The sequence below is a fragment of the Urocitellus parryii genome, chromosome 4 (genome assembly GCF_045843805.1).
Source record: "Urocitellus parryii isolate mUroPar1 chromosome 4, mUroPar1.hap1, whole genome shotgun sequence".
NCBI classification, from domain to species: Eukaryota; Metazoa; Chordata; class Mammalia; order Rodentia; family Sciuridae; genus Urocitellus; species Urocitellus parryii.
The window spans coordinates 45,743,465-45,859,578 of record NC_135534.1 but is presented as its reverse complement, the minus strand read 5'-3'; the positions used below and the strand labels follow the sequence as shown (position 1 = coordinate 45,859,578).

At 36.1% G+C, this 116,114-nt stretch overlaps 2 protein-coding genes and 1 non-coding gene across 12 annotated transcripts; all 3 read right to left on the bottom strand.

Moving 5' to 3' along the window:
- Nucleotides 1-7,750: 7,750 nt before the first annotated feature.
- Nucleotides 7,751-7,850, bottom strand: LOC113200901 (small nucleolar RNA U13). The gene has a single exon (XR_003303087.2). It is a non-coding gene; the product is annotated as a small nucleolar RNA U13 (small nucleolar RNA).
- A 386-nt stretch (nt 7,851-8,236) lies between these two features.
- Nucleotides 8,237-69,008, bottom strand: Tsg101 (tumor susceptibility 101). 3 transcript variants are annotated; one of them, XM_026414489.2, is made up of 10 exons: nt 68,848-69,008; nt 62,261-62,345; nt 59,922-59,987; nt 57,706-57,869; nt 49,952-50,078; nt 43,327-43,393; nt 30,847-30,938; nt 11,595-11,797; nt 9,882-10,121; nt 8,237-8,565 (listed from the first exon to the last, which is right to left on the bottom strand). In XM_026414489.2, exons 1-10 carry the CDS (start codon nt 68,887-68,889, stop codon nt 8,476-8,478), a joined length of 1,176 nt encoding a protein of 391 aa, XP_026270274.1. In that variant the 5' UTR covers nt 68,890-69,008; the 3' UTR covers nt 8,237-8,475. The 3 variants fall into 3 exon arrangements, with proteins under 3 accessions (XP_026270274.1, XP_077653642.1, XP_026270275.1); XM_077797516.1 differs by lacking the exon at nt 68,848-69,008 and adding an exon at nt 61,635-61,734 and having other exon boundaries at nt 62,261-62,347; XM_026414490.2 differs by lacking the exon at nt 59,922-59,987.
- A 4,013-nt stretch (nt 69,009-73,021) lies between these two features.
- Nucleotides 73,022-113,035, bottom strand: Uevld (UEV and lactate/malate dehyrogenase domains). 8 transcript variants are annotated; one of them, XM_077797513.1, is made up of 13 exons: nt 113,000-113,035; nt 106,701-106,783; nt 105,534-105,618; nt 102,688-102,753; nt 99,279-99,442; nt 93,877-94,012; nt 92,491-92,609; nt 88,406-88,508; nt 81,015-81,185; nt 79,840-80,013; nt 77,625-77,682; nt 74,324-74,447; nt 73,022-73,700 (listed from the first exon to the last, which is right to left on the bottom strand). In XM_077797513.1, the coding sequence occupies exons 3-13, from the start codon at nt 105,571-105,573 to the stop codon at nt 73,533-73,535; spliced, it is 1,323 nt and encodes a 440-aa protein (XP_077653639.1). In that variant the 5' UTR covers nt 105,574-105,618; nt 106,701-106,783; nt 113,000-113,035; the 3' UTR covers nt 73,022-73,532. The 8 variants fall into 8 exon arrangements, with proteins under 8 accessions (XP_077653639.1, XP_026270280.1, XP_026270279.1 ...); XM_026414495.2 differs by lacking the exon at nt 113,000-113,035 and adding an exon at nt 112,911-112,998; XM_026414494.2 differs by lacking the exon at nt 106,701-106,783 and having other exon boundaries at nt 112,911-113,027.
- Nucleotides 113,036-116,114: the final 3,079 nt, after the last annotated feature.

Here is a 116,114-nt window from a genome sequence, read left to right as displayed (position 1 = left end):
GTGCCTAGAATAATAGAACATAGTTGAACCAAAGAATCGCTAAAAGCCAAATGCACATTAAAAGGATCACATTAATATTATGAACTCATGGATCTTATTATCCTTTGGCTGGTAATCTATCTTTTTTTTTTTTTTTCTCAAATTACTCTAGCTTTGGGGTTTGGGAGCACTCTCAGCCCGTTTCCTTTGACTTCATTATCATAAGTTTTTTTTTTGTTTTTTTTTAAAAGCATTTCTTTACTTTCCAACAATTCAAGATGTTCTTCATTTTGCAAGTTTTCAGCTCCAGTCTTCTTTTATTAAGAGAGTGATATTAGAAACCATGATCTGAGGCTAGGTATGCTCATTGCTACTGGGGGCAAGACACATTTTAAAAACTATAATTCAAAGATAATTTTATCAATACCATATCATTCTGCTTAACACTACTCCAATATCTGAATAATTCAGAATCCAGAAAGAACTGGCATCTCATTTAAACAACAACCTGTTCTTTGTGACATAGCTCAGGCTAATCAGTTACAGTCTAGTTTAAAATGATTGACTTTGCACTTGAATAAAGTAAAAAGTTAGAATAAAATAAAACATTTGAGCAATGTAAGGTGTATACATGCTTAAATTATAGATGATCATTTCTAAGTTCTGTACAAGCATAAAGGCATTGCTTCCCGTGGGCCCCCGGGACAAATTTACTATGAAGTAAAAGAATATATAATTAAAACTTTTTCCCCCAGAAGTTACTACATTCACAAGATTTAAAAATAAAATTATGCTGGGTGCAGTGGTACACACCTGCAATCCCAGAGGCTCAGGAGGCTGAGGCAGGAGGATTGTGAGTTTAACGGCAGCCTTAGCAACTTAGTGAGATCCTGTCTCTGAATAAAATTTATAAAAAAGGGCTGGGGATGTGACTCAGTGGTTAAGTGCCTCTGGATTCAATACCTGGTTAAAAAAATTAAAAAACTAATATGCAAAAGTTGTACTCTCATCCAGTTTTCATCCAAACTTTTCCCCAACATCTGTTATTGGCAAGCTTTTTTTTTTTTTTTTCCTTCCTTAGTACTGTGATTGAACCGGGGTTTCACACATGCTAGGCAAGTGCTCTATAGATAAGCTACATCCAAACCCTTTTTTATTTTGAGACAGTCTTTGCTAAATTACCCAGGTTAATCTTGAAGTTGAGATCCTCCTGCCTTCTCCTCCTAAGTAGCTGCTGGGATTATAGGCACAAACCACCACACCTGGCTTAGGCAACCATTTAGTTTCTTGTGTGTACTCTGGCATTTCTTTTGCAAATAGAAATATTTTTATCTCCTTTCTTATAAATGAAATAGAATGCTAGAAATATATAATTTTCTGCAGGTAATATTATCTGATTATAGATGTTTAAAATTTTAGAGTTGGAAGGATTTATATTTATTTTGTTCTAATTAGTTATACATGACGGTAGAATGCATTTTGACACACTGTACACAAATGGAGTACAACTACTTCTGGCTGAACATGGTGCAGAGGAAAACCGATAGTGTAATCATACATGTATAAATAATGTCCATCTGGTTTCATTGTCCCATCCCTACACCCCCTCTCCTCACTCCCCTCTGCACAATCCAAAGTTCCCCCCAGCTCCATTATGGATTAGCATTTGCTTCTCAGAGAAAACATTAAGCCTTTTGTTTTTTTGGGTTTGGCTTATTTCACTTAGCATCATATTCTCCAGCTCTATCCATTTACCTGAAAATGCCATAATTTCATTCTTCTTTAAGGCTGAATATATTCCATGTGTATATATACCCACATTTTTTTATCCATCGGTTGAAGGGCATGTAGGTTGTTTCACTATTGTGAATTGAGCTGGAGCCTTATATTTTAATCACTTATTTGAAAAACTTTTATTGGGCTCCTATATGCCAGGTAGTTGCTAAGCATCAGATGAATGGAGATGAGTAAGACATGATTGAACCAACGGTCTTCTGCATGCTAGGCAGGTGCTTTAATCCTGAACTACACCTCCAGCCCATAAATGAGACTTCTATTCTCAAAGAGCTGTCTGGTGAGACATTCTTTTGATATAGTCCCCGCTTTATTATTGTGCAACCTTAGCTTAAACTGAAGGTAGTGAATGTGTTTACTACCTTATGAGATAGGTTTCTTAAAGTTTCTGATTTGTTTTCCTAATCATGAGCTGGAACTTTCCTCTTTTGTTATATTCTTCAGTATTTTATTCTTGTGTATGCTATCATTAATAAAATTGTTCTCTTAATTTCATTTTTGAATTATGCATGCATTGCAAGTGTATAGAGGTGTTGATTTTTCTATCTTGATCTTGTGTCTTATTGTGCTGAACACATTAGTTGTAATTTTTATTTATATCCTTAGGATTTTTCATGTACAATATCATATCTGTGAATAAAGCCCTATTTTTCTTTTTTTTTTTTAATTAATTTATTTTTTTTAGTTCTCGTCGTTGCACAACATCTTCGTTGCACAACATCTTCGTTGCACAACATCTTCGTTGCACAACATCTTCGTTGCACAACATCTTCGTTGGTATATGGTGCTGAGGATCGAACCCGGGCCGCACGCATGCCAGGTGAGCGCACTACCGCTGAGCCACATCCCCAGCCCCCTATTTTTCTTTATAATCTAGATGCATAATTGCTGTGGCCAGATTTTCCAGTAACATCTTTCAGAGGTGGTGAATTGGAATCCTTGTCTTGTTCCCAATTTGAGGAGGGAAAGCATTTTTTCACCATTAAGTATTATATTTGCTGTATAAGATTTTCATAAGATTTCTTTATAATGTTACATTCCTGTCTGAGCCACATCCTCAGCCCTTTTTTATATTTTATCAGAGACAGGTTCTCGCTGAATTGCTTAGGGCCTTGCTAAGTTGCTGAGGCTGGCTTTGAACTCAAGATCCTCCTGCCTCAGCTTGAAGTCCCTGGAATTAACTGGCACCCAGTGATCATATTTTTTTTTTTTTTTTTTTACTTATTTTGGTATTGTGGGGCATGCTGAGCAACCTACCACTGCACTACTACATCCTTATCCTTCCTTTTAATTTTTATTTATTATTTTGTGGTACTGGGGATTGAACCCAGGATTTTGCATATGCTAAAAAAGTACTGTGCTACATCCCCAGTCCTTTTTGAGAAAGTGTCTTGCTAAGTTGCCCACAGGCTGGCTTCAAACTTACAATCCTCCTTCCTCATCTTTCTGCAAAGCTGGGATTATAGGTATGTGCCACTAGGCCAGGCTTATTTTTTGTACTTTATTTGTATATTTTACCAATTGATTTTTGGATGATATCCCAATCTGGGAATCCCATTCAGTCCCTTTTACTGTTGCCGGATTTATTTTGCAAGCATTTTGTTGAGGATGCTCACATCTATATTCTTCACATTTATATTCTTAAAATGTTCTTTCTACCTTCATAGAATGAGTGGTAACCTATTCCCACCATCTTTTTCCTGGAAGAGTTCATAAAAAATTGTTATTGAGGGGCTGGGGTTGTGACTCAGCGGTAGAGTGCTCGTCTCACATGTGCGAGGTCCTGGGTTTGATCCTCAGCACCACATAAAAATTAATAAAGGTATCATGTCCAACTACAACTAAAAACAAAAAACAAAAAAAGGGAGCTGGGGTTGTGGTTCAGTGGTAGAGCGCTTGCGGAGCATATGTGAGGCACTGGGTTTAATTCTCAGCACCACATATAGATAAATTACAAATAAAGGTCCATGAGCAACCAAAAACAAACAAAAAATGTTATTGTAATGTTTGGTGGAATTCTCCAGTGAATTTACCTGCGCTCAGGTTTTGCTTTTGAGATTTTCAGATTAATGAATTAAATCACTTGTTGTAGGTCCATTTGAACTTTCTAATTGACCCAGTTTCAATAGTTTTTTTCTTCCTAGGAATTCATATATTTTACATAAATTGACTACCTTGTTGGCTTATAGTTCATAGGATTCTATTTGCTTCTCTAAGGTCAGTAACGATGGTGCCCTCTTTCATTCCTGATTTTAGTAATTTGAGTCTTCTGTTCTTATTCTTGGTCAATATAGATTTCTGTTTTATTGATCTTTTCAAAGAATTAATTTTTGGTATAATTTTCTCCTTTGGCTTTCTGTTTCATTGCTAAAAGGTGCTATTGTTGTTTCTTAAGTTACTCTATAATTTGAGATCTTCCTTGTTTTCTTCTTTCAAAATATTTTTTTAGTTGTAGGTAGACACAATACCTTTATTTTTTATTTTTATGTGGTGCCAGGGATCAATCCCAGTGCCTCACTCATGCTAAGGCAAGCACTCTACCACTGAGCCACAACCCCGGCCCCTGAGGATCTTCCTTGTTTTCTTGTGGGCATTTACTACTATCATTTGATCATCCATTATCTGAAAAGCTTAGTACCAGAAGTGTTTCAGAATTTTTGGATTTTGGAATATTTTTATCTATTTTTGCCAGTTGAACAATCTAATCTGAAAATCTGAAATCGTCCAATATGAAACTTTTTGAGCATCATGTTGGCACTCAAAATGTTTTAGATATTAGAATATTTTATCATTGTACAAACCTCAGAGTATACTTAACACAAACCTTGTCAGCCAGGGATATAATCTATGCCACTACTGTTGCATATATGGTGTGATGTTGGCCACATTATCATTCAAGTGCATGACATTTATTTTGTTAAATCAGCATGAACAGACTTAAGACAATTGTTTTTGTCAGATAAATTATTTTATATTATTACTGTTTATATTATTACTCAAAAGACTCAGTAATGGAATGTTCATTTATTCATGTTTCTCAAAAATTTTTTATGCAGTCAACTTACTGTGTTCTGCAATACAAGATATGCAAAGTAGCAACAAGATTTTTCATAATTTATTTCTATTTGGTAAATATTATGGAAGTTATAGTATAAATGAAGTTGGATATAGAACCATGTCCCCCCTGCCAAAAAACCCCCAGATTTACCATTTTCATTTAGATCAATCTAAAAAAATGAGTCACCTTTTAGATAAGAACTTTTTCTCACTTGAGCTTTTTTTAAAAAAATTATTTATTTATTTATTTTTAGTTTTTGGCAGACATAACATCTTTTTTCATATGTGGTGCTGAGGATCGAACCTGGGCCGCACGCATGCTAGGCAAGCACGCTACCGCTTGAGCCACATCCCCAGCCCTGAGCTTTCTCTTAATGGAGATTTTATATAGCCTAGAAGTTGAGTATATTTTCCCAAAACTGTACTAACTGGAAATGACTAATTTGGATGTTGTCCATTTCGGTTTCTTTATTGGACAAAGATTAACCTCCTCTCTGAAAGTTGTCATGGGATGATAGATGAGCCTTGGAGGAATGGAAATAAGCATCAGTAAGCCCTTGCACACTCTTTGAATGATATTTTGACTGTATTGACCATATAGATTTAAACAGAGAGAGTTCCTGGTGGGGAAGTTCACTTTAAACCCTTTTAATAATGTTTTAATGTTTAGCACATTTATTTATTTATAAAAGAATCCACCAGAGGGCCTGGGGTTGTGGCTCATTGATAGAACACTTGTCTAGCATGTGTGAAATAATAGGTTTGATTATCAGCACCACATATAAATGAATAAATAAAGGTCCATCGACAACTTAAAAAAAAACATTTAAAAGAATCCACCAGAAATAATCACAAACTCGAAAAATGTGAGATTGTTAGTGAATCCCACATATAGATGGCTAAGATTACAACACTTTTTGAATATAGAACTAAGTAACATGATATATGATATAGTTTGTACTTAGGACACTCTAGTTCAGGAAGGTCAGCATTGTGAAGTAATATGAATTCTTCAGATTAAGGAATGGGCATAACTGGGGGAAATTAAGAGTGCTGAGGTGATAGCAGTCCTGCTGGTGATAGCAGTTTTCTGGCGAAAACCCTTGAAATCTAATATAAACCCTGAACATGGAGATGGAATTAAAGGGAGAGAAGTTTAAATTACTTACAGCTGACAGTGTAAAACTGCCACTTTCTTGCTTGGAGAACCTGTCAAAATGTCTGAATCGTAGATTCCCTCAATCCATGGAAGATCTAGGGTTGGGGATTCAGAATTTTAAGTTTTAAAAATTTCTAAAAATCTTACCAAAAACACTTTTTTTTTTTTTTTTTTTTTTTTTTGCAGTACTGGGAATTGAACTCAGGGCTTTGTGCATGCTAGACAAAAAGCACTACCATTGAGCTACATTCCCAGCCCTTTGTATTTTATTTTGAGATACAATCCAAGTTTCTCAGGCTGGCCTTGAATTTATATTCCTCCTGTCTCAAATATCCTGATGATGGGATTACAGGTGTGCACTATTACTTCTTGCCTGAATTTTTAGATGGTAGATGGTTCTATTGAACACTCTTAGTTGAAAATCACCTAAAGCAATTAAAACAAATTTAAAAAAATTCTTTGAGCTGGGTGTGGTGGCATGTACCAGTAGTCCCAGCTTATTTGGGAGGCTGAAGCAGGTGGATTACTTGAGCCCAGATGTTTGAGGACAGCCTGGACAACACAGATCCCACAGGGGTGGGGCGGGGGGTGAGAGCACTAATATGCACTGTAATATACAATAAATGGATTTCTTTTTCCTCTTTTTTAGGAGGAGTGCAGTTAACATTGCTGGTGTTCCTTTGAAGGCTATGAACTCTCATATGGAAAAATGCCCATGAAAAAGTGGTTTCTAGTTAAAAGGCTTCATGATTTTGGTACCTTAGAAATTAGTTTTGATACTGAATTCTGCCAAGGGTTAAGATTAGTGCCTCAAGTTTATGTTGTTATATATTTTCTGTACTTTTAGCAGGTGCTCCACCACTGAGCCACAACTCCAGACCTTTTATTTTGAATTAAGTTCTCAAGTTGCTTAGGGCCTCACTAAATTGCTGGGGTGGCCTTGAACTTGTGACACTCCTGTCTCAGCCTCCTGAACCACTGGCATTATGGGAATTCATCACTGCACCTGGATCACCAGATAAATTTAGCATTCAGGGACCAATTTCTGTCTTGCTCACTGCTGAGTCCAACCCAGTGGACTCAATGTATTTTTTTTAAACAACTTCCATATAGTCTTTACTTTAGTAGTGAAATTGATTTTATGTTATTTTCTGGATCTCTGAACTTACCTTCATAAATCTAGTACTTACATTAAATAATAACTGTAAGGAATTTCTAGGAGAAATTCAGTTCTGTAGCAATGTTAGGTTGCTACAAAATAGCTTTCAGTTATGTTATTTCTCCAACTTACTCCTTAGGTTCATGATTTTAAAATGTAAAAAGCACATACACACAAAAATAATGTAAATGCTACAATCCTAACCCTAAGAAAAACCTTGGTTTAACCTTGGCAGTTTTTATTCTGATAATTTTTATAAGTGGATTTTAATTTTCTAAGAAAATATCTGAACTATAAACCCCTCTGATGTTGCAATTGGTTATTCTTCTCTTGGGCTAGGTATAAATCTCCAAAGGAAAACATTTCACATTGGGATGTTTTCTTCTTCTACCACTCTCAATTCGATGGGGAATATTTTGTTCTAGTTGGATGAGCTCTGCAGGACATCTACTAGGTATGTAGCTCATTTTTTCATCATAAATTTGGTTACAGCATCACTTCCCATAAAGACAGAACTTCAAATACCAACAAAGACAAGGATGCTTGTGCATTGTATCTTTCCCTTTTTCTTAAAAAAAAAAAAAAAAAAGTTTATTTTTTCACTTCAGATAGGAAATGTGCTGACATTATAAAAAGATTTGAGGGGGGCACATCTTACACATGGTGTGAAAATCCAATCATGCTTATGAAACAATTAAAGGGGAAGGCACAGATCCTATTATGTCCAGACCATCTTGTCTAGCTAACATAGATTTGGGTGTATAGCTTGGCACCTGCCATTCTGTTCCTTTCTCTCTGACAGAAACAGTTATGGTTCAATCAGGCCATAGAAAGGAAACAGATCTAGCAAGGACTGGTGGGAGGGTAAGGTACACATACCTCTCACAAAAAGATCAGTTTTCAAATCCTTCAATATTTAATTCAAATATATTCCATATTAAATAAAATTCTCTTTATATCCTATAGAATAAATAACACTAAATTGTAACTATTATTGATCAATATTATGTTTTGGTTGCTAAGTGAGAAGACTGCTTCTTATGAAGGTTCATAGATCTTTCCTAAAGAAGTCCAAAAAAGAAGAGAAAAATTATGCAACAAATTTTATTTAGCATAGTCAGTTCCAACATTCAGCACAAAAAGTTTACAGAGGATAGAAAGTGCATTAATAAAAGCCAGTCTTTACCCAAAGAAAACAGAAAATATATTATTGATTCAAAATATTTTACACTTGAATGATAAACTGAATAACTTATTCTGGGTACCTACTGATAAAAGAAAAGAGAAGAAAAGAATGCTTTAAGAAGAGGTCAAACTCCAGCTGAAGTCAGTAGAGGTCACTAAGACCAGCAGTCTTTCTTGCTTTTTGCATTAGTGCCCTCAACTGGAACTGTTTACGGGACAGCAGACGTACATGCTGGAAGGGGGGAAAAATTTCAACAGTTTAGAATGGCTTTGATCCAGGCTCACGCATGAAGTATCAGATAGCTATAACCTAAATGGGATCTAAGAATCCTAAATACATTACCAATATCAACCTGTGTTTGGAATCACTACCTCATTACTTGTGGCTTTTAAAACTTCACCACAATGAAGCCAGTAGACTACATTAGAGCAAAGTCTTCTGAGGCTTACAGGGAAAGCCTCATTCGAGGATCTGGCTCAGGATTTTGAGCTTTATCCTTTTCTTTTTTTTTTGGGTGGTGATGGGGATCAACCCCAGAACCTCACAGATGCTAGGCAAGTACTCTACCACTGAGTTACACTTCTGATATATAACCAAGATGTCTCACTCTGCCATGAAAACTTGTAGCATGATCCTAATGGAAGTTACCCATTCTTCTCCCTTGGCTATAAAAAGGAGATGGGCAAGGATAAGCAACATGGGGTTAGTTTTTGTCCGTGGTCTAATCCCTACCAAGTAGCATACACCTCTTACCTAACCAGGTGCATCTTTCCCTATGCTACGCCATCAAAGCAGGAGACAGTGTAGAGAGTTCTCTCTTGGGTCTCTGGTTTATACCAATTCATGTGTTTGCCTCAGACCTAAGCTTGCATCAGACCTAAGGCTCATGGTTTATCCTCTCACCCACAGTAAGATCAGTTAAATGACCTGACCAGCCTCACATGTACACTGAGGCACCAACAGCAGCTGGACCAAATATCGAAAGGATGGCTGCTGCTATTCTTAAAACTATATTCTCCATGACCCACCAAACAGCAATAACCAAACCCAGCTTACTAGATTTTCATATCTGTATAACAGCATTAAGCCTAGGAAAATTTTCATTCAAAAGAGTAGCCCACTTCCTTGGAAAGGGCTGTTTATCGGGGGAAAACCAATCTAAAATTATACAACATTAACAGATAAAAGATGGAGTGAGTAGTCAGTGATCTCAATTTAAGTAGTATAACCTGAAAGAACCTATGTAAATTTATGTCCCCTTGATACACTCAGACACAATAGTTATAATAGAAGAGTTACAGCCATCTTGATTCTGCCAGGCGGGTAGGAACTGCAGACCCTAGCCCAATTTCTCCTTACTTGGAGTGCTCCTCAGCGCTCTAAGAAGACACTGCTTGTTCATGGTCATATATCTCACCTGCTTGCTCTTGTATGGAAAAATTATCTTAAACTTCCCTACAGAGAAACCCTTTTGGTTTGTGGTTTTCAAGGTTAGTGTCCCTATAGCACAAGATCTAAAAGCCTGGAAAACAGTGAGGAAGACATACCTTTAAGAAGACATCCAGATCTATTACTCCTCGTCTCAAGGCTTCTCCCAGGTAAAAGATAGTGTCTTCAATAGCATTTTCCTCTGCATACAGATTTAGGATCTGTTTATATAGTGGGGCTGTGGGAATGATAACTTCATCAATATCATTATTTTCAGATTGATTTTCCATTTTCTCCAGAGCAGAACTGAGTTCTTCATCCTTCTTTTTCAAAAGTTCTATGTTTTTGTTAACTTCAGCCTGAAAACAGAACAGTACATGCATGAAAGCTTTATACTAATTTGTACCTAATTATTTGCTTATCAGACAACTTCACAGGAAGGGACTAATAAAACAATAACACTAGTCAAAAGTAGAGGAAAAGATAATCTAATAGGCTGAATGAAAACAGGACAGTGGTGGAAATATCCTGAGTTGAGCACATTTAGTAACAGTGACAAGAGTTGCACTTATCAGTTAACAAGTGATAATGAAAACTAAGCCATCCACAAGATGCATTCCAGGAGGAAGTCACTTTACATAAAAGAGGTTCTTCCTCTAAACAAGTGGGCATCTGCCACAGAGTAATAATGCAGAGTCCTGAGGAACACTTGGCTTTATTTAGTTTGAGGATACTGTATGTGGTGATTGTAGGCCCTAAATTACATTATTGTCACTTTCCTGAACTTCTGAAAATGGCTGGCCACTACAGAGTTCACTTTATACATATACTAGAACCATTCTCCATGTCTAGGTACAAATCATTTCCTCCAAAGCCTTTGAATTTCAATATTTTTAACCTTTTTTTTGGCTCTGGGGATTGAATCTAGAGGTGCTTAACCACTGAGCCACATCCCCAGCCCTTTTTATTTTAAGATAGGGTCTAGCTAAGTTGCTTAGGGCCTTGCTAAGTTTCTGATGCTAGCTTTGAACTTGTGATCCTCCTTACCTAGGCCTCCTGAGTCACTGGAGTTATAGGTGTGTGCACCATGCCTGGCAATAATTTTTTTCTCTTAAATCAAAAGTGCACATTTACTGAAATTAATTCTCCCTCATGGGTATGAAAAGTGGACACGTGAAACTGGCTCTCAAGTTATGCTAGTGCTTTTACTTCATTTTCACTAAATAAAGACACAGGACTGATTTACACGCTGACTCTAAAGAAAAACAATCTGTCACAAAGAAACACACCATGTTTATGGGACTCTCTCAAGTTAGAAGAATTCATTGAAGATAACTCTAAAATGGTTTAAACAACATTTGGAAACAGAACTGTCCCTTAAATCTATAACTCATGGTCTATGGATCTTTATTGTGGCTTCGAACTCTAACTGTATGGCAACATCACATATTCAAACAGTCCTTTCTTTGGGTGGCAAGCAAAATGCTCTAAATATTAATCACATCCCAAAGAACAAACATGGGCTCTATTTTAAATAATGCTATAAAGAAGCTATAGTCAAATTTCTAAAATTATACACACACACACGCACATATATATATAAAAATATTTTTTAGTTGTAAATGGAGCTTTTATTTATTTGAATGTGGTGCTGAGGATTGAACCCAGGGCCTTCCACATGCCAGGCAAGTGCTCTGAGCCACAACTCCAGCCCTAGACACCTATAATTTTCTAAACTCTTTAATCCATGCATACCCATGGTATACACAGAACATTTTGCCATGACTAAACTTCAATTCCCAAATCTCAAAAGTCTTGGATGAATTACTTACTACTTCTTGATCTAAACGGGTGACCATCTCTTCCAGTTTCTGGTGACCTTTTTTCAGGTCTTCCTCTGTTCGTTTCAAGGCATTGAGCTCAGCCTGAGCGCGATCCATTTCCTCTTTCATTCGCCACCTCAGTTTGTCACTGACTGCTGAGATAAGAGAGGCTCGAATGGTGTCCTCGCTGATTGTGCCATCTCTGCTGGGACCTGCAGGAGACAAAGACAAAAATACATTTGCTTATTTCCCAAGCTCTCTCTATTCCTCTCACAGGAACCTTCAGAGAACAGGTCAAAATATGAGCAGACACTTTCAAAATAGGAGGAAATAAAAAAGAAAATGTATGCTACAATTCCATAATAAACAACAAAAAAACAACAAAAAATGTGAGCCGATTCAAAGAAATTTTTGCTCTAAGAAATTACTCTTTTAATCCATATTTACTCAATTAATCTCAATTAGGCAGAGACTATAACCCTAAATATTACAATTATTTCTAAATCTCCAACAAATGAGACCACAAATTTATACCAAAGAAAAATACTTCTTAATTTGAGTCAAGCCCATTCTCTGGTTTTACTGCTAAGCTGAAAGAAGACAGCCAGCCAGGAGAGGCCACTCAATGACTAAAATGGGCAGAGTTTCCCTAAACTGATGAACAGGTTAGTAAGGCTCCTCAGCTTCTACAAGACTTTTGCTCCTTTACTCCCTATTAAGAGAAGATGGTTGAACAGGTGAGCAAAAGAGAATGATATCCAAAAAATTTAGCAGTTGATTAAACTTGTTTATTCTCAGACTCCTTACTGTTCTTTTTCAAATTCTCTTTCTAATCAGTATAATTTCCTTGCACATTTCAGATCAAAGAACTTTCAGAATTTTCTCCAGAAAGGCCTTTCCTTTAAAAAAAACTATGGGTACTCTTTATTAATATTAACGTTCTTCAGTTATGGTTCTAAATCAGCAAACATAAATGAGTTTTTTTTTTTCAATTATATTTGACTATAGAATACCATATAGGGACATAAGAAATATATTTAACCTTAAGTGCCAATAAGGAATAAGGGATGATTACAGACTAACAAAGTATCACTTCTACCTTGAGTTGAAAATTTTTATCAACTTGACAGAGTTACACTAACCAGGGAAACAGACCTCTTCAGTATGTTTGCAAAAATTTGCCCAACTTTCACCACCCATGTCCTCATTCATTACAGGCCCTTTCCTGGTGCCAAGGCACACTGACTCCAAAGAAAGTATGCTGTCCAAAATACTCTGCAACTATTACCAGGCATTTTTTTTTTTTTTTAAATCAGAGATTGAACCTCAGAGGTGCTTAACCACTGAGCCACATCTCTAGCCCTCCCATTCCCCCTTTTTTATTTTTTGAGACAGGGTCTTGCGAAGTTCCTTAGGGCCTTGAGACTGGCTCTGAACTTGTGATCCTCTTGCCTTGGCCTCCCCAGTTGCTGGGATTATAGGCATGTCCCCAGTTCCACACATGCTTTGAATGGGCCATTTGATCACGACTTTCACAGTTCTAGAAGCTGGTTTGATTTTTGCCTTTTTCAGTTTTTGATTAGTAAAACTGTCTTCTCATAGAAGCTGATCCTTACCCAGGTTACATTGGGAGACTCTGGAGTTCTCCATCATCACAGATTTTGAAGGGAAGTGTAGAGTTATTTTTTTTCCCTTTCTTTTGTTTCCAACCCAGAGGAAAGAGGGTCTCTCTGAGTTGGATTTTCTTTATCTAGCAGGTAAAAATAAGTACAGTGTCCTCTCCATGACCTGAGGAGTGTCCTAGGGACCCTGGTACAGTGAAAAAGTCCCAACATCACACTGCCTCCCAGTGTTCACTATTTCTCCCTACAAGGGTCTCTTCCTTTCCATCAAGAAACCTCCTGCTGAGGGGAGCCAAACTATCCATCCTGTAGGGTTCATAGAGGCAAACGGTTGATTATTAACATACAAATCCATATAGTATACATGTTTCAGAATTCACTTCTCATTTTACAAAAGCATTTTAGCTTATTATTCCATATTTTTAGAAACAAAAGTATTAACTCTTTTTTTTTTTTTAAAGAGAGAGAGAGAATTTTCAATATTTATTTTTTAGTTCTCGGCGGACACAACATCTTTGTTGGTATGTGGTGCTGAGGATCAAACCCGGGCCACACGCATGCCAGGCAAGCGCGCTACCGCTTGAGCCACATCCCCAGCCCTAAAAGTATTAACTCTTTCAGACAAACTGTGCTTTGGAATTCAGAGCTGCAAAGCTAGAGGACTAAATTTCCCCTATGAAAATCAAGGTTTTGTTTTCCATACCCTGGCTTCTCTTAATACCTCACTTCCAAAGCGTTTGTATCAATTTATCAGCTATTACCATCACTTCTAAGCTCATTTCCTCATTTTTCTCCGACACTACAGTTTCTTCTACCACCCCTTTATCCATTCCCTCCAATACATACAATGAAGGTACCAGGAAGACTATGGCAACTTTCCTGAACTCACCCATTCATATCTTCACTCACTCACTTCTGGCATCTCTGATGTTTTTGTACTACTCCTACTCCCAGTAAGCATCTCTCCTCAGCCTGGACTCCTTGTCCATCTCATATATCCCTGGAGATAAGCTGCCCTGCAACGGGGCCTCATACATAGCCACCCAATCGCCCAGGACTTCAAAGGCTCACCTGCCATTAAATCTAACCAAAATCCTCAATCCTTCTGATCCCTCCCTAGAGCCATAAATCCCTAAATCCTCTTTTACCATCTTCCACAAAGGCAACAATCTGCAGGAGGATATCATCAGAGAAGACAAAAACCATCAATAGGAGTATTCCACTGTTTTTCTTCCTCTCTGCTTTGACACAAGAATCCTAACTCCTTTAATTATGTGCCTAGCTCCTCACTGTTCAAAAGAATTTTCTGTTAGATTTGGATATGTGGTATCTCCCAAAAGCTCATGTCATATGTGAGAAAATACAAGAATGTTCAGAAGTGAAATGACTAAATTGAGAGTAAAACCAAATCAGTGGGTTCATTTACTGGTACGAATTAACTGGGTGGTAACTATAGTCAGGAAGAGATGGCTGGTCACAGTGACATAAAAGCTAACTAAAACACCTTCCTTTCTTAGCAAGAAAACTTACTTCTCCAGATCCCTTTTAAGGACAAAAATGCCTTAAAGTTTGCATCTGTCCCTCTTCCTAATTCTATTTAGTCAAAGTACAATGACTACATTTTCTACTTGTTTGTATTCTGTAGTTACAATCCACTCAGACAAGGAAATGTCCATTTATTCACCTCTTACCAGCCACAAAACATGGGTATGAAGCCTGTTCTCTCCAGTTTTAACCTGAGTTCAAGTTTAGTCTTTGATCCATGTACATTCTCAATGGGGGTGAGATCACCCCCATACATGCCAAACAAGGGTAAAAAAATGAATTTAGAAAATGATATATTGCTTTTTTTAAATTCAAAGATACACATATAACATTTCTGTGAGGAGAATGGTTAGGGGAAAAAATGTCTAGAAGGGCTGACTGGCTAGGAGAATAAATGAGAAAAAGGTTAAGAACGCTGCAGAGAGGGGATCACATTCCTGGACGCTCCGTGGCATAAAACCAAGAAACAAAGAAGAGAGGCAGCTTCTCCCAAGGTGGGTGATCAAAAAAGGGGGAGGGTACTTTACTGGAACCTAAAACTGGACATTCAAAGCAGATCAGAAACACAAGACATTGATATAAGAAAAAAATCTCCAGTGGCATAGATGCTGCCATAAGACAGGCCAGAAGCTCCAGTCAGAGAGGTTCCTCCATGAGCACAATAGAGGGATAAGGGAATTAAAGGCCTGCATTTTTGGGAGGCCTGAGATATGTCTGTGTATGAAGTGTTTAGAGACCAAGGACATTGCCCCACAAACCTGAAACACACGCTGCATGACATCTCTGTGTGGGGAAAGAAGCTGCTGCCTTTACAGCTTCCGCATAGGGCAGGGCCAGGGCCAGGGCCAGGCCAGCAGAAGAAGAAGCTGACTCCTGGTAAACTCCAGTTTACCCTGAAATACAGGCCCAATTAACACACACTTCACAACAGTGTGCTTAAGTGACCAGAAAAAAATCAAACGTGGAGAGAGATTTTATACAGGGGATAACGGATCTCAGGAAACCATCCAGCTCTATCCCTCCCTTTCCAATCTGACTGCTTGAAAGATGGGTTCGGAGAGATGCCTCTGGCTGTGAACTGAGAAGGTGGGGGCAGGAGAAATTGGAGACTGAACCCAAGACCAGAAAGCGTGGGGTCTGCAGGTGACACAGAGGACTAATAATTGGCTTCCGCACCAGATGAGTGGAATCCAGGGGAACTCTGGGATAAAGTACTCCAGCATAGACCAGCAAGTACTGGGCCCCGGAGGTTCATTGATTTACAATCTTCAGACCAATTAGCTTTCAGTGAAGAGCCTGGAGCCCACCTAAACCTAAACCCTGACCTCAGGAACTATGCCTATGGGATTACCTCTCACTCCAGCAATCCAGAGGATGGGATATCACACTCCAGAAGACCCCACCTAAACTGCTAAGAAGAGAAGCTGAGAATATTTTGAACTCCAACAGGAAGAATTCTTAAACTTTTCATCAGGATTTTTTTAAAAATTCTTTTTCACTCTTTAATAGTAACCTTAATGGTACATGGACATTTATACAATTTTCTGTTTTTTTCCTCTCTCCTTATCTCTAGCATTTTTGAAGTCAGTTATTTTACATGGATAAGTTTTTTGTGAACTAGAATGTTTGATTAGTATATTTTATTTTTGTTTTGTATTCTTTTGTTGTAATTTTTATTTAACTTTTTGCTTTACATTTTTTCTCCTGTTTCCCTTTATCCTCTGTTTTCTTCTGTTAACAGCCAATCTCTTTTTTAATTAATTTCTTTTACAGAGAGAGAGAGAGAGAAAATTTTTTAACATTTATTTTTTAGTTTTCGGTGGATACAACATCTTTATTTTATTTTTATGTGGTGCTGAGGATCAAACCCAGCACCCCACGAATGCCAGGCGAGCGCGCTACTGCTTGAGCCACATCCCCAGCCCTTAATTAATTTTTAAATTTATATATGACAGCAGAATGCATTACAATTCTTATTATACATACAGAGTACAATTTTCATATCTCTGGTTGTATACAAAGTATATTTACATCAATTCATGGATTCATACATGTACTTTGGATAATAATGTCCATCACATTCCACCGCCCTCCAATAGATGAATGGATAAAAAAATGTGGCATATACACACAATGGAATATTACTCAGCAACAAAAGAGAATAAAATCATGGCATCTGCAGGCAAATGGATGGAGTTAGAGAAGACAATGCTAAGTGAAATTAGCCAATCCCCCCCGAAAACAAATGCCTAATGTTTTCTCTGATATAAGGAGGATGATTCATAGTGGGGTAGGGAGGGGGAGTGTGGGAGGGCGCATGGGGTTAGAAATGATGCTGACAGCCAATCTCTATTCTTCTTTCATTCTTCCTTTAATCTCTTACTTCTGTCTTCTCTCCTCCTCCCTCATAATCATCACATCCTTTATCACTTCTGTTCTTTCCCTGTCTACCAACTGAAAATGTAAACCCTTTTGCAAACTTGCTGTTTTTTTTAAAAAAAAATATTTTTGTAGTTGTCAATTAACTTTTATTTTATTTATTTATATGCAGTGCTGAGAATTGAACCCAGTACCTCACACATGCATTCTACAACTAAGCTACAACCCCAGCCCACAAACTTGCTGTTTTTATTATAGGCATAACTAATTATATAATTTGTTTATTGTGTTAATTAACATTATAGATGTCATAATAGGAGCTATTTGATTTAATGCTGTAAATTGTTTGATTGGTTCTTGTTTTTATTTGACTCCCCCTAAACAGTGAGGTACTAGAAACCTTCAGAGACACTCTTAAGTCCACAGGGTAGAAATTCTACTGCCTCAGATCCATACTGTTAGATGGGTAGACACTCAAAGAACATGAAAAAACAAGGAAACAAATCTCTCCAAGCAAACCAAGATACTCCAATAATAGAATCCATTGATACCACAGTGGAAGAAATGTCGGAGAAGGAATTTAGAATGAACACAGTTAAACTAAAAGTAAAAGATGATGTAAAAGAGCAAATATAGGTAGCAAAAGATCAGTTCAATAGAGTTAGAGATTGTGGGGAAAAACCAAACAGAAATTCTTAAAATGAAGGAAACAATAAACCAAGTTAAAAATAAAATAAAAGCATCACCAACAGAGTAGACCACTTGGAAGATGGAACCTCAGGCAATGAAGACAAATAAATAATCTTGAAAATAGAGTTGACCACGGAGAGAAGATGTTAAGAAACCATGAACAGATCTTGCAAGAATCATGGAATAACATGAAAGGACCAAATTATCGGGATAAATGAAGGTGTGGAGATACAAACCAAAGAAATGCACAATCTTTTGAATGAAATAATATCAGAAAATTTCCCAAGTCTAAATAATGAAATAGAAAATCAAATATAAGAGGTTTACAGGACCCCAAATGTGCAAAATTACAACATACACAAATCAAGGCACATTATAATGAAAATGCCCAGCATACAGAACAAGAATAAAAATTTAAATGCTGAGAGAGGAAAATATGAGATTATATATAGGGGTAAAACCAAATTGGATCACAGCTGATTTCTCAACCCAGACTCTCAAAGCTCGGAGGTCCTGGAATAACATATACCAAGCTCTGAAAGAAAACGGATGCCAACCAAGAATCCAGCAAAATTAAGCTTCAGATTTGAAGATGAAATAAAAACCTTCCATGATAAAAACCTTTCATGATAATCAAAAAATAAAAGAATTTGCAACGAGAAAGCCTGAACTTCAGAATATTCTCAACAAACATTCCATGAAGATGAAATGAAAAAGAAAAAGTGAAAACCAGAAGGGAGGAACTACAACCAGATATTTTGTTGCTATTATTAATGTCTATTTTCTGGTCTTGTCACCATTACCCCAATCTCATTTTTAAACTTATGTTCTACTCCTGCTATATTTAAATTATGTTACCCACAGTCTATGAAAGGCAAACTTTTTGAAGGCCTTGCAAATGACCTGTGTGCTTTAAATACCAGCAAAATGATCCTGCTCTTTTCCTTAACAAGCACTACCTCTCCCTTCAATAAACTCTAAGCCATTCTGAACTAATAGAGTTTAATGCTCTTGAATATCAAATTCCATCTCTACCACGAAGTTATGGTTAAGACTAACTGCTACCCATGATCTTTCTTCCATTAACCCATAATTAATTCTCAAAGCACCAGCACAACAACTGGAACCTACTTTCTTAACAGTTCTTACTACAAACAGTTTAAAAGTTGATAGGGAGGGACCACATACTCCTTACATGCAACCTAAACATGAGTGGGAAACTGCTGAAGGGTTTCCTGAAACCAACAGAATTACTTATCTTCGAGGAGTCCTGGATAAAAGCAATCTCAAGGCCCCAGGAACTAGAAGTCCTTAGGATGTGCTTTACAGGAACCTTCCTTTCTCTTATTTGTGCTGGAATGTAGAAGGTAATTAAAATTGTTAATCAACATAACAATGCTAAAATGGCAAGGTGTTATAAAACCAAATGAAGAAGAGCTAATCAATATTTCTTCTCTCTGAAAATCAGAAAATAACTTCTGAAGTTCTATTGCTTTGAAGGGCTATAGTTGGAAGGGGTATTGAAAAGTGAATAAAATACTTCACTATCACTGTTTCAACTTACTCAAATAAATATGCCTCAACAGCCACTGCAATTCAGTGGTAAGCCTCTTCATGAGTCAAATAAAAGATACTATTCCTGTCTCCAAGGGGACATACAAATGGTTTAGCAGGTAATACTAGCATGATTCTCTCTCTTTGACTTGCTTTGGTTTGCCATTTTTGCCAGAGAGTTGAAAATTTATTTATAAGTTTGGGTTCTCCAAATAAATTCAAAACATTAGAAAAATGCAACATGCATTAAATCTTTTCTGTGACAATCTCTGCTTTTGCTATACAAACCAAAGTTAAGTTTCCAACCTATTCTCTATTATAAAACCATCCCTCAAAGAATAGGAGTGTGCCATAATTCCTGCTTTGTAACATTCGTGATGGCCCAGCCCATACTTAGGTAAACATGGACCTGTCTTTCATTTAGGGTGCAAGGGACAGAACCCAAGGCCTTGTGCATGACAGGGTACCCTCTTTTTCCAGTACTCTTATGTTGCCTTCTCATCTTCAAATTATATTAACAGCAAGAAGTTTTTGACAGATCTTAATGGTGGGAGGTACTTTAGAGTATTTTTAAAAAGTTCAAACAAAAACAAGATATTTTATGGTCTGTGTAGTAAGTAATTAGTCTTACCCCAAAAGGGAGAGGACTGGCTTTTACCCTTGGCTCCTGGAGGAGAGCTCTAAGCCCTTGGAATACCCTCCCCGGTACGAATGTCTTTGTTTATTTAACTGGGGGCCTTGGGCCACACAAAATAGTCTAAACAATGGTGGGGGGGGGGGGGGTTCAGGCTTTGCTGTAGTAACAGTTCAACTTCTGGAGGGCCTGGAAACTAAAGGTCAGTTCCACCAGGAGTGAACCAACCATGTCTTCATGACTAAGCCCCAATAAAAACTCTGAATATCAAAGCTCAGGTGGGATTCCTTGGTTGAAAATATTCTGTATATATTGTTATACGTTGTGGTTAGGGAAAGTCAGCAGTGTCTATGACACCATTCGAAGAGGACAACCAGAAGCCTTTAACTTGGAACTTTCTTGATTACCCCATACATCTCTTTCCTTAGCTGATTTTAATCTGCATCATTTTGCTGTAGTCTTAGTATAATAGTTTTCAGTGAGTCTGTACTTCTAGACAATTATAGAATCTCAGCATGGTGTTGAGAATTCTCGAACTGGCAACTGGTTTCAGAGTAAGGGTGGCCTTGTGGACTTCCAAACTTTACAGGTCCTTACCTGAGGGTATTCTCTTACCTAATCAAGAATTCACCATTCATGGCCATGTGTAGAATAAGGCAGTCTACTTCAAATGATGATGTATAAAAAGATAACCATTATTTCTGCAATTGCTAAACATTCATAATACAATATATCAGAGAGTTAGCTGTATTTCTTGAGAATCTTTCACAGACTCAATGACTTAAAGACTTAGCTACTTAGTCATTTGGATGGAATTTAGTCCAAATCAAAACCTCCAATTTCTCACACTGTACTAAATTACTGAAGTCCTTAAAAGAGAGCAAAAAAGGATAATTTCTATGAGTTTAGTTCAGATTTCAGCGCCCAAAGAGTGGCATATAAAAAGGAAAGTGAAGATGATATCTCATTAAGTCCCCCACTTTGTCAAGGAGGCATTAGAATAGAAAATTATACTTGTTTCTAAAAATCATTTGTCTTATTATAACCTATGTGAAATTTTATTATGGGTCTTGTGAGATGAGAAAATCCTTCTCCCAGAAATTAAGTACCCAAATGATATGAACACATGGTTAGGCATTCAAATTGTAGCCAATCACATGTAATAGTTAAATTCCATTTATCTGTGTAGAAGTTATTTGAACTAATAAAGGCTTGTGGGTCTTCTTATAATCTATTCTGAATTTTTCACAAACACCAACAAACTAAAGTTACCATATCTGAATTAAAGGATCAACTTATACTGATTCTAAATTTTCAAATCCCTATTTTTCTTTTTTAATATCTTTTTTATTTGTTTTTACATGTGGTGCTGAGAATCGAACCCAGTGCCTCACATATGCTAGGAAGTGCACTATGGCTGAGCTAGCCCCAGCCCCTCAAATCCCTATTTTTGAAAACTCACATTTAAATTCTAGGATTTACATTGTTTCTAATGAAAAAGACTGAGGCAAATGCAACCATAGAGCACCAAGACTCATTCAGCCAAAGCCATTAATACTCAAAATAGGAATGAAGCTGAGGTAGCAAACTGCTTTGCCCATAAAAGTCATAGTTCATCTGAGGAGGCTAGACCTGCCAAGATTAGACCTAGTCTGGGCTGAGGATGTGGCTCAAGCGGTAGCCCGCTCGCCTGGCATGCGTGCGGCCCGGGTTTGATCCTCAGCACCACATACAAACAAAGATGTTGTGTCCGCTGAAAACTAAAAAATAAATATTAAAAAAATTAAAAAAAAAAGATTAGACCTAGTCTTAACCCCTTTTCATACACAGACCTTAATACAAAGTATATCTAAACTTACTTCAAATCCAACTACCTTCTAAAAAGGTAAGAACTACAAATCAAATCTGAAATAAAAAAGAAACACCCAGAGTTTTTAAAAGTAAAACAAACACACAAACAACAACAACAAAATCCTCAAAATGTTATGAGCTGCTTACCACTTTTAAGTTTGTTCACATAAACAAATAAGAAGAAAGATTTGGTGGAAGATTCTCATCTACTTCTTGGACACTTTTCAAATAAGTTTTTCTCTAAATATCCTATAAGAAACTCTGATATTCTGCATCTTTACTAAGATCAAGAAAAATCTGTGGCAAACTTCCATACCTCAAGTACCCACATACTAACCTTTTACCCAAGCAGAGTCAGATTTCAGAACTGCTCTTCTACAATTCCAGATGAACAACTGAAAAGGTAATAGCCTACTCTGAGAAACAATTCTCAACAAAATGCTGTACCATTTACATGCCAGGTAGCATACAATTACCAACTAATCTTCAGGAAATGATGTAACTTTTCTAGTATTAGGAAACCAACACTATTCAAAAGATAAGACTAATTACTAATGAGTAATTTAGTCTAGCATCTTTAAAAGTATACTAAATACCTTCTAAATTTAAAGGTAACTTCCTGATGACTTGTTTTTCTGCATGCTGTACTTCCTGAACTTGATAATAAAAACTTTTATGCTGAGGACAGATAACAAGGGAATTAAGACTGACTTGTTCTCTGGTGAACTAAATCTGCATATGCATATTTCCTATTTTGTGTCTCACTTTGCCTTCTTTTATAAAAAGAGGGCCCCCAACTCAAGATGAAAATTTGAGACAAAAGTCTTTTCTCTCTTCCTCAAGGTTGACTTTCAATAAGCCTTGTTTCTTGCCAACCTGACTCCCAAGCAATAGGTAAAGACAGACAAGAGCAGTGGAAACATGAAATTAAGGGAATAATTTTATAAGCTGAGCCCACTGTGCTGACTCCCACATGCTTTCTTTTTCTTTTTTTTTTTTTTTTTGCTACTGGTATTGAGCCCAGGGGCATTTTACCATCCCCAAAGCTTTTTAGTTTTTTGAGACATGGTTGTGCAAAGATGCTTAGGGCCTTGAACTTGTGATCCTCCTGCCTCGGCCTCCCTGGATTACAGGTATGCATGCATCACCAAATCCCATCCTCTCATGCTTTCTTTTAAAAAGCAATTTACCATAGCCCTGCATTCCTCCACAAATAACCTGTTATCTATAGGAGAAATGCAGGTCCAAAATGCCAATAAGAACACAAGTTACCTTGAAAGAGGGGACTTGTGTGAACTGCACATAGACCAGATTACAGAACTCAGGGAGATAAGAATAACTACAAAACTATAAGAATAAATTCCAGTTTGAATAGGTCAGCATGGGCTAAAGTGACAAAGAGTTGCCCTGGACCTTTACTATGTGTGGTGGGAACTTGGAAAGTCTGATGTTATCTGGCTGTCAGTAAAAAAGTCAAGAGGTGGACCTGGGCAAGATTCTCCGGAAACTTCCCTGGGATTACAATAAAACTGGAGGGCAAGAAGGGTGGGGGTCCTCTGAGAGGACCCACTTACTCCCTTCAAAGTGTACCCCCCCCTTTTTTTTTCCTATCCCTTCTAATAAACTCATGTTTGCTTCTCTGAGTGACATGTCTAAAATCTTTCTGGCTTCATGCTAGTAGTATTTGAGAGCTTAAAAAAAACTTTAAGCTTACTTACTAAGCATTATGAAACATGAATGTAAGTTAAAACACATGCTCTCAAATCACAGGGGAAGGAGACAGGAAAGTGGATTCAGGGATGATTAGAAATCAAACATGACTGTCTAATACTATGATGGCCAAAGCTTACATTGGTTATAACTATTATCAGTTAACAACTTCACCAAAAACATCCTGAAATAAGCCCTTGCAAGGTAAATGAATTTAACAGAAGAATAAAAACATCAAAGTGGGATATGGGACCAATGACAAGACAAACCTTTTCCAGTGTCAAACAGAAATTATTAAAAGATAGCATATGTGTCAAGGAAAAAAGGTTTCCAAATTAAAGATTTATGTAGTTCTTTGTATTGAAAATGCCACAAGAATTGTTTATAAAAATATAAGCCTCCTTTTTTAAAAAAATGTTTTAGGGAGTAATTTTTTTTAATAGTTTTATTTTGTTTATTTTTATGTGGTGCTGAGGATCGAACCCAAGTCCTCGAACCGGCTAGGCGAGCACTCTACCGCTGAGCCACAATCCCAGCCCTATAAGCCTCCTTTTTAAAAGCATCTTTTAAAAAATTTTTAACTTTATAGTGAGGATTAAACCAATGATGCTTTACCACTGAGCTATATCCCCAGTCATTTTTAGTTTTTTATTTTAAAACAGACTCACTGAATTGTCTAGGCTGGCCTAAAACATGCCATCCTCCTGCCTCAGCCTCTTGAGTCTCTGGTCTGTGCCCCCATGCCTGGCTTTGACAGCATCTTTTAAAATAAATTATAAGCTTTACCACATATACATAAGCAGTCTTTCATTTGGAAATGGAAATACACTGGAACAAAGAAAAATTAAAGTTACACATCCCAGAGGCACATGTATCCCTTCATGGATTTAAAATACTGTCCCTCAAAATGTGAATTAGCTGCATGATTCCTTTTAAGCACTAGATTCCAAACAGCAAATTCAAAGTATCCAAACATTTATAGTGTCAAAATAATACATCTTTCTTATGCAGGGTCAAGTTATAGATCAGAAGCCCCTGATTTTCCCTTCTAACTCCAACCCCAAATCCCCTAGTTATCTCAGAGTTTCCAAAACATTAAGTGAATCAAGATTGAACACATCTGTACCACACTCTGATAACAGGAGTCTGAGATGAAATAAAACTGAAGATTATGGCACAAGGGAATCATGGCTGATATTATATCATCTGATGAACATCATAAAGGAGTCAGTTAGCCCAATGACTTTTCTTCATATGTATATTCATATCATGTGGAGGTTTCACCAAGTGGCACTATACTTTTTTCCTGGGTACCATATTGGACCATGCTGGAGTAATATTCTTTTCCATTTTTTTGTAGACCCAGGAGTGCTTAACCACTGAACCACATCCTCATCCCTTTTTAATATTTTATTTAGAGACAGGGCCTCACTGAGTTACTTAGGCTGGTTTAGAACTCGCAATCCTCCTGTCTCAGCCTCCCGAGCAGCTGGGATAGAGGAAGAGTCTTCAATATTTGCTTGATAAACTTTAAATCTTTCTTAATATGGTTTATAATATCCAGTATGTTCACCACTTCCAGTTCATTTCTACCCAGGTATACAACTAGCACATCAGGATCTAGCAGGCAGTACTATGTATGAATCAAGGTAGAAGTTAATTGACCCTACTTTATGCCACTTTTCCCTATCCAGTGGAGTTTGGCATCCTCTGTGGGAATGGCCAGCTGGGGACCAAAGCTTCTAGAGTGCCCATTTTTTAGCTTTGAAAACATACAAATGACCACATATCCATAACTGCTTCTGTTTTCTTCTGGCATCTTCTACTGAGAGAACATAAATAAATATTAATGTTGTTTCCTAAACAACCTGGTAGTGGACTAGTAGTTTTAAATTGTTTAAATCAGAGTTCAAATTCTCTAGTTTTGGCAATGCTAACCTGGTTATATGCCCACTTCTAATAAAAATGTATCACTCTTAAAACACATATGGCTGGACGTGGTGGCACACTCCTAGTAACTTGGGAGGCTGAGGCAGAAGGCTCGTGAGTTTAAGGCCGGCCTAAGGAAAGAAATTCAATAAGTATTACACAGAGGGGCTGGGGATGTGGCTCAAGTGGTAGCGCGCTCGTCCAGCATGTGTGCAGCCCGGGTTGGATCCTCAGCACCACATACAAACAAAGATGTTGTGTCCGCCGATAACTAGAAAATAAATATTAAAAGAATTTTCTCTCTCTCTCTTTAAAAAAAAAATATATATATATTTTAAAAAAAAAGAAAAAAAAGTATTACACAGAAAAAGAAATACCAGTGGTCAACAAATGTACTAAAAAATTGTTCAATACCTCTAGCAATTACAAAATGCAAATTAAAACTGCACTGAGATTCCATCTCACTCCAGTCTGAATGGCAACTATAAAGAATAAAAGTAACAATGTTGGTGAGGATGTGGGGAAAAAGCTTCACTTAAACATTGATGGTGGAACTGGAAATTGGTGCAACTACTCTGGAAATCAGTATTAAGGTTCCTAAGAAAACTTGGAATGGAACGAACCATCATTTGACCCAGCTATCCCACTCCTTGGTATATAACCAAAGGACTTAAAATCAGCATACTACAGTGATGCAGCCACATAATGTTTATAGCAGCTCAATTCACAATAGATGAGCTATGAAATCCCCAACCTAGTGCCCTTCAACAGATGAATAAGAAAATGTGGTATATATACACAGTAGAATATTATTCAGCCATAAAGAAAAATAAAATTATGGCATTTGCCAGTAAATGGATGGAACTGGAGACTATCATGCTAAGTGCAATAAGCCAATCTCAAAAAACCCAAGGCCAATGTTCTCTCTGATATGTGGATGCTAACACACAATAAGGGGTAGAATAAAAGCTCATTGGATTAGACAAAGGGAACAAAGGGAAGAGAGGAAGAATGGGACTAGCAAAGACAGAATGAATTGGATATAACTTTCCTATGTTCATATGTAAATATACCACCTGTAAAATTTCACACCATGTACACCACAGAATGGGACCTTAAATAGAATTATACTCCACATATGTGGAATATGTGAAAATACACTCTATTGTCATGCATATCTAAAAAGAATTTTTAAAAAGACTTAAAAAAACAAACATACGCTATTAGTCTAGAGAAATAGCAATTTAAAATTTGAAGTCTAAATATTTTTAAGTTTTAGCTGGGCACAATGGCACAACCTGTAATCCCAGTGACTCAGGAGGCTAAGGCCTGGGGATCACAAGTTCAAAGACAGCCTGGACAACAAAGTGAGACCCTGTTTCAAAAAAATAAAAAAGTGTTGGGCAAACTAGGGAACCAGCCTAGGTATCCATCAATGGATGAATGGATAAAGAAAATGTGATATATATACACAACAGAGCCATAAAAAAATGAAATTATGTCATTTTCAGGAAAATGGATGGAACTTGAGTATTAAGTGATATAAGTTAAACTCATGGTTGTATGTGGAAGCTAGAGATGAAAAAGAAAAGAAAGGCTGGGGCAGTGTGTGGGGAGCCTCATGAAAATCAAAGAGATCAGTAGAAGCAGAGAAAACGGACCAGGAGCAGGGAAGAGGGAAGGGAAAGGGGAAGTTTTGGGGAATGATATAGGCTGAATTATACCACCATATTGTGTACATGTATTAATATGTAACAAGAAGTCTCACTATCATATATAACTATAACACACCAATTTACAAACTAAATTAAGTATACCAAAAAGTAAATACATAAGGGACTTGAAATGTAGTTCGGGAGTAAAGTGGCCCTAGGTTTAATCCCCAGTACCATAAGGAAAAAAAAAAAGAGAGAGAGAGAGAGAGAGAAAAATTTAAGTTTTATCCTCAGATATCCAGAAAAGTTTTTCTTCTGATGTCTTTGTTGGTAAATAATGCCTACAAAGGACAAGAATTTTAAGGAAAATTGTACACATTCCACTTCTTTTCCCAATGATTTTCTAGTGGAAAAGATTTCAGAAAATAATTTGCAAAGACAGATTTCAAAAAGCATACCTGGTCTTACAATGACTTCTGGGAAGAATTTAATTTACAGATCACAGCTTCCCTTTCTCCTCTAATTATATAAATAAATTTATTAAAATGTCACTATACTTGCATAGACAATATTTACAATAGATTTTTCCTTTTCTTTTTGTGCTGTTGGAAATCAAACACATGGTCTCATGCATGCTAAGCAAGCACTTTACCTATGAGCCATCTCTCTAACTCCAAGGTGTTTTTATTATTCAACAGCTACTTTTACTGCTTAGTCAATGCTCTTGGTGAGCTACATCTTCATGAAGAAATGGTTTTAAGTTAGGCTGGTCAGGAAGCTATCTGGCAAACAAAAAAACCTATAAAATGGGACAACAAAACAAATTCTCATTTTCTTATTAAATGTTATTCAAAACCAAGCTGAAAGGAGTCAGAGTTATTTTAAGTCTCAAGTTCTGCATCCATCTTCATTCTTCTTTATCATGCTCTCATAAGAGGATGCCATGAATACAATCTCTATTAACTTCACGTTTCTTTATTTTCTTTTTAAAATTTTTGTGGTGCTGCAGATCAAACCTAGGTTTTGCAAATGCTAGGCAAATGCTCTACCATTGAGCTACACTTCCTCACCCTATTTCATTTTTTTTTTTTTAAAGAGGGAGAGAGAGAGAGAGAGAGAGAGAGAGAGAGAGAGAGAGAATTTTTAATATTTATTTTTTAGTTCTTGGCGGACACAACATCTTTGTTGTTATGTGGTGCTGAGGATCGAACCCGGGCCGCACGCATGCCAGGCGAGCGCGCTACCGCTTGAGCCACATCTCCAGCCCAACCCTATTTCATTTTTAAACATTCCTTTTACTTCCCTAATTGCTGAAGATAGCTGAACTAACACAGAGCTGCATCAAAAGATGTAATTATTGGTATCTTCAATCAGGTATTTTATATCATTAAATCAAAACCTATAGAGCAAAAGTGCCAAGTTTCAAAGAGAATAAGGAAAATTAATCATACTCATGCTTTTTCATGGCCTTAATGACAGAATAATTGCACAAATCCTAACCACTAATACACTTAGAAAATACTATTTGTGAATATTAATATTCAAATGATACTCTTGTTTCTGCTTCCCTTTATTACAATTTTGAAGTTCAGCAGCATTCAACAGATTGAAAAAAAAACAAGTAGGTAAATAACAAAGTGTAAAAAAACATTTACATTAAAGAATATCCATAAAATGATAATTTGCTTCTAGCCTAAAATAGCACTCTTTTTAAAAAATGTGATATTAGTTGATGTGGTTGTCTGTTCTAAAAATCATACATGAGGTCTCACTTTAAATATACTCTTTTCCACGTAAGCCTATTTTGGATATATGGAAATCATCTAAGCTATAACACTGAAATGAGAGCATACAAAAGATCTTTATAAGTTCAGCTTCTCTACAGATCAAAAGAATCATACTACCATTGAGAAATAGGGTGACAAATTTTACAATTCCTGTTTTTGTTTTTATTAAGTTTGAGATAGGGTCTTGCTAAGTTGCTGAGTAAGGCTGGGCTTAAATTTGTAATCCTCTTGCTTTAGCCTCCCAAGTCACTGGGATTACAGTCATGCATCACCACAGCTGGCACACAAATCCTGAATTATTTATTATGTGTGAACTAAATCAGAGAGCTTACCAAGATTTAGTGTGCTTTGCTTATTAGGGACCGATGAACAATCATTCATTTAGGTTTCTTATTCAAATTATTATATTGTAAAAAGAGTAAGGATGAACACATTTTAATATAGCAAAACCACAGAAGAACCCAATAACTAGAGTGTATCAATGACAAAAATAGTGGAAATAAACCATGTTTGGAGAAGGAGGGGCATATACATCACATCTCAGGATGGCTACAAGTTATCAGAATATATAACAGAAAAGCAAATTTCACAGGATCCTCTATATTTGGGTACTCAGAAAAATATTTTAGCAGTGTTGAGAGACTGGAAGGTGGTAGTGGTGGTAGCAGATTGGTGAGGGTAGGGTCTGGCTGATCATGCAAAGGAAATAGGCATTAAACAAATCTTACAATAGGAGAATAACGGGAGGAGGTGAGGTAACAGAAGTAATGGAATAAGATCACATAGGGCCCTTCAAGGCCTCAGAACCTTGGATTGAGCTCTGAGTGAAACAGAGAAGGTTTTGAGTAGAAGAGTGACATAATTTATTCACCCTTTAATAGGATCACTCTGTATGCTGTATTAAAAACATAGCAGTATAGGGGACCAACTATCGAAGCAGAGAAATCTTGTAGGAGGCTTTTGAAGTAATTCAAAAGAGAGATAATGGTGACAAATCAGTATTGCATATGAGACTCTAGAACATTTTGAAAACAACAGATTTCTAGATGAGGAATCGAGGATGACTCTAAGTTAGAATACAGGATAGACATCACTGGAGATGGGAAAGCTGTATAAAAATACTTGAGAATTCAGTTTCCCTATATTGCACTTGAGATGTCCACTAAGTACCCAAGTGGAGATACTGAGAAGGCAGTTGGATAGAAAAATCTGGAGTTCAAGATGAAAGCTAGAAACATAAACCTGGGAAATGCAAGTACAGAAATGGAATTTAATGCTATGAGACTTGAGGAAATCAGGAGACTGAGGATAGAGAGTACCAAGGACTTAGCTGTGGGGCATGGGAGAGAAGGCATATGTGGTGGGACAGGTAGGCACACATAGATATGGCAGTATGTAGAAGTTCTCTTATTGCTTTATTTTTCTCAGTTGAAGAAAACATTTCAGGCAACTCTAATATATAACTCACACACACAAACAAAACTAAAAAAAAAAAACAAACAAACCCAAAACAAAACACAAAACTACTATTCTTAGTTGACCCGCTCATATTAACTACTCATGGTTTTTATTTGTCCTAAAAATGTCATCTTTTATATATAATCAGGCCAGAAAAACCTAGGTAACCTGCTAGTAGTTCAACAAGCAAAAGTTTCACCAATGAAAACATGGCAAATAGAAAAATATGATGAGAATTAATTAGATCTATTTTTTATGCTTGGTAAAGATTCATTTATATAATGATTAATCACTTACTTCAATTTTTAGATAACGGGACACTGACCACAAGTTTTTTCCTCTAAGAAATGAAGAGTACTATAAAATTTTACAGGTAAAAAAGAAATGCACTTATTGTAGTAGGAGACCTTGATTTTCTTATGTGGAGAAGTACTAAAAAGTACTTACCAACTGTGGTCACAGGAGGCTGGGAAGGGTACTGGGCACTTGTTGTGGCAGGGTAAGGACCACCAGGTGGATAAGGACAGCCTGGGTAACCACTAAAGGGGGGGAAAAACCCATCACATGTTAATAATATTCATTATTTCTAAAAAACTTTATTCCAAAACTTAAATTGAAATATCAAAATATCAACTAATGAATTTACAGTTTTAGAGCTAAAGGTATTTATTCAAGTAACATTTTATGGAAATGTCATTAATGACACTGGATTTAAAGCAAATGATCAAATACTCTAGGTTCGGTCTGATTATCTGAAGGTCACCTTCACAGCAGCAGAAAACAACTACAGTATTTCTAAGGGCAAAAATCCAATAGTAACATAAGCAACAAATCTTTTACAAGAGAAACTTCTGTTCTGATCTCCTCAACTATAAGGAAATGCTAGTATTTTATTTTTGCTTGGGACTTATCAGTAACCTTTACAAATAATCAATATGAAAATACTCTTTAAATAGCATTTAAAATATTTCTTCTTAATCTATGGGTAGTTTGTGTCACTCAAGTATTCATATCAAAGTCAGAAAGAACTTTGCTTAGAGGTATTTTCCTTCAAACACCTAACCTATCTGTAAATATCATTTAGTACTATTCCTGACATGCTCACCTTTCTCTATTGAACATGAAACATCATTTCTATGTAACTTTAGAATAATGGTCTTAAATTACATTCTGGAAGATCACTTGAATATACGAAGACTCCTAACACTCAAATATTTGAAAACATTTCCCCTTCAGTCTTCTCTTCATTAAGTTAAATATTCTTAATTCCTTCAACAGAATATAATACTCAGATCGAATGGCTTTCCTCTGAATGTGCATTGTGAGTTTTTCCCTTGTAATATAAAAGAAAAGTATAACAGAATGATTAGCAGCCTGTTAGTTGGACAACAATCTTGACTATCCTATTTTAGCTAGAAGGTCTGTAACATTTGCAATTCTAATCAAGCCCTCAGTAAGTCCATTAAAATTTCTGATTAAATTAGAGATCTAGGGCTGGGGATGTGGCTCAAGCGGTAGCGCGCTTGTCTGACATACATGCAGCCCGGGTTCGATCCTCAGCACCACATACCAACAAAGATGTTGTGTCTGCTGATAACTAAAAAAAATAAATAAATATTAAAAAAAAATTAGAGATCTAGCCCAGAGCTCATTCAGAATTCATGGCCAATTATCTTTTTTCTGTGCAGTGTTTCAAAGATGGCATCTATATTATCAGCTTATCTTTTATTACCTGTCTACAATAAAAGTTTTATATAGGCTTGCTGAAGATTCCGTGTGGTCATAATTTTTTTTATCAGTATAAAAGCAAAATCAAAATGGAAAAAATTAAGCATTTTTATTCCTGGTGGATGCATGTTGAAGGCTACTGAATAGTACTTTTGTTTCTAGTCTTGTTAGAAACTCAGGATATAAAGGAAATAATGTCATTCCTACTGAAATTACTAAGTCTACTTTTTAAAAAACTGGGATAAACTATTCTTTTTTTCTGGAGTTCCTTTAATTTTACATACTTTTAAATATTATCTGTAATCATATTACTGAATTTCAGCAATTAGGTATAAAATTCTCCTAGGCCTACAGATACTCATTTTGGAGAATTCCTGGCTCTTAGTTTGCTCAACTTCCAATACCTCCATGGCATTCTCCCTGTTCATGGCTAATATGCTTTTTTAAGTTAAAAAACAATTGAGAAGTACTATTTTCTGTCTTTGTAGATTACTAAACATACCCTGGTTTCTCTTCAAACTGTACACATCTTTTGCATTTTACTAAAGCTTTCTGTAGATTAAAAAATTTGCCCTTGAAGCAAATCTTTTTCAAAAATTTTAAGAGCCCTTTTCTGACTTAAGGCTTTTTGAAACGAATTTTCCAACTCTCTCATATTCCTTTTTTTTTACCCTTCAATTTTTAAAACTATATTCAAGTACTATTTGTAAGTATTTATTATAGGAACTAAGTATAAATCCATGACTTCCTCAAAAATGCTAATAACCAAACTGAGGCAAGTTCCCTGTTAGATGATGCAAGTAGAAAGGAAATAACAAATGCTACATAAAAGTTTAAATGACGTACAGTTGAAAATCAATACCAGCTAGGGGAGATCAGGGAAAGTTTGGGCAGACCTAGAATACCTATGAAAGTTGCACCTTTATTCTCTTTTAATTCTCCTACTTGTAATCCTATATTCTTCAGTCCTGGAGTGTCTCCTTATTTTTTCCTTAATATATTTTGATTTTTACACCGTTTTTTGCCTTTTACACTACTGTGCTAGACTTGATAATTAGCAAGTTCCTCCCAGTTATAAATTGTTATGACTCCTTGCTGCTCCCTCCATCTCTAAATTTATAATTTTCTTCTATAAGGTTATCTGCATAAACCAGTTCTTCTATCTATGAAGCCATCACTAAGCTCCTACCTCTAAACCAGATGTGATCTCTCCTATAGAGCTCTTTCTTTACCAAAGAACTTACCATTTTCTAGCTTTTCTAATATCAGGAACTATTTTTTAATAACTGTTAATAAATATGCCAAAACTAGAACAAGAAGATTTTTAATTTTGGGCAGTATTGGGGATTAAACTTGGGCTCTACCACTAAACTACATTCCCAGCCCTTTTTATTCATTGAGACAGTGTCTCCCTTAATTGCTGAGGCTGGCCTCCTGTGTGTGATCCTCTTATCTCAGTTTCCTGAATACCTGAGATTTCAGGCCTTGCCACCAACCATGTCCAGCAAATCACTCTTGATATATCTTTTAGTTTCCTTGTTTGTACACATGCTGCCGGTCCTAAATAAAACTTTAAAAAATCTTGATTACAGGTGAACCTAACTACTATGTTGGGTTCTAATAATAAAAAATAAAAATAAAAATCTTGAGCTTTAAAAGGAACCATAAAGATCATCTAATCTAACATTTTTAAAAAATTTGTTCTTTTTAGTTATGCATGACAGTAGAATGTATTTTGACATATCATACACACATGGGAGTATAATTCCCATTCTTGTAGTTGTAAATGATGTGGGGTTATACTGGTCATGTATTCATATATGAACACAGGAAAGTTATATCTGATTCTTTCTACTCTCTTTCCCATTCCCCTTCCCCCCTTTTCCCCCATCCCAATCTGGTGAACCTATCACTCCCTCAAAAAGAACATTTGGTCTTTGGATTTTTGGTATTGGCTTATTTTACTTTGCATGATAGCCTCCAGTTCTACCCATTTACTGGCTGTTGAGAGCCACAGCCGAAGGGGCCCCAACAAACTTCCAGCTGCCAGCTGATGATTGGCTCACAGCAGCCCCAGCAACTTCTAGCTGATTGGCTCCTCTGCGGTGATGCTCACTGGGCTGTTTCCACGCCCTTTCAGACTACAGAGCTGCCATTGGGGGAATTTTTTGGCTCCGCCCACACGACCCAGCCAACCGGCCTCAAGAGCAGGAGGAGTGTGGGAGGTTGAGAGGCTTGTGGGAAGCCTGTGGTGGCAGTTGGGCTCTGAGGATTTTTCCTGAGGAGCTGTGTGGTGTGGTGTGTGGTTGTAAAAATAAAGTTCGTTTCTTTTGACAAGTGGCTCCTGAATTGTGCCCAGCCAGACTGCGGCATTTGGTGGGCCACACGGGGAACGACTGAGGGTGATAAGGTAAACTGCTCGCCCCTGAGGGCGGGGCGAGAGGATGGGTAGCCATTTTAAGATTCTTCTTTTGTTTTGTTTCACTTTTAAGTTGCCTGTCCCTGGAGATAAGTGAGATGGAAGAAAAACCCGCTCACATCTGAGGAAAAACTATTTGCATCTGAGGAACAGATAGGGAGAAAGATGGACATTTCAGGAGGATAGAAAGGCTATAATGATTTTTTTTTTCCATTTTTGTTTCGTTCTGTCTCGGCTTTGTTTGGCGTCATCTTGTTGGGTTGTATTATAGTAGAAATATGGGATCAGAAATTAGTAAAAAACAAACCTAAAGAGTGTTAAGTAAACTCTTAGAGGAAGGAGGCATCCCAGTAAAATCAAGAGCAGTCAGGGCATACGTTGATACAATACAAAAATGTAGCCCATGGCTTTTTAAGGAGGAGTTGTTAAATATATCACAATGGAACCATCATGGTGAAGATTTAAAAAGAATAGAAAAGAAAAGCCCAGGGACTCTGCCAGTTGGCACACTGCTTGTTTGCTTAGTCCCAAGCCTTCAGTTCAGACAATGGTAGAGGAAGGAGAAGACACTGATTCAAGTAAAAAAGAAGGTCTCTCAAGTTAGTCAGACAGAGGAAAAGATTCAAGTAAAAGAGAAGGTCTCTCGAGCTAGTCAGACAGAGGAAAAGATTCAAGTAAAAGAGAAGGTCTCTCAAGTTAGTCAGAGAAAAAGATTCAAGTAAAAGAGAAGGTCTCTCAAGTTAGTCAGACAGAGGAAGAAAGTTTAGAGCAGAAAAAGCCATCAGGGGAAAAGTTACAACAGGAGGCTGCTACTAACACCTTTCTATCACCAGAGGGTGTAAGTGTCCAACCAACAACGCCACCTCTACAGGAGACTGCTACTAACACCTTTCAATCACCAGAGGGCATAAGTGTCCAACCAACAGTGCCACCTCCATATGCTGGGAGGCTCCCAACCCCCGCAGTTGATAGTTGGGATCCTGAGACAGGATCTCAAATATTAACATGCCCTATTTTTGAGGCAGGAGGGCAGCGAATTCACCATGCTTTAAATTTCAAAAAAGTGAAGCAGCTAAAAAGAGGCTGTAACAACCTATGGTCCTCAAGCACCCTTCACTGTAAGCATGGTCGAATCCATTACCAACTTGAACATGACGCCAGCAGATTGCTAATATGTGTAAAGCTGTGCTAAATGGAGGTCAATACCTGTTATGGAAGGTTGCCAATGAGGAATTTTGCAAGGAGACAGCTAGGCGAAATGCAGCAGCTGGTTATCCTCAGAGAAATCTAGATATGTTGCTAGGAAAGGGACCTTATGAGGATCAGCAGCAACAAATTGCATATGATCCTGCTGTATATGCACAAATTGCTGCAGATGCGGTTAGGGCATGGAAGATTTTACAAGGACATGGAGGTTTACAAGGTCAATTATCTAAGGTAATACAAGGAGCTAATGAACCTTAAGCTGAATTTGTAGATAGGCTTATTCAAACAGCTACAGAACAACCAATGCCATTAATAAAACAACTGGCTTATGAGCAAGCGAATCATTGGTGCAGAGTCATAGACCATGGAAACATGAAGATTTAAACACATATATTAAATTATGTAGAGACATTAATGAACAAGGGCAAATCGTGGCAGCTGCAGTAAAACAGGCTTTAGATGCCAGAGACATTAAAGAACAAAGGCAAATCGTGGCAGCTGCAGTAAAACAGGCTTTAGATGCCAGGCCAAGAACATGCTACAATTGTGACAAACAGGACATTTTAAAAGGAATTGCCCCATAGGAGGAGGGTTTAACAAAACTAGGTATCAAAGGAGTAGCATACCGGGTATTTGCCCACGATGCCGTAGAGGGAGACATTGGGCTAATGAATGCCGTTCTCAAACCACCATAGAGGGCACTCCATTATCAAAAAATGAACAAGGACCAGGTGTTTATCCATGATATCGTGGAGAAAGGCATAGGGCTCCATTGCCAAAAAATGGACAATGCTTCGGGCCCCAAAACCACAAATATACAGAGCACTGGAAGAACCCAGCAACCCCATCAGGGTAGTGCCCAGGACACATTGCCCATTAGATCCCTCATCAGACAAACCAGAGGGAGCGCAGGGTTGGACATCTGCGCCTCCGCCAGATCAGTACTAACTCCAGAGATGGGAGTTCAAATCATTCCCACAGGGGTAAAAGGACCCCTTCCCAAAGGAACAGTAGGGCTTATTATTGGGACGCAGTTCTTCTACTCTAAAAGGACTTATGATAAGTCCTGGGGTAATTGATCCCGATTATGAAGGTGAAATAAAAATTATAGCCAGTTCTCCAAAGGGTATATCAGTAATTTCACCAGGAGATAGAATGGCACAGTTACTAATAATACCCAGCCTACATGATAAATTTTCCAGTCGTACTGTAGAAAGAGGTTCCAAGGGATTAGGCTCCACAGGTGTAGATTGGGCTATGCTTTCTTTAAATTTAGATTCTCGCCCCATGCTAAAACTAAATATTCAAGGACATGAATTTAATGGGCTACTGGATACAGGTGCAGACCTTAGCATCATCTCTCATCAAGAATGGCCAAAACATTGGCCATTACAACAAGCCACTCAAATGCTTAGAGGCCTAGGAGTCGCGACTAATCCCCATAGAAGTGCAATGGTATTAGATTTGAAGGATCCTGAAGGATGTGAAGGAACTATACAGCCATATGTATTGGATCATCTTCCCATAAATTTATGGGGATGAGATGTCCTAGATCAATTAGGTTTGACATTAACCAATAACATCATCCAAAATGCACCCACTATTATGACTAGACAAGGTTTTAGGAAAGGAAAAAGATTAGAAAAACAAGAACTAGGTATAGCAGCACCAATACAAATAGATCAAGGAACGGACAGACATGGGTTGGATTTTCAGAAAGGGCCACTGAGACAATAAAAATTACTTGGAAATCAGAAAGACCAGTATGGGTTCCTCAGTGGCCCCTGACTAAAGAAAAGATACAAGCAGCCCATGACCTGGTCAAACAACAATTAGCGGAAGGACATATACAAACTTCTGAATCTCCCCATAATACTCCCATTTTTGTCATCAAAAAGAAATCTGGTAAATGGAGATTATTGCAAAATTTAAGAGCCATTAATAATGAGATGGTTATTATGGAACCTGCTCAATCGGGGATTCCTCAATTGTCTGCTTTGCCAAAAACCTGTTATAGATATTAAAGACTGTTTTGTTTCAATTTCAATTCATCCTGAGGATAGCCCATATTTTGCATTTACTATCCCTGCACTGAATCATGAAGGTCCTGATCAGAGATATGAATGGAAAGTACTCCCTCAAGGGATGGCTAATAGCCCAACTATGTGTCAAATTTATCTTAACAAAGTAATCCAGCCACCTAGAAATCAAAATCCTGAACTACAAATATTTCACTATATGAATGATGTATTATTATTATTTTTTTTTAAGAGAGAGAGGAGAGAGAGAGAGAGAATTTTTAATATTTAGTTTTTAGTTCTCGGCGGACACAACATCTTTGTTGGTATGTGGTGCTGAGGATCAAACCCGGGCCGCACGCATGCCAGGCGAGCGCGCTACCGCTGGAGCCACATCCCCAGCCCTGGATGATGTATTATTAGCACACAAAGATAAAAACACATTGCTAGAATGTTATGCCACACTTACAAACTTATTAAAAAATTATAATCTAGAGATAGCAATAGATAAAGTACAATTAAATTTTCCAATTAATTATTTAGGAGTTCTATTATCCTCAACCATGGTCCGTCCACCAAAAATTCAAATACGAGTAAATCAACTCAAATCACTTAATGACTTTCAAAAGTTATTGGGAGACATAAATTGGATAAGGCCTTATCTAGGCATACCAACAGGAGAGTTGGGACCTTTATTTGATATCCTAAAAGGTACATCAGATCCAAATTCACCCGAATGTTAACACCTGAAGCAAGAAAGGCATTAAAAATCATTGAAACATATATGGAAAATATGCATTTGGATAGAATTGATATACTCAAAAGCAGCAAAGGGAGTGTTTGGAATTTCTCCCAATAAAATTACTACTCCATATACTATGAATCAAATTGATGAATTAGCTAATGAGTTAAATACTTGGGCAATAATCATGTGCAAATCTAATGTTTCATTTGATAACCACTTACCATCTAATCCTTTACTGTCTTTTTGGTCATCGCATCCTATAATTTTTCCAAAAATGACAAGAAAAACACCTATCATGAATGCTCCAAATATATTCACTGATGGGTCAAATAATGGCACAGCAGCAATAGTTACACCTGATCAAACTTTTACATTTTTAGTACCCAAACAATCAGCTCAAAAGGTAGAGCTTAATGCAGTATTACAAGCTTTTGTGATGTTTAAAGATTCTGTATTTAATTTATTTTCCGATAGTCAGTATATAGTTAATGCTATAGTATCCCTTGAAGATGCTGGTAGGCTTTCCCCTTCCTCTGTTCTCTCTTTGCTTTCCACTATACAAAGTCTAATCTGGGACAGAAAAGATCCATTCTTTATAGGACATATCAGGGCACATACAGGATTGTCTGGAGCCCTTAGTTTGGGCAATGATTTAGCAGGTAAAACCACACATGACATACATATTTTCTCTACACTAGAAGAAGCTACAAATTTTCATAAAAAGTTCCATGTCAATGCTAATACTTTACAAAAGCGTTTTAAAATAACTAAGGAACAAGCTAGACAAATAATAAAACAATGTCAAAATTGTGTGACCTTTTTATCACAAGTTAATCTTGGAGTCAATCCTAGAGGACTGATACCTAACCATATTTGGCAGATGGACGTCACACACCTGCCAGAATTTGGAAAATTAAAATATTTGCATGTTACAGTTGACACTTCTTCCGGATTTTTGATGGGCTCCCTTCATGCCGGAGGAAAAAAAGATATTATAGCTCATTTCTTACAAAATTTTGCCACTGTGGGCATTTCAAAACAGTTAAAAACAGATAATGCCCCTGGTTATACTTCTACCTCTTTTAAACAATTTTGCTCATCATTTGGCATTACTCATATAACAGGAATCCCATACAATCCACAGGGACAAGGCATAGTTGAAAGAGCTCGTCAAACTATTAAAATGTACTTATTAAAGCAAAAAGAGGGAATTGGGAAGGGGTATATATTCCCCAAAGATAAACTTAAAATAACACTTTTTACTCTAAACTTTTAAAATTTGGATTCATCAGGGCTTAGTGCTGTGGAAAGGCATATGTGTCCAAAAAATGTACATAAGCCCAAGGTACTTTGGAAGGATATTCTAACAGAAAATGGAAAGGTCCTGACCCAGTAATTGTCTGGAGTCAGGGGTCTGTTTGTGTGTTTCCACAGGGAGAACAGCAGCCGATCTGGATTCCAGAGAGATTAACTAAAGTGATTTCTACAGACCAAAAAGAAGATGATTTGGCTCAAATCCATAACAGCTGATATCCAAAACTCCAGTTTGGCTATCCTTACATCTGTGACAGAACCAGGATGCTTTTTTCAATATCTATTTTATTATTACCCTTTCCCACATCATGAAGTTCTATTTTGTTTTTTGAGCTCATACAGACCGAGGTTAATGTTTTGCTGATCAGTTCTATTTTTTGACTATAGAGTTTTTAAACATTGCAATGGAGATTTCACCTGTAAAAACTTATAAGGCCTTTACTATTATGTTATGTGTTGTACGTATTATATTATGTGTGCACACTTGTGTTTTATGTTTTATGTTTGTATGTACGTATATCCATATATCATATATGATGAGCGCTCATGAAAAAATGGATCTAAATAATTTTTTTTATTCACATAATTTAAATGGTTTAATTTAAATTGGGTAAACAGCTGTTGAGGATTGTTTTAAAATGTGAAAAAAAAGGAGGTTAACAGATCTGTTCATTTACTTTCACCTTTCCTTTTCATTATATTTAATAATTCTGTTCAAGATAATGTAAATTGTTAAGAAAATTGTGCCTTCTGGAATGTTACATAATTTTTTCTTTAGCCATTATTGCCAGAATTCCTATCTTCATCCCAGTGCTGGTGAAGACAATGATAAAACCAATCTACAGCTTCTGCAATAGCCATCACTGAACTGCTTGCAGAACTTCCCTGGACTATGTATCACTTGTATGCATTGTGAACTCACTTGTATGCATTGTGAACTATCTGTTGGTGCAGAGACTTGTGGTAGTGTTGGGGTATTTTTGCTGATGGTGTCATCAGTGGTACAATTTTTCCAAAAGGAGCCGTCAATTGGCTTAGTGTATCTTCCTCCCTTCTGCTTGTCATGGTCATTCAGCTAAAATTTGGGGGCCAACAGAGGTGAGGCAAAGAACCTCACCCCCGCCGCTGGTACAAAGACCTATCCACAGGTGTGGCTGTATGCTGAACCGGTAGTCAATAACGGGTAAGATCCAATTGCAATGGTACCAACCTAAGACAGGAGGCTGACGCCTTGAGGTCAGCTCATCCGAAGACGGGTAAGGACCATATGTACTATTGGACAACCTAAGGCAGGCACAGTCCCTAAGCCACATGCTTGTTGTTTAAACAGAGAGCGGGAGATGTTGAGAGCCACAGCCCAAGGGGCCCCAGCAAACTTCCAGCTGTTTACTGGCAAATGCCATAATTTCATTCTTCTTATGGTTGAGTAACATTCCATTGTACCACTAGTCCAACTTTCTATAACTTTCTCTTACATTCACCATTTTAAGATAAAGTGTCTTGGGGCTGGGAATGTGGTTCTAGTGGAGTGCTTGCTTGGCATATGTAAGGCCCTGGGTTGGATCCCCAGCACCTTAAAAACAAAATAAGACAAAAACAAAAAAATTTTCCAGAGTCTTGAGTCACCGATTTATTAATTCTCCTTCAAAATAAAAGATAAGACAAAGGTTCTGAAGTTCTTCTGCCAAGACCTTTTATATGCAGAAAGATAGAGGTGGCAATTAAAAGTTACCCTTAACAACTCATTAACATATTATGTTTTGAGATTAAAGGTCACATGGCGGGAGGGGGGGGAGGGGGTGGGGCGCATAAAGCATTAAATCTTTGAAAATAAATCCCAAAAAGGAATTTCTTACAAATAAACTCAAGTAACAAGTAAGATCGACATTTTTGCCAATATTTTCAGTTTCATCTACAAGTTTATTTTAAATGACTTTATTGTTCAGAAGTCCATTTCCTATTGCACTGTAAACAACTAACTGTTCCCTCTAGATCCAATGTTCCTTTTTTATTACCAGCTATAAATACAAAGGCTTATGACTTCAAGGCTTAGGACTGTATTTCTTCAACTCAATCAGAAAATTTATGGGGGGGCTTGAGAAATCTAAAACTTATACATAAAGAAATCATTCTGTTTTGTTCCTGACAACATTATTTTAGTTTCTGCTTACGTATGTAAAGTGACAAAATACTTACAACCTTATAAAGTTGATCCCTGAAATCAGGAAAGGCCCAGAAACAATATGTTTGCTAAATTCAACTTTCAAGATCGTGGATGTTATATGCGTACATATATATATTTATGTATGACAGGTGTTTAGGAAATCTGGTTTCGTTTATCTGTGAAGGTTATGAGTTGGTTATGTAAAGCTAAGAAGAGTTGCAGTTTAAAATTTCTTATTCTTCAGAGTAAACTGGAAATGTCATCTAGGCACCAGTAAACGCCAGTCATGCATTTTAAATTACAAAGACCACCTTTGTATTTGTAGAGTATCACTGGAATAAACACATTTAAAACATTAATAATTACTCTTTGAATTTCTTTATTATTATTAACAGACTGATTTCATTATTAATTTTCATGTTATTACAAATGAATACTAAAGGTTGATAATATAGGTAGACTATCATCTAAATTCATATGAATTAATAGATTCCCTGTAATTTATAGAAAAAAATTTAAAGGGTATTAAAATATTTTTATCAGCTGGGTACAGTCGTATGCCTATAATTTGCAGTTACTTGGGAGGCTCAGACAAGAATTTGAGACCAACCTAAAAAATTTAGCAAGACCTGTCTCAAAACAAAATAAGGGGTGGAGGATATAGCTAAGGGGCACAGGGCTTTGCATAGCATGTGTGAGGCCCTGGGTTCAAAGCCTTCTGCTGAAAAAAACATTTTTTTTTTTTTTGGTCCCTGAATTCTTTATAACTACATTACTCCATTAACATTTTGACTATAGGCTGGGAGCCGTGGCACATGCCTGTAATCCCAGTGGCTCTGAAGGCTGAGGCAGGAGGATCATGAGTTCAAAGCCAGCCTCAGCAACTTAGCGAGGCTCTAAGCAACTCAGTGAGATCCTGTCTCTAAATAAAATACAAAAAAAGAGCTGGGGATGTTGCTCAGTGGTTAAGTGCCTGGGTACCAAAAAAAAAAATAAAATAAAATAAATAAAAAAATAAAAAACCAATTATCTACATTAAATATATAAAGTTCCTAAAAGGGAAGTAGCTAAAATTTCAAGGTCCAAAACCAATTGAGATCATTGTCATTAACCATCCTACCCTTTTCTTCTCTGCAAATAAGATGGAGCTGTTTTTTTCTAAACTGGAAAACTCCTTTCAATATGTATCATAAAATTCTGCCAATAAAACAATTTTTAGCTTAGACTGAATTGCAACTAAATTTATTTTAATGCTCTAGTTAGTGACCATTGTTTTGATTTTAAGTCCAATACAATTTTGAACACAATTTTTCAGAAGATAATTTTTCATTACCTGGGATTGGGAGGGTATCCAGATGGGTAGGCAGAGATTCCACTTGGCATGCCTGGCATGTAGGAGGCTAAAAAACAATTTTTAACATTGTAAAATAATATGCACAGCCCTGAATATGGATACAATTTAAAAAGACAGACATCAGTGTTAAACCACAGCAAAATTTCATACAGTTACAAAATCCAAATTTCAAATTCAAAATAGAACAAATATCTGGTTCACATTAGTTCAAGTAGTAAAAATTGTGAAGTCACTTAATTCTCAAATCATTAAACATGAGTGAGAACACTCATGAAAACCGCAACAAAAACAATGTTGTAAAGAGGTCAACTTGGTCAGCTACATAAGTTCTCAAGGAGTCTATAAAGTAAGAGGTGGTTTGATTTACATTTTGGAAGAATGAAATTTCTGGCCTCATTTGGTCCAAGATCAGCTTCTTAGAAAGTGAGCTCTTTATTGTATCTAAGAAATCTTTGACATTTCTTTTACAATTATGTTGACCAATTCACACAGTTGATTTTGTTGAATTGCTTGAGAACTTAAAACTTTAAAATACAATGAGAAGTATCATAAAAATCAACAACAACAACAACAACAAAACTTACATTCTGTTCATCCAAACTGGTTAAAAACAAAACAAAAGCTTGGAAATAATAGGAAAAAAATTAAAATCCAGCAATCTTAAAAGAATGCTTTACACATTCTTTAAAGAGAGCACTAACAGCACAGAACTGAGGTCAGTGATATCAACAAGCTAAGCAATACAGAGGAAGAAAAAGAGAAGATGATTTTAGCCTTAACTGGAAATGACTTGTTCTTAGAATCAATGTTTCCTCAGTAAAACTTTTTCTTTGATGACACAATGACAAATCATTCTTTAAGTCAATAAATAAATATTTTAGTGCCTTCTATTTTATAGTCACTGGGGATCTGAAGGAGAGGTTAAGAGAAGGCTGAAAGAAAGAAACCCTGGCCTCAAGCTAGGGATACTGCTAGATTCCATAAGAGATTTTTTCTTTCCCAGGCATAAAGCACAGCTGACCTTTGAAAACATCTTTTTGAGAAGATGAGGCTACTACCAAGTATCAGCAACACATGCAATTACTACCCAACTCCCATGTGAGTTTCTTTTCTTTTAAGACATTAGTGGGCCTTTATTTTGTTTACTTATTTATATGAGGTGCTGAGAACTAAACCCAGTGCCTTGCACATGCTAGGCAAGCACTCTACCACTGAGCCACAACCCCAGCTCCCTCTTTCTCTCTTTTAACATACAAACCATATCCCATAAGTGTAAGCAATTTCCTCATAATTTTAAGCAATTTTTCTTTTCTAAATTTATAAGAGATAACTCTAAGAATTAAAATATTGGGCTAAGAATGTAGCTCAATGGTAGAGTGCTTGCCTAGCATGTACAAGGCCCTGGATTCAATCCCCAGTACTACCAAAAAAAGTTATATGAAATATTTAGCTATAACTCATAATCACTACTAATAAATGTGGATTATTATTCTCAAAAAAAGAAGTTAGATTGTAACACTTTTTTTCTTTTAAAGAGACATGGTATTGACATATTAATACCATGACATTGGTAGACCTTGAACTCCTGGGCCCAAGCAATTCTTCTGCCTCAGTCTCCTGAACAGCTGGGACTACAAGCAGGGACCACCAGGCCTGAGTAAAACACCTCTACACAGAAACTTTCCCAGGCACCACGCATGCCATAGCCATGGAGTCATGAGGGACCCCAATCTCAGACACTGGTCTCCCAATCACTGTCACCACTCTCCATATAATACATTAAAAAACAACCTTAGAAATTATGCTAAAATAAACATTTTCTCAGTAATGATAATAATAAAAAAGTACATAATTTCTCAACCATAATGGATGTTTATGTATCTAGCCACACTGCTTGGCTATTCCTTATAGTATGTGTGTGTGAGATGGATGGAATTCAGACTTTAATTTCTTCTTTTTTGTACCAGGGATTGAATCCAGGGGTGCTTTATTGCTGAACTATACCTTTAGTCCTTTGTATTTCGAGACAGTGTCTCCCTAAGCTGCTTAGGGTCTTGCTAAACTGCTGAGACTGGCCTCAAACTTGCGATCTTCCTAGCTGGGCCTCCCGAGTCACTGGGATTACTGGTACGTGCTATGATGTCTAGCACAGACCTTTACTTATTTATTTTGATACTGGGGATTTAACCCACAAGTGCTTAACCACTGAACTACACTCCCACTCATTTTTATTTTGAGACAGGGTCTTGTTAAGTTGCTTATGGTCTCACTAAATTGCTGAGGCTGCCTTTGAAATTGTGCTCCTCCTGCCTTAGCCATGGCACCTGGTCAACCTTTATTTCTTTATAGTTATATCTAATATTAATACTTGTCTAAATGGGTAAACATATTAAACTGGATCCAATAGTCTAGGCACAGTGGTACACACCTGTAATCCCAGCATCTTAGGAGGCTGAGGCAGAAGGATTTTGAGTTCAACACCAGCCTCAGCAATAGTGAGGAGGTAAGAAACTCAGTGAGACACTGTCTCTAAATAAAATACAAAAAGTGTCTGGGGATGTGGCTCAGGGGTCAAGTGCCCCTGAGTTCACTCCTCAATACTAGACTGGATAGACAATAAACTGGTCTCTTTCAGCCATTTAATTAGCTCTAGAGTGTTTAATGTAACTTACAGTGAGTACAAAATTAAACTGCAGTAGTGACCATAATAGAGCGGTCCCTTTCTAGACTATTATACTTCCAATGTCAATGTGAAACTGAAAAAACTTTAGAAAGAATAATGTCACTTGGGAAACTACCTAGATTTCTGAAAAGGTTATCTTTGTATTAGTGATAAACTGTCAATGTTATTTGAGCAAATAAATAAGAGTAATGAGATCAGAAAATATTTGCTATTTCAAACTCAAATGATCAAAAATATTTTCCACTCTAGGGCACTAAAGTTAACAGGATTTAGTAAGAGAAAAACAAAATTTCTCACCCCAAAGTATCACTACTAGCTTTAAAAAAAAAAAAAAAAAAAGCTAATCCTAAAACCAAGTTTATTTTGGGAAGGCAGGGAAGGAAAAAGAAATGGGGTTCTATAGTTCTTTGTTAAAAACAGTTTATTTTGGGGGGCTGGAGATGTGGCTCAGCGGTAGTGCGCTCGCCTGGCATGCGTGCGGCCCGGGTTCGATCCTCAGCACCACATACCAACAAAGATGTTGTGTCTGCCGAGAACTAAAAAATAAATATTAAAAAAAAAAAAAAAAACAGTTTATTTTTCTGGAACAAGACAGGGATGCCCTCTATCACCACTTCTATTCAATACAGTTCTCGAAATACTGGCCAGAGCAATTAGACAGACGAAAGAAATTAAAGGCATAAAAATAGGAAAAGAAGAACTTAAATTATCACTATTTGCAGATGACATGATTCTATACCTAGAAAACCCAAAAGGGTCTACAAAGAAACTACTAGAACTAATAAATGAATTCAGCAAAGTGGCAGGATATAAAATCAACACGCATAAATCAAAGGCATTTCTGTATATCAGCGACAAAACTTCTGAAACGGAAATGAGGAAAAACACTCCATTCACAATATCCTCCAAAAAAATAAAATACTTGGGAATCAACCTAACAAAAGAGGTGAAAGATTTATACAATGAAAACTACAGAACCCTAAAGAGAGAAGTAGAAGAAGATCTTAGAAGATGGAAAAATATACCCTGTTCATGGATAGGCAGAACTAACATTATCAAAATGGCGATATTACCAAAAGTTCTCTATAGGTTTAATGCAACAGCAATCAAAATCCCAACGGCATTTCTTGTAGAAATAGAGAAAGCAATCATGAAATTCATATGGAAAAATAAAAGACCCAGAATAGCAAAAGCAATTCTAAGCAGGAAGTGTGAATCAGGCAGTATAGCGATACCAGATTTCAAACTATATTACAGAGCAATAGTGACAAAAACAGCATGGTACTGGTACCAAAACAGGCGGGTGGACCAATGGTATAGAATAGAGGATACAGAGACTAATCCATAAAGTTACAACTATCTTATATTTGATAAAGGGGCTAAAAGCATGCAATGGAGGAAGGATAGCATCTTCAACAAATGGTGTTGGGAAAACTGGAAATCCATATGCAACAAAATGAAACTGAATCCCTTTCTCTCGCCATGCACAAAAGTTAACTCAAAATGGATCAAGGAGCTTGATATCAAATCAGAGACTCTGCGTCTGATAGAAGAAAAAGTTGGCTCCAATCTACATATTGTGGGGTCAGGCTCCAAATTCCTTAATAGGACACCCATAGCACAAGAGTTAACAACAAGAATCAACAAATGGGACTTACTTAAACTAAAAAGTTTTTTCTCAGCAAGAGAAACAATAAGAGAGGTAAATAGGGAGCCTACATCCTGGGAACAAATTTTTACTCCTCACACTTCAGATAGAGCCCTAATATCCAGAGTATACAAAGAACTCAAAAAATTAGACAATAAGATAACAAATAACCCAATCAACAAATGGGCCAAGGACCTGAACAGACACTTCTCAGAGGAGGATATACAATCAATCAACAAGTACATGAAAAAATGCTCACCATCTCTAGCAGTCAGAGAAATGCAAATCAAAACCACCCTAAGATACCATCTCACTCCAGTAAGATTGGCAGCCACTATGAAGTCAAACAACAACAAGTGCTGGCGAGGATGTGGAGAAAAGGGTACTCTTGTACATTGCTGGTGGGACTGCAAATTGGTGCGGCCAATTTGGAAAAAACAGTTTGGAGATTCCTGGGAAAGCTGGGAATGGAACCACCATTTGACCCTGCTATTGCCCTTCTTGGACTATTCCCTGAAGACCTTAAAAGAGCATGCTACAGGGATGCTGCCACATCGATGTTCATAGCAGCACAATTCACAATAGCTAGACTGTGGAACCAACCCAGATGCCCTTCAATAGATGAATGGATAAAAAAAATGTGGCATCTATACACAATGGAGTACTATGCAGCAATAAAAAATGACAAAATCATAGAATTTGCAGGGAAATGGATGGCACTAGAGCAGATTATGCTTAGTGAAGCTAGTCAATCCCTAAAAAACAAATACCAAATGTCGTCTTTGATATAAAGAGAGCAACTATGAACAGAGAGGGAGGAAGAGCAGGAAGAAAAGATTAACATTAAACAGAGACATGAGATGGAAGGGAAAGGGAGAGAAAAGGGAAATTGCATGGAAATGAAGGGAGACCCTCACTGCTATACAAAATTACATATAAGAGGTTGTGAGGGGAATGGGAAAATAAACAAGGAGAGAAATGAATTACAGTAGATGGGGTAGAGAGAGAAGATGGGAGGGGAGGGGGGATAGTAGGGGATAGGAAAGGTAGCAGAATACAACAATTACTAATTGGGCATTATGTAAAATTGTGGATGTGTAACCGACGTGATTCTGCAATCTGTATACGGGGTAAAATTGGGAGTTCATAACCCACTTCAATCTAATGTATGAAATATGATATGTCAAGAGCTTTGTAATGTTGTGAACAACCAATAAAAATTAAAAAAAGAAAAAAAAATAAAAGAAAATAAGAAGCAAAAAAAAAAAAAACAGTTTATTTTAAGATACTGTAAATGAGGGCTGGGGTTGTGGCTCAGTGGCAGAGTGCTTGGCTAACGTGTGAAGCACTGGGTTTGATTCTCAGCACCATATATAAATGAATAAAAAAAAGTGCAAAATCAACAACTAAATAAATAAAAGATACTATAAATGATACTAATTTTCTGTCCATAAATTGTGTTGTAACAACAACAAAAGTTCTTTGCTAGATTCCTATTCTGCTTTGTAAGGCAATATGCTCTTCAAGAAAGAATGGATTAGAAAAGACAATGATTTTCAGCAGAAGAAAACTGAAAGCTCACATAATTGTCTTAAAAGAAATCAATCTGGTTCATTATACTCTTAAATACTTTCATAAAAAAAATCAGTTTAGAACACAATTAAATCAATATAGATTTAGTAAAGTCAAAACAAATAAGTACAACCAACTCCCAGTTATTCAGGGTGATCTTTAAGTATCAGTAAGAAAATTTTTTAAAAACCCTGATAATAGGGAAAATATATACCAATTAGGGTATATACCTTTCCAAAAATTATGAATTGGCTGTACTAATGAGAAGAAAGCTGAGAGCTAGATATCCAATTGTGTATACCCAGAATAGCTGATTGTGAAGGATTTAGTTGACTTTATAGTATATTCTTATCTGCAACACTGACCCCTAGAATGTTGACTACTTTTCAAGTTATATCTGTTTCCAAGCTGATCAAATAAAGCTATTCTGTGGCATGCATAATTTTAAAAATTTAGCTCTATTCCAGCATTTTCTCCTCCATTTTGGAATCCAGCACACCCATACTTAGATTTCTACCCACAAATGGAAGCCCAAATGCCAGTCTTTGGTAGGAATCGGTACATGCAGATGTGGGGCCTCAGAATATCTCCCAAAACTCCACTAACTTGACAGGCTAAAAAAAGTAAAGTGAATATATTAAATTTCTTAAGTAAGACTTTTTACAAGGCTTTTTTTAAAATCAAAGCTCAAGTCTACTTACTATTTGGTGGCCCTGTTGCTTGGTATGGTGGATAGGATGCTGAAATAGTAGGACGAGAGAAGACTGGTGGTTCATCTCCAAATACCACAATCATAACCTGAATAAGCCCCAACAAGTCTGACTGTGGCTAAAAGAGGAAAACAAATTCATGTCAATTATAAAGTTGCTTTTTGGCAAAAAGCTAAAGTTTGGTCATTTCACATCAGTTTTCAATTCAGTTTTGACAGTTTTATTTGCAGATTCCCAATCAAAAATATTCCATTTCTTAGTTTATTTTAACATTAGGTGGTTTTTAAATATTATTTCTATATTCATGGCAAGGTTCTTGCTTCAAGTATATAAAAGCAGTATATTGCAAAATTCATATAGTATTGTTCTTCTCCTGACTACACAGAGCTTATCAAAACTTATTGTCAATGGAAGATTCAAGCATATTGGAACAAATTCAGGAATGGATATAAACAAGGGCCACTTATTTAAGATCTTTAAAAGACAGCAATGATACCTTGGAAATATGTGTTCTTAAAAATGATTTTTAGGGGCTGGGGCTTATGGGCACTGGGTTCGATTCCCAGCACCGGATATAAATTAAATAAATTAAAGGTCTGTCAACAACTAAAAAGAATTTAAAATAAAGATAAAACTGATTTTTATTAAAGGCAGTATTATGAACTCTGAATTCATAGGTACTTTAGTTTAGAAATTGCTGTGTTGTAAAAAAGATAAAAATTGTTAAAGGACCTCTCCTTCCTATAACAGGGACAGTGCTTGTTTTTCAATAAATGTTGCTAAAATTTTCTCTCATATATTTATTGATAACTGATTTAAGGCAAACTATGTTTTTTTTAATATTTATTTATTTAGTTAGTTAGTTCTCGGCGTACACAACATCTTTGTTTGTATGTGGTGCTGAGGATGGAACCCGGGCCGCACGCATGCCAGGCGAGTGTGCTACCGCTTGAGCCACATGCTCAGCCCTCAACTGGCTTTTTAATAGTTCTATTTTTACTCCTTAACCTATCCTGTGTATATCTTATCTCAAATACTTTTTCCATGAACTCATCAGTTTTTGATTGATGGTTTAATCATCTCAATCAGCTAAACTCCTTCATATTTCATATATATATATATATATATATATATATATATATATATATATTTTTTTTTTTTTTTTCTGCAGTGCTGGGGACTGAACTCAGAACCTGTTGCATGATAGCCTCTCTACCACTGAGCCACATCCTCAACCCTTGTAACTTTTTCTTCTCCCGATAGAAGAGTTAGTAGCAATTTATACATTCCAAAGAACCAAATTTATCTCATATTCAATTTTGATCCACCTTATAGAAGATGACAATGAAAACATTTTCCAGTATGTATATGCTGAGGATGGGGGTAAACATGTAGTATCTACCTGTGCAGTACTCAAGAGTATGTGTTGGGGGTGGGAGCTGTTATGTGGTGTGGCCACTTAGAACATACATGACCCACTCTCTCCAATTTTTTAGTTCAACAGAACTCCAAAGTGTACAATTGCCTCATGTAAGCTTTTTTTTTTTTTAGTTGTAGTTGGACACATTATTTATTTTTATGTGGTGCTGAGGACCGAACCTAATGCCCCACACGTGCTAGGCGAGGACTCTACCACTTAGCCACCATCCCAGCTCCTCGTGTAAGCTTTTTTAAAAACTAAGACAATTCACATACCATAAAACACTTCTAAAGCTTACAGTTCAGTGACTTGTAGTTTACTCATAAAACTGTGTGATCATCACTACCATCTAAGTTCAGAATATTTTTATAATCTCAAAAAGAATTCCTGTGCCCTATTAGTAGTCATGTCTCATTTTCTACTCTGCAGTCCTTGGTAATCAGATCTACTTTATCTCTACAGATCTGCCTCTTCTGTATGTTTCATTAAAATGGAATAATATAACAAGTGACCTTTTTGTGTCTGGCCCCTCTCAGCATAATTTCCCAATATTCATCCATATTGTAGTATGAATTAGTTCTTCATTCATATATTCTTAAAACTACAATTTTGTCGAAACAAATTTTAATTCGTTATTACACTTTTTCACACTTAATTCTGTGAAATGAGGATTAATCTAATCTTTAATCTGTTTCTAGGCCTATTATAAAGCAACAGGTTACAGATTCAGAATGACTTGCTGACTATATTGCTATAGGATATGAAAGAAATAACAAAAGTATTGTAGCAACTTTATTTTAATATTTTTGTGGTGCTGGGGATTAAATCCAGGGACTTGTGCATGCTAGGCAAGCATTCTACCACTATATCCCAGTCCTGTAGCAGTTTATTTTGGTTCAAACACCTAAAGACCCATTAAACAGATAATACCTTTATAAAATTGTTTTCCTATTGAAAACCCCATAAACTTAAGCAACATTCCTTTCTTCTCCATCCCTTTTTACTTGTTTGCTTTTCTAATAAACAATAAAAAGGTCAGATTTTATATCCTAAGCAATATATTAGTCAGGATTAGGATATTTTTTAATATTTATTTTTTAATTGCAGGTGGACACAATATCTTTATTTCACTTTTATGCAGTGCTGAGGATTGAACCCAGTCCCTCACGAGTACAGGCGAACACTCTACCACTGAGCCACAATTCCAGCCCCAGGATTAGGATTAATAAGTAACTTAACTAGATAATGATAAGTGATAGAAGTTTTATATTGTCATGTAAGATTACTACAATATACACTGAAACTTTCCCTTATACTTAGTTATAACTGAGAAGTTTTCTACAAATGTCCATGCTCCTTTCATAATAGAGAACTGTTGCTGAGAATAAGCTGATTAAAATTTCCAGTGCTCCTTACAGTAGTGTTTATCAACGGAACATAGCCAAAGTGACTTAATTCCTAAATGCTTAAATTCCATGCTAGGTGGATAAGAAAGGAGATATTCTTTACTGCTTTCTCTGCTCTTCCTGAATGCACAGGACTCTGAAGTCCTAGTAGGACATGGTTGCATCACAAATTAGAGAGAACCTGGGTCTCTAAAGCACAAAATAAGGAAAGCTGCCTGCCACTGAAGGAACACTCCCAGTGAACTATAATGTAGGCAAGAAATTTCTAAGTGGGCAAATTGGAATTAACTGACAGGAATTAATATTTTACCAGGATTCTCCATGGTATAACCTCATCTATCACACCAAAGTTTGCCACCATTATTTAACTGTTTTTAATCATATTTGTGAAATGTCATACAGAAATATATGAAACATATGTAACTTTAAAAAATAATGATTAATTACAGTATCTGTGTAGCTATTACCCAAGTTAAGAAACAGAAGACTGCCAAAAATGTAGAAAGAAAGTATTTCCCTTCCTGACTGCATCCACCTCCATCAACTCTAGAGGTAATAACTACTTCTCTGACAGCAGACATTCTTTTGCTTGACTTTAAACATACTACCTTGTGATTTCCTAAACCAGATACTGTTTAATTTTGTTTGTTCTTGAACTTCACATTAATTAAACTACGTATTCTATCGGGACTTCTTTTGCTTAGCAATTTTTGCAGGATTCATTCTTCAACAGAGTACTTTTTTTTTTTTTTCAATTGCTGTATGTTGTTCCAATGAATGAATATACTATCACTTCTTTAATCTTTCTCTTGCTATTGATACTTTTCTGAGTTATATCCAACCAACCTTTGGCTACTAACCACCACGCCTCTATGAACATTCTTATTTCCCAGTACACGGTTGCAATGGTGATTTTTGTGCAGAGTTCTCAACTGAGGGTGATATTTTTACCTCTCAGGAGATATTTAAAACTCAAGACATTTATGGCTGTCACAACTGCATGTGTGTTATGCTACATCTTGTGGGTAAAGGTTAAATGATCTTCATCCTACATTAAACAAGACAACCTTCTCAGAACAATGAATTATCTGACTCACAGTGGTAACAATGCTGAGGTTGAAAAACATTTTTTTCTAATGTATACACCAAGGGATGAGACAGCTAGTTCATACAGTATGTATTTTTATAACTTCACAGACTATACCAAACTGATTTCCAGAGCAGTTTTGCCAATTTTACTCCTACTAGCAGTATTTAAGAGTTCCTTTTTCTTTACATCTTTACTCTTCGTACTGTAACCAACAGTACAAATCTGGTGAATATGCAGTGATATCTTTTTGTGGCTTTAATTTAGAAATCTTCAACTACTAAGCAAGGTTAAACATCTTTCCATGTTTACTGCCCATCTATATTTCTTTTTTATCAAGTTATTTGTTCAAATCTTATTTTTACTTTATTATTATATTTCCTAAACAATTCACAAGTTATTTACATATTTTGGATATTATTCTGTGGGCTCTAAGTATACAAATATTTTCTTCCAGTGTGTGATTAGTTTTTCACTCCCCCCCCCCCCAGTACTGGAGATTTAACCCAAGGGTGCTCTCCCACTGAGCTACATCCCTAGCCCTTTAAAAAATTTTTAAAAACTTTACAGGGCCTCCCTAAATTACCCAGGCAGGCCTCAAATTTAGCAACCTTTCTCCCTCAGCCTCCTCAGTAGCTAGGATTATAAGCATGTGCTACTACGCCCAGGTCTTCACACTTTTAAATGTGTTGTTCATGAACATAAGTTCTTAATTTGTATAAACTCTAGGTAAATGGGTAAGTTTTTTAATTCTTTGGCTGTTAGGAAAAAAAAAAAAAAGTCCACCTACTAAAAGATCATAGACAATTTGCTAAATTATCTCCTAAAAGCCTTTTACAATCTACCTGAAATTGATTTATGTCTATTTTTAAGAAGGAATTCAACTGTCACAACTTCATCATTGAAAAATTCATTCTATCCCCCACTGATATAAATTATTAGTTTTATACTAAATTTTGCTATCTGTAGGGCAAGTCTCTTTCCCATTCTCCTTATAAAGCACCTTGACTATTGTCAATCTTTTGCATCTCCATATACATTTTAGATTTTGCTTAGAATTTCACAGATTAACAAATATACAAGCAAATAAAAACTCCTCTTAGGATATAGATCAACTGTATAGAAAAAACATTTTTATAATATTAAATCTTCTAATCTATGAATAAGGTTCTCTCTTTTTTGACTCAGGTTTTCTTTAATGTCTTTCAATAAAGTTTAAAATCTTTTCCATAATATAATATACATCATTTGTTAAGTCTATTCTTGTATTAACTACATTAAAGAAATATATTTATCTTCCAGTTCATTAATCCTCTATTATACTGAATTCAATCTGCTATAAACTCATCTATTGAGTTGTTCTAAGATTTCCACTTGGTTCCTTTTTAATACAATTCTACATCTTCTTTTCTTTTCCTTCCTTTTTTTTGTGGTGCTAGCGATTGAACCTAGGGCCTATAACTCTGAGCTAAAAACCCTAGCCTTATATTATTCTATTTTTCAGTTCTAAGTTTTTCTCTTGGTTCCTTTTAAATTCAATTCTCTCAAGTCATTTTTTTTCTTTCTTGTTTTGTTTTTGGGTACCAGGGACTGAGCCACATCCCTAATCCTTTTTTTATTTAGAGACAGGTCTTGCTAAATCGCTTAAGGCCTTATTAAGTTGCCAAGTCTGGCTTTGAATTTGCAATCCTCCTGCATCAGCCTTGAGTTGCTGGGATTACAGGAGTGTGCCACCATGCCCAGCTTATTATCTATTTTGTTGAACACATTAATCACATCTTGATAACTGGGTTACCTGAGGTCAGGGAGTGTCTTGTTTCTACTATCTTTTTTCCCTGCTGGTTCCCTTTCTTTATTGATGTATTTAATAATTTAGCATATCTCATGGTACATATACAGTGGAATATTACTCAGCCATAAAGAAGAATGAAATTATGGCATTTGCCAGTAAATGGATGGAACTAGAGACTATCATGCTAAATGAAATAAGCCAATCCCCCCAAAACAAAATGTACTCTCTGATATATGGATGCCAATTCACAATAGGGGGGCTGCCGGATTGAATAGGGAGGAACAGGAGCTTTGAAAGAAGAGGGGATGGGAATGGAAAGATAGTAGAATGAATTAGACATAACTTTTCTATGTTAATATATGAATACATGGGGCTGGGGCTCAGTGGTAGAACACTCGCCTAGCATGTGTGAGGCACTGGGTTTGATCCTCAGCATCACATAAAAATAAAATAATAATGCCCACCTATAACAAAAAATATTAAATAAATAAATAAATATATATATATATATATATATATATATATATATATATATATGAATACATGACCAGTATGACTCCACACCAGGTACAACCACATGAATGGGAAGCTATACTCCATGTATGCATGATGTCAAAATACATTCTATTATCATGTATAACTAAAAAGGACAAATAAAAAATAAATATATAAAATGAGGGCTGGGGTTGTGCCCCAGTAGTAGAGCACTCGCCTAGCAAGTGCGAGGCCCTGGGTTTGATCGTCAGTACCACATAAAAATAAACAAACAAACAAATAAATAAATAAAGATATTAAAAAATATATATTTCTACAATAAATGCAAGTGAAAGAAAAGTCCAAGATTTTAATGCAATCCACTACATAAAATGCAACAAATGATCCATGACATTCTCCATAGTCTTTTTTTTTTTAAATAATTGTTTTTTAGTTATAGGTGGACACAACATCTTTATTTTATTTTTATGCGGTACTGAGGATGGAACCCAGTGCCTCATGTATGCTAGGCAAGCAGTCTATCTCTGAGCCACAACCCCAGCCGCTCTCCACAATCATTTACAATACTTTCTAGACATCTAGTTAGCTAATTGTTGATGCTGAAGATTCTATCAATAACTTAATAAAATTTAACAAAAAGATAAAAAAAAGAATTCAGCATATCTCTTCAGGAGGGAAACTCAAGATCTGACTTATTTCTTTATAGCTTTCTTTTCTCTTAAATCTTTTGTTTTAAAGGCCTGGCTGTCTTGACAGTCAGAATAGCAACTTCTGTCTTTCCATCCACTTTAGGTTGTTTGAAATTCTGAAGGCTTGTCTGGCCCTCCGTCCAGATTCTTTCACCCTGCATCCAGAAACAGTAAATACCACTAAGGGACAGGGCACAGTAGCACATGCCTCTAATTATAGTGACTTGTGGGCCTCATGAGACAGCAGGATTGCAAGTTCAAAATCAGCTTCAGCAACTTAGCAAGAGTCAAAAAATAAAAAGGGCTACAGATGTGGCTCAGTGGTAAAGGGCCCCTGGGTTCAAGCCTCAGTATTTAAAAAAAAAAAAAAAAGTATGTACTTATACAAAGCATTATACATATAAGATGTATTTCTTTTTTTTTTTAAAGAGGAGAGGAGAGGAAGAGAGTGGGAGGGAGAGGCGGAGAGGCGGGGAGGGAGAGAGGGAGGGAGGGAGAGGGAGAGGGAGAGGGAGAGGGAGAGAGAGAGAGAGAGAGAGAGAGAGAGAGAGAGAAAGAATTTATTTATTTATTTTTTTAGTTTTTTGGCAGACACAACATCTTTGTTTGTACGTGGTGCTGAGGATCGAACCCGGGCCGCACGCATGCCAGGCAAGCGTGCTACCGCTTGAGCCACATCCCCAGCCCCAGATGTATTTCTTTTAGAGTGCCTTTCCTAATTACCTCAGCTCAGTGATTAGTCTCTTATCTGAATTTATCTGCCCTTCTTGGAATCCTTCTTGAGTTTTAATAGAAAGCACAAGCTAGTGAGCAAAACATGAAAAACGACTAATTCACAGAACCTATTAATACTTACATGTTTCCATTCATGTAGATAAGGAAGATATATTTTCCCATTTGCATCAACATGCTTTCCTGTCTTAATAGTCATTGAACTAGTAGGTTTAACAAAACAGATAGGGGGATTATACGGGTATGTGTCCAGCAGCCACAGGCATATTGGAATGTTGTATGTATTACCTGAAAGAGAAAGAGAAACTTCAGTTATTCTATTTTTATTTTTATTCAAAACCAGTTTAATAGGTAAGGGAGAGCTACAATTAAGGAACACATGTCAAACTTGCAGCAAATATTTTGTTTCAAAGTTCTGTTTAAAATTAGTTTCTCAATTTTTTGTTTGTAAAACACATAAGTAGGATGAAGGATCTAACTGATCACTACTCTGCCTATGCCTTCCTGATCCTATAAAACATTCTTTATGAATTATCTTTCGATCCAATCTATTCTTTGCTACCTGACTCTCTTCACTTCAGTTAATAAAGCTTGCTGGGAAGGGAAATGAAAGGAAGAACATGGCTTAACGTGCTACAGGAAAAAGTGATAAATCTGAAATTCCCTTGTCAAAACCTAGATTATAAAACTCAATCCAATAGTCAAACAGATGCTAATTGGTTTCCACAGTCTGACAAATGCATATAGCCTTTTCAGTGGTAATTACTCAGAATCATTCATGTCATTCTCTTCTTTTTGCTTTATGAAACAATCTGAGGTGAGAAATCTGACTATATGTAGTCAAAATGAAGCATCTTAAAGAATCTGATAGTTAATATATTAAACAAAAATCACAGTATTTTCTTACTATGCTCAAAGTCCAATGTTCCAAGCAACTATCTGAATCACCTAACATAATTTATATGCATTTTCCCCTTAGAAATAGTTCCCTGCACATAAATGTCATCTGAAGATATTAGATAGTTATAGGACTTCAGATTTGTTGTTTTAGCCCAGAATTACCTAGAGTGAACAATAATGGGAAGTTCCAATAGGACATAGGGTAATATATAAAACATAAGTTTTTCCCACCACCCAGAATTCTCTGCTTTGTGTAAATGAAGAATTTCCCGGAGTAATGTACATTTGTAAACTATGTTACTTATAACCTATTTCCTTCAACAGAGTTTATTTCCTGAGGGTAAGGACAGAATTAGTAATCTTGACTTTCACTGAGTCCTACCTAAGCTTTCCATATTTGCTTTACACAGTGCTAATGCTTGATTAAGTATCCCCGCCCCCATCTATAATATGCATCCTATTATAAAAGGTTGACTCGTCTTTTAATAGGAAGCTCAAATGTCATTACCTCTGTGATTTTCCCATGTGGCCTTGTTCTCCTTTGAAATTTCACTGTATCTTAAAAATTTTATTATTCTATAAGCACCTATAGACATGTAAATCTCATTTATTCCCTGTTTTTGTTATTAATGTAGATTGTTCCAGAAAAGATGTACCCATTATTCATCTTTGTGTCCATAACCCCTATCCCTATTACCTCATGCACAGCAAGTACTAAGTGAAATCAATGGGTAAGTTATAGGTCACAGGAATAATTAACAGAGCTGTCCAAAAACAAGTTTCTTTTGAAGCTGAGCGCACTTTTATCACTGTAGGTATTCCACCAGAGGAAGACTGACTGGCTAACAGACTAATTATCCATCATCAACATTATTACAAACCTCACATAAATAGTAGCTACTATTTATTGTCTGCTAATTATTACCAGACTCTGTTATACATCCTTTACCTATATTATTCTCAATGAATTCTCGGTTTCCCTGAGTTAGGTACTATTATTCAAATACTAGAGATACTTCTAGTGACAAACCTGAGCAATTAGAGAGTAAGAATTCAAACCTAATTCTGTCTCAACTTTAAATCCTCCTATACAACTATACAATCTGGCATAGTCAGAAAAGACTGAATGGCGTGGAGGCTGAATGAACAGCCATCTGAGATCGCTTTTTAGTTTCAAAATTCTCCTATTCTCTAAAACAATAAATTTCTCCAATGCAATTAGGCACAGGACGTCTTGATAAGAAGCCTTATAAAAAGCTGAAATATGAGCTGCTGCTGCCAAATTAAAACAGAAGTTAAAATTAAAGTTAAAACAGAAGTTAAAATCTCAGTCATCATGAAAGCTTTGACAAAGTAGGTTCAATTTACTTCTAACTTTTGGCAACATATTTATTATGTCGTCAAATACATCTGAACTGGAAACATAAATAAGACGTTTACCTCTATAAGGCACAGGAATTGTTCCAGTAAGGTTCATTAATTCCCTGGAACTGCCATCATTAAATACTGAAAGGAAAGAACAAAGATTTTTTAAAAAATATTTATTTTTTAGTTTAGGTGGACACAATATCTTTATTTTTATGTGGTGCTGGTGAATGAACCCAGTGCATCAAGCATGGTAGGTCAGTGCTCTACCTCTGAGCCACAACCCCAGCCCCAGAACAAAGATTTAATCATGAGCATTTTTGTAGATACTCTCATACAAGTTATTCTTTTAGAAACAATAGTTAAAATTCACTATTATCCTTGAAAGGGGCTAACTTGTTAATGTATCATCCATTCTGTCCAATAACAAAGAATCCTTTGTTGATTCACTCAAGGGGATCAGCTTTTCAGTGAGTAAAGGAAAGACGCTTTGAATTACTTGCAAAAACTAATGTGAGTACCATAGTCCCAGTAAATATGAGTTCTTGGTATCCAACTAAACAATGTATGCATGAGGCCCTGGGACAGACAGACAGACAGACAGACAGAGACAGAGACAGACACAGACACAGACACACGCAAGCACTCACATCATCACTTTCAAATACCATACTAAATGTTAGCCTAGTATCATATTTTAGAAATCCCCAGGTGTTTATCCTGTCATTCTCAATTCTAATGTAGTATCAAACACAGTATTAAATGTACAAAAAAGTGTCCACAGTTAACTGTAAATGACATCTTTCAATATGTATTTTTTTTATTTCACATTTTTCTACACTGATTTATTAGGGTAGTAATCTGTGTTGACTTGGAATGCACACCATACCATATAGAGAGGACAAGGTTGTAATACATACTACAAGAATACACATTACACTGATGACGTCAGTTGTTTTATTACTGACAATTATAAACCGGGTTGTAATTTATTCTAATTTTGAACATTTTCAAATAAGAATATCTTTGTTTACTTTAAAAGTATTTTAATAACGATGATTTAGATTTGGTCAAGCCATATGAAGTTATACAAGACTTTTTTGATGATGATGGAACCTTCATCAGTTTTGTTCATCAAGGTTATTCTCTCAGCATCAAGTAAAAGCTATACACTTACACAAAAGTTCAAGCCTCAATCATTTTCTCCAAACTGAAGCTATTGTAAAACTAACTTTAATTTTGGTAAATATGAAGGTTTTGCAGATCAAAATACTATGGGATAGTGTGTGGACAAAAATAAAATTGAAATGAGGAAGAATCTTGTCCTAGGTTTAGGAGAACACAATTGTTTCAGGTCCTTGTTGCTTAGGAAAAGCAGAACTGACTACCTCTCTGCTGCCTCTCACCTCTCTTTTAGGACCTAAAGTTTACAAAGCCATAGGTGTAAGTGGAATTCATAAAGTCTCAGCTACAAAATTCAGTTCACTGCTTTCAGAGCAAAAGGCTTCATAATGGATAAAAGCCCTGGCACACTATGAAGCAGGGTTGAAGAGAATGAACTGGATATGATGGAGACAAAAAAGAGAAAAGTTCCAGGTGTTGTCATCTCTTAAATTCCAACTTTATTTTTTTCTCAATAGAAAGTAAAAAAAACAAAAACACCATCTTACCTACTCTACAGAATCAAAAATAATATTAATAAAAATTTTCCTTATTATAAAACACAAGACACAGTTCACAATATAGGTTTGTCAAAAGTGTTCCTATGCTGGGCACAATGATGCATACCTGTAATCCCAGCAACTTGGGAGGCTGAGGCAGTAGGATCATGATTCAAGGCCAGCCTCAGCATCTTAGTGAGGCTCTAAGTAACTCAGTGAAACTGTCTCTAAATAAAACATAAAAAGGGCTGACGATTTGGCTCAGAGAGATGCTGGGGGATGGGGGGGATGGGATTAAGCATCAGTAACTTTAAGCTAAGTATCTTTAAGATATACTGTACAATATTTTTTCTTTCCTCTAGGTGATAGACTACATGTTAGAACCAGGTTTGAGGCCAGCCACAGCTACTTAAGTGAGATTCTTAGAACCTTTTTTTTTTTTAAAAAGGGTGGGGCTAAGAGTCTGTGGTAGGGCCCATAAGCATGAGGCCATGAGTCTGAACCCCAGCACTGCAAAACAAACAAATTTCCTCCTAGGTCTAAACTTGCACAGTTCTATATCAATTTTTTTTGTTGTTGTTTAAACTTTATATTTGAACAAATATAATACCCTATTGCTTAACACTTATGTTGGGTGGAGGTTCAATTCTACAACTGAAAAAACAAACTTAACAAGCAAGCAAGAAAACTATAATCATTAATAAAAAGAGTAAGCAAATTCAAAATACAGTAATAGGTATTGATTAAACTCACCATATGAATCCAATACAGGTTTGAGATCTTTGTACAGAGTAATAACATTGACAGTTTCACGTACAGTTAGGTCTCTGTATTTGTACTGAAAAGCAAAATCACAAAATAATTTAGAGTAAAACCAAGCCTTGTTATTTTATTCTAGATTAATTTTTTTAAAATCCTGTTTTCTTCATAGCACTCTTCTTAAAGTTAAACTGGTTTTTGTCAATTATTAATATTAATTAAAGCCTGAAAGGGCCTCAGTTACTTTCCTTCCTATCACCTATTTGAAACCTTTACCAAAGCTACCAACCTCCATTTTAGCTCTTCTGTCCAATGTAAAAGGACCTACCAAATAAAATCTTGGTCATTTTTGAAGACTTAGCTTACATATCTCTCTCCCTCTTCTTAATGAATTCTTTTCCAGACTTCCCTTTAGCCCATAATTATCTCTCCTTTTTCCTTTTATTAAATCTTGTTCCATTCTTCTCCAGAAGATCCTGGCAGGAGATAAGATCAGGGACTCTGATCACAACACTTCCAAGCTCATCAATTGACAAACTGACCATGCACATGAAGTTTTTAGTGCTTCTTTCTTAAAAATGAACAGTTTATCTATTCCAAAAACAAATACTCCAATAAGCAAGTCGGGGACCCAAACAAACTGAAAACAAGAACATCCAGTTTGGTGGTCCAAGGCAGTAATTCCAGTGCCTCTGGAGGAACAGGGACAGAGAGGGGAAGTGTTGAGGCAAGAGGATCACAAGTTCAAGGCCAGCCTCAGCAACAGATCCTTTCTCAAAACAAACAAACAACAACAACAAAAAAAAAATCAAAAGGGCTGGGGATGTGCTGTGATAAAGTGCCCCTGGGTACCAAAACAAAAACAACAATTAAAAAACCCTAACAAGTAACAGGTAAAGCAAGAAAAACTTCATAAACAATAAATATTAATAACTTCAAAGAAGAAAATAATAATATTGTATCCATTAAATAAGAATACTCAAAGAATACGAAATAAAAAACCAAAAAAATCTGAGAGCAGACCCAAATCATTCAATAAAAGGATTAGAATACAGTCCAAAAAGTCCCACAGAGACTACTAAAAAAAGAATGATAGATAATAAGGGGGAAAATATTTTTAAAATTAAGAAATAAATCTAGTTCTATTCAAAGTCCATTCTTTCCCTCCTCCTACTGTAATACCAATTTTTCCATGCTATGTAACCAGTCCTATTAACATATAAACATGTTCTTAATTCTCCCATCTTAGTTACACAAGCTACATTCCTAAACTCCCAGTCTCTCTAGCAGTCACATCTCAGTTCCTCTTTATATAAAAAACAAACAAATAAGCAAACAAAAACTCATATAAGGTGCTGAGAGCCACTGCCAAGTAGGAATGATGCATGGCATGACCCAGGTCATTTGCAGCGACATTGCATGTAAGGTGACCTTGCTCAAGGACCAGGGCGGATCCGGGTTTAGGGTACTCCTTGGGTTTAGGGCAGTTCCAGGTTTAAGGTGTATCCTGCTGGGAATAGGGCGTATCCTGCTGCCTCAGGCTCCTTGAGTTCCCCTCGAGTTCTCCTGGGATTCAGAAAGTATTTGGGATTCAGAGACTGGTGGAGTGTGTGGATTTCCCCAGAACGTGTGTAGAGTGCCGGTGTGAGTTCGGGAATAAAGAATTGCTTTTTGAATCTACAAGGTGTGAGTGGCTCGTGATTTTGTGCCCAGCCAGACTGCGGCAATAAGGAAGGCTGGAGATTTATCTCAGTAGAGAGTCTGTCTACCATACACAGCAGGCTTCCTTCCCTAGCTCCACAAAACTAAACAAACTCATACAAGTAGCTGCCTACATTTGCTGTCTTACATTGCCTTTTCTATGCTTTCTTTCAAAAACTTTCTATAGTGGAAAATTTCAAACATATCCAAAATTAGAAGAGTATAATGTGCACCCTTATATCTAACACACAGAGTCAACAATAATCAATTAACAGCCAATCTCATTTACTCTATAACTCCATTCACTTTTCTCTCAATTTTATTCTGAAGCAAATCATAAATAACATCATATCCTCTCACACATAAATATTTTATATCTTTAAAACAACTTTTAAAAATCATAATACTAGTATCACATTAAATAGTGGCTAATAACTTGATATTATCAAATATTCAATGTTATATCATATTTAATTTTTTGAAAAAGCATCCAAATTAAGTCCACTGCAATTTAAAATCTTAAGTCTCTTTTAAATGTACAGATTTTCTCATCTATCTTTTTTATAGCTTTGAGATATAATTCACATATTTAGAGTGTACATTTCAATCGTTTTTGGTATATTTAGAATGGTAAAATCATCATTGCAATCAATTTTTACATCTTCATTATTCTCAAAAGAAATCAATACCCTCCAGAGGCTGAGGCAGGAGGACTGCAAGTTTGAAGTCAGCCTAAGCAATTATCGAGGTCCTGTGCAACTTAGTTGAGATCCTATGTCAAAATAAAAAGGGCCAGGGATGTGGCTCAATGGTAAAGCCCTCTGAATTCAATCTCCAGGACCAAACCAAACAACAATGACAAAAAAAAAAAAAAAAAAAACCAACCCAATACCCTCTAACAATAACTTTTCATTCTTCTCACCCCCTATTTCACCTAGACGACCAATCACTAATCTACTTTCTATCTCTATAGGTTTGATTATCCTAGATATTTCATATTATCAGAATCATATTATCTTTAATCACTAACTTCTTTTACTTTCCATATTTTAGAGGTTCATCCGTATGTAGAGTGTACCAGTATGTCAGTATCATTCATTTTAATTCTTATTATATGGATATACCACATTTTACTTATCTACTGTTTAATTGATGAGCTCATCTCTATTTTTATCCCCCCCATTTATTTGTTGAAGATACCTGTTCATTTGTCTTATAGAGGTTCCCATAGTTTGAAATTTGCTAACTGCATCCCTTTGGTATATTTTAATATACATGTTCCTATCAATAAGTATCTGGATCAAGAAGCAACGATTTTCATGATTTAAAAAAAAATTTTTTTAGTTGTCAATGGATCTTTTATTTTTCTTATTTATTTATATGCGGCACTGCGGATCCAACCCAGGGCCTCACACATGCCAGGCAAGCGCTGTACCACCGAGCCATAACTCCAGCCCTTCATGATTTTTATATATACATATTTTCTTCCCCTCTCTCTTAAGCAAGATCATTTCATAGGTAATATTTTTCCACTGAGAAGCACACTGATATCTGGGTATCCCTATGATGTTAGCAACCACTGATGCTCACTGTCTAGACCCATTCTTTTCACACTCACTCCAATTCTGGACATTCTGTATCTGTCCAGTGAGAAGTGATCAGATTCTGGATGTACTTTGAAGGTAGAGCTAGCATGATTTTCTGTGGAAGTGAAGGAAAGAGGACTCAAGGAACACTTCAAGGTTATATATATATTTTGTACCTACCACTTCACTGTAAAATTGCTCATCAAGGTCACCAATACCTACAACAGGGTGTGCAAAGGCCAGTTCTACCTTCATCTTACTTAACCTACCGTTGGTATCTGACCAAGTTAACTTCTTCCTCTTTTATTTTCTTTTGGTGGCAGGGTAGGGGTACTGGGAATTGAACTCAGAGGTGCTTGACTACTGAGCTACATCCCCAGCCCTTTTTAAATTTTTTTTTGTTTGTTTTAAGAAAGGATCTCACCAAGTTGCTGAGGCTGGCCTTGAACTTGCAATCCTCCTGTCTTAGAATCCCATGCCACAGGGATTACAGGCATGTGCCACCACACCCAGCTGATCCTCCACCCCACTTTTTAGATGTTTTTAGTTGTAGATGGACATAATACCTCTATTTTATTTACTTTTATGTGGTGCTGAGGATCAAACCCAGTGCTTCACACATGCTAGGAAGTGTGTTCTAGCACTGAGATACAACTACAGTGCTGATTACTTCCTCTTAAAACATAATTTCCAGAATGCCAATCAATGCTTAATTTCCTCTTCTCTGTGACTATTCCTCCTTAGTCTCTTTGCTGGTTCTTTCTCTTTCTTCATCAATTAATGTTATTAAGCTGCAGGACTGAGTCCTTGGTCCTCTTCTCTATCTAGACTCGCCCCTGTGGTAGTGTTCCCCTTGTTTTTAAATAACATTTACATGTTGAAAATCTCCAGATTAAAAATTTCCAGTCTGAACCTCTTCCTTGAACTTCAAAAATGTATAGGGGTCTTTCACTTTTCAATTTCAGTTACCCATGGTCAAACTTGGTCTGAAAATATCAAATGGAAAATTCCAAGGGTAAGCAATTGATAAGTTTCAGATTGCATGTAGTTCTGAGTAATGTGAATTCTGTAATAAAATCTCATGCTGTCCCACTCTGTCCCACCCAGGAATTGAATCATCCCTTTCCCCAGCAAATCCAAACTGTTTATGCTATCTGTGTCAGTGGCATCTCAGTCATGATCAACTGTCGCAGTGCTGTTCAAATAACTCTTATTTTAATAACAGCCACAAAGTGCACAAGCAATGAGCCAGCAATTTTATTGAGTATATGTCATGACTGCTCTATTTTATTAATAGTTATTGATAACTTTACTATGCCTTTTATAAATTAAACTTTATAATAGATATGTATATATAGGAGAAAAACATAATATATACAGTGTTCAGTACTGTCCAGTTTCAGGAATCTACTGTGGGTCTTGGGATCTCTGTAGATAAAAGAGGGAGTACTGTATATCCAGTTACTGGTTTGACAGCTGCATTTGAATATTCAATGAAAGTTATATGAAAGTCAAATTGAACCTGACCAAAAATTATCTCCTTATCTTCCCTCCCAAAGTGACTCTTCCTACATCTATACCCCTCTATCTGTTCAGACCCAAAACTTGAAGTTATCCTTGGTGACTCTCTTTCCTTCACATCCACAGCAAATCTATCAGAAAATTCTGCTAACACTACTTTCAAAACACTCTACAGTTTGATCACTTCTCATTACCTCCACAGGTACAATCCTGGTCATATTGCCAGCATTTCTCATCTAGATTATTTCAAAAGCCTCTTCACAAATGACTGTGCCTCCACTAGTACCCCTGAAGTCTAGTTTAAACGCAGTTTTGTTGAACACTACTGTTAAAACACCTGCCATCATTGTCCAACTAAATGTCAAATCCTTATAACAGCTTGTTAGGGCCTCCAAAATCTCCCAACCACTGAAGTTTAATGTCTAAACCGACTCTCTTCCTTTACTCTGATATAAAATTGTAACCTAACCCCATTTTCTACCCACTAGCACTCTATTTCTAGTTCCTGGTTAACTTTTTTTTTTCTTCTTTTGTTTGGTACTGTGGATTGAATTTAGGGTCACTTTAACATGGAACCAATCCCCAGTCCTTTATGTTTTTTATTTTGGGACAGGGTTTCACTAAGCTACTTAGGGTACTAAGGGCCTAGCCTGCTTTACTTTTCTCTAAAATACACTATCAATTTCCAAAATACTATTTAATGTACTTTTTGTGTAGGAGACATTCTCTATTTTGAAATTTTCTCTCTCTTTTTGGTACTGGGATTGAATATTTTATTTTGAATCAGGATCTCCCTAAGTTACTGAGGCTGGCTTTTGAGCTTGCAATCCTCATGCCTCAGGCCCTCCATGAAACTTTCTCTTTAGAAGTTATTTGGTCTTCAGTTAAGCACTTTTTTTTTTTAAAAAAGGGAAAAACAAAAGTGTTATAAATAATAGTGCGCTTTATTATAAGTTGAAAACTGCTTAAACCGAGGATAATTGGTAGAAACCAATTCTGCTTTGACCAAACTATCTAAAGCTAAGCCATTGAACTGGGGAAGGCTCAACTCTCGACCACTTTACATGTTATTCCAATTAATTTAAAATTACCCCCCCCCCCCCGCAAAACAAAACCAAACCGTTCCACTCCGGTCAAGTACCACATTTTGAAGTGATTACCAAATTAAACCACGACTTTAAAATGCAAAATGCCTGATTGTTTTAAAAATGAAAAAAAAAATACACTAGTTGAGTTGTGGGGACTGTAATTTAAACTCACGCTCCCGAGGTAGCGAAGGACTGTTATTTTGGACGTTTTGATTTAACCGAGCCAATTCTACTCTCTCGCCGGCCCGGTGTTGAGTTACGCGGGGGATACAAAACTGCAAAGGCCAGTTTCCCCAGCGAGGGAAGGGCAGACTGACGGGTTTCTGGCACCTTAGATCAGAAACTAAGCACGACCGGCTGTGTTTATACATTTTAAGAGGAAAACTATACCGCCCGACAGAAGGCTCCAAACTCTCCCGAAGAGCGAAGGACGGGCGGCAGGTGGCAGACAGCCTCTGCGCCTTTGTTGACGGTCGCCGGCCGCCCCCCATTTTCCCTACCAGGGTATAAACAGATTCCGAGGCCTTTGACGCCTCGGGAGTGGGGGCCGCGAAGGCAGCGGAGGACCGCACTGAGGCTTCCAGCCAGCTCGGGAGACTAGCTGGGCTGGGCTTGGCTGGTCCGGTCCGGGCCAAGCGCGGGAGTGGTGGGCGCGCGCGGGGCTGAGAGAGCGTCGCGGCCTCACCTTGGACACCATTTTCTTGAGCTGGCTCTCCGACACCGCCATGACGGACGCCTAGCGACTCCGGTCCCCGCAGGCAGAGGGTCAGCCGCTCCCGGGCCGCCCAGGCAGCCCAACACAATCGCACTCCAAGCGGCCAGCCCCCCACCCCCCCGCCTCTAACAACAGGAAGTCAGCACCACCACAGCACTTCCACTTCCGCTACGTCACTTCCGAGGCCGCGTTCCTGCCCAGAGTGTTGTACGCGCCAAGCGGCGGAGTTCAGTCGTAGTGTGGGTTTATATCAAGTCGCCTCTGGCGTTGTCGTACTCCACCGACTGACTCCCCAAAATGAGGGCAGGTGTACTCGAGTGTCGAGGCTCTGGGCTTGGATAAGACTGGCAGGTATTTCAGTCACCTTAAGACTTAGGAAGCAGGTGCAGAAAGGGCAAGAAGTATGATGGATTTCCAGTGAGCACTAACGACTGATTCATCAAGTGGGAGGGTATTGTTCTGGCAGAAATGTTCTGCTACCGACTTACTCTTGTGAGAATAGTAGGCAAATACCCTTCTAGTTTCGCCTTTATTTTTTTTTTCCTTCCATCTCTAAGATGAGCGGCTTACATTAGAAGACGCCCAAGGTTTCTTTGGTTATCAGGTGTTTTTGTCTTTTTAAAACTACTTTTGCAAGGGCGAAGTGTAGAAAGCCCTTGTTTTTCAGGAAGCCAGACAATAATTTCTTCACCAAGATACCTTTCCTAAGTTAGAACTTTTCTTGTCTGCTTAGACGCAGTTGAAAATACAGGCTGCATTCTACCTTGCTTTGTGTTCAACTACCAGCCTGTCCACCAAATACAAGTCCTTGGGGCAGGCGTATTTTCAGATCTTCATGGTCTTGTATAGTGCAAGAATAGGTAGTGAGCCTTTCGGAAGATCACAAGTTCAAGGCCACCCTCAGCAATTTAGCAGAGACCCTGTCTTAAAGTAAAATAAAGGGACTGAGGATGTAGCTTAGTGGCAGAGCACCCTTGGGGTTATGGTAACTTGTTTTTTGTAATACTGGGGATTGAACCCAGGGGTTTGTGCATGCTATGCAAGCACTTTAACCACTGAGCTACATCTCCAGGCCTTATTTTATTTTGATATAGGGTCCTGTTAAGTTGCCTAGGCTTGCCTTGAAATTCCTTTTCTCCTGCCTCAGCCTCGCAGAGTTCTAGTATTACAGACATGTGCCACCAGGCTTGGCTCGTTATAATGAATTATATTAGTCATTATTCCACATCATCACCAGTTTTACAAGCACAGTGTCAAAGTATTGTAAAACTTAGGTTTGATTATGTGAAGTATGATTCATTTGAATGATTTTAATATAGTGCTGATGAGAACAGACTATGGTATTGATTCCCTTCTAAGCTGGCATCTAAGTGAAAGTCACAGACACAGAAGGGCCTAATTGAAAGTATGTGGAGATATTATAAAGTGTTGTCAATACAGACACATAAAGGCAATTTAAGAGATATATATTATTCCTGGACAATCATATGTTAGCTCTAGTCAAACCAAAAGGTCAGTTCTACTGCTCCTGCTCTTTTATGTTGCTTAAAAATATGGTTTTCAAAATGTTCTCAAAGTCATAGCTTGTTCAGAAGTAACTTCAATTAGAACAACAACAAAAAGTTTTGCTAAAATAATTTTTAAAACTTTGAAAACAGTTGATAAAATCCAATCTCATTTTAAGAGTCACTTAAGTAATTAAATGTACTGGGTGCTATGTGAATTATATGAAACAAATCTCCAAATCTTAACAAACTTCCTTTAACTTGAATAAATCAGGCATCACATGGTGAATTTAAAAATCAAACTTTATTCATTATTCTTGATATTTAAGGAAAACAATATAAATTGGAAAGTAAAAATATATCTTCTACTATAGTATCACAAAAGCATTTTTAATACAAGCCCCACTAAAAATCATAACAAGAAGAGGCACTGCATAATTATGGAAAGAAAAAAAAGTGAAAGTTAACAGAAGCACTGAATGTTAAATTATCACCAAATCATAGTGAGGTGGTAGTTGGTGGTAGTTGCTTCTTGACATATATGTGGAACTTAACAACATAATTACTAATACTCAATATTCAAGGGAATGTCTGAAGCAGAATTACTTCTATATTGTGGCCTTCTAGAGGGTAAGGACCATTGTTCATCTTGGAATATTCAAATTCTAACACAATATTTGGAATAACAGTAGGTACTCTAAATGTTGTGTTGTCATGTTCCTGTTATAATTAATGTAGTGAACTCTTGGCAATTTATCTAGGAGACAGTAATATTTTGCAGTTAGATTGTTGTTCAAGAATATATTAGAGAAAGAAAAGAAAAAAGTTATAAATTAAGATTTTAGAAATTACCAAATTTTTGATTAGTTATCACTTATTATAAAAGGCTAGTTAAAAATATAAGATATGTTTCTTTCAGTTTTACTATTTCATAAAAAAGGATACATTGTTAGAATAAAACCAAAATAATCAAATCAAATAAAATGTAATGCTTATCTCTTCAAATATCCAAATGGTTTTGGTCATTGTTTTTATAGTGCTGGGACAGTACCCAGAGTCTGTGTGTGCTAGGTAAATGCTCTAGAACTGAACTACACCCCCACCCCAAATGTCCACAATTTTTATCCAGTTAATCTGGTGGGAATCTTTCCAAGCATATTAAATACTTTTTTACTTTCTTAATAAACATGGGATACTGAATGTTACCTTAATTACTGAAGTTCACCACTTTTATTAAGTGAGCATTAGAATGACTGTTTACCCTCTACAAGGTGTCTACCCTTATAAACCATTTGGCTCCTATCTCTCTGCCCAGATTTGTATGTACCTATTATGTTTACAAGACACTTTGGATTTCTTCACGGTACTTACTACAATTGGAATTGTACATATGTAGGATTTGATTTATTGTGTTTCCCATACTAGATTATAAGGATCAGGAATGCTTGTACCTCGTCCAGGCATGTTCACTGTTAGTGCCTGGAGTATAATAAGTTCCAAATAAATAACTAGATGACTAAATAAAAGCCTATCTCAGTTCATAGCTGCCTCTGCTGTTTGCTGAGGACAGATTAGGAAGCTAGGGAATTAGTCTTTCTAAAAATTTTTGTTTTTTAAAAGTAAACTTTTAGAGAATGAAAGTAATTTTTCCTAGTATTTAGGACCTCAACTTTAGGGTCTTGTGATCACTATTTTGGCCGTTAAGCATTTTATCCCTATTAGTACCTTAAAAAAGTAAAGACTATAAATTTTAACTACTCCTCTATAAGATGATGATAATAGACCCTACCTTAGTGGGTTATTATGAGGATTCAATAAAATAGTAAAGTGCTAATTATAATTCCTGTTACATAGTGTTGATGTTAGCTGTTACTATTAGTTGTGTATCAAAATAGTAATAATATGCTCTATTTAACGCGTGAAAACATTATTAATGAGGGGCTGGGGCTGTAGCTCAGTGGTAGAGCACCTGCCTCACAGGTGTGAGGAATGTTCTAGCCTTAGCACCCACATAAAAATAAATATTGTGTCCATCTACAACCAAAAAAAAAAATTTTAAAAACATTGTTAATGATTCATTTCTAAAGCATATGTACTCTGAATTGTTTCTTCTGGAGTGGTTAAAGGATTTGCTCAGAACCATCAGTCCACTCAGCCTCTATCCCTTAAGACCAATGGTTTTTATGAAGTCTTCATATTTTGGCTTTAAAAGAAAAGGTTTTACTCATAATCTGTTTCTACCAAAACATACATTTCTTCCATGCTTCTACTACTATCACATGTCATGTGGGGGATCTTATATAGTCCAAGAAGAGGTTATAGACAATTTCAGAAAGGAAATCCTACTGGAAATTAAATTACATATACTTTTTCTTTATATGTTAAAAATTTTACATTTGCCTTTTACTATTTTAAAGTGCATATAAAATTCTTTCCCGGGGCTGGGGATGTGGCTCAAGCGTTAGCGCGCTCACCTGGCATGCGTGCGGCCCGGGTTCGATCCTCAGCACCACATACCAACAAAGATGTTGTGTCTGCCGAGAACTAAAAAATAAATATTAAAAAAATTCTCTCTCTCTCTCTCTCTCTCTCTTTAAAAAAAAAAATAAAATAAAATAAAATTCTTTCCCAGTTCTGGTAGCTAATGAATTTGAAAAGGAAAAGAAAATGTCTTACCATTATTACCAACCGTATTTTGCAAAAGAACACCAACATTAAACTATCAATCTTTTGAATATGCACCTAGCACAGATTTTATAAATAAGGCCCATTCTGGATCTTTAGGTTATCATATTTATTATAAATGTCAAAAGGTAACCTTTATAAAATGCATTTCTTTCAGTATATCTCCAAAGTGATTAATGTGCTTTGAGTTTGGGGTACATAATTTAAAATATTACATACTGCAGATGCATGTTTGTCCTTGTTGTAACTTAAAGAACAGTATAGATATGTTAAGAATCCCGAATGAAATTAGATTTTTTTCTCCTTCCTTATCTAACTCCTTCAGGATCAAATGACAAAGCTAACCAAGAAACCATCTACCTTAACCAAGCAGTTTGTAAGATAAATAAGACACAGACATACTCAAATCTAATATATGTTGGCAAAATTAAATGATCTTTTCTTTCAGGTAACTGTGTTTGAGAGTCAAAGTTTTAACTGTTGTTGGAGACCATGGATTGAGGATGCACTGCTTTGGAGTTTCTCAGTCACTGTGTCTTCCTTCACTGTGGTTTTAATGACTTCAGATACTCCATTAGTTCCAAGGATGCAAGGTAAACTTAAAAACACTTCACTATTTATATCATAATATCCCTAAAATGAAAAATATAGGGATTATAATAGAAGTGAATCACTGCAAAAAAAAAAAAAAGGTCATATCATAAGAAAAAGATGGACAAAGTAGATTCCTTGGAGAGGGACATCCCATGGAATCTGGGTACAATACAGTAACCTTTTTTAAATTTTCTTTTCCATATTGTATTTTGGTCCGGGTATTCTAAGTCTTCACGAAAGTGATTAAGTATTTGTGTTTCATCTTAGCTATACTCTAGGGAATTTATGCTCTGGGTAAAAGCAGCAAAAGACAGACAGTTGGAGAAACAGACTGATAACTAGCTGAGACAAGTTGGCACATCAGTTTGAGGTGATGTGGCTGGCTCATGTAATAAATAACAACCAGAAGTTGTTTATGGAATATATAAACACTGCTTGGAGATTCCCAAAAATTACATGAGGGTGAGAGGACAACCTGGTAGAGATCCAGACTTCTCACAGTTAAATAGCATAGGGCTTAGGCTGAAGTGCCTCCTCCAACATCTTACACTGAAAGCTGGTGACATTGAAGACACCTGCATTAGAGTGTGAACAACAGTTTTGCTGGTTTTATATTATTAATATGAAAGTTTAAAATATGAGACAATGAGAATAACCATTACCTTTGCTAAAATTGATACAGAATGTACTTTCTTTTTATTGTTTACAATACTGTCGACCAGGTCAGCTACAGATAGTCCAACAGACCAGGATTTTTGACCTTTTACCTTTAATAGTTCCATGGCTCTAGATTACAAAAAACAAAACAAAACAAAACAAAAAAAGACCTTAGAAAATGCAAAAAATATTCACCATTTAGTTTTACATTCTGTTTAAGGCATTAACTAGGTGTTTTTATGCACAGAAATAAGAGTTATACAGCAGTGGTTTTAGGAAGGCTTTCAGATAATTGAATGATTATTTAAGCTTTCCTTAAAATGTCAGATTCATAGTTCACAGAGAGAACATACAGATGCTTTAAAAGATTCTCACCACCCTGATGATTTAACTAATTAGGAATTAAAACAATAAATACCAGTTTTGCCTATTACCCCTGGCAAAGATTAAAAGTCTGATAACTAAATTTGAAGAAGCTATACATAGGCATTCCTATAACTACTGTTGAGAGTATAAAGTGATCTAAGATTTTAGAAAAATTTGGCAACATCTGATCTAAAAATTATTCTTCTAGGAATTTATCCTATAGTAATATACTCAAATGTGTAAAGATATACACATAAACATGTTTTCTGTATTTGGAAACAACTCATCAAAAGGGGACCGTTAAATAAATCATTACCGGGCTGGGGTTGTGGCTCAGTGGTAGAATGCCTAGCATGCATGAGGCACTGGGTTTGATCCTCAGCACCACATAAAAATAAAATATATCGTGTCCACCTAAAACTAAAAAATATTAAAAAATAAATAAATAAATAAATTATTACCAAATGTAGTATCATATAGCTTTTATTCTTAAGAATAGGTAGCCAGTGGTATACGCCTGTAATTCCATTGACTCGGGAAGCTGAGGCAGGAGAATTGCAAGTTTGAGGCCAGCCTCAGCAACTTAGCAAGACCCTGTCTCAAAGTAAAAAAAAAAAAAAATTTAGAAGGGCTGGGAATGTAGCTGAGTGATAAAGCACCCCAGGTTCAGTGCCCAGTACTGGAAAAATAACATCCTACCAAAAAGACCCCTGAAAAATTAGATACTAGATTGTCATGTATAATATGGAAAAATATCACAAATTTATTTTTTAAAATAAATTTCCAAGACAGTGTAAGTAGCATAAGTCTATTATAAAAATAATAATAATATATTTGTAGAAGCATTAAAAAAAACTGGACACTAAAATTCTCTGGAAGATAGATTTACCCCAGCTCTTTACATTCTACTTTATAAATATCTGTAGTATTTGAAGTTTTATAATAAGCATATGTTATTTTTGTTAAAAGAACCATATAAATTAAACAATCATTTAAATTTATTCCTTTCAAAAGGTATAGGGAGGAGCTGGGCATGGTGGTGCATATCTGTAATATTAGCTACTTGGGAGGCTGAGGCAGGGTGATCATAACTTTGAGGCCAGCTTCAGCAACATAGTGAGACTGTGTCTCAAAATAAAATAAATAAATATAAAGGGCTGGATGTAGCTCAACAGTAGTGCACCCCTGCATTCCATCCCCCATACCACAAAAATGATAAACTGCAAGGAATATTGCTTAGTGGTAGTGTAAATAAATGCTTAGCAGATTGAGGCCCTGGGTTTAATACCCAGAACTACCAAACAAATAAAAATCTATAAATTAAGATTATATAATCAAATTAGAATGAATCATATCACACTAATCTTCTAAATAAGGAGGAAATTCCAGTCATTATATTCTAAAAAACATAAACTGAAAGTTTAAAAGCTAAAATCCTGCTCAGTGTGGTGGTATAGTTCTGTAATCCCAGCAACTTGGGAGGCTGAGACAGGCAGATCACAAGTTTGAGGCCAGCAACATAGTGAGCTATGTCTCAAAATTTAAAAAAGGGCTGGGAATGTACCCAGTTCAAAAGCACCTCTGGGATCAATCTTTAGTTACTACAGTACAAAAAAAAAAAAAAAAATAGGGCTGGGGTTGTGGCTCAGTGGTAGAGCACTCACCTAGCACATTCGAAGTGCTGGGTTCGATCCTCAGCACCACATAAAAATAAACAAATAAAATAAAGATATTGTGCCCAACTATAACTAAAATATATATTAAAAAAAACAATACTAAAATCCCTTTGTCCCAAGGGAGTCTGTGAAATGGGGGGCATTGAAAAAAATATTAAAAATTAAAAAACAAAAGTCACTCCCACTTGGACTTCAGGAAAAATTGTTATTATGTGATGGTATGAAAATATATAGTGTATAAAGTCCAACTTTATGGGGCTTGACTCTCAAAAGGTTTCCAAACAAAAGTGAAAGATACAAGGACCTATAATTATTTTTTTTCCTCCTGAACATATTATTTATTCATATTACACTGATTTTCAAGTGTATTTATGTATGATTAATACATGAAAATTTTTAAGTTATATGAACTCTTGTAAGGAAATTGCTAATATCCTCATATGTTTAGATATGAGAGAAATAAATCACTGTTTACAAATAAGGAATATGTTATACCCTTTAAATGTCAACTGTGTTATCTGAAGAGTTTGCAAAGTTTGCAAAACACTCTTCAGATAAGAAACCAAAGATTAAAAAAAAAAAACAAAAAGAAACCAAAAACTATAAAATATTGCTCCGGGGCTCAGGTTGTGGCTCAGCAGTAGAGCGCTCGTCTCACACGCGCAGGACCCTGAGTTGGATCCTCAACACCACGTAAAAAATAAATGAGTGAAAAAAAGGTATTGTGTCCAACTATAAAATAATTATTTTAAAAAATTAAAAAGCAAAATAAAATAAAATACTGCTCCATTATAGTTTCTTTTGGGGGGAGGGGCATGACCAGAATTGAACCCAGAGATGTTTAATTACTGAGCCACATCCCCAACCCTTTTTTTTTTTTTTTAGTTGTAGCTGGACACAATACCTTTATTTTATTTATTTATTTATTTTTATGTGGTGCTGAGGATGGAACCCGGGGCCTCAAATGTGCTGAGCGAGTGCTCTACGGCTGAGCCACAACTCCAGCACCCCTTTTTATTTTGAGACAAGATCTCACTAAGTTGCTGAGGCTGGTCTTAAATTTGCAATCCTCCTGCCTCAATCTCCTAAATTGCTGGGATTATAGGTGTGTGCCACCACACCAGGGTTCTGCTCCCATATGCTTTTGGATTTGTCCATACTATAGCTAGCTTTGTTTACAGAAGCTTGATAGCTATGTAAATAGCTATTATATTAGCTATGAAGTACATAATTTTTAGTCAGGTACAGATTTACAGTGTGTTACCTGTTGGACAGCTGCACCTGAGAGCTATGACTCATTTCTTGGTCACTCCACATGGGCACTAAAAATTAAATGAAGAATTAGTTATATTTTGCCAATGCTTGTCTAAGGAGTAAAGTGTACAAATAATCTTTTTTAGGGAAGAGTACTTGTATTAGTCTTTTCAATACAAGTTTTTTCCTTCTCTAGCAATAGCTATTTTTCTATTGATTGCACTGCATTTGCTGTACTAATTACAAAGGATGAGAAAAGATTTTGAACTACAATCCCCAAGAAATATGATCTTTTAAAGTTTACTTGTAGCCTCCTTACCTTTTCTTATCAATAACAGCACTAGAATTGCTGTTTCACTGTAGGAGTAGAAAGCACTGTTTCCTCAGAAGGCTGCATATAATAGGCTTGTAAATGTTGCAAGCACTTGCCATTTGTTCTGCTGGGAACTGCACTGAGACTAATTCCTTCCACCTTTGGAAACCTTCTATTTTGGGATTGAATTTCTACAGCTGTTAGAGAGTCAGGGTATATTTTTCCAGAAGTATCTTGTGGATTGCTCACATTAAGGCCAGTAAGTATACTGATCTACAGGATAAATGTCTTTGAAGCAAGAGAGAAGACAGGATTAAAAGTAACCCAAGGGTTAGGGGTGTACCTCAGTGGTGTGAGGTCTTGGGTTCTATTCCTAGTACCATAAAAAGCAAAAGACAAAACCCAAAATAGTGGTCTCATGTTACCACTAGATGGCAAGCAAGGAAGTAGACTAGGGAAAAGTACTTAGGTAGATAGGTAGATAGCTTCAGTGGTACTGGTAATGCCTTAACCGAGTACAGATTGATCAGCAAACAAGAGATCAACATGGACCAGAATGTCAATGTTAATGAGTAAAATTCAGGGTCTCGGGTTTGTTTGAATCCCCATACATTCATTACTCAATACATCTACTCCAAGTTCTTGTTTGCTACCCTTTTTGAGGAATCTATCGTTTAGTATTTTGTATCAGGAAACAACTGTGGAGCCTGAAAATTAATCCATCCTTCCCTTCCTCTTTCTCCTTTTTTCCCCTTTCTTTTCTTCCCATTTATTTATTTATTTATTTATTGTGTGTGGTATTAGGAATGGAACCTGGAGCCCCATGCATGCATTCTACCACTGAGCTACATCCCCAGCTCTAAAAACCATTTCTGTTCAATCACACTGTTAGAATTTTTTTTAAGGTTTAGTCTTTAGCCTGATTCATTATAGCACTGAACTTTATAGGTAGCTAGTACAGATTTACACAGATTTAAGATACTGCTGTATTTTATTTTTAAATTTTTCTTTAAAATTACATAAATCCTTTATATCTATAATGATTAAATTGGAAAATAAAGAAAAGTATAAATGTTTAAAAGTTACCTCTAACCTAGCTGTCACCACTGTCAGTAATTTTGTTTTAATGGCATCAAAGCAGATACAGAGTTTATATTCCAAGAAAATAGTTTAGAGAAGACAATTTGCTTTATGGCACCATGGTTTAATATCTGACTTTTAACATACATGGTTTTTCTCCAGTTCTTCAGTTAAATGATTGCCTGCCCACAGGAAGAAAGGTTATTTTCTATGCCTTGCTCTACCTACAACACCTCTGCTAAATAGAGTACCATTTCAACATTTCATTCTCATGGTTTCCCTTTGCCAGAGATTCACCTTCCAATTTGTTGATCAGGTATTCAGAGATCTCCAAAATATGATTTCAACCAGCTTGACCTGGTTAAAACTCTTTGCAACAAATAGTCCAGATTTTTTTTTTTTTAATCCCATGAACATGCCATACTTTATGTGCCTTTGCCTATAGGGAGAAGATTTAAATTTAGGAAACATAAGTACGATTGGAGGTTGGGATGAGTGATGGAGAAGGGTTTTATAAATGTTTTAAATATATTTAAATGTCTTTTTCTGGAAAATTAAACTTTTAAATTTGTCCTGGGACTCTGAAATGCAATAAAAGAAATTATAAAACCTTACTAACAGATCTTGCCTAATCTTACACTTAAGGAAAAGTAATTAGAAGGACAATGACACACATGAAGAGTCTATTTATAATACTGGGCCCAAAATACAGAAAGCACTCAAATGTGAAACAAAAGTCAAAAAAGCTCCATAATTCTAAAGTCCCCAGATATATCCAACTGTCATGACACTGGTGATTTATCAATGTAACTAAAAAAAATGTATTTCTTACCTTTGTCTTCTCCCTGCTCACCAATAACCCAAACTTCTTTGCCTGAAGTCTGTGCTTTCAAGATATTTGTAATAATATAGTGTAATCTCTGTGAATCAAGATTACATCCAATTCCAATCACTCGATATGCAGGAAATGTACTCAGTTTCCATGTCACATAGGTCATGATTTCCACTAAATGTCACATACAAGGTGAAAAATATAAAGATTTAAAACTATGCATTTTGAGTCTAGTTCACAAATAAAATATTTATTATTATAATAACCAAGGTATATTAGAGCTTCTATATATTCTTCTTAGATCCTAAATGCATTGAGGCATAAATATATATTTTCTAAATACACTAACCAGGTTTCAAAGACTTTACACAACTTTGTTCTTACATATTAAATTGTTAGGATGGAACATATAATTTCCTAGAATATTTAGGAAAAAAAAAAAGAAAACAAAACTGAATATAGAAAGTAATCATTTCATTTAACTAATAAAATTTTTCTGTATCTATTTTAAGCTGAGTTTCTATTTTTAAATGAAAATATCAATTAAAAAACTACTACTATTCAGTATAGTATTCTAAACAAAAACACAACTCTTTTTTTTTGTACATGCCAAAAGGATGTCAGAAATGTCCCTCCAATGTCCCTCCACCAACTGCTTTAGAAAAACAAGTGAAATACATACCATAACCCTGTACTGGGAACTAAAATGTCTGTTCATCAATTTGAGTTCAATAACACCTAACGCCTTGAAAATATTTCTTTTTCAAGTAAAACACTTTCAAAACAATTTATAAAATATAAAAAGTGAAAAATGCACTCTGAGATGTTACTAACATTTTATAATACTTCAGAGTTATAATGTTTCACATAAGTCACTGCATTTTTCTTGGGGCAAGGGCAGGAGGTTAACCATTTTCTCACTAAGGAAGATATGACTAACAACAGGAACCCAATATCATATTTCATAAAACATTGTTAAGTTGTAATCTTTTGATTAATGATAATCATAACAAACAACTGATAGTATGTAGAAATACTATACTGTTAACTAAAAGAGCCATTTACTGAATATTCTATCCTTTCCTTTATAATCTAAAGTTTTATGGCTTTTATCAGTAATGGGAGTTCTACTGATATATTAAACCATCAAATTAATTTAAAATAAAACTTTTTACCTGGTTGAGATGCAACGAGCAGAACACCATGTTGACTGTAATGTCCCAGAGCTGGGACAAGGGCTCTGAACATATCCACATTGCTCTGTACAACATCAACATAAGACTCAGAACTACCCAAAGAGTTGACTGTGAAGATCACCACCTTGGAATGAGCAGAGGCAGACAAATCTAATGAATAAAAAGAAACAGTCTGAGTTCAAGATACAGGCTTTAAACGAGTTCTAGTCCATAATAAAAATTTTTTTTCTTTTCTACAAATTCAGAACTTTTAGGCATTGATCTGCCTCCAGACCAATCCTACTTTCCAATCCTACTGTACAGCATTCAGTGCAAAATGCTGAAGGTTAAGAACTAGAGTATATCCCAAGTAGGGAGGGAGGAGGGGACAGCAATTAAGATAAACAAAATTATAGGACCAAGAACAGTCACATAGATTGAGTTTTATATGCAATTCACAAAATTTTAAGGAAAATGAATAATATGCTGTAGGCAAAATGAAATTACAATCAGTTAACTTACTTCTAAACTGAGTTTAGGGGTCCTAAAATTTCTTGAAAATGACTCAGAGGCCATCTGGGAAGACTCTAGGCCACTTTATTTGGCTTCTCCAAGCACAGCAGTGCTGCTTTGATCTGTTTTATTTATTAAGGATTCTACTTTAAAAACCAAAAAACTGGTTTGAAAATCTCTAAATTAAAATATCTCCATTCTTTTTTTTTCCTTCCCCAGTTCTGTGAATTAAATCCAGAGGTACTTTACCACTGAATTACATCCCCCAACCCTTTTTAAAAGTTTTTATTTTATCTATCCATCCATCCATCCATCACTGGGGATTAAACCAGGTCATCAGCCCTTTATTTTTCATTCTGAAATAAGATCTTGATAATTGCTAAGGCAGGCCTCCAACTTATGGATCCTCCTGCCTTAACCTCCAGAGTTGCTGAGATTACAGGTGTGTACCACTGCACCTGGCTTTGGCTCATTTTTAACGTTTTTATACTTAAATCCAGCTGTTTTTGGGTAACAACTACTTTTAATGGAACCTACAGGTAAGCAACAGTTATGACTTGGGAAAAAGCTGGCCTATGGAGTTCCTTCCTCTGATTCTCAAGCACAAATATGCTATTTTACAACTATATTTTCTACTTCACTGTGTATTTTACAGTGAGTGCATGCCAAAACAGTGGCCAGTTGTTATTATCAGAAACAACAGAAAAACAATAAAATAAAAAGGCATGAGTCTAATCAACATTTGTAAATGAATATTAGCATCCAGGGGACAGTAGTTCCCAGAATTAATATTCTTTTTTTTTTCTTTCTTTTGTGGTGAGAGATTGAACCCAGCGTTGCTAGGTCTATGAGCTATATTCTTAGCAACTTTTTATTTTTTGTTTTGAAAAAGGATCTTTCTCTTAGGCCATCTTTCTAAAGTAGTTTCAGAAGGAAATTCTTGTATAATGTGTCCACTGGGAAATACTTTACCCAGTTTAAGCTCAGATTCTGACATTGAATCCTCTTAAGTAATTCCTGTGTTCTAGGGTTTAGAACGGATACCTGGTCATGAAACAAAACCTAAAGAACTGGAAGGAATACCTTTCATACCATCAACTATGTGCCAGGTAATGGTCTAACAACTTTCCATACAGTTACTTATTTAATCTAGTCCACAATACAGAATGGGCATTATTACCCTCATTTTATAGATGGGTAATCTGAGGCCCAGAGAAGTTAAGTAATTTGCTTAAAGTTATAAAACTGGTAAGTAGAGGAGCCAGAATTCAAGCCCAGATAATCTGGCTTCAGATGCCAGTAAACAGACTATATTTAAAAATAGTCCTACATTCTCATAAACGATGAGGAAACTGGTACATGGTAGCTTTCTCCATATTAAAAACCAGCGAGCAGTTCAATTTACAACTTTATAATCTAGCCCCTAAACTATTTTGCCAGAATTATATTTCTTTTCCTCCTTTAGCTTCCTTTATTTATTTTGTACTAGGGTTTGAACCCAGGGGTACTTACCACTGAGCCACATCCGCAGCCCTTTTTATTTTGAGACATGGTCTCCCTAAGTTGCTTAGGGCCTCACTAAATTGCTGTCTGGCCTCAAATTTGTAATCCTCTTGCCTCAGCCTCTGAGTCACTAGGATTACAGTCATGTGCCACCCCACCTGGCTGATTCCTCTACTTTAAATAACAGAAATGCCCTCACCCTCATGGTTGACATACAAGTACACAAAAGTAGTTGGTGTCTACAGGATTTGAAAAGGACAAGAAAGGTCTCCTGCTCCATAGATTAAGATCCCAAGCCTTTTAATCTTGAGTTTAAAAGACAGTATATTTAAGTATTCTTTATATAACCTTTTGGCTCAAACTCTACTGATCTTATAGTCATTCCTCAAAGCATTTTTTTCATTTTCCTGATGATGGCTTTTGCTCAAATTCTTTCCATCTGAAATGTTTCTCACTGTATTTACCACATGTTTGATGTGCTTTTATGTGACTATTACACCAAACATTGCTATCATTCTGTGAGAACTGAGTTGTGTTTAATTTTTGCAACTCTCAGATCTAGTCGCTTAGCAGTTGGTACAGTTTCCTCTACCTCTCTGTCCAAATCTCCCCAGTCTATGAAATCATAACCTGGCACATATCTCAGTCTTACTCAGGCTAAAGTAATTCTCTCCACTTAACTCCAAGAGTCTTTACTGTCTGGACAGTTCTTGCGACAATTAATCACATATTGTTTCTTTACTCTTGTTATGAGTTACTATTTATTTCTTGCATGTGTGTCTTTTCATCTAAACTTTAAGCTGCTTTTGACCATGTAGTCTTCCATTTCTGTCAGTTCCCTGCAGCAGTCCTCACAAGCTCGACTCGGTGCTTCTAAAGAACCTGGAAAGCTTAATAAAAATGCAGATTATCTCATTTTCTGAGGATTTCATTTAAGTAGATAAAGGGAGCTTCCAGGAATGCAACCTTTCATATGAGTCTGGATACACAGCCAGGTTTTGGTAAACTGCTCCATAGGCAACAAGTTCTTTACTCTTGGAAAGCAGTCCAAGATTTTTATCTGACTCATCAAGTCTTTTCTTAGAAGTTGATGATTTAATAATGGGAAGAAGATCATTAAGAAGAACCTTAAGCATGATTTATAAACCTATGATATAAATTACAAGGTTAAGGATCATAATAAAATTAATTCGAATTTATAACCCCCCCCCTACAAAAAGCACAGATAGTACTAAGAACACAAAAGTGAATGAGATATTTTTTCTCATTAAGCAACATATAGCACAAATAGTAGAAGGGTTAGGATACCAAGGGACAAGTATATATAAAATATCCAGAAAAGGTAAGTTCATAGGGACAGAAAGCAGATTAGTAGTTGCCAGGGGATAGAGGAGGGAAAATAAGAGGCAATTACTTATTGTGTACTATAGAATTTCCTTTTGTGGGTAATGAAATGTTCTAGAAATTAAATAGTGGTGATAGTTACACAATGTTGTGAATTTACTGAATACACATTATGAATTAGTGTTAAAAGTCACTAATAGTAATTTTATGTTATGTATATTTTAGCACAACAAAACGGATTTAAATATATAAATACACACACACACACACACACACACACAATTATGTGCAAACAGAGCAGCCAGATTCCACAGTCTAATTCCTAAAACAACTACTCTTACCAGCTTCTAAGTGTATTTCCTGATTTGGTTTATGCATACATGAGCATAACTATTTGTGTAAGTATGTGTCTACATATTTGTATTATATGATCATATATAATCTCTCCAAAATGTTACAGTAGCTATTTGAAAAAACTAAATGAGGCAAAGTACAACTAATGGATAATCAGTTACTTGCAATCATCTATGAATGTCATGGTGTGGTGTTAATAAAATTTCCAATTGAGCTTTAATTCCCCACATTGTTAATGTACTTCTCCATATATTTATGGGATGTTAGTTACCATTACATTTAAAATTGCTTCATGTATTAGTAATTAAGTTATGTCATCAGAAATGTACAACCAAAATCAATTAGGAAAACATGAAAAACATGCCCCAAGATAATATATATTCATTCAACATTCAATAGATAATTACTGAGTCCCCACTTGGTGGCATGCACCATCCGTTATCTATCTATTCCATTGTTTCTGTGCTTTCTATTATCTGAGGGAATAGTTATTGATGGTTAATGAGACACACAGAAAGAAATAATTTCCTGAAGTCCTAAATGGCCTCATAACTTCTAGGGACCATGTACTAAACAGTCTCCTAAAATGATTTGGACGAGTTAAGAAGTCTCTTAAGAACTTCACTCCCTGGAAATGATTGACACAAGAGAATACCCTGTTTCCCAAATGATCCTCCACAAGAGGCCTACAAAAGGATTATTAAAGCAGCTACAGTACTTTTTCCAGAGAAGCAAAATGAACTCATTGTCTCCTACAAGGCTCCTACAGGTTTACTGAACTATAACACCCAATTTTTAGAACTCATTAAGAACAGAGATTTCAGTTTTTCTGACCATTATTCTTAGTACATTCAGGCTTGTGAGACTATGTGTTTTTATACATTATTTGGAAAACATAGTCAAGAAATACAGGGAACCGGGGCTGGGGATGTGGCTCAAGCGGTAGTGCGCTTGCCTGACATGCGTGCGGCCCGGGTTCGATCCTCAGCACCACATACAGACAAAGATGTTGCGTCCGCCAAATACTAAAAAAAATAAATAAATATTAAAAAAATTCTCTCTCTCACTCTCTCTCACTCTTTCTTAAAAAAAAAAAAAAAGAAAAAGAAATACAGGCGACCCAAGTAAAGGCAAAAGCAAGCCAAACATACTATGTACAATCTGATCTGATCTATAAACTGGTAGAAACATTTTAGAAAATGTGTCTTTCAATGACCTTTTTTTTCTTCTTGGTACCAGGGATTGAACCCAGGGGCGCTTAACCACTGAGGTACATTTCCAGTCCTTTTAAAATATTTTATTTAGAGAAAGGGTCTTCTTGCTTAGCTGCTTAAGACCTTGATTAAGTTGCTGAGACTAGCTCTGAACTCATGGTCCTCTTGCCTCGGCCTCCTGAGCAACTGGGACTACAGGTGTCCTCTTAAATCATGCATCCCTGGTAGGAAACTATTTTCAAATAAATTATATATATTATTATACATTACATTATATATTATTATATATTATATATTTTTTCAAAAAATTTTCAATCAACAGTGGTCCAGGAGAGACATGACTGTTAGATAAAAATAGAAGGGAAAAGATACCGTGTAAATGACTTAAGCATGTCATACAAAAATGAACACATTAGTCCTACTTAAGCATTGCTTTTTGTTGTTGTTGTTATTGTCTTTGTTGTTTTTAACAAAAAGCTGTTCACAATTAACCAAGATAATTTTCAATAAAAAAAATTTTTCAAATACTCCCAAATATAGTATTTATCTATCCAAATGTATCCTATAATTTATAATAGACATTATAAAATAGACTCAATTTTTTAAAATTTAAAATGTGAAAAGTTTCCAGGCACAGTGGTGCATGCTGGTAATCCCAGTGACTCAGGAGGCTGAAGCAGGATTGCAAGTTCAAAGCAAGCCTCAGCAACTTAGTGAGGCTATAAGCAATTTAATGAGACGCTATCTTAAAATTTTAAAAAAGGGCTGGGGATGTGACTCAGTGCTTAAGTGCCCCTGGGTTCAATCCCTGGTACATAAATAAATAAAGTATGAGAAGTCAAGTATTTCTAGCTACTCAAGAGGCTGAGGCAATGCTTCATCCCAGGGGTTCTAGATTAGTCTGGATAACACAGTGAGACCCCCATCTCCAAAGGGGGAAAAATTTGATAGAAAAAAATAACTGTTGAAATTTTCAGTTATTTTTTCAGGGCTAGAGATTGATCTCAGGGCCGTATGCATGCTAGGTAAACATTTTACCACTGAGCTATATTCCTAGTCTCCTACTTCACACATGAGAAAACTGAATTTTTTTGAAAGATTGTATAATCTGACAAACATCAGAGCTCTAATATAGCAGAGCTAAGATGCAAACCACTGTCTAACACTAAGATCAGTGCTTTAAACCAATATGTTCTGAGAAAGGAAGCAATCAAAAGACAAATTCATGTGGAAATATAAGTCAAATAACAAATTCTTATGGCCACTGTGAATGAATCTGGATGTTATTTGCTCATTTGACTCTGTTAACATAATCATTTATGATCTGTATGATTTTGTACAAGTTACTTAACTTATTTGAATCTTTGTTTCCCAGTGCATAAAGTTGAGGTAGGATAGAAGGAATAGGAAATAGGCAAAAAGTCATAAAGGAAGAACCAGAAAATAAGATTTTGGTTCAAAAGTTCTGCATACTTTTCCAGGCCTATAACTCCCCAAGCCAGTCTTCCTTCCACACCTATTACTCCTAAATTCCTGGGAAGTCTGTAAATTTACTTGTGCACTGTAATTAAACCCTCAATAATAGAATAAGGAGAGAGGTAAAGATGGGGGATGAGGGAGAGGGTGGGGGAGAGAGAAGAGAATAAGGAGGAAGGCAAAGGGGAGGGGGGAGGAGATATAATGTCTTGAGGAACCCATAATTTAGCACTATTGATCAGATAATAAAGACCATGTCAGCCTAAGGATCCTGATACATATCAGACTACTAGAAACTGTCTTGAGATCACTGGATTGATATCATTCCTATATACTTTTCCATACCCACCCCTCACCAAGTTTCCTTAAAACGTAGCACCAAAACTGCATTTCTCATCCTTAAAAAGACCTGCATTCTCCCTTGAGGGCATATGCCTTGCTTTACCCACATAAGTGTCTCTCTCTTGAGATTTCCCTTAATTATGTATCTTTCCTAAATAAACCTCTCTCTATGCCTGAGTGGCATGTGCTTTAATTCTTTTCCATAACATATGCCCAAAACCCCACTGGTCCTGAGTCAAGTTTCCCTTTCTCCATGAACTTCTTGGACCCTTTTTCAGAGACACTTCTTGTGACAAAATGAGGAGCTTGTATATATTATAACAAATCCCACTGTTAAAAAGGAAAAAAAAAATGAGAGGCTTGTACTAGTTAATCTTGAAGGTATTTTTCAGCTTTCAAATTCCAGAACTTAAGCCAGGTATGGTGGCACATACCTGAAATCACAGCTACTCAAGAGGGTAAGACAAGAAGATCACAAGTTCAATGCCAGCCAGGCAGATGCTGTCTCAAAAATGGAAAAGACTAGAGGTAGAACTCATTGCTTTCCTAGCATATGAGAGGCCTTGAGTTAAATTCCCAGTGCTAATTCTTAGACTCAAATATAAGAGCAAGTAAAGCAAACATTTTTAGGCAGAATAACCATACCTTTGCTGATTTCCACATTAGGCAGGTTGAATATGTCAAGGTCCATGGTTCCACCTTTTGTTCCTTCTGAGAGATCTAAAAGGACTAGCCTGTCTGCAATGCCCTGTAAGGTATAGTAAGAAAGGGAAACATATTACATTGGACAGGACCAATTACTCAATTTAATTAAGAAGTGAGGGCTTGTGTCATCTGAAGAAGAGTAAGTAAAGCCAGGGGTGGTTGCACATGCCTGTAATCCCAATGGCTTGGAAGGCTGAGGCAGGAGGATCGCAAGTTTGAAGACAGCCTCAGCAACTCAATGAGATGCACTTTCAACATTTAAAAAAAAGGGGGAGTGGGGATATGGCTAAAAAAAATAGATAAGTAACACAATTGTAATAAAAGTGACATGCAATCAAGAAGTTATTATGGACTTCATGTGATCCCTTGGGCATAACTATTGGATCTAAAAGGATCTAAAAGGAGTAAATTTAGATGCCTTATAGATTGCAGAAGTTTTCTTATAGGATGAATAATAAAGATTACTTGGTTCACTCAGCAAGTTTGATATTGTTCCTGAGTTTGTTTTCATTCTGTATCATAATTTCAATTCTGAAATGTTTAGAATGATTTGGGGGCCTATTTTAGCACTTCATTCCTAGCATGAAAGTCAAAATTATTCCAGCTTTTGCTTAAAAAAAAAAAAAATAATCAGCTTGGGAGGCTGAGGCAAGAGGATCACAAGTTCAAAGCCAGCCACAGCAACTTAGCAAGGCCCTAAACAACTTAGCAAGACTATGTCTCTAAATCAAAAATATTTTTTGAAAAAGGATGGGGACGTGGAAGTGGTTGAGTGTCCTGCATTCAATTCCCAGAATCAAAAAGGAAAAAAAAATAGCCATAAATCTAAAGTCAAATTGTACTATCATGTGGTACCCTCCTCAGAGAGCTCATGGAATATTCCACATGCCTAATAATGGCTCCCTGGATGGCCTGGTGGGCTGACTGTAAATAACAGCATGGAAACTCCAAGAGTTAGTTAATATTTGTGGAAGGGCTTTCTCCAAAGTAGTAGGAAAACCTAAGAGTTCATGGGCAAAAGTATCCAGAGATCTACCAGACTTTCAGGCAAAAAAATGGTTAAGAAAACAACTCTACTATTTTATATGTGAGCTTTGTAACACTAGGACAGTCACTGAACTCAAGTCTTACTGCATGTGGTTATAAGATTGATTATATGACTATATGATTGATAATAGGACTGACATACATAGTAGTCCTCTCTAAATTGTAGCTATTAATTTTTTTATTTTTAACCACACTCACAACGAAAATGCCAGGAAAACTAGCATTTCCATTTTTATTTATCAGACACACTAAGGCCCAAAAGTTTAACAATAGAGGTTGTGGGAAAACAGGTATTCTCATACAGTGTAGGTGTGAGAATAAACTAATACAACTGATACAGGGAATAATTTGACAACTTCTTTCAAAAATTTAAAATATTTTAAAATCTAAATTTAATAGTTCCTTTAATCCATCAATCTCATTTATAGGAATTATCCTACAAGTTTATTAGCATATGTAAAAAATTATATATTATGTATAAGAATATTCAAATGACTAAAAAAAACTAAAATATTCATCATGACTCTTGCCAGGTACTTTGTAATCCCAGAAATTTGGAAGGCTGGGACAGGAGGATCACAAGTTCAAGGCCAGCCTCAGCAATTTAGTGAGATACCCTCAGCAACTTAATGAGACCCTGTTTCACACTAAAAAAAAGTCTTAAAGAAAAAGGGCTAGAGATGATCTCAGTGGAAAAGCATCCCTGAGTTCAATCCCAGTAGGGGAGGGCAATTATCATAAAGCAGTATAATATAGTGGCTTAGAGAAGAGCTTCTCAAGCTTTATAATGAATCAGTAAAGCATATGGATCACCAGGGGTTTTATTAAAATGCAGAATTAGAAGTAGAATTATGGATTTCTAACAAAATCTTAGGAAATGCCAGTATTGCTAGTCTGAAAGCCATATTTTGAGCAGTAAGGATCTAGAATACAGGTTCTGGTATACAGACAACCTGTTCTCAAATCCTGGTGACACCATTTATTAATAGTGTGACTTAGGGCAAGTGGGTAACCTCCCAGAACCTTGGTTTTTTCATTTGTAAAATGGTGAAAACAATAGCATCTAAACAATAGGGTCACTGTAAAAATGAATCAAGACAAGTGTTTAGACAAGTGCCTGGCATCTAGTAAGCATTTAGTAAAGGTTAGTTACTGCTGTTACTATCACTACTACTACTACTGCCACTATTGGACTGCTATTATTGATATATTATTTAAATATTATACCTTGTATCAAAATGCTGATGTTTAAAAAGGAAAAAATAATGTTTTACCTAGACAGTTAACAGACAAATGACTCTTCTAACAGTTAAGGAAACATGACTTTTAAAAGGTACCTACCTGTATTTAACAAAAAAAGTCAAATTATTACCAAAAAAAAAAAAAAATTAATTATACTTGTTGTAATCCCAGCCACTTGGGATGCTGAAACAGGAGGATCACAAATTCAAGGCCATCCTCAGAAACTTAGTAAGAACCTAAGCAACTTAGCAGGACCCTTATTCAAGATAAATAAAAAATAAAAAGGGCTGGGGATATAGCTCAGTACCAAAGTACTCCTGGGTTTGATCCCCAGCAGCTCTGCCCCCTCTCCCAAATTAATAAAACTTAATACCGTAGGGATGTCAAAAAGCAGTTGACATATGCATTATTCTTAGCAGCATAAATTAGTTCTGCCTTTCTGAGGAGCAGTCTACTAATATAAGAGTGCCATAAAACAATCCATACCCTCTGACTCACTAGTATTATTTTTGAGATGATGTATACCCAAAAGAAAGTCAGAAAATAAGCAACTTACAAAGTAATGTAAGAAGTATTTTATATATTTATTTTCTTTTACATTACTTTATAAAATAAATAAAAAGTATTTTATTTAGTAACAAAAGAAGTAAAAACAACTCAAATTCCAATTAAGAGTTAACAGTGTACTCAGATGAGGAAAACAGGTAAGGAAAATGAAACTATAATATGCCAAAATTCAGCATATGCTATTCTGAACAGTCAACTTTAAAATTATTCTAACTTGATTATTTGCTGAAATAGAACCTACCTTCAAGATATATGTGAGTCTTAAATGGAAAAGGAGGAATTTAGACATCAAAATAATCAAATTTTAATAGAAAAACTTTATAGAAAAAGAAAAACAGTCACTAAATAAACATATAGTGAGTGACAGCTGTTTTCTAGACTACAGATATGCTATCACCATGATAGTTGTTTTACCTCACTGGGAGTTAGATCTTTATGTAAACAATTAGAAAAGACTTAGAAAAAAGAACTGACAGGAATATAAACAAAACAAAACATAAACTAATGTAACATATTAACTCAGAAAGTCTGATCCCAAAAGAAAGCAATTATATAAGAAAAGGCAGTCCTTTTTTAAAAATGGTAATTTTATAAATAGCTAAAATTAAATATAATATTAAATAAGAATTTAATTAAAACACCATGACTCAAAAATCACAAAATAATCTGTGTCTAAGTCAGAGGAATGTCACTTTGAGGTTTCCCTTAGATTAGGAAGACACCATTATTCAAATTACTTTTTCAAAGCCTACCCATGACTTACACTAATTAAGAGGCAACATGACTGATGAGAACTTTCAGCTATTTTTTTGTCACAAAATATATTTTCAGGCAAAATGAGGTTTTCCTACATAACAAAATGAAGCCATTACTTTTTAAAATTTTTATTTATTTATTTGTGTGGTATAGGATTGAATCTAGGAGCATTTTACCACTGAGCTACACCCCAGACCTTTTTATTTTTTATTTTGAGACAGGATCTCAATAAGTTGCTTAGGGCCTCACAAAGTTGCTGAGCTGGCCTTGAACTTGTGATCCTCCTGCCTCAGCCTCCCCAGTTGCTTGATTACAACTGTGCCGAGCCAAACCATTATTTTTTGAATGTTAATAAAACTGCCTAAAAGTGTAGCACTATGATATATGTATTTATAACCACTATGCTTACATACCTTTGCTGAAATTGCTAAGATGCAGGCAATACCCAACTCTCCATTTCCAACCACAGTAATTTTATTGACTGGTTTAATATCATAATTTGTCCAACTCTTTGAATTTATGTCTGAGACACCTATCAAGAAAAGTGGATGATGCTGAGAATGAAAAAAAAAAAAAAATCACATCAACTCCCCCCGCTATCCCTTGGGCAATCCTGAATCACTGGGATTACAAATGTGCACCTCCATACACAGATAACATAAAAACAACAACAATAAAAAAAACTACAGTCACTCAGGAGGCTGAGGCAGGAGGATTGCAAGTTCAAAGCCAGCCTCAGCAACTGAGTGAGGCCTTAAGCAACTTGTCAAGACCCTGTCTCAAAATAAAAATTAAAAAGATTGGGGATGTGGCTCAGTGGTAAAGTGATTCTGATTCAATTCCCATTACTAAACAAACAAACAAAAAAACCCCAAAATTAAAAAAACGCCAAACTTCAGTTACTTAGAAAACATGGTGTTAGTCCACAATAAGCACTTAAAAATAATTGTTGAATGGTGGGATTGTAGTTCAGCAGGAGAGCACTTGTCTTGCATGCATAAGGCACTGGGTTCAATCCTCAGTACTACATAAAAATAAATAAATAAAGATATTGTGTACAAAATTTTTAAAAATACTTATTGAAAAAAATAAATACATGAAAGAAGACTTATAAAAATCAGAGTTTCTTATAGAAGAGGAGCTATTAACTAAAAATGTAAGAATGGATTTTACATATTGTTTTTGGTAATAGCTACAAAGGTAAATCAAACAGTCAAATTTTATCACACATTTAAAGTATATGCATTTCTAATGTAAATTGTACATTTACATTAAATTAGTAATACTTGTACTGATAAAAAAGATGAGTCTTATTTTAAATATTCTAGTAAATGGAGGCTATCCTTTTAAAAAGAAAGTGTCTTTCCAAATATTTAAAAAAATATTGTATAAGACTAAAAAAAAATACAAAGGTTTAGTAGCCTACTGAAATTTTCCAATCATGAATATGTGACTTTATTCTCAATAAGAAACATTGAGAATTATAGATCTTCTGATCTAGTATTCTGAATGAAACAAGAACTACATAAACACATAACAAAAAAGATTTGGGATGATTATTATATATCAAGTGTTTTTGAATGAAACAAAAACTATTTTACCTGTTCATAAAAGAGTAAATTTTTTTTATATATTTTAAGAAACATTATGGAACTTTATTATATATGTATAGGATTTTTAATTGAACACAAAAATATACATATAAATGTCCATATGTATTTAAAATAGCAGAGAGTAAAGGTCATTAGTAAGAAATTGTAAACTCATAACTTTTAAAACAATCTGACAGAAATACAAACCTTCAGTGATTTTTGCAATATAGGCTAGCATGTCTACCTGCCGTGCTTCATCAGATGATGATAGAGAATATAGGGGAAGTTCCTCTTGAAACTTGGCAATCATTTCTTTAATTAATCCAACAATGACGGACTTGGGCTGTAGAATACACACAAAGGTAAAAGTTACTAAAAAATTTGCTAAGTAATACTACCATTTCAACCTAACATTGCATAGAATTAGCCAAAGTAAATACAGTTGACCCTTGAGCAACACTGGAATAGGGACCCCAACCCATGAACAGTTAAAAATTCAAGTATAACTTGACTCCCCCTAAACTTAACTACTTCCAGGCATGGTGGTGCATGCATGTAATCTCAGCTGCTCATGAGGCTGAGGGAGAAGGATTAGAAATTCAAGATCATACTGGACAATTTAGGAGATCCTATCTTAAAAAATAAAAAGGATTAGGGATGTAGCTCAGTGATAGAGAGTTTGCCTAGCATTCATGAGGCCCTGAGTTCAATTCCCAACACCAAATACAAAAAAAATCCTTAACTGCTAATAGCCTCCTGTTCACTGGAAGCCTTACCAATAACATAAACTCAATTAATGTTTATTTTGCATGCTATAGTTATTATATACAATGAAAAATTACACAAGATCCATGAGAGATCAATTTTTACTATAATGTACAATTTATTGGAGAGACAAACTAAAATTTTTAACATAATTCAGCATTTCAAGTGGATAATCAGATAACCGTGACATGAATGTACCTTAATAGCACCAAGAGGAGGCTACCATAATACAGTAATACATAAGGTACCACAGTTAACTTCATACAGTTATGATTTAAAACTACATATTTATGTCTGTTTATTGTCGTTACATACAGTGGTACCATGTATGATCTGGATGGCACCATGTATGAGTGCACATAAGTAAGTTTTCACAAATTTTTAACTTTTTTTGTTTTGGTTTTGGTGGGGATTGAACCCAGGAGTGCTTTACCACTGAGCTACATATCTACCCCTTTATTTTTTTATTTTGAGTCAGGGTCTAAGTTGCTGGTTCTCCACTAAGTTGCCCAGGCTGGCCTTGAACTTGAAAACCTCCTGCTTTAGCCTCCTGAGTTGTTGGGATTATAGACATGTACCACTGCACCCAGCTTGATAAATTTTAACCTTTTATAATAGATTGGTGTAAATTTAACATTAATAAATAATAAAACAGATTATTACCTATGTATATTTTATGTATTATTGACACATCTTTTTCTTAACCTTTTCAATATTTCCAGTCTATAGGATTCATATGAAAGTTTTTTTCAAATTGGTGCAAGTTAGAAAAAGAGAGACAATGCTGAGTGAACCCATATAGTTCAAACGTATGTTGTTCAAAGATCAACTGTATTGTCATGTTTTAATTTTTCCAAAACTATGTACAAATTATGTTATGATTTAACTATTTTAATGCTTTTAACTGAAAAAAGCAAAGTCTCTTATCATGCAGTATCCTCCCAGAGATCTCATGGAAAATACTCCATGTGTTTATAAAATAAAAGGCAAAAAAAAAAAAAGAAAAAAAAAAGCTAAATTGACAACTCTCAAAACATAGGAAAATAGCATGAATATACTAGCAGCAAAATACCTAGGTTTGGGAACTATCTTTTTTAACTGTTTATTTCGAAATAATTTCAGGCTTACAGAAAAGTTGAAAAAATAGTACGTACACTCTTCTGCCAGGTTACTCAAATGTTAACATTTTATCACATATATTTTCTTAATATCTTTCTCTTTTTTCTGGCCCAAATGAAAATAAACTGCAGATGTGATATCTCCTTATCCCTAAAACCTTTAGAGTGTATTTCTTAAAAGGAAAAAAGACATTCTTCTTCAAAGCCATTATCAAATCAGAAAATTAATTTGATAATGTTTTCTTTGAGTTTAACTAGTTAAATAGCCTTGGTGTCATTCACTTAACTGTTCTGAGCTTCAGCATCATCAGTAAGATAATATGAATAATAAATTCAAGTGGCTATTATGAGATATAAATTAGCTAATCCTTAGAAACTGTAACCTAAGAGAGTAAAATAGATGTTTACTATTATTATTAGGAATATTTAGTAGAATGCTCATTTAAAAAGTGCTTAATTTCTCAGAGACTTGAGTTTCACTGTTTATAAATTAACAAGAGCCCATTAGGGTAAAAAATTCAAATACCTTCAAGGACCAACCAGATAACATTAAATGTGTGAAGCTGCCAAGTAAAAGAAAACCTGGAGAGATTGTTATTATGGCAAACTAGAAGCAGCCTGCCTATATAAATTCAAATTTATATGCAGAACAAAAACAAACAAAGTAAAAGAAAACCACTGTGCTCTTCAAATAAAATTCTGTAGGCTTACTGTAGTCCTCTGAATCTCTTTGGGGAAACTATCTGCAATCCTTCTAGATTCCTTCTATCTCCAAAATTCTACAAAAAGTATACTCCATAGTTAAAATTCCAAATGCATACAGAACTCAAAGTTACTATAGTACTTTGAAGCAGGGCGATTTAAATAATGTAATATATTTTAAAGACAAGTTTTAATTTATAATAAAGAGACTCAAAATAGTAAAATGAAATAAATTCCACCTAAACTGAAATCAAGCATAACCTCAACTAACTTATAGGACTATTACTGAGCACTTATTAAGCAAACAGACAAAACTATGAAAAGATGTCAAAGAAAATCAGAAGAAGCAGGATACATAAATTCTTGCAATAGGGTACAGATGTCCAAATATGGTTTGAAGACAGTTTAAAAAAAAAAAAAAGGAATTCAAGGCAGGTAATGCATACCTGTAAACCCAGAGTCTCACAAGGATAAGGCAGGAGATTACAAATTTGAGGCCAGCCTTAGCAATTTGGCAAAACTATGTCCCAAAATAAAAAGGGCTGAGGATGTGGCTCAGTGGCACCCTGGATTCAATTGCCAGTGTTTAAAAAAAAAAAAAAGCCAATATGGATATGATGGAGCACAACTGTAATCCCAATGATTTGGAAGACTGACACAAGGCCAGCCTCAGCTATTTAGTGAGGCTCTAAGCAGCTTAGTAAGATCCTGTCTCAAAATCAAAAATAAAAAAGGTGGGTATTGCTAGTTGTGTGTTTGCAAACACACACCTGTAATACTGCAAGTTCAAAGCATCTCAGTGAGACCCTGTCTGTAAATAAAATACAAAAATACAAAATGTGACTCAGTGATTGAGTGCCCCTGAATTCCATCCCTGGTACTACCCCGCCCCCCCCGCGCCCCCCCACCAAAAGATTAGGGATGTGGCTCAGTGATTAAGTGCCCCTGAGTTCAAACTATGGTACCAAAAAAAAAAAAAAAGTTAGAAAAAAAGGGGGTAATTACTGATGAGAAGATAAACAATTCAAAAAGGAAGGAATATACATTATTGATAAATATGAAAAAGATTTCAATTTTTCAAGTAACAGGATAACAAAAAATTAAGATCCAGGCACAATTTTTTTTAATTGTCTGTTATAGATGGTCACAATACCTTCATTTTTTTTATTTATTTTTATGTGGTGCTGAGGATCAAACCCAGTTCCTCACAGATGTGAGGCAAGTGTTCTACCACTGAGCCACAACCCCAGCCCTATACACCATTTTTTGTCCTTCAAATTATCTAATTTTTATTATATCCATTCATCACATTTAACTGGAAATCTTATTTAATAATCATCAAGTAATGCAAATAGCAAATTAAGTTCATATAGAAGTTGGCTCTGCTCCTGATAATTTGGTGTATGTTCTTCCTTTTTCTATTTTAAAGGTTTTATATGTGCAAAATATAGAAAAACATACAGATAAAGTATAATATGTCCATAATTTCCCGTTTTCACAATTATCTATAACACAAAAGTGAGAAACCAAATGCCATTTAAAAAAAAAATTTTTTTAAAGAGAGAATTTTAATATTTATTTATTTAGTTAGTTAATTTTCAGCAGACACAACATCTTTGTTTGTATGTGGTGCTGAGGATTGAACCCAGGCCGCACGCATGCTAGGCGAGCGCGCTACCGCTTGAGCCACATTCCCAGCCCCTAAAAAAATTTTTTAGTTGTAGATGGACACAATACCTTTATTTTATTTATTTATCTTTATGTGGTGCTGAGGATTGAACCCAGTACCTCACACATATGAGATAAGCACTACCACTGATCTACAACCCCAGCCTCCCAAATGACGTTTTTTACTATAACCTCATTCAACTCTGATCCTAAAATTCTACAACTTTCTGGGTACATATAAATATATTACAAACCATTCTTTCATAAAATTTTTAGTTATAAGTGACAGTATACTGTACATCTATCTGCCTAACCCAATATATAGAGATAAGCAAAGGTTTATTTTGTTTTAATGATAGTATCTCGTATTAGAGCAAGGATAAAACAAGATTGGTGCCCTTCTACACTCATTGCTATTGATAGCAGAAAACCAACATTTTGTTTACTTTTTTGAAGGCCAATTTGACAATATAGAAGAAATCCTTTAAAATATTTAAAAATTTTCACCCAATAATTCTACTCCTAGGAGATTATCATTAGAAAATTTTTAAATATATATATTATATATAAGTATATTCATCATTAAATTTCTTGTAATATGGCAATTTTGAAATGTATTATGTAAATATCTTCATGCTGGATCATCAAAGAACCATTAAAAACCATGTACTTTGAAAAGATAAACATGGGAGAAATGTTCAATATAATGATTAATGAAAAATGGAGAATACAAAACTGCATAATGTGAGGACTTGCAAAACATAAATAAGCTACAATTATATATCAATAAAGATGAAGTTTAAAACCTCATACTCAAGTCATGGATGTAATTCAGTGGTACAGCACTTGCCTAACATGTACTGGAGTCAGTCCCCAGCACTATAAAACAAAAACACAAAACAACAACAAAAAAATTATTGCTCAATTAAAACAAAGCATGTCACAGAAGATTACATATGGTATGATTCAAACATACATAAAGGTTAAAAACAGGCAAAATCACAAATAAATATATATATTATATAAAAATCTTTAATAGGGTGGGGGTAGGAATAAGTCTCCAACATCCTGCTAGAAGCTTTTCATGTGCTTTCTCAATTAGCAAACAGCTATAAAAAGACAAGGGGTAAATGACAGCTGGCTCCTGGACCTAGAGACAGCAGCTTTGTATAGGCTGTTGTCATCTGTATTCTGGGACTTGGCTGATCCTAGAGAACTCAATTTTAAATTACTTTAAAGATCATATGAAGAATGTAATTGAAGTAAATACAGTAGTATGCTTATTTTTACTATCAGAATCAAAGGCAAATATTCAGAAAAAATAAAAACTTTGAAGAAAATCCAAATTGATCTTACATGGCTCCAGTTTTGGAGATAGGGCAAGTATATTCTGCCTTGTGCATCCACATGTTTTCCAATGGAAATTCCCATATTTGCAGTTGGCTTCAAGAAGCAAATGGGGGGAGCAAAAGGGTGAGAATCCAAAATCCAGAAACGGATTGGTATGTTATATGTATGACCTATTTGAGATAAAATAAGCAAAAATAAGAAGCATATACATCATATTTATGATACAACAAGGTGGCATTTTTAAGAAATAGGTAGTTAAGTCAAGTTTACATACAAAGGATTAAAATAAATCAAGATCCATCTCCCTCATTTCATGCACATTGGAAATATGTTCCTGTTAAAGCACTAACATAACATGAGGAAATTAAGACAATGGCCAGCTCATCCAATTTAATTCAATCAATATTTACAGGTTCTACTATACAAGAAGTTTGGGATACATCTTTTCTATGTAATTTTCTTTGTCCAACCAAAACAGATATTGTACCTTCCTTGAAAGGTATTGGATATCTCTCTTTGTATTTATTCTATACTGAGATTATTCACTTACCAGGCTGTATTTATTACATTGTAAACTTCTAGAAAGAATTCATGTTTCATTCATTTCTATATCCCCAGCACCAAGTACAGTATATAACATACTACCTGCTTAATAAATGGTTCTTATGAATCAGAATGAACAAATGAAAAAAATTAATGAATGACTAACTGGAGTTTGATATTTGCCCTCAATGAGCTAAAAAATTGCAGATATAATAACCCATACGCTGAGTTAGACATATAGAACATAGAGCTGAAAATAATCTTAAGAGTCACCTTACCCAGTGATTCTTAAATTTTAGTGAACATAAGAATTATCTGAAGAACTTGGAAAATATGCATATTCTTGGAACTTATCTCCAGAGATTGAGATTTATTTAGACATGGGATCAGGCCCCAAAGTGTGTGCGTTTTAAATAATATCCATGTCCACACATACATACTCCAAAGATTTTGATGCAAATGGCCTATGCATTTGTTGGAAAACTAAAAAAACAAAAACCCCAAAACCAAACAAACAAAAAAACATCCCTTTTGCAGTATTCTTTATAGAAGGAGAAAGGTCTGTAAATGATAACTACAATGAGATTTTTTAAAAAAAAATCTACTTAATTGGTCATGGAGCACAGCTCAATAGTACAGAGCTTGCTTAGCATCAATAAGGCCCTGGGTTCAACTCCCAGCACTTGGATTAAAGAAAATCAACTATTTAATACAAGGGGGAAGCTGGGTACAATGGTTCATGCCTGTAATCCCAGCAACTTGGGAGGCTAAGGGCAGGAGGATCAAAGCCAGCTTCAGCAATTTAGCAAGGCCCTGAGCAACTCAGTGGACTCTTGTCTCTAAATAAAATACAAAAAAACTGGGGATGTGGCTCAGTGGTTAAGTGCCCCTGGGTTCAATCTCTCCTTCATCCCCCGACTCCGCCACTCAAAAGGGTGAGATAGATACTTGAACATATGCTCTTCCAACATAGAACATGTCTACCAAGAGCCAAATAACCCTTACTGCCTTAGTTGCCAGAAAGCTCAAAGCTAAACTCAGTGTAAGTGAAAACTAAACTTAGACTAGAAATCTAATAAATTACCTTAGCCAGCGTAGAACATTATTATATCTCAATATTTATTCCTGTATTCTTTTTTATTGATTTTATTATTTTTTAAAAATTTATTCCTGTTTTCATAGTCCTATTGCAGATATCTTTCACTGTACTTGAACATGCTGCTCAGGACAAGAATGGCTACTTTCACTTATTACCAGCTATGCATTAAAACAAACTGAATTCCTATCCATTTCCTGAATGCCTACCCAGTGCCAAAGGAAATATCAATGGTGAAACATACACAGAGGAAGAACAAAATATGAATGTACCTCTTGGTCATCATAGAGGAAGAGGGTAATTAAGGAATTATGATCGTCTAGGAGCTACAAGTACCAACCTTGAAAGAAGTCTCCCAAAATTGTCTTTTGGGAAATATATTCCCTTCTTACAATGCTGAACCCTTTCCAGAGACAGTAAGCTCCACTGTTCTGTCCTTATTTGGTTTCCATTTCCTTCTCTGTTCAGTGCACCTCCTCTTTCAAATGCCACTAAGCTCATTTATTCCTAAACCCTTTAATCAGTAATCAAGTAAACTAACTCAATCATTCCACAAGTATTTACTGAATTTCTAATAACCACAGCACTGTACATTAGTACTTTGGGATATTTTTCTTATTGTGATGATTTGCATTTTAAAATTATTAATTTTTTAATGATGGAATTTTGGGTGCCACTTCAGAGAAATATTTTGGAACTAAAGCTTCGTTGCTGTTATTCAAAGCACATATATAAGCAACCTCCCATGATACTAAAAGGTTAGCCATTTTGAACAGAGTAGGTCTAGACAAACAACAGTTAACTATAGAAGTTAGTGATTTTTTTTCCTTTTCTTTTTGGGCAAATACTTAACTATTTTAGCCTGTCAGGTCATCCTAAAATGTTTACCCCTGTGTTTCAAAAACACTGGAGTCTGTATAACAGTACCAAGTGGTTTTAGGTAAATCACTTGAGCAGACTAAGATTCAGTTTCACCTATGGAATGGGAACAATGCTACAGCATATAAAAGGAGGAGGAGGAGAGGAAAAAAACAAACAAAAAACACAAGAGTTATAAGGAGAAGAAGGTGAGATTCCTGTATTTTCTTATGGAAAACAGAAATCACTCATCCCAAGGGCAGATCCATGTCTGTCTAAATTCTCTTTTCATTGTTTTTTCTTCTTCCTTTTTTTTTTTTTTTTCATAATGAGATATTGAACTCAGGAACTCTGTACCACAGGATTTTCATGTCCCTAGCCTCTTTTAAGATTTTTTTTTTTTTTTGAGACAGGGTCTTGCTAAATTGCTGAGGCTAGCCTCAAACCTGCAATCCTCCTGCCTCAGTTTCCCCAGTTGCTGGCATTACAGGTATGTACCATCACCCCTAGCTATCTTGATCTGTTTTGTAACCCAGAACCTACTAGAGTCATGGGCACATAGTTGACAATAAATAATTGTTGAATTAAAGTTTAATTTATGGCTGGGGTTGTGACTCAAGTGGTAGAGTGCTCACCTAACACATGTGAGGCACTGGGTTTGATCCTCAGCATCACATAAAAATGAAATAAAGATATTGTATCTACTTAAAACTGAAAAATAAATATTAAAAAAAAAAAGTTTAATCTAGGTCTTCCTTGACTAGGACAGAATCCTGTCAGATCCAGTAAGGTTCTAAATAGATCTCTTATGTGGAAATACTTTGAGAATGTTATGGTATAAACAAATGTAAGTTTGTGTAAGTTTAAATGAACTGCTCTTTTAGAAAACTCCCACATTTTCTTTCTTCCCATACTTACCCTGATACATCACAGGAATAGTACCAGTAAAATTCAGCAGGTCTTTCTGGGAACTATCTTTAAAAACTGGAAGAAAAAAAGTGCCAAAATGTAAAATCAGAAGTAGAAAGAATTATATTAAAGTATATAAATGCACATCCACATACATCCACAATCTCTAAACACCCGGATCAGTACATATATGACAATAAGGGGATAATCACTAGATATTGTTTACTTAGCAGTGAGGGCAACTGAAAAAAAAACACAGAACTTTGATACTAAAATCCCAAGTTCTAGACCCACCTCCCCTCTTAGAGGCCTGTGTGACTTTTAGCTACTTTAATCTCTCTGATCTTCAGTTTTATCATCTATAAAATAAAGATATCTGCATCATGAAGCTGTCATAAGGCTCATGTAAGATGTGAAAACCCGTAATAAGAATCAAAGTATTATAAAATGTAGGGATGGATGGGCACAGTGGTGCATACCTGTAGTCCCACAACTCAGGGGGCTGAGGAAGATTGCAACTTCGAGGCAGCCTCAGCAACTCAGCCCCTAAACAATTTAGTGAAAGCCTGTCTCAAAATAAAAAAGGACTGGGGATGTAGCTCAGTGGTAAAATGTCCCTGGGTTTAATATCCAGTGCCAAAAACAAACATTAAATTTTATTATTTAAAGTAATAAATTAAATAATTGTCACATGTAACAAGTCAGTTATAATCACTTTTATAATCAATGTTAGCTTTACTTTTCAAAGCAACCTTTTAGAAAAATCAATAATTATCTCTCTTAGTTTCTTTAAATCCATTATTCTCAACCTTTTTTCAATATTTACGTCCCTGAAATTTCAACTTTCCCATCAATAACTGGGACACGTGAAGAATCAATGTCCTAATCTCAGGACTAAATACCAAGACCACTCTCTAGGGTTTCAAACAATCAAACTGCACTGGAAAGCAATCCTTTTAACATCTCAATAGTAACTGTACTATTTCCATAGAGGAAGAAAAAATTCTAGATAGATTTTGATGACTTATAAGAAAAGGGAAAGAGGAGAATAGGAAGAGTAGCAGAATACAATAGACACTAATATGGCTGTATGTATAAACGTGGCTGTAAAACCAATGTGATACTGCAATCTGTACACGTGGAAAAAAAAAAAGAATTCATACCCCACTTGAATCAAATGTATGATATGTCAAGATCATTGTAATGTTTTGAGCAACTAATAAAAAAATTAAAAAAAAAAAAAAAAGAAAAGGGAAAGAGAAAACCAGGCTCTCTTAGTCTGTTTTGACTGCTATACCAAACTACTATAAACTGGGAAGCTTCTAAAGAACAAAATTTATTTCTCACAATTCTAGAGGTTGGGAAATCCAAAATCAAGGTGCTGGCAGATTTGGTTTCTGGGGAAAACCTGCTTCTTGATTCACAGACAGCAGTCTTTTTACTGTGCCCATATATAAGGGAAGGGCAAGAGTCTTTCTCAGGCTGCTTTTAATAAGGGCACTAATCCTATTTATGAGGACTTTTGCAAAGAGCCTACTAAAGGCCCCACCTCCTAATGCTATCACCTGGTGATCAGAACTTAACATATGAATTGGGGGGGTTACAAACATTTAGACTATAACACAGGCTGTCAGAAAACTCAAGGACAAGACAGTATGTAAGTACAAATGTAACCATGAACTATATAAGTGAAAGTAACAATGGGTGAAGGCATCAATCCATGAAAAACTAAAATGAAAAGAGGAATGGAACAGGGATTATTACTCAAGGACACAGAATAATCTAGAAATGCATTAGAGGAAATGTGTGAATATTCATTCTTCAAATTATTAAATGTGATTAAAATAGGGCCTCTGAGAAGGTTCAATTATCCTGCATTATTGGGGTAGGTCTAATCTAATCACATTGGTCCTTAAAATCAGAGAACCTCTACCAGCTGCAGTTAGAGGGAGATTTGCCTACGGAAGAATGCTGGCTTTGCAACATTGCTGGCTTTGAAGATGGAGAAAGGAGACCAAGAGTCAGGGAATTTGGGTTACCTCTAGAAACTGAAAAAGGGAAAGAAAAAGTAGCCCCCACCCACATTGTTCACGAAGGAAAAAGGACCTGCTGACTCATTTATTGGAACTCAGTTAAACTTATAAGCTACAGAAAATCTTAATGGACTTCTAGCCTACAAACCGTAATATAGTAAACTTGTGTTTTTTAAAAACCAGTAAGTTTTAATTTGTTATAGTAGCAATAAAAATATAACACACAGGTACAGTGGTGCACAGCTGTAATCCCAGTGACTTGGGAGGCTGAGGTGGAAGAATCAAAAGTTCATGGCCAGCCTCAGCAACTTATCAAGGCCCTAAGTAATTTATTTTAGCAAGACTCTAAGCAACTTAGGGAGATCTCTTCTCAAACTGAAAAATAAAAAGGGTTGGGGATGTAGCTCAGTGGTAAAGTACCCCTGGGTTCAATCCCCAGTACCAACCATTCCTCCACCTCATCCCCCAAAAAAACCTCAAAGCTAGGCCTATGGGCAATTCTGTAATCCCAGCAATCCAGAGGCTGGTTTTGGCAGAAGGATCCCAAATTGGAGGCCAACCTTGACAGCTTAACAAGACCCTTTCTCAAAGGGCTGGGGATGTGGCTCAGTGGTAAAGTGCTCCTGGATCCAATCCCCAGTTTTTGGGGGCGGAAAACTAATACAAAATAATATTGAATTAACTTAAATTTCCTCAGACCTCAAATCACAAGTGGTTAAAAATCAGAAAAAGAAATTAAAAATTATGATTTTTACTGTTCTTTAGGATCAAGAAATTAATAGTTCAAAGAAGGCAGCAAAAATTAGAGAATATTATTCTTACCGTAGGTATCCATGGAATATTTGAAATGTGGGAAAAACATATTTACATTCTTTAGTTCTTCCACAGTTAGATCCCTGAACTTGTACTGAGAAGAAAAAAATGAGCATGGAATAAAAATTAATCTATGAGTAAGAAAACAATTACAACTAACACTTAACTGAACATTTACTACACACTACGCCCTAGAACATTATAAACATGAATGCTGATCCAGTCATGACCCTAAGAAGTAGTTGGGCTTACAACTGCTCTTTTTCCCTGCCTTTTCTTTTGCAGTACTGTGGATTAAACCCAGGGGCACTTTACCACTAAGCTACATCCCAGCCCTTTTTATTTTTTGTTTTGAGATAGGGTCTTGGTAAATTGCCAAGGCTGGTGTCTAGGGATTCTCTTGCAGCAGCCTCCCAAATCACTGGGATTACAGGTGTGCACCAATGCACCCAGCACAACTGCTCTATTTTATAGAAGAAAGGGAAATCTAGAGAAGTAAAGTAATTTGCTGAGTCAGATAGCAAGTAAAATATTGAAGCCAGAGCTCAAAGCCGGGACTTGGGCCTTTAATTACTAAATCAAACCGCTTCCAAATATCTTCTGAAGTCTAAAAGAGATAGGGCAGAAAGAATTACCTATCACCACTATTCAAGATCCAGTTGTCAGCCAGGCAGAATATCACATGCCTATAATCCCAGCAACTCGGGAGTCTGAGGGAGGAGGATTAGAAATCCCAGGCTAGCCTGGGTGATTTAGAAAGACCCTGTTTCAAAATAAAAAGGGCTAGAGATACAGCTCAGAGGTAAAGTGCTCCTGGGTTCATTCTCCTGTACTGCAAGATCCACTTCTCTTTTCTGAATACTTCATTCACTTGAGACATGATTTCGCATCCCATACTTCTTGACCTGCATCCTGGGTTTCAAGGGAAAACAAGCCAGCATGATATCACATGTTTGTAATCCCAGCAATTTAGGAGGCTAAGGCAGGAGGATCGCAAATTCATGGCCAGCCTGACTTAAAAGGGGCCCTGTCTCAAAATAAAAAGAAATGGAGATCTAGCTTAGTGGTAAAGCACCCCAGTGTTCAATCTCTGATATCAAATATAAAAGAAAACAAAACAAAAACAAAGGGAAAACAAACGCATGCAAGCATTTACTGTTATGTTAAGTGAACTACCTCCTCATTTATGAAGAAGTCCTCCCAGAAATACTATCTTGGTTACCTTGTGGGCAAAATCATTTCATTTCTTTGAACTTATTCTGCAAAGAGAAATAATACCCACTCCTGAGACTTGTGAAAGGATTAAGTGAAAGGAAAAAAGAGAGGATATATTAATATTCTGTAAATAAAATACTTAGAAATAAATTCAACATGGTACAAAATTGAAACACAAAACCTTGTTGAAAGAAATAAAATAGACCTATATAAATAGAAAGACATCCCATGTTTGTGGATTAGATTATTATTAAAATGGCAATATTCTCCAACAGATTCAACACAATCCCTATCAAAATGTAAGCTAGCTTTTTAAAATAAAAATTTGCAAACTGATTCTAAAATGCATATGGAAATTTAAGGGGCTCAGAATGGTCAAATCAGTCTTGAAAAAGAACAAGAAAGCTGAAGGACTCATGGTCTTATCAAGATAGGCTATAATCCAAATGAGACAGTAACAAGCATTGGAGAAGATATGGAGAAATCAGAACTTCCATACAAATATACCTCTGCTAGTGATAAAATGGTGTTGCTACTTTAGAAAAGCAGTGAGAACTGCTCTTCAAAATATTAAATATTGAGTTATCAAATGATCCAGAAATTCCACTCCTAGGTATGTACCCAAGAAAAATGTAACCATATCCACATAAATAATGGAATATAATTGATCATACCAGCTTCATTCATAATAGCAAAAACAATCCAAATGCCCATCAACTGATGGATTTATCCAATAAAATGTGTCATATTCATAAAGTGGAATACTCAGTCATTAAAGGAACAAAGTACTGATACATGGATGAACCTTGAAAACATTATGCTAAGCGAAGGAAATCCAGTGCAAAAGATCAAACATCATATGATCTATGTATATGAAATATTCAGATTAGTCAAATCCACAGAAACTGAAAATAGATTAGTGGATGTTTAGGATTGGGGGAGATTGAGAGAAAATGGGGAATGACTGTTAATGGATCTTGTTTCTTCTCTGAGCCTTAAATTTTTCATTAGTAAAAAAGATCTCTAGCAGTTACAGGGTTTTGGGTCTAATGTCTAGGTCTTTGATGCACTTTGAGTTGACTTTTGTGCAGGGTGAAAGATAGGAGTTAAATTTCATTCTTCTACATATTGATTTCCAGTTTTCCCAGCACTGGTTGTTAAAAAGACTCTCTTTTCTCCACTGTATGTTTATGGTGCTTTTGTCTAGTATCAAGAAAACTGTATATATGTGGGTGTATCTTTATGTCTTGTATTCTATTGATCTTCATGCCTGTTATGGTGCCAATATCATGCTATTTTTGTTACTATAGCTCTGAAGAATAATTTGAGGTCCAGTATTGTGACGCCTCCTGCTTCACTCTTTTTGCTAAGGATTGCTCTGGCTATACTGGGTTCTTTCATTTTTCTAAATTAATTTCAGAACTTCCTTTTCTAGTTCTGTGAAGAATGTCATTGGAATTTTGATGGGGACTGTGTTGCATCAGTGTAGTACTTTTGGTACTGTAGCCATTTTAACAATATTAATTTTACCTAACAACATGGGAAGGCTTCCTATCTTTTAAGGTCTTCTTCAATTTCTTTCTTTATGTTCTATAGTTTTCACTGTGGAGATCCTTCACTCTTGTGTTAGATTGATTCCCAAGAGGTTTTGTTTTGTTTTGTTTTGTTTTTTTAGGTTTTTGTGAAGGGGGGATTATTTTCCTAATTTCTTTTTCGGCAGATTCCTCATTGGAGTACAGAAATGCGACTGATTTATGAGTGTTGACCTTGTATCCTGTTACTTTGCTGAATTCATTTATGAGCTCTAGAATTCTTTTGGTGGAGTTTTTTGGATCTTCTAAATATAGGATCATGTTTGTCAGCAAACAGAGAAAATTGAACTCTTTTTTTTCTATTTGTATCCTTTTCATTTCCTTCTCTGCCTGAATTTCAAGGACTATCTTGAATAGCAGTGGTGAAAGTGGGTATTCTTTTCTTGTTCCTATTTTTAGAGGAAATACTTTCAGTTTTTCTCTATTCAGTATGAGGTTGGCCTTAGGTTTATCATTTATAGTCTTTAGAATGTTGAGGTAAATTCTTTCTATGCCTCATTTCTCTAGTGTTTTAAACACGAATGGATTCTGTACTTTGTCAAATGCTTTTTCTGCATCTACTTAGGTAATTATGTGATTCTTGAGGTTGATATGTTTATGTGGTGAATTACATTTACTGATTACCATATGTTGAACCAACCTTGCATCCCTGGGATGAAACCCAAAATTAGACCAGAAACCCTGCAGCTGCTAAAGATGTAGGCCCAACACTCCAGTATGTTGGCACAGGAACTGACTTCCTTAACAAGACTCCTAAAGTGTAAGAAATAAAATTAAAAATCAATAAGTGGGATTGTGTCATATTGAAAAGCTTCTGAACAGCAAAGGTAACAAAAGCATGAAAAGAGAGCCTAGAGAATTGTAGAAGATTTTTGCCGCCTATTCCTCAGATAGGACATTAACATTCAAAATATACAACAGCCATCTACTCCTCAGATAGGACATTAACATTCAAAATATACAACAAACTAAAAAAGTAACACAAAAAAATAAATAAATAAATAAAGGGACAAAATAACTAAACAAATACTTCTCAAAAGGAGAAATACAAATGGTCAACAAAATATGAAAAAATGTTCAACATCTCCAGCAATTAGGAAATTCAACTCAAAACTATCTCACTCAAGTCAGAATTGCAGTTATCAAGAATAATAAATGTTGGCAAGGATGTAAGGAAAAAGATGCACTCATACATTGCTGGTGGGACTGCAAACTGGTGCACGGGAAAGCAGTATGGAGATTCCTCTAAAAACCTGGAATGGAACCACTATTTGCCCCAGTTAGCCCACTCCTCAGTATATACCCAAAGGACTTAAAATCAGCATACTACTATGATGCAGTCATATCAATTCACAAGAGCCAAGCTATGGAACAAACCTAGGTGCCTTTCAGCAAATGAATGGATAAAGAAAATGTGGAACATATACACAATGGAAAATTACTCAGTCATAAAGAAGAATGGAACTATGGCATTTGCCAGTAAATGGATGGATCTAGAGACTATCGTGCTAAGTAAAATAAGCCAATCCCTAAAAATCAAGGCAAATGTCCTCTCAGATATGTGGATGCTAACACACAATAAGGTGAGGGTAGAGAACAGAAGTTCATTGGATTAGACAAAGGGGAATGAAGGGAAGGAAGTAAGGAGGAGAGTAGGAAAAAGACAGTATAATGAATCAGACATAACTTTCCTATGTTCAGTATGAATATACGTGACCAGTGAAACTTCATATCATGTACAATCACAAGAATGAGATCCTAATTAGAATAAGTTATATTCCATGTATGTATGTCAAAATGCACTCTACTGTCATGTATATCTAAAAAAAACAAATAAAAAAGTGAAAAAAAGAATACAAATAACAATGTTGGTGAGGATGTGGGGAAAAAGGTATACTCATACACTGTTGATGGGAGAACAAATTAGTGCAACCACTCTGGAAGCATTATGGAGATTCTTTAGAAAACTAGTAATGGAACCAGCAATATGAACCAGCTATCCCACTCCTTGGTATATATCCCAAAGATTTAAAATCAGCATACTGCAGTGTTGCAGCCACATCAATGTTTTAGCAATTTTTAAAAGTCCTAGGTTGAATGTTTTCTCTGATATGCAGAAGGGAATTCAAAATGAGGGATCAGAGAGAGATTTAAAAAGAAAAGGAAAAGAGAAAAAATAAAAAGGGAGAAGGAATTTCATCAAAATGAGGAAATATTAGAATAGATGAAGGGGATTGAAAGAAGAAAAGGGAAGAACAGTGGAATGTGAAAAGGAAAAGGGAAGAACAGTGAAATGAATCTGACCGAACTTTTACATATGCATGCATGGATGTGGCACAGTGGGTCCCAGCATTGGGTATATCCACAGGACACTAATTAAAAAAAAAAAAAAAAGTAAACCATAAATAGTTTAAAGAGAGATTTCTGGAGTGGAGGGAAGACAGGGGAAGGCAGTGCTGGGGACTGAATTGGAGTGGGTTGTATTACATGCTTTTGTGATTATGTCAGGGTGTCCTCTGGTGTTGTATATGACTAAAAAGAATTTTTTTAATTTTAAAAAGATATAGCTTGGCCAGGCTTGGTGGCACGTGCCTGAATACCAGTGGCTCAGGAGGCTGAGGCAGGATTGCAAGTTTGAAGCTAGCCTAAGCAAAAGCGAGGAGCTAAGCAACTCAGTGAGACCCTGTCTCTAAAGAAAATACACAATTGGGCTGGGGATGTGGCTCAGTGATTGAGTGACCCTGAGTTCAATCCCCAGTATCAAGAAAAAAAAAAAAAAAGATATAACTTAACTGCCTATCAGCTTCTTCAATAGTATGCATGAATATCTCATAATTAACATGTAAAAATGAGATATTAAAAAAATATGAATGCAAATAGTAAGTAGAGGCAGGAAATTATCAGTCAACATAAAGCATATCCAAATTACAGAAAGGCCTTCTTGAGGAGCTGAGTCTAATAATAATAATAATAATAAATTCCTCTATTCTACTTCCACCCTTAAGAAAATCTTTGTCTCTATTTTCCTTTGTTCCAGTTCAACCAAAGCTTTTTTTTTTTTTTTTTTTTTTTTTAAACAATTCTTCCCATAGAGGACATTGATCATCCTCCCCACATTAACACTTGGTAGTACCAGGCATGGTGTTGTACCCTTATAATTCCAGCTACTGCAGAGGCCTAGGCAGGAGGATCCCAAGTTAGAGGTCAACCAGGGCAACTTAGCCAGACTCTGTCTTAAAATAAAAAGTAAAAAGAAGCCAGCTGTGGTGGCTCTCCTGTAATTCCTGCAACCTGAGAGTCTGAAGCAGGAGCCTCATGGTAAGTTTTGAGGCCAACCTCAGCGACTTGGCTTGGTCCTAAAACAACTTAGAAAGACCCTGTCTCAAAAATAAAAAGTAAAAAGGACTGGGGATGTGGCCCAATGGTCAAAATCCCCTGGGTTCAATTCCCAGTACCCCAAAAGAATAAATAAACAAAAAAGGGCTAGGGAAGTAGCTCGGCGTTAAAGCGCCTTGGGTTCAATCCTCCAGTATGGGGGAGGAAGGGAACCAACCAAACAGAATAACTTGGTAGACTGGTTCTTTTAATTTAACATTCTTCAAAGAGGGGACAGAAAGGGTAGTAATTTTAAGAATGATGATACTTCTCTTCCTACAAGATTTACATCTTTCACAATAAATAAACTCATTCAAATCAATTATATAAATAATTTTAGTCTTGAGGCTTCAAAACCTCCCAGAGGTGTGCAAAATGCCCCCGCAAAAGAGAAGTCAGGCAGGTTCAACAAAATAGCTTATGTGTATGACTTCTGCACAGGGAAATATTAAGAATCACTTAAGGAGGAAACTCCTGAAAATGAGAATTTTCTCAGACTGCTAACTGGTGGGGTCTAAGAGGTCAGAGGTGCCTTTAATCTTCTCACTGGAAACTCACACTAGTCAGGCACCAGATTTATGGATCACTCCTCCCATCCTCAACCTTTCAATATTAAAAGGATCTTTCCTGGGCTCTGTCTTCATACTTGTATCTACTCAGGTCTATCATTCAGCTATTCAGCATCTATGCTGCTGTCAGGCATAGCGCTAGGTGAAGGGCATACAGAAAAGCGCAGTGCCTGCCTTCAAAAGAGCTCACAACAGTAGAAAAAATTGTAAATAATTACTCCACAAAGTGGTAACATGTTTTTGAAAGCAGATGAGAGGAAGAAGTAAGTCAGACTTCCAGCAGTGCCTGAGTCTTAAAAAGGATGAGGAAAAAGAGCAGGCCATTTCAGCAAAAAGGCGTGATCACAGGGACAGTGTGTGCTGGGGCTGTTTGAGGCCAGCAAAGACCGTGGCTGAGAAGCACTCTTGCGGGTAGAAACTGGGGAGCAGTGAGTAGAGCGAAAGCCCAGGCCTCGGTGGGGCAAGGTGGCCTCAGATCCCGTGGCCTCCCAGGGGTCGCTGCTCACAGCCGGCTTCAGACCAGTGGGTCTCAGCTCCAAACCGAGTAACGCGAGGCGCGGCAGCCCGTTCAGGGGCGGTGACACCCTCCCTCCCGATCCCCGCGTCCCAGACTCAGCCCAGCAGGCTGCTCACACCTTGCCTAGCAGCCGTCTCACACTCTCGCAGTCGAACTCCATCTCTAGCCAGATCCCGGAGCACGGTTCTAGGACCCCAGCCCCAGTACCTTCTTCCGCAACCTCTCCAAGACGGAAGCCGCGGAGGTCCAACCCTGCCTAGCAGTCTAAGGGCCCGCCCCTTCCCAGACGAAATTCCAGCCGCATTCAACGCCGCAGGCTCAGCTGGGACTCCGCCCAGAGGCTGAAGCGCTGAGCAGTCAGGTAAGGAAAGGGCGGCTAGAACCGCGTGGGCAGAAAGCGAACCTCCCGCAGCTTGCTGGAAGGAAACCCAGACAGTTCTGAAAAGAGGAGTAGGAAGGACTTGTGTAGAAGTAGCAAAAGACGTAGAAGCAACACGCGAATTTGTAGAAATGTGTTTAATTCAACCGAGTACCAGAAAAAAAATCAAGACCGAAAATTGTAGTAGGATATGGGGAGGAAGAGGTAGTGGAAATTTAAAAGCTAAATTTCAAAGAGTAGAAAGGGAAAACAGGAGGAGTCTTGTCAGGTAACAGATAAGAGTGAAGGTGATGCATTTTTTTTTTTTTTGGACTTTTGCCAAAACTGTTAGTGGTTGAGAGAGAAAAAACCCTGTTGGAGGGAGGGCAAAAGTTTGAAAACTAGAGAGGGAGGAGATTAGTGGATACAGTCGTCTGGAAGAGGAAGGTGAAGAACAGATGGAGAATACTATAATTTTCTGGTGTTATTCAGTCTCCTTGACTTGTGAGGCGACTTATCTACCCTGAACCCCTGACTTGAGGCGCTGGGGCTAAAAAGTTGTAGTAGCTGGCTATTGTAGTTATCAAGAGGTTTGTCAGTCAGGAAGGTGATTGTATTTATAGGAAGAGCCAAAAGTAGGGATGCTGTGACTCAATAAGGAGAAGACAGTGAAAAGCTGGAAGGAGCATTTCTTAATCCATTTAGTGCCAACTTTTCAGTTCTGTGAGTGTGCCAATGAAATTGACACAAGTGCATTGACACAAAGGTTATTTCCCCAGCAACGGGGGGGGGGGGGGGGGGGGAAGGGGGAGGGAGTAAGTCATGTTGGGACTGATTAAGTGTGGTGAAGAATAAAAATTTTAAATGATACGATAAAGAAGACCAGGGTATATCTCATTGAGAGGTGAGGAGATGAGTGTTCAATTAGAGGGCAACCAAAGCAAAGTCCTATGACAGGAATGTGTTTGGGGAGGCTCAAAACAACAAGGAGGCCCAAATGGCTGGAATAAAATGAAGTAAGAAGTGAGCAAGCAGAGATGGAAGTCAGAGAAAAAAAGCAGGAAGGAGAGATGGTTTACATAAGTGATTTTTCAGTATGGTCTCAGATAATAACCTCTGTATCACCTGGAATGTGTTAGAAATGCAGTTCTTTTTAAAAAAAATCAATTTTATCAATAGACACAAACATTATATATATTTATTGTATACAACATTTTGTTTTGAAATATGCATGCATTGTATATTTCAGTGTATATTCTTAGAAACATTATATATATTTATTGTATACAACATTTTGTTTTGAAATATGCATGCATTGTATATTTCAGTGTATATTCTTAGAAATTAATGGTTAAGTCATTTCTAAGACCCCACTCCTACTCCTGATTTATTTAATCAGAAACTCTGGGGATCCCCAGCCATCTGTTTTAAACAGATTTCCAGGCGATTCTGAGGTCATATCAGAGAGCCACTGTGGGGCTTTGTAGACAATTTTCAGGACTGTGTTTTTTCCCTCCAGCCAGAGACCATCAGGAACACACCTGTGTTTAAACAAAGTGGATTTATTACTCCTTGAAATAGGGGGAAAGTATTGTGGGGGAACCATTGGGACAGCTCAGTAAGAGTGTTAGAAAGAAACTATTATAGGATCTGGGTAACTTGGGGAAGGTTTTAAGGAAACAAATCTTCACTCTGGATTGTATCCTGTCAGAAAGCAGGGACATTTCTGTGACTGGAATATCTCAATAAATATTATCTGTAAGATGAACAAAATAGGGTGAGGATAAAGCCACAATTGGTAAAGAAACCTCAGTCAATTTTATTAGAGAGAGGAGAATGTTTGGTATTTCATAGATTACACAGTGACCTTGTTCTTGTCTTTGTTCAGACAAAATTAAGTGGCCCTGCTGTGTCTCACTTTCTCATGATCTGAGTGACTATGTTTGGGTTGGCGTTCTGTGAAATGGTTTATGTGCAACAGAAGAATAACCTGGCAGCTGGGTGCAGTGGTACATGCTTGTAATCCCAGTGGTGCGGGAGGCTGAGGCAGGAGGATCACAAGTTCAAAGCCAAGTTCAGCAAAGTAGCAAGGCCCTAAGCAACTTAGTAGGACCGTGTTTCAAAATTAAAAATTAAAAAACGGTTGGAAATGTGACTTATTTTTTAAGTGCCTCTGGGTTAAATCCCCAGTACCAAAAAAAGAAGACGAAAGAACAACCTGACCTCTCTATGAGTGCCAGGCCAGCTTCTAGCAATACTGAGGTCTAGCTATTGTCAAACCAGCTCCCTTATGTTAGGGTTTTTTTTGTTTTTGTTTTTGTTTTTTTTTCTTTCTCGGGCTTTCATTTTGACAGAAAGAAAAGCCACTGGAAGGTTTTGAACACAATGATTTGATTTAATTAAGTTTTTGTTTCTGTTTTTGTTTTCTGTATGTGTTGTGCTGGGGATCAGACCTCAGTGCCTTGCACATGCTAGGCAAGCACTTGACCACTGAACTACATCCCCAGCCCTTCTGATTGTATGAAAGTGCACTCAGCCAGATCAGATACACCTTAGAAATAGTAGGACTTCCAGGGGCTCCACAGTTTAACGAATCCTGTCAAAAATCTATTAATCAAGGAAAAGGTTAGCAGCAAGACCTGAACAAGTTTCTTTCATCTTTTATGAAACAGCCTTTTATGGAAGTGGCCTTCCATCCAAAACACCAGTTCTCTTCTAATATAGTCACTATGAATACTGTTTGTGTGTATGTGTGATTTCCTTTGTGGAAAGTACAAGAGTTTAATGGGTTTTATCTTAGTTAATCTTTATAAAAACTTATGACCTGGTTAGAATTAGTACATCAGTCTTACTGATGATGAAACTGAGGATTAGGGCTGGGGATGTGGCTCAAGCGGTAGCGCGCTCGCCTGGCATGCGTGCGGCCCGGGTTCGATCCTCAGCACCACATACCAACAAAGATAT

Coding starts and splice junctions, on each gene's coding strand:
- Uevld (XM_026414494.2), bottom strand. CDS start 112,952: ATGGAGTTCGACTGCGAGAGTGTGAGACGGCTGCTAGGCAAG. Junction 105,619..112,910: donor TGAGACGGCTGCTAGGCAAG/GTGTGAGCAGCC, acceptor TTTTCTTCTCAG/TACAAGTTCAGGGATCTAAC. Junction 73,701..74,323: donor CTGTATCAATTTTAGCAAAG/GTAATGGTTATT, acceptor TTTTCATTTTAG/GGATATTATGATATAAATAG.
- Tsg101 (XM_026414489.2), bottom strand. CDS start 68,889: ATGGCGGTGTCGGAGAGCCAGCTCAAGAAAATGGTGTCCAAG. Junction 59,988..62,260: donor ACCTGTATTGGATTCATATG/GTGAGTTTAATC, acceptor CTTTCCTTTCAG/TATTTAATGATGGCAGTTCC. Junction 43,394..49,951: donor AGCAACAGGGCCACCAAATA/GTAAGTAGACTT, acceptor ATTGTTTTTTAG/CCTCCTACATGCCAGGCATG.